The sequence below is a fragment of the Ceratotherium simum genome, chromosome 33 (assembly GCF_057802395.1).
Source record: "Ceratotherium simum simum isolate JZ-2026a chromosome 33, ASM5780239v1, whole genome shotgun sequence".
NCBI classification, from domain to species: domain Eukaryota; kingdom Metazoa; phylum Chordata; class Mammalia; order Perissodactyla; family Rhinocerotidae; genus Ceratotherium; species Ceratotherium simum.
In genome coordinates this window covers 9,305,702-9,406,663 of record NC_141932.1, presented here as the reverse complement: position 1 = coordinate 9,406,663, position 100,962 = coordinate 9,305,702, and the positions used below count along the sequence as shown (strand labels likewise).

At 39.8% G+C, this 100,962-nt stretch overlaps 4 protein-coding genes and 1 pseudogene across 9 annotated transcripts; 4 read left to right on the top strand and 1 right to left on the bottom strand.

Moving 5' to 3' along the window:
• Positions 1-2,455: 2,455 nt before the first annotated feature.
• On the top strand, positions 2,456-22,352 carry ZNF614 (zinc finger protein 614). The gene is made up of 5 exons (XM_087422056.1): positions 2,456-2,882; positions 12,579-12,800; positions 19,826-19,952; positions 20,231-20,326; positions 20,670-22,352. Exons 2-5 carry the CDS (start codon positions 12,717-12,719, stop codon positions 22,202-22,204), a joined length of 1,842 nt encoding a protein of 613 aa, XP_087278182.1. The 5' UTR covers positions 2,456-2,882; positions 12,579-12,716; the 3' UTR covers positions 22,205-22,352.
• Positions 22,353-27,015: 4,663 nt separating this feature from the next.
• LOC147912787 (uncharacterized) lies at positions 27,016-43,074 on the top strand. 6 transcript variants are annotated; one of them, XM_087422039.1, is made up of 5 exons: positions 27,016-27,117; positions 30,660-30,872; positions 33,377-33,503; positions 33,784-33,876; positions 39,053-43,074. In XM_087422039.1, the coding sequence occupies exons 2-5, from the start codon at positions 30,858-30,860 to the stop codon at positions 41,008-41,010; spliced, it is 2,193 nt and encodes a 730-aa protein (XP_087278165.1). In that variant the 5' UTR covers positions 27,016-27,117; positions 30,660-30,857; the 3' UTR covers positions 41,011-43,074. The 6 variants fall into 6 exon arrangements, with proteins under 6 accessions (XP_087278165.1, XP_087278166.1, XP_087278162.1 ...); XM_087422040.1 differs by having other exon boundaries at positions 27,102-27,147; XM_087422036.1 differs by lacking the exon at positions 27,016-27,117 and adding an exon at positions 27,124-30,587.
• Positions 43,075-47,922: 4,848 nt separating this feature from the next.
• LOC147912786 (U2 spliceosomal RNA) lies at positions 47,923-48,001 on the top strand (annotated as a pseudogene).
• A 996-nt stretch (positions 48,002-48,997) lies between these two features.
• On the top strand, positions 48,998-65,701 carry LOC101392647 (zinc finger protein 350-like). Its single transcript, XM_087422061.1, has 5 exons — positions 48,998-49,102; positions 54,064-54,269; positions 59,913-60,063; positions 61,270-61,365; positions 64,114-65,701. The coding sequence occupies exons 2-5, from the start codon at positions 54,255-54,257 to the stop codon at positions 65,463-65,465; spliced, it is 1,614 nt and encodes a 537-aa protein (XP_087278187.1). The 5' UTR covers positions 48,998-49,102; positions 54,064-54,254; the 3' UTR covers positions 65,466-65,701.
• A 19,021-nt stretch (positions 65,702-84,722) lies between these two features.
• On the bottom strand, positions 84,723-85,748 carry LOC106803269 (vomeronasal type-1 receptor 4-like). The gene has a single exon (XM_014794174.2). It carries the CDS (start codon positions 85,746-85,748, stop codon positions 84,723-84,725), a length of 1,026 nt encoding a protein of 341 aa, XP_014649660.2.
• Between the last annotated feature and the right edge of the window lie 15,214 nt (positions 85,749-100,962).

Genomic DNA, 100,962 nt, shown 5'->3' with positions numbered 1-100,962 from the left:
TTAAACATAATCTAAAAAACTCAAATGGAGAATAGCCTATTATATGTGGTGATATATTTACCCTTCGTATTCCTTTTTCTTATTCCTGATGTTACACGTTTCCTTCTGTTATTTCCTTTTTGTCAGAACTTTTATCAGTTCTCTTTTAGCAGGTCTGCTGGCAACAAATTCTTAGTTTCCTAGCAATAGCGCTCCTGTTTTCTTTTCTATCCAGAGTTACTTCCCTTGATATAATAAGGATATTCAATCCAGTTTACAAAAGGTGAGTCCTGCTTTTGACAAAAAAAAAAGGACATCTCCCACATAGTGTTGTGGCAGAGTTCAATCCCCAACTTCGTGTTGAGTAGTTCATTCCTTTAGAAATATTTTTTGAGCATCTACACTGTGCCAGACACTGGGGACATGTCAATGAAGAAAACAGGCAAAGTCATGGCCTTTATAGAGCATACAGTCTAGTGAAGGAGATTGAGTAAAATAAATACATAATAGAATGTCAGTTCTGATAAATGCTATGAAGAAATATCAAGCCTAGTAGAAAGGTTGTACTGGAGGAGATGTTTTAGTAAGGGTTTTCAAGGAAAGCTGTTCTGGGCGGATGTAATTTGAATCAAGACCTAAGTGTACTGAGGGGAGCCAGCCAGCATAATATTTGTAAGCCAGGAACACCCCAGATCTGTTTCTAAGTGTTTTCTCGGGGCTTCCTGCCTCAGGATTCTCTGAGAAGCTTGTAAAAGATATAAATTCGCGAGTCACATCCAGACCTCCTAAGCCAGAACTTCTGGGACTAGGGCCCAGGATCTGGGTTTATAAAATGAGCTTTCTGTTCTACATTTAAATTTGAACATCTCTGCCCTAAATCCTGGATTAGTGCTCCCGCCCCGGGGTATTAAGATGGACTTGAGGCAGATATTCTGTAGCAAAGAACCAGACATGAGTGCTCCCCGAGTCTGACGCTCAGATCCTTTCTACTTGTCCTGTGAACCTACACATGCTGTCATGGCAAGGGGTCAGATCAGCTCATGCCTGAAACTGATCAGTCAGTGTCCCAGAATGGGCTGCCCAGGCGGCTCTGAGCTCTCTGATGCCCACCAGATGCTGAATTTACCTTTCAGAGCTTGACATCCCAAGTGAATGGGGCTGAAATTTAATCCCTGAAGGGAATATAATATTCTTACTATTAAGAAATTATGAAAACAAATTCTTAATGTATCAAAATTTGAAAACATATATAAGCAAATGAAATTTTAAATCATCCATAATTGTACCTGAATCAAGCATTAACAGTATATTCTCCCCAAATTTTCAAATGCATGTAAGTGTATTTCTCTTATGAAAGAAAAATGAGTCTATTTTATATTTACTATATTATTAACATGTACATCATTAAATATTCTAAAACTTTTCTAAAATTGACATCTTTTTATAATACTAAAGTAATACATATTTATGATACAAAGATGTATTAATGGAGAATTGCAAAAATTGAGAACGTGAAAACTTCTGACATTCTCCACCCGTTTAGCACAAACCCTAATGTAATCCAAACTAAACGTTTTATTGAACCAATCACAATTTTCAAAAAGACAAATGTTTATGACCCCCTCATAATGGGATCATAATATATATATTATCTTGCAGATACGTTTTTTGTCCTCTGAAGAATATGGTTATCTTTCCTTATTTATACTGACAATTGTAGTATATTCTTTTTAATTGCTATATACTGTTGAGTGGATCTTCCATAACTTACTAAAGTATTCCTCTATCATTGTACATTTAGATTTTTCCCTTTTTTTAAATTACAAAAGCGCCGTGGTTAATATTAAGAACACTTTTTACCGAATTAACTGTTAGAATTGCTGGGTCAGAGAGAATGAAAAATTTAAATTGGATCCAGGTTGCCTTCCAAAAAGGGGGTGTCTACTTAAATCCTCTACAAGTAAACCTCCAACACCTGCATAAAAATAACACTTTAAAGTGTGCTCTATTTTTACTTTGAGAACTATGCAAAGTATAATTGCATTATCTCATAATTTCATACTCTCAAATGCACCCGTCATTTATTTTTGGAAAAAATATGTAGCCATTTGCTCCTTCACTTCATCCCCTTCCCCACTAGAGGTCGCTGTGTATGTACGCCCCTGTGGGTACAGTATTAGCATTTTTATGGAAATCCGCCGCATTGGCTTCGCCCCTTCAATGGCTGTCTTACTTCCTTCTAAACCACAAAGGCCTTACCCACTCCACACACAACCGCTCTCTCCCCAAACCTAAGACTTTAAGTGACCACTGCTTTTCTCAACCCTGTGACTGCCGCCTCTCCGGTGACATCTCGGCGTCTACAAACCTTTTTTATCTTCCCAAGTCGTGGGGCGGTCTCAGCCCACTCTGCCGTACGGACACACGCCTTCCTCTAAGATGGCCGCGCCCATGGCGCTCCAGCGTAACGTCTCCGCTCTAGAGTGCACACAGGGCGCCGCCATCTTTCTTTGTTCCCCAGCCGGCTGAACGTGCCATGTTGGCCTTGAATAGGCAACGGCCTCTGAAGTCTTACGCAGTTAGCACAGCATTGTTGCCTGTCCCTCGCAGCGAGCAGGTAGAAGCATTGAGGTGGCCAGGAAAGACTTAGATTCTTCCCGCAGCCGTTATGGCCCCTCCCTTCAGAAACGCCGAGGTGGGCGTGGCCATGTTACGTCATAGAGCGGGCCCGCAGCCGGAACTCGGAAATCCGGCAGCGCTCGGAGGTCCTCGCCGGACTCCCTGGTCCCAGCCGGTCAGCGTCCGTAGGGACCGCGAAGGAGGGCGTCCGAATAGGAAGTGCTTTCGGACGTGGGCTCAGCCTTTTGGCGCTGCCAGGGATGTCTGGACAGGTTCGGGATCAGGTGAGTCGGGTTCCGGGCTTGGATTCCCGGCCCGTGGGGACCGTGAAACGTGAGCATGTGTGAAGGACCGTAGTTGGGACTTTATTTGGCTTCAGTCACTGAGGGATTTGGGCGTTAAGTGATGGGGCCTTTGGCACTCGGTGATTAAGAGTCTGAAGAAATCATCCACCCCGAGGCCGACTCTGTCAGGTTCGAGGTCCACGTGGAGCACTGGCTTGTGGGACTGTGGTTGAGAAGTGGGGTGTAAAGTTTGTATCAGTGAACGCGGGGTCTCTTCCAGGTTCGCGATTTAAAGTGGGGCAGTGTTAGAGAAGCCTGGGTTAGGGGATATCCCTGTTGGTTTCTTGGGCATATTTGGGGTTTAATATGCCGTTGAATATAGGACTCAGTCATAGAGGCGCCAGGTGGAGGTTGTCGGTGTTTGAGGAGGTCCAGGGCCCCTGGAAAATCGGTAGGTTCAGGCTCAAACCTTGAATGCCGGAAACAGACTGGTGGGGTGCATTTCCCCAGTTAACTCAAATCCAGTTCACTCCTTCAAGTTCAAGTCCGTCCTCACGGACCTTACTAAAAACTTTTTGTCTCCCCGCATCACCACTTTTCTCACTGTCCCCTCAAAATTCAGTGTGGTTGGCAGTGATCTAGTGATATGTTTACTATTAAAGATGTAAACATCTTGCCTCCAAATTTATTATACTTCTTTTGGATATTTCCTTTTAGGGTCGTTCTAACTCAAGTAAAAGCATCTCCTTTACCCTATATTCTGTTTCACAGTGAGAACCTTTTTTTTTTTTTTTTTTTACATTTGGGATAATCTATATAAACATAAGGACAGTTGATTGTATAACTTCATTTCTCATCCTCAACATATTTGCATATGAGATGATATCTTATACATTTTTTAATAGTTGCAATAGTATCAACACAGATTGGTGAGCCAGTGGCATGGTGCCTGGAATCCAATGTATTCATTACTGTGAGTAGTATTGACATAAAATACTCAAAAGTATTCAATTATAATTTCAGTAACCCATTTTGACTTTCTGATTGCACAGATTCTTCCACTTCATTTAAACTTTTACTGTGTCCTCTTTTTTTTGTCTCAGAGATTTCTGGCTATGTTTATTCCGTGGTAAACTTTTCCTTGACAGCTTTTTGCAATTAGAGTTGGTGTTTTTTCATTCCCTCTTTTTTTTTTTGGTGAGGAAGATCAGCACTGAGCTAACATCTGATGCCAGTCCTCCTCTTTTTGCTGAGGAAGACTGGCCCTGGGCTAACATCGTGCCCATCTTCCTCTACTTTACATGGGAGGCTGCTACAGCATGGCTCTACAAGCAGTGCATTGGTGCATACCTGGGATCCGAACCAGCGAACCCCGGGCCATCGCCGCGCGCACCTAACCACTTGAGCCATGCGGCTGGCCCCCGTTCCCTCTTTTTTTGTGCTATAGAAAAGGAAGTCCTTGTTGTTGTTAGTCTGAGGTTTAATTTGTTGTTAGTCTGAGGTTTAATTGACATACCATAAATTCACCAAGTATAAGTATACACTTCAGTGATTTCAACTGAGTTTCTAAAGTCAACCATCAGCACAATCTAATTTTAAAACATTTCTGTCACCCCAAAAAGTTTTCTTGGTTCTCCATGCCCTCAGTCTCCACTCCTACCCCCAGCCATGCACAACCACTGATCATCTTCCTGCCTCTGTTAATTTGCAATTGCTGGACATTTCATATAAACAGAATCATTAAATATGTAGTTTTTTGTGGCTGCCTTTTTTTCATTTAGCATAATATTTTTGAGGTCTGTCTATATTATAATTATCACCAAGTTTTTTCTTTTTTTTTCAAATGACTTCGGGCAAAATTGACATACAGTAACCTGCCCATATTTAAATCGTACAGATTGGTAAGTTTGACATATATACTCATGAAACTATCACAATGAAGATAGTGAACACACCCATCACCTCCGGAAGTTTCTTTGTGCCCCTTTTTAATCTATCCCTCTTATGTTTCCCCACCCCTCCCCAAGCAACCACCGATCTATTTTTCATTACTATAGGTTAGTTTTTATTTTTTAAAGTTTTATTTAAATGAAATCATACAGTATGTACTTGTTTTTATTCTGATTTGTTTGCCTCAGCATTAATATTTTGAGATTCATCCTTGTGTGTCTCCATAGTTCCTTTTTGTTGCTTTGTATTCCGTTGTAGGGATATCAATTTATTCTGTAGGGTTTACTAATTCACCTGTTGAGGGGCATTTGTGTTGTTTCCAATTTGTAGCTATTACAGATAAAGCTTCTATGAATGCTCATGTTCAAATCTATATTTGCATATATTTTCCTTTTTCTTGGGTAAATCCCTAGGAGGTGAATGGCTAGATCATATAGTGGGTGTATGTTTCACTTTTTAAGAAATTGCTAAACTGTTTTCCATAGTGATTGTACTTTGTATTTCCACCAGAAATATATGGTTGTTCATGTTGCCACATCTTTGCCAGCACTTGGTATCACCATTCTTTTTAATTTTAAGCATTCTAATAGGCGTAGAGCAGTATCTTGTGGTTTTAGTTTGTATTTACCTAATGGTGGCTAATGATGTTGAGCATCTTTTCATGTGCTTGTTTACCATCCATATGTCTTCCTTGGTGAAGTCTCTGTTCAAGTCTTTTGCAGTTTTCTGTTGTGTTTTCTTATTGTTGATTTTTAGAATTCTTTATATGGTCCGGATACAAGTCTTTTATCAGATATATGATTTGCAAATATTTTCTTCCTATCTATAGTTTACCTTTTCTTTTTGCTTTAGAATGTCTTTTGATGTGCAAAATTTAATACCAATTCAATTTATCAGTTTTCTTCTTTTATAGCTCACTGGTTTGGTGACACATCTAAGAATTCTTTGCTTAACCCAAAGTCATGAGAAATGTCTTCTGTGTTTTCTACACAATAATGTGTGTGTATATGTGTGTGTGTTAGATAGATAGATAGATAGATATAGATATGGATATGACTACTTATTTATTTATTTTGTGAGGAAGACTAGCCCTGAGCTAACAGCCGTTGCCAATCCTCCTCTTTTTGCTGAGGAAGATTGGCCCTGGGCTAACATCCGTGCCCATCTTCCTGTACTTTATATGGGACGCTGCCATAGCATGACTTGGCAAGCGGTGCATCGGTGCGCGCCTGGAATCTGAACTTGCAAACCCTGGGCCGGCGCAGCAGAGTGCACGCACTTAACCACTGCGCCACCGGGCTGGCTCCTGGATATGACTTTCTTTTTTAGAACAGTTTTAGGTTCACAGCAAAACTGAGTGGGAACTACATAGAATTCCCAAATACCCCCTATTTCCACACATGCACAACCTTCTTCACTGTCAACATCCTGCACCAGACTGGTATATTTGTTACAATCATTCAACCTCTGTTGACACATCATTATCACCTAAAGTGCATAGTTTACATTAGGGTTAACTCTTGGTGTTGTACATTCTGTGGGTTTTGACAAATGTACAGTGACATGTATCCATCATTTACTATCATACAGAGTAGTTTCACTGCCCTAAAAGTCCTCTTTGTTCTGCCTGTTCATCTTTACCCTCTCGCCAACTCCTGGCAACAGCTGATCTTTTTACTGTCTCTATAGTGTTGCCTTTTCCAGAATGTCATATAGTTGGAATCATACAGTATGTAGCCTTTTTAGATTGGTTTCTTTCACTTAATATGCATTTATATTTCCTCCTTGTCTTTTCGTGGCTGGATAGCTCATTTACTTTTAATGCCTAATAATATTCCCTTGTCTGAATGGATAAAACTGCTATAAACATCCATGAACATGTTTCTGTGTGGACATAAGTTTTCAGCTCATTTTGGTAAATACCAAGGAACGTGATTGTTGGATCATATGAGTATGTTTAGTTTTGTAAGAAACTGCCAAACTGTCTTCCAAAGTGGCTGCTCCATTTTGCATTCCCACCAGCCATGAATGAGAGTTCCTATTGCTCTGCACCCTCTCCAGCTGCTGGTGGTGTCAGTGTTTTGAATTTTGGCTATTTTAATAGGTGTGTAATGGTATCTCATTGTTTTAATTTGTTATTCCCTGATTACATATGATGTTGAACATCTTTTCATGTGCTTATTTGCTATCTCTATATCTTCTTTGGTGAGGTGTCAATTCAGGTCTTTTGCCCATTTTTTAATTGAGTTGTGTTTTCTTATTGTTGAGTTTTAATAGTTCTTTGTATATTTTGGATAACAGTCTTTTATCAGATATGTCTTTTGCAAATATTTTTTCCGGCCTGTGGCTTGTCTTCTCATTCTCTTGAGATAGTTTATAATTTTAGCTGTTACATTTAAATTTATTATCTATTTTAATTTAATTTTTTAATGTATGGTGTGAGGTAAGGATCTAGGTTCAGATTTTTGGAAATGGATATCCAGTTGTCCCAGTACGATTTGTTGCAAAGACCATCCTTTCCCACATTGCATTGTCTTGCATTTTTATTGAAAATCAGTTGACCATACGTGTATTTATTTCGCAACTCTCAATTCTATTGCACTGAATTATGTATCTATCATTATCTCACTACAATGCCTATCTTTATTACTATGGCATTATAGTAAATTTTGAAATAGGTTAGTATAAGTGCTCCAACTTTATAATTCTATTTTACAATTGGTTTGGCTATCCTAGGTTCTTTGCCCTTTTTTTGTGAGGAAGATTTCTTTTTTTGCTGAGGAAGATTCACCCTGAGCTAACGTCAACGTCTGTCGCCAATCTTCCTCTTTTTTCACTTGAGGAAGGTTAGCCCTAAGGTAACATCCGTACCAGTCTTCCTCTGTTTTATATGTGGATCTCTGCCACACCATGCTGATGAGTGGTGTATGTCCGTGCCCATGAACCTGAGTCGTGAAAGTGGAGTGCACCGAACTTAACCACTAGGCCATGGGGCCAGCCCTAGGATTCTTTACCTTTTAATGTAAGTGTTAGAATCAGCTTCTTGATATTTATAAAATTCCTGGGGTACTTTTGATAGTGATTTCATTGAATCTTTATCCATTTGGGGAGAATTGCCATGACAACCATACTGAATCTTCCAATCCATGGGCTTGGAATGTCTCTCCATTTATTTATATCTCTTTAAATTTGTCTCAGAAATGTTTTATAGTTTTCAGTATATAAGTCTTGCATTAGTTTTAATTTCTTCTTAAGTATTATTTTTTCTTTTCAATGCTATTGTGTGTGGAATTTCTTCTTAAGTTTCCTTTTTGACTGGATCATTGCCAGTATAGAGATATACAACTTACTTTAATATATTGATATTGTACCCTGCAATCTTGCTAAACTTATTATTATTATTTTGTGTGCGTGTGAGGAAGATCAGCCAACATCTGATGCTGATCCACCTCTTTTTTGCCGAGGAAGATTGGCCCTGAGCTAACTTCTGTGCCCATCTTCCTCTACTTTATATATGGGACGCCGCCACAGCATGGTGTCACAAGTGGTGCATTGGTGCACGCCCAGGACCCGAACCCACAAACCCTGGGCCGCTGAAGCGGAGCGCGCACACTCAACCACTTGCGCCACTGGGCCGGCCCCATTTGTTTGTTATTTTTAATACGGGTTTTTTGCATGTATTTTTTAGGATTTTTCTATATACAAGATCATGTTGTCTATGAATAAGGACAGTTGTACTCTGCATTTCTCATCTGGATGCCTTTAATTTTTATTTACTTATTTATTTATTTATTTAATGTTTGTTACCGATTGAACTGGTTAGAACTACTAGTGTAGTAATGGATACAAGGGGTGAAAGCAGGCATCCTTGTCTTGTTCTCACTTCTAGGAGAAAAACATTCAGAATTTTACCATCAAGTGTGATATTAGTTTTGGTTTTTTGTCAATGCCCTTTGTCAGTTTGTCTCCTACTATTCCTAGTTTTTTGAGAGTTTTAATCATGAATGGGTATTAGATGTGGTCACATACTTCTGTATCTATTGAGAATAACACATGGGTTTTATCCTCTACTGTATTAATTTGGAATATTATATTAATTTATTTTCACATGATAAACCAACCTGGTATTCTTGGGATAAGTCCACCTTAGTTGTTAGCCACGGTAATAATGTAGGTATTGTAGTGACATGATGGTAGATACATAATTCAGTGCAATAGAATTGAGAGTTGAGAAATAAATACATGTATGGTCAATTGATTTTCAACAAAAGTGCATATAAAAAATACATGTTTTTTATGTTATGCAGCATTTATTTTGCTAGTATGTTGTTAATGATTTTTCACCTATTTTCACGGAAGAGAAATCTTTTTCCGTGCTTTGTCTGGCTTTGGTATCCTGGTAATACTTGCTTCATAGAGTGAAGCCACCTGGGCCTAGGCTTTTCTTTGTGAGATGACTTTTAATTACTAATTCAATTTCTTTACTTGTTATATATCTATATCTATTCACTTGTTATATATCTATTAAAGTTTTTATTATTTGTCTCTTTTTGTTATTTGTTTTGTTATTTGTCTCTTTCTAGGCATTTGTCCATTTCATGTAAGTAGTATATATATTACTTTTTAATCAGTGGTTATTCAGAAGTGTGCTGTTTAATGTCCAAATGTTTTTTTGTTTTTAATTTTTTGTTTATTGCAGTAACATTGGTTTATAGCATTGTATAAATTTCAGGTGTACATCATTATACTTCTATTTCTGCATAGATTACATCGTGTTCACCACCCAAATACTAATTACAACCCATCACCACACACATGTGCTGAATTATCCCTTTCGCCCTCCTCCCTCCCCCCTTCCCCTCTGGTAACCACCAATCCAATCTCTGTCTCTATGTGTTTGTTTATTGTTGTTATTATCTACTACTTAATGAAGGAAATCATACGGTATTTGACCTTCTCCCTCTGACTTATTTCACTTTGCATAATGCCCTCACTGTCCATCCATGTTGTCACAAATGGCTGGATTTCATCGTTTCTTACGGCTGAGTAGTATGCCATTGTGTATATATACCACATCTTTATCCATTCGTCCCTTGATGAGCACTTAGGTTGCTTCCAAGTCTTGGCTATTGTGAATAACGCTGCAATGAACACAGGGGTGCATGTATCTTTATGCATTGGTGTTTTCAAGTTCTTTGGATAAATACCCAGCAGTGGAATAGCTGGATCATATGGTAGTTCTATCCTTGATTTTTTGAGGAATCTCCATACTGTTTTCCATAGTGGCTGCACCAGTTTGCACTCCCACCAGCAGTGTATGAGAGTTCCCTTCTCTCCACATCCTCTCCAACACATGTTGTTTCCTGTCTTGTTAATTATAGCCATTCTGACAGGCGTGAGGTGATATCTCATTGTAGTTTTGATTTGCATTTCCCTGATAGTTAATGATTTTGAACATCTTTGCATGTGTCTGTTGGCCATCTGTATATCTTCTTTGGAGAAATGTCTGTTCAGGTCTTTTGCCCATTTTTTAATTGGGTTGGTAATTTTTTTGTTGTTGAGATGCATGAGTTCTTTATATATTTTGGAGATTAAGCCCTTATCAGATGTATGGTTTGCAAATATCTTCTCCCAATTGTTAGGTTGTCTTTTCGTTTTGTTGATGGTTTCCTTTGCTGTGCAGAAGCTTTTTAGTTTGATGGAGTCCCATTTGTTTATTTTTTCTATTGTTTCTCTTGCCCGGTCAGACATGGTGCTTGAAAATATGTTGCTAAGACCGATGTCGAAGAGCGTACTGCCTATGTTTTCTTCTAGAAGTTTCATAGTTTCAGGTCTTACATTCAAGTCTTTAATCCATTTGGAGTTAATTTTTGTGTATGGTGTAAGGTAAGGGTCTACTTCCATTTTTTGCATGTGGCTGTCCAGTTTTCCCAACACCATTTGTTGAAGAGACTTTCTTTTCTCCATTGTATGTTCTTGGCTCCTTTGTCAAAGATTAGCTGTCCATAGATGTGTGGGTTTATTTCTGGGCTTTCGATTCTATTCCGTTGATCTGTGTGTCTGTTTTTGTGCCAGTACCATGCTGTTTTGGTTACTATAGCTTTGTAGTATATTTTGAAATCAGGGAGTGTGATACCTCCAGCTTTGTTCTTTTTTCTCAGGATTCCTTTAGCTATTCGGGGTCTTTTGTTGTTCCATATAAATTTTAGGATTCTTTGTTCTATTTCTGTGAAAACTGTTGTTGGAACTTTGATAGTGATTGCATTGAATCTATAGATTGCTTTAGGAAGTATGGACATCTTAACTATGTTAATTCTTCCAATCCAAGAGCATGGAATATCTTTCCAGTTCTTTGTGTCTTCTTCAATTTCTTTCAGCAATGTTTTATACTTTTCCGTGTACAGCTTTTTCACCTCTTTGGTTAAGTTTATTCCTAGGTATTTTATTCTTTTTGTTGCAATTGTAAATGGGATGGTATTCTTAATTTCTCTTTCTGCTACTTCGTTGTTAGTGTATAGAAATGCAACTGATTTTTGTATGTTGATTTTGTATCCTGCAACTTTCATTCTGAAGTTGATACCTAATTCAATTTTGTTGTGGTTGAAAATATATTTTTAATTGATTGACGTTTATTTTATATCCTAACATGTGATCTTTCCTGGAGAATGTTCCATGTACCTTTGAAAAGAATGTATATTTTGTTGCTGTTGAGTGTAGTGTTAAATAAATGTCAGTTAAGTTGATTGACTGTGTTGTTCAATTCTTCTTTATCCTGGCTGATTTTCTGTGTGTGTGTGTGTGTGTGTGTGTGTGTTTTAGTTATTGAGAGTGGGGTATTGAAGCTTTCAGCTGTTATTGTTGAATTGTCTCTTCCTCTCTTCAGTTTTGTTATTTTTTGCTTCACGTGTTTTGCAGTTCTGTCATTAAATGTGTATAGATTTATAATTATATCTTCCTCATATATACACACTTTTATCATTATTGCCAACCAGGGAAAACTCACATAAGCTTTGGTGTCCAGAGTTTTTGTTGGGGCTCAGTGAACATAGACCTGATGGACCGCCTGTGTGGCTGACCTTAGTCTCCAGCCTCTCCAGAGGTTGAGCTGATACCACGTGGTCCAAGGCCCTTTACCATAAATCACATTATTAGCATAGACTATCTTACATGGCCTAAGCCTCCCAGGTAAGCAAAGACACTCTTATCAGGCAGGATGTTCTAAGAGCTTAGAGGTTCCCTGCCAGGAACTGAGAGCAAAAGCCAAACCTCTTTTGGGCCAGGTTAACCCTTTAGTGCACAGAATGAAATAAGACAGTCCTTAGATTTGCTTAGTGCATTGATCTTCACGCTGAGGTGTGTGTACCCATAGAGCATATAAAGACTTCTGAAGCAGGATATGGGCACACGTGCTTTTTAAAGACACAATGTCCAGATCCTTGGGACCTTCCATATGTCCTCTTTCCTGACATTGATCTGCCTGGTAATTCACCTGCCTCTAGAGGCAAATGCTCTGCCGCTTCTACTTTCCCACCTCTCCTTTATAGTCTGCCGCTTCTGCTTCACAAAGGCATGCCTTTCACATGTTGAGAACCTTGTTGTATTGCCCAAGAATGCAAAAGCCTCTGGGGCACCAAAGAAAGGAACAGTTGGAAATATTGGAGTCCTTTATTTAAGGTAAGTGCACAGTAGCAGTGACAACATCTGGGCCCAGAGGGAATGTACACTCAAAGTCGTTTTGCTCTTCAGCCCACAGGTGCTGGCTCCCCAGGAGCAAGAGCCATCAGGTGAAGGAATGAGGGAAGAAAGGAGGTTCTTGGACTTGGATATCTTCATTTCTGGGGACAGCTTTAACTGGACACCAAGATTTCTGACCATAAGAACCTCATGGCAGATGCAGGAGAGACAAAAGACTTAGAATCCATGTCACTTACTATTTCCAGAGCACAGAAGAAAATGATCGAGGCCCAGGTGATTTGTTTTGTTATATCTTTCCTTTGTTTTCTGACGAATTTGTGGTGACCTGAAAAAAATCACTTCAACTAAAAGAAGTATAAATTGGGATAGTTGGGTTCTGGGGAGAAATTAACTTAGACTGTAAATTCAAAATCGAGGCAAAGTGGGATCAAGAATATATTGTTCATAGGGGTCAGACTAAATGATTAGTATTGGAACATAATGTGTGACTGTGGTGGTTCCTATGGGTTACATTAGCTGTCATTGTGTGTTTAATGTCTCTAACAGACATCACAACCAGAGAAACACGGAAAGCTACATGATATGCACTGACTGTGGGGGGAAGGCAGTTCCTTGGGGGCTTCAATAGTTTATGTCACTTAGGTCTCAGGAAATTTCTTTGATGGATTTTCCTAGAGGGAATCAGTGGACGGTATCCTTAACCACAGCCTTCTGATGAGTGGCAAAGCAGATTTCCTACAGCTGTGTCTTACAGAGGGCCTCAGAATCTCCTCTGGGTATATATCAGGCAGAGCTCAGTGGATACAGTTCTTCAGAGGACCATAGCCTGGTGTCCCAGGGACCCAGCTTTATGGCAGTCTGGTTTTGTTCAGGAATAAAACCTAAGTGGCCTAGGAAAATGAAAAGGTTGCATGACTCTCAAATGGTCCTCCCTGAACAAGTAGTTGAAGTGGAGTTTGAGTGCAAATTTGGCAATAGTGAGTTGAAAGTAATTTGCTCAAGTAAGAGCTTGGGTTGTCACCATTCATAGAGTTTGCTTTATAACTTTCACTCCATCTCAGAGTGGAGTGAGAGTGGAGTCTTTCTCTATGTTTAAATATAATTCTTATTTACTTTTTCCTTTTTTTACCATTTTTTTTTAAGTACACAGATGACTCATGGTAAAAGAGTGCCTCTTAATCCCCTAGTGTAGCGTTAACAAACACCTGGTAGTGCATACTTCTTTCCTTGTACGTGGGGGTGTATTTACAAGTGCATGTGTATATATATGTACATATCTACATACCTGAATGTGTACATCTATTATGACATTTTATAGGAATGGAAGGATACTCCAAACAACATAGATAACAGTAAGGGGCTCCCCACTAGCTGAAGTACCACTGCCCTGGTACCAAATTGAGCATCTAAAAGCAAGATGACTGCAGGCCAGCCCGGTGGCATAGTGGTTAAGTGCGTGTGCTCTGCTTTGGTGGCCTGGGGTTTGTGGGTTTGGATCCTGGGTGCGCACCGATGCACCACTTGTCAAGCCATGCTGTGGCAGTGTCCCATATAAAGTAGGGGAAGATGGGCATGCATGTTAGCCCGGGGCCAGTCTTCCTCAGCAAAAAAAAAAAAAAAAAAAAAGGAGGATTGGCATTGGATGTTAGGTCAGGGCTAATCTTCCTCACAGACACACACAAAATAAATAAATAAAAGCAAGATGACTGCAGTTGACTGAAGAACATTACCAATATAGCTATATAAAATTCCATGAGTTCATAGTCATACTCAAAAAAAAGACCATTGGAGTTTGAGAAAACAAAATCTTTAATCTTTGGAATGATAAAGTAACATAAACATATGTTGTTTTTGGGAACAGAGGTGGAGGCTCACCCTGAGTTTGAGAAATAGATTCAATGTGAAATAATGCAGGCTTCGTTGATAACAGCTCCTTGACTATTACACTCATATATGAACCACCTCTCCAGAATGAACCACAGTGGTCATTTTCATGTACATCCTCCAGACTGTTTTCAGTGTATTGATGTTCTTTACATATTAGTGCTGACAGGTCAGCTTTCTTCTTTTTCACCTGATGCAATGAACTCCAAATGATGTATGTGTGATAATTTAATAATTCACCTATTGATGAATATTTAGTTTTTGTGGTTTTTTTTGTGAGGAAGATTAGCCCTGAACTAATCTGTTCACTAATTGGTAATCTGGTACTAATTGGTAACTATCTGTTATCAATCCTCCTCTTTTTGCTGAGGAAGATTGGCCCTGGGCTAACATCCATGCCCATCTTCCTCTGCTTTATATGTGGGACACCACCACAGCATGGCTTGATGAGCAGTGGATAGGTCCACGCCTGGGATCCAAACCTGCAAACCCTGGGCCGCCAAAGCAGAGCAGGCTAACTTAACCACTACGCCACTGAGCCAGCCCCTGAATATTTAGATATTTTTGTTATTGTAAACCATATAACCATGAACGTCCTTGTTAATGGCTTTTTGTGAAATTGTATCTATATTTCTTCAAAGTGGCTACAGAGAAACCAATTACTGGGTGTGGTTATTTCACATTTTAATGTATACTTCCAGTTGCGGTACAAATGGCTGTTCCAATTTATGGTCAATGTAGCATTATGGTAAACAGCGTTGACTCTGGAGCCAGTTGCTAGTTATGTGACTGCGCACTTCATTTAGCCATTACACACCTTAGTTTTCTCATCTTTAAAATGGGGATAATGATGATGATACCTACCTCATCAGGTAGAGTATAACATGAGTTAATCTATACAAAGAGTTTAGAAGAACACGTGGTGTATAGAATGTCATATGTCAGAACATCCAGTGCCCTGAATCTTGCCAATACTTGTTATTATGTTATCAAATTGCATATTTTCCACAATCTGTATGATTCCACAATCTGTAGTATTCTTTTGCCTTATTTTATTTTGCATTTTATTAATCACCAGCGGGGTTCAGATTCTTCTTATGTCTTTGTTGCTCCTTTGGATTATTTCTTTTTTGATATGTGGTCCTCATTCTTTGCTCCTTTTAAAAATTCTCTTTTTGTCTTACTGATTTATAGTTGTTTATCTCGACTGTATATTGATCCTTTTGTAGGTTACAAACATTTTTCTAGACTCTTACTTGTCTTTTAGCTTTGTTCTTAATATCTTTTCCCATGCAAAAGTTGTATTTTTGATTGAAATTAAAATTGTCAATCTTTTTCTTTATGGCTTTTTACTTGTGTTGTAAACATTCTATATTTTATTCTATTCTTTCGTAAGTTCTTTCTTTAAAAGTTTCTGTCCAATATTCATTACCTATTGGTGCTGTGAAATAATAACAAATATGTTTATATTGGTCCCTGCCTCTGGTTCTGCTAATATTTAGTATTTTAGCCTGGTTCCTGACACAGAACTCCTAAAATGCTTGTAATTTCCCCAATGATAGGAGTGTCTGACACAGAGCTCCTAAGTCCTTTCAAATTTCTTGGGTGATAGCAGTATCTTTTGTTCTAATGAGGTGACTCTGTCTGGGCTCCTGGATGGCTCCTGGATGGGGCCTGGTCACTAGAAAGACCAAGCCATGATTAGAAGCTTGGAACTTTCAGCCCCATCCCCCATCCTCTGGAGAGGGGCCAGGGGCTAGGAACTAGATAATGAGTTAATAATCAATTATTAGATCATGCCTATGTGGTGAAGTTTCCATAAAAATCCCAAAAGTACAGGGTTTGGAGATCTTCTGGATTGGTGAACACATCTACGTGCTGGGAGGGTTGTGTACCCCAGCCCTGGGCTCGGGACTCTCGCCCTATGTACCTGTTCATCTGGCCGTTCATCCGTATCCTTTATAATATCCTTTATTATATGATAAACCAGGAAACATAAGAAGTGTTTCCCTGAGTTCTGTGAACTGTTCTGGCAAGTAATTGAGCCCAAAGAGAAGGTTGTGGGAACCTCCGATTTGTAGCCAGCTCAGACAGTGAGTTACCCAAAGACCCACCAGTTGAGATTGCTGTCTGAAATGGGGGGCAGTCTTGTGGGACCAAACCCTTAACCTGTGGGGTCTGCGCTAATTTCACTTGGTTAGTGCCAGAATTTCTTGGTGTGGAAAACCCATGCCAGGGTCACAGAAGTCTGGTCACAGAAGTGTTCTGTATGAGTGTGTAAAGGAAAACAGAAGTGAGTTTTTCCTAGACAAGTGCCTAACAAATTACTCCAAAAACGTAGCAACTTCAAACAACACATGTTTTTTATCTCTCCCTTTCTGCGGGTCAGTAATACTGGTTGGCATAGTTTAGGTGGTCTGTGTTGTTTTTACTCACAACACTTCTGACGCCAAATATGTAGTCTCTTTTCCAACGCCACTTCTCCAGCTCTTTGACACTTAACTACCTGGAGTTAGCATCAGATTACACAGATTTAAGGGTTCAGACCTGCAATAATGCCCCCCACTTCAGATGCCAGTCACAATTCCTGGGCCTCCTGTACTTCTGACTGACCGGCTATAAATCAGGGCCTTCCACAGTCCCTTCTTCGGGTTTGATAACTTAATAGAACACTCACAGAACTCAGGAAAGCACTTTACTTACGTTTACAGGTTAGGATACAACTCAGGAACAGTCAAATGGAAGAGAGAAATAAGGCAAGGTATGGGGGTATGTCACCCTTCCGGTACCTGAATGTGTTCACCAACTTGGAAGCTTGCTGAACCTGTAGTTTTGGGGCTTTTATGGAGGTCTCATTACTTGGGCATGATTGATTAAATCCTTGGCCATTGGTGATTGAGCTCAATCTCCAGCCCCTCTCTCCTCTCTGGAGGTTGGGGGAGTGGAGCTGAAAGTTCCAAACCTTTAATCATATGGTTTGTTCTGGCAACCAGCCCCCATCCTAAAGCTATCTAAGGGCCCTGGCTACCAGTTCTCTCATTAGCATACAAAAAATACTTATAACTTTCGAGTCGGCCCAGTGGTGTAGTGGTTAAGTTCGTGCGCTCTGCTTCAGAGGCCCACGATTCACAGGTTTGGATCCTGGGTGCACACCTGCACACCACTCATCAAGCCATGCTGTGGCAGCATCCCATATACAAGGAAGAGGAAGATTGGCACGGATATTAGCTCAGGCACCATCTTCCTCAACCAAAAAGAGGAGGATTGGCAATAGATGTTAGCTCAGGGCCAGTCTTCCTCACCAAAACACAACACTTTGGAGATTCTAAGCATTTTAGGAGCTGTGTACTAGGAACCAGGGATAAAGACCAAATATTTACTTATCATATCACTGCTGGGTACTTTGTTTCACAGCCTCTCATGAGGCTGTAGTCCATGTGTAAGCCAGGGTGGAGTCTGATCTGAAGGCTTAAATGGGGAAGGATGCACTTCTGAGCTCACTTCTGTGGTTGTTGGCAAGATTCATTTCCAGAAGGGCTGATCAGATGAGATCCTCAGTTTCTACCTGTGTGCTCGTGTAAGACTACTTAGTTCCTTATGGCCTGCCTCCCTAACGTGCCAGCTTGTTTCATCAGAGTCATCAAAGGACAGATTCTTTTGGCAAGGTGGAAGTCATGTATAGGCTAATTGTAAAAGTGGCATCTTGTCACTTTTACCTTATTATTTTCTTTAGAAACCATTCACCAGCTCATGCTCAAGGGAAGGGTACTGCACAGGGCCATGAATACTACTGTATACTAAAGAATTTGGCTGACCTTTATCTCTGACTCCTGAGAGGTAACCTCTAAACCCCCGGAATTACCCATGTGACAGGAGTATCTTTGTTATTCATCCTGGGCCACTGGGCCCACACTTTATAGTTTATGCTAATGAGGTGATTCATACGAGCCCTAGCTAATTTGTCCTAATGAGATAACTCAAGATGGGGACTGTCCATGCCAGAAAAACCAACCATGTGATTAGAGGCTTTGAGCCATGTGATATCAGTCCAACCTCCAGGAAGGGGAAGGACCTGAAGATGGTCAGGTGGTCACTGATTCAGTAAATCATGCATATATAATGAAGCCTCAATAAAAACTGGACACTGAAGTTTAGACGAGCTTCCTTGGTGGGCAGTACTCTTGAGTATTGTCACACATTGTAGCTGGGAAGAGATAATGCTGTCCAGGACTCCATGAGGAGAGTCATGTGTTTCAATACCAAATGGCCTTCACGTCTGGCCTTTTTTGGCACAAAAATCAGGACTTTGAAGCTAATATTCCATTCTTTCCTGAATTTTGTAGTTTGTGGTAGGTAATTTGCCTTGTCTCTGGATGCTTTTATAGTTTCTCTTTGTATTTGGTGTATTGGAGTTTCAGTCGGATGTGTCTAGGTATAGACTTCCTGTTTGGAATTTGTTGGGATTCCTGAATCTGAGGTTTGGAATATTTAATCAGTCTTGAAAGTTTTCAGCTTTTAGATCTTGGTGTACTGCTTCTCCATTACTCTGTTTTCTCTTTCAGAAACTATAAGTAGGCATACATTAGATCTTTTGATGCTATACTTCATATTTATTAATCTCTTACTTATGGTTTTCTTCTTCTCTCTGTGCTGCATTTCCTGTAATTTCTTCAATTATATATTCCAGTTCACTACAGCATATCTAATAATGCTATTAATCTGTCCATTAATACATGTATGTATTATATGTTTGTCTGTTAGAAGTTTTTTTTTTTTTCAGATCTTTCTAATCAACTTTAATAGTCTTTCTGGCTTTAGATCTATCTTGTATAGTTTCTTTTATTCTTTTATATTTATTAAAAATACTATCTTTTAGGGGCTGTCCCTGTGGCCTGGTGGTTAAGTTCGGTATGCTCTACTTTGGTGGACCGGGTTCGGTTCCCAGGTGCGGACCTACGTCACTCATTGGCGGCCATGCTGTGGCAGCGACCCACATACAAAATAGAGGAGGATTGGCACAGATGTTAGCCCAGGGTGAATCTTCCTCAAGCAAAAAGAGAAAGATTGACAACAGATGTTAGCTCAGGGCATCTTCCTCAGCAAAAAACAAAACCCCACTATCTTGTAAGTTCTGGATGTGGAGTCTGGTCATGGTTGATTCTCATGTTGGCTGTGAAGTTTCGTGGCAATGGAGGAATATTTTATTTGTCCTGATGTCATTTGCATGTTTTTAGTATTTGGAAATAGGTGCTAAAATATATAGATAGTAAGATAGGATTTTGCTTCTACTAAAATGTGTTTGAGGAAAGTATATAGATACAGGCTACATGGTAAAAATTCAAACAATTTCCCTCATGCTTCTTCCATATTAATAAAAGGAATTCACATCATATTAAACAGGACTGTTATTACAGGAATCACTGACACTGGAGGATGTGGCTGTGGACTTCACCTGGGAGGAGTGGCAGCTCCTGGACCCTGCTCAGAAGGACCTGTACCGGGACGTGATGTTGGAGAACTACAGCAACCTGGTGTCATTGGGTGAGGACAGCTCCCCTGTGTCTCTTAGAGGTGCCCAGTCACTGGTCTTTCCTCTTTCACTTGATGAAAGTTTTCAGTCACTATGGTCTTCTGAGGAGTCAAATTTTCAATCCTTCCTCTGGCCACAAACGAAGGGGTGTAATCTCCTCTGTCCTGAAAGAGATGTTTTATTTTGCATATGAGAATTGTTTTGTCTCTAAAATGTAATATTTTCCCATCCTGACATAACTATACCCCAAGTCACTGTATCTAAGTCTTCTATCATTTCTCATGAATAGGGTATCAAGTTACCAAACCTGATGTGCTCTCCAAGTTGGAACATGGAGATAAACCATGGATAATAGAGGATGAAATCCAGACTAGAACTTGTCCAGGTGAGTGAGTGAGAACCAGCAAGGGGAGTGGCTGTGGAAGTTGGATTCTAGTCATTTAGAGAAAGTGTCACAGCTGTGAGGGTGTCTGAACCCACCTAAATAGCTCTTCCACACGTTCATCTCACATGAGAACTCTTGTTCTTTGTGGTGTTTAGCTTTAAATATACTCCTTGTCTCTTCTTGGATCTGATACTTATTTATTTCACCTTACATCTTTGTAATTTTCTTGTATAGTGGAATTATATGGTCAACAATAAAGAGCCAGCCCCCACCACATCATCTTTTAAGCACTTTTATTCTATACCAGTCTCATGAAAGAATTTGTTATTCTGTTTTTTCCTAGGAATTGGGAAAGTTGACAGTCATCTGCAAGATGAGATCTGCAAGACATCTCAAAACCAAAGATTTCTGAAGAGCATGCCACAATGCAGTGAACAGAATGCATTTAGAAATATTGTTCATCTGAGCAAAACACATGTTGCCCTAATGCAAAGTCATATGTTTGACTTATGTAGAAAAGCTTTGAAATCAAGTTTAAGTTTAGTTAACCAGAAGAGAAGATGTGAAATAAAGAACTTTGTTGAGTTGAATAGAGATGAGAAATCCTTTCTACATGGTAATCATGAAAAGTTGTGTACTGGAATTAAATTCCCTGAAAGTGCAAAACGAATCAGCACTAAATTCCAAGTCTTGAAGCATCAGGGGACTCACAAAATAGAGAAACTCCATGCATGCATTGAAGGTGAGAAAACCTGCCTCAGGAGTTCTCAGCTCAGTGACAATGAGAGCATTCACACAGGTGAGAAATCCCATGGATGTGATCCATGTGGGAAATCCTTCTCCAGAAATGTCATGTCCACAAAACATCAGAAAACTCATACAAGAGACAAACCTTCTACAACCAATGAATACAGAAAAGGCTCTACTGTGAAGAGCAGCCTCATTGTAGGTCAGCAAACCCACTCAGGAGACAAATCCTATATATGCAGTGAGTGTGGAAAAGGCTTTACAATGAAGCGCTATCTAATTGCACATGAGCGAACTCATAGTGGAGAGAAACCTTACGTATGCAATGAATGTGGAAAAGGCTTCACTGTAAAGAGCAATCTCATTGTGCATCAGCGAACTCATACAGGGGAGAAACCCTATATATGCAGTGAATGTGGAAAAGGCTTTACCATGAAGCGCTATCTTGTGGTACATCAGCGAACTCATACTGGAGAGAAGCCCTATATATGCGATGAATGTGGAAAAGGCTTCACTGTGAAGAGCAATCTCATTGTACATCAGCGATCTCACACAGGGGAAAAATCTTATATATGCAGTGAATGTGGAAAAGGCTTCACTGTGAAGCGCACTCTCATTATCCATCAGCGAACTCATACGGGGGAGAAATCTTATATATGTAATCAATGTGGAAAAGGCTTCACCACGAAGCGCACGCTCATTATACATCAGCGAACCCATACAGGAGAGAAACCGTATGAATGCAATGAATGTGGGAAAGCCTTCAGCCAGAAGATCTGCCTCATACAACATGAGAGATGTCACACAGGAAAGACGCCCTTTGTATGTGCTGAGTGTGGCAAACCCTATTCGCACAAATATGGTCTCATTACCCATCAGAGAATTCACACAGGAGAGAAACCCTATGAGTGCAATGAATGTGGAAAAGCCTTCACCACAAAGTCAGTACTCAATGTACATCAAAGAACTCACACAGGAGAGAGACCCTATGGATGCAGCCATTGTGAGAAAGCCTTCTCCCACTTGTCAAACCTTGTGAAACATAAGAAAATGCACACAAGAGAAATGGGTAGATTCAGTCAAGTTGGAAATTCCTTTAAGAGAGAGTCACAGCTCATTACTTATGAATGAACTCACGCAGAACGAAAATCCTGTTAATGCAGTAACTGTGGAAATGCCTTCTGTGGCAACTAAGACTTCATTAAACATCAGTGTTTTGGACAGATTGGAATTCAGTTATGGTACTGCCTGTTGTCAGATGTGTGCCCTGAGGAGATTAGAGAATTTGCCCAGGAGATAAACCTGGTGAATACAGTGAATGTGGCAGTGCCTTTAGTGATCCTTACCTCACATTTTCTGTCAGTGAAAACATGTTGGAAAAACTCTGATATGCTCAAGGTAGAGATGCCTTGAGCAAAACTTTTAACTTCATTCTATGTCTGAAAAGTGTATACTGAGACAAATTCTATGAATGCAGAGACTAAGAAAGCCTTCTGTGGGGAGATAGAATTTATTATCAGGGATCGTCATAGATCATATGAGCTCATTATTGATAGAAATATTAAATATATATGATATATATGATATATACATATATATATATATAATGACTATGGGAAAGCCTTTACCCAGAAAGAAGACCTCAGTGAGTGTCAAGAGTTCACACTGGAGAAAAATTTTAAGAGGACAATATATATGGCAGGATTTTCAGTGATACGTTCTGCCTCATCATTTGCGAGGAAACCATATAGAAATTAAAACTTGATGAACATGCTAACTGTAGAGCACCTTTAGTCAGATATCAGAGAACTCATGAAGGAATGAAGTCCTGTGAAAATGATACATGTTTGAGTGCTTGTTACAAGTTTAACCTCATTAGACATCAGATAATTTACCTGATGTGCATTTTCAGACAATACTTTGAACCTCCTTTCTAGTTGCCTTGTCAATTCCATAGTTTTCAAAAGTAGTCTGGTTTCCTCATCACTGACTCCTTGGGATTACTCTACACAATGCAGTAGTTGTTCATTCTATGGAATGTTCTATGACTGCCTCCATAATGTATGATTAGCTCTTGCCTTTCTCTGGCTCTAAATTTGATGGTAAGTTTAGCATACTGAACGACTTTAAAAGGAAATTGAATATGAACACGTATTTGCACTTGCTTAACTAAGTTTATAAATACAACCAAATATTTTGCAAAACCACTTTCAAAGTTATTTTTATAAAATGTATAATTTGAAATCATTTGAACTTATAAGAAAATGCAAATGTAGTCCAGAGACTTCCTTAGTATCCCTTCCCCAACTTGTCCCAGTAAAAACATTTTATGTAACCATATTTTATTATCAAATTCAGGAAAATGATGTTGGTAGTAGACTGTTAACTAAACTCCTAACCTTATTTGGGTTTCACATGAATTTTTTTTTTTTTTTTTTAGTTTGTAATTCTAAGAAGCTTTATTATGTTTATAGAATCATGTCACACCATCACAACCAGGATGTAAACTGTTTAATCAATACAGACTCCCTCATACTATCTGTTTATGCTCACACCCTCTATCCAAACCTACCTCTGGTGACCACTTATCTGCTTTCCCTCAGTATAATTTTGTCATTTCATGAATGTTATAAAAATCATTTTTATAACTGGATTTTATACATTTTATATAAATAAGTTTATACAAATTTATAATTTTTTATTAATAGGGAGCATGTAAGCTTTTGGTGTTTTTGTCACTCGGCAAATTGCTCTTAAGACTTATTTGAGTTCATGAAGAGTTGTTTTATTTTTATTAGTGAGTAGCATACATACTGGATGTGCCAGTTTGTTGATCCATTCACTCTTGAAAGAGATTTGTATTGTTACCTGGTTTCAACTGTTATAAATAAAGATGCTGTGAAATCTGCATACAGGGGTGTGTAACATAAATTTGCATCTCTCTACAATAAATACTCAAGTGTGTGATTGTTGGGACATATGGGAAGTTGTGTTTAGCTTTATAAGAAACTACCCAACTTTCTTCCAGAGTGGCTATGCTATTTTACATTCTCCCCAGCAGTGTAAGAAATGTAGTTGTTCCACATCCTCTCCAGCACTCAGTATTTTCCGTATATTTCATTTTAGCTATTCTACTAGCAACATATGAGAGAATCAGTTGCTCTTTATCCTCACTTGTTGTTATCATTATATTTTACCTTAACCACTCTATTAGGTACATAGTATTATCTGATCTTGAGCTTAACTTGCATTTTCCTGATGTTCAATGATGTTGAACTAAAGATGTTCAACACTTTATTATTATGGTTATTATCTTTGGACTTATTTATCTTATAACTGGAAGTTTATACCTTTTGAGCACCTTCATGCATTTTGCCCACCCCTACCCCCGTACCCCTGGCAACCACCAGTTTGTTCTCTGTGTCTATGAATTCAGGGTTTTTTTGGATTCCACATATAAGTGAGATCATATGCTATTTGTCTTTCTCTGTTTGACTTATTTCGCTTAGCATAATGCCCTCAAGGTCCATCCATGAGTCACAAATGGCAGGATTTCCTTTTTTTGTGGCTGAATAATATTCCAGTGTGTGTATATGTCTGTATACAAACCACATTTTCTTTATCCATTCATCCGTTGATGGACACTTGGGTTGTTTCTATGTCCTAGCTATTGTAAATAATGCTGCAGTGCACATGGAGCTGCAGATATCTTTTCGAGATAGTGACTTTGTTTCCTTCAGATAAATACCCACAAGTGAAATTGCTGTATCATCTGGTAGTTCTATTTTTAATGTTTTGAGGAACCTTCATACTGTTTTCCATAGTGGCTGTACCAATTTACAATCTTCTTAATTCTTTTTATGTCTGCCTACTATTCATGAAGAGACATCCCATGTATTCAACAGATCACCTATTCATGTTCATATTGGTTATTAGTTACCTTTGACTGCATTACAAACCTACCTCCCTAAAACTTAAATGTCTAAAGACATTTATTAATTCTCTGTTGTGTGGGTTGAGGGTTGGATTGTCTGGTGTGGGCTGTCTCTACTGGGGCTGCATGGTCTGGATGTCTTTTTTCATATATCTGAGTCTCCACTGGAATGGATGGGGCCATTATTCCCACAGTCTCTCATCCTGCAGGAGGCTAGCCTGGGCTCTGTTACAATGTGTTAGAAGAGCTCCAAGAGAACTAGAACATACCTCAATGAGCAAGTCTATTTCTGTCCTCTGTTTGTGTCATGCTTGCTATTGGACACCTTGTGCGGACTCACTGTGGAGGGATACTATCCAAAGATGTGAATACAAAGATGAAATAATGTTTATGTAACAATCACAAGATTATTTCTTATTTCCTTACAATTGTCAAAATGGATGCGCTATGTATCCCTGGTCATGTTTGTTCTCACAAAGATAATTTCTACTGAGTCAATTATTAAAATTGATTGGTGGCTCAAAGAGAATGAAAAGTTTAAGTTGAGTAATTGCAGATTGTACTCCAAAAACATTTTACTAATTTATATACTCTAGACTCGATCCTGTCCCCCTAAAAAAGACTAAATATAATGTCTAATATTTATTAAGTGTAGTGTGCATTTTTTGAACTTAAAACTATATTAAGCATGATAATATCTCCATTCAAAACTGTATGTGGTGGACACTATTATCTACTATGCAGATGAGAAAAATAAGACTTAGAGAGGCTTAGCATAATAGAATGCCTTTATCCCACAGCCTCGCCATTTTTAATATTATTCATCATTCAATCTTAAGGGTTGAAAGTTTTTGTTTCATATTTACTTTGCATTTATGTGAATACCAGTAAGGCTGGCATTTAAAAAAATTGAGTATTTGCAATTTTAAAAAATGGCCCGTTTATTAATTATTTGGCTACTAAAAAATTTGGATTGTTTTTTTTCTTATTCCTTTTAAAATCTCTGTAATGCTGGTGGTGAGGATGCTGGGAAAGTGGATCTCTCCTATGTTGATGGTGGGAATGGAAAATGGTACATCGGAAAATAGTTTGGCGATTTCTCTTTCTCAATCTACATACCTATATCTATATCTCACACACACACACACACACACACACACACACACACGCATTTCCTTTCCTTCCAATATATATCACCGGTTCAGCTGGATCCATATTTATTCTTTACATTACTATGACTTTGTTGATGCTATTCACAACTGACACACGTAGGATAACATCATTACTTCCCTTTTTTACACAAACTTTTATTCTTCTGGAAGTAGTCATATTTCCCTAATTTCTGGTCACTGGTCTTCAGAGGCCTGCCCTCCTCTTTGGATCCACAGGGTCTAAAGGGAAAGCTCCGCCTCCGTCACAGGTTCCGCCCTTCCCATCGGGTACTGACCTGTTTTGGCTTTTACTGGCCTTTAGTGGCCTCTTCCCCATGACTCGCCCCAAAACATTAACTTTCGCGCCCTCCAGCCACTTTCGTTTCCTGGTCTATGGCCGCCATCCCTGTACCGTCAGAGCTTCTCCAAACCCTGTTCTCTGTTCAAAAGTCGCTTCGACCCGATTTCTGCGACAAACTCGGCCCTGGGATCCTCTACACGCCAGTCCGCTTTTTCCCAAGAGCGAGTTCTGTGCTGTACGGAGACCTCCACTTCCTGTAAGATGGGTGCGCCCACGGGAGAAAAATATCGTGGGTAAATGTCGCTGACATTTTAATTTTCCACTCAGCTCGCTGAAAGGGATTGACCCCGGGCTGTTTTTGTCTTGTGTAAGCTCGAGCTTTTGCACATATGTCCGTTTTCATGAAGGGTTGCGGTGCCAAGAAATGGGACCGGCTTCTTTGCCCCCGTACGGCCGAGATTCAAAGATGGCCGCCCCCAGGGGCGGTGGCGAGGGCGCGGCCATGTTACCTCTCAGGGACAGTCTGAAATCCGGATGTTTCTTCTCTGTAGAGAAGCCTCAGACCCTCGTGGGCCACCGTACGGCAGTGATGAACGTAGCGGAGCAAATTCAGCCAAGTTCGTTCAGCCTCCCGCCGGTCACGGGCGTGTGTGGACAGGTCGGTGGCCGGGTCTCTGCGTGGACGGTGGTGAGAGAGGGTCTGCAGGCGTTCACGGTGGATGATGCATGTGGAGTTCCAGCGGGAGGATAGCGTGCATGGGTGTTCTTTTGCAGGGAAGCGCCAAGGGGTGTGATTGGGATGCCTCTGGCCTCAGTCAGGAGGTGCTCCTGTGCTTAGTGGTTAAGGATCTCTAGAGATTACGACTTAGTCCCGCGGGCACATTTTGGGGTCTTTGCCGATTACTCTCTGTAGGGCTCAGTGATCGCGGACTGCAGGGTTGTGTTTGTCAATCAATGCTGTCAAAATTTTAGTGTATTTCAATGTTAGGCTTTTATATTACGTGCTTAATAGTCATAATTCAGATAAATTGCGTAAATGGTACTATGATTTTTCTTCTTTCACTTTATTTCGTGTAATAAACATTTACAAATTTTTAATATGTGAACCAGTGGTATTATAAGTGGATTCATATTAAGTGTTTGCACACATTTATATAGAGGTGAAATGTTTAAAATATTTAGGTATCATTTTTAGGAACATTTTATGATTATGCATTTACTCGTGGATTTGTTCCCCTACCTTTCAACTCCAGGTTAGACTATTTATTTTTATTGCAATTTTAAACGTCTTATTATTTTCTAACTCCCTTTTCCTTATAATTTTCTATCACATAAAAGAGCAATGAACTTTACATATTTGCTTATATTTGGTCACTTTATGAAATTCTTAATACTACAATATCTTTCTCTCCACCTAACAGTTGGTGAAAATTTTCAAACCTACAGAAATAATGAAAGAATTTTAAAGTAACCACCCATATACCTACCACCTAGATTTTACAGTTAACATGATACTAGACTAGCTCTACCAGTTATCTAACCCTCTCTCCATTCCTCTGTGATTGACTAGAGTTCTACTAATAGCTTCTACTTGTTTCTTTTGTTTACTTAAAGAACGGAAATCTAGGGCCGGCCCTGTGGCTTAGCGGTTAGGTGCGCGCTCCGCTGCTGGCGGCCGGGTTCGGATCCCCGGCGGGCGGGCGCCGACGCACCGCTTCTCCGGCCACGGTGGGGCCGCGTCCCACATACAGCAGCTGGAAGGCTGTGCAACTATGACATACAACTATCTACTGGGGCTTTGGGGGAAAAAAATAAAATAAATAAAAATTAAAAAAAAAAAAGAACGGAAATCTTTACAAATAATTTTGGCCTGATATAAAGTGGAATGAAATGAATCTGATTTTTCAATCCAGATTCTTCCCCTTGCTCATATTACAATTTATGTGACCTGCATCTGTTACCTCGTTAGCAAAAAGAGAAGTTAAAATCTCTTCCTCAGTGTTATTATGCCTATTAAGTGAAGTAAAATTCCTAAAATAGTGAAATGTAATGGCAGGGACATCATACATCTGAGTAAAAAAGGCTGCTTATTTCTCCATATTTATGGGTTTGTGTTTTGTAAAATTTGTATCTATAACTCATTTTCTCTCTCCCTGCCTTCCTCGATGTTTCTCTCTCTCTTTTTTTAGTAATGAAAATTTTTAAAGATTTTATTTATTTATTTTTCCCCCAAAGCCCCAGTACATAGTTGTCTGTCATAGCTGCACATCCTTCTAGTTGCTGTATGTGGGACGCGGCCTCAGCACGGCCGGAGGAGTGGTGCCTCGGTGCGTACCCGGGATCCGAACCCGGGCCGCCGGCAGCGGAGCGCACGCACTTAACCGCTAAGCCACGGGGCCGGCCCCTAGTAATGAAAATTTTTAAAACCATGAATTTACACTAATGACCTAGCAAGAGCAACTTTATTTTAAATGTAGAATGCTGATACTTTTCTGGTTTAAAACTTAAGTGTACTTATATAAAAGATAATGCAGAAAGTTAAAGTGACCTGTCAAATGTCACTCTTTTGCTAATATTTCCTTTTCAGAAATTCCTGGAAGTGGAGTTTGAGGTTAGCAGTGATTCTTTCATTGGCCGTTTTCAATCAAATGTTAAATTACTGCCATGAAATGTTCTCTTCTTTAACACTGACGCTTGACCTGTGTGTGCTTTACGATATTATAGGACTGTTCTACATAAACTTTGTAACCAGCCACCTGACTAAAGAGGTACACAGACGTATTAGGCAGATACTGATAATTTGCCTCTTCTTATATTCAAAAGTCGTCTTTGATTATTTTTCCAAACTGCGTTGCATTGGGTAATGTTTCCAGACCCAAATTCTCACAAGATGAGCGGGGCATCTTGCGTTGTAGTGTGCAAACAGCCTGAGACAATAGTCAAAGGATGGATCTCGCTGTGTTGCCATAAAACTTTATTTACAAAAACAGGTGGTCCAAGCCCTGGACGTTATGTTACTGACCCTTGATTTAGATGATTGTATGGCTTTTCTGCTCTAATTTGGAGTTGGGCAACTAGATCCCATGGACTAAATCTGGCCCTGTGACTGGTTTTGTTAATAAAGTTTTATTGGAACCTAGCCAGCCCTATTTGTTTTCGTTTTGTTTTTCTGATTTGGCTGCTTTTAAGCTACAGTGGTAGAGTTGAGTAATTGCTGCAGAAGCCATATGCACTACATTTTCCCTCTCTTAATATGGAAATTATGTATGTTTTAAGAAACTATTAGTTTTATTCCTGACATAGGGATTACAAATAACATACAACCTTTATTTGTCAAAGTATTATGGTAATTAGTACTTTTTTACTCTTCTCTATCTGTACAGAGATCTTATGACACTTTTTCATTTACCCACCTCCTAACTTATATGCTATCATGGTAGCTCTTTCTGTTTTTAACCTCTCTATGTTTTTAAAACCTCCTGAGATCTGATCATTATTTTTCATGTTGGTACTAATTTAGACCTAACCTCTTATTTACCAGTTTTGTTCCTCTCACTTCTTGCTCCTCTGATTACATTGGAGGGTCCTTTCCTTTTGCCTGAAGAACACTCGCGTTTGCTGTAATACAAGTTTTCTGATGAAGAATTCTCTCTGGTTTTGCCTGAAAATGTCTTTATTTCAGTTTTATTCCTAAAGGACATTTTTGCTGAGTATCCTGTATAGGTTTATACTTACAGTACTCTACGGAGTATCAAGAAGTGGATGGTAATGAGAAATTAAATAAGGCGATGCTTGTTATTTGCTTAGTGTCATGTTCCTCAAATTGAAGTGTATGCACCTTGAGATGTAAAAAGACTTTGGAAGAGGTACATGGACACACATGGTCTAAAAGAAAAATTGTGTCCATCCTAACTCTCTTGATGTCTTCTTTCCTAAAATTGATCTACCTGAGGATTCCCCTGCCACTGGGGCATCATGCTCTGCTGGTTCTCCTTCCACGTTCCCTTTCACAGTCATACGAAGAAACGTGTACTTCTCGCGTTCTGAATGTTATGTTTTATCGGCTCAGAGGTAAAATCTTCTGGAACACTTCAAAAAAGGACAGATCTTTGAGGGCCTTGATTTAAGGTGAGTGCACAGCAACAGTGACAACAGCTGGGCCTAAAGAGAATGTGTCACTCAGAGTAATTTTCTCTTCAGCCCACAGGTGCTGGCTCCCCAGAAACAAGAGGGGTCAAGGGAAAGAAGGAGGAGGAGATTCCAAGACTTCGGTATCGTCATTTCTGGGGACGCCCTTGGCTGGAGACTGAGATTTTTTGTACAGAAATTTAGAGCTGATCCAGAAGAGCTGAAGACAGAGCCTCCCAGTTAGCAGCCATTTCCCAAAATCAGAAGAAAATGATCCAGGCCCAGGTGACTTTTGGTTTCTTTTGTTCTTTCCTTTATTCCTCAATGGAATGGTAGAGGCCTGTAAAAATCAGTGCAATTTGGAGGCTGGCCCAGTGGCGTAGTGGTTAAATTTGTGTGTTCCCCTTTGGCAGCCCAGGGTTCACTGGTGCAGACCTACTCACTGCTCATCCAGCCATGCTGAGGCAGCATCCCACATGAAAGAACTAGAAGGACCTACAACTAGGATGTACATCTAGGATATGTACTGGGGCTTTGGGGAGGAAATTGAAAAAGAGGAAGTTTGGCAACAGATATTATCTCAGGGCCAATCTTCCTCAAAAAAAAAAAATTAGTGCAATTAAATAGAAAAGTTTAAATTGAGACTAGCAAGATCTGGAGAAATCTGGGCAAAGTAGGATCATGAATATATTATTCATAGGATTCATATTACGTGATTCAGGTTGAAATATAATATCTGATTGTGCAAAACCCTGTGGGTTACATTAGCTGTCAACGTACGTCAAATATCTGACAGCCATCGCAAGAGCATCTTGGTAACTTACATGATAGGCATTATTATGATCTGTTTCTACTCCCAACACTTCTGACACCAAATGTGTGGGTTTTTCCACACCAAACACCAGTTCTCCAACTCTCCAGACACCAACTGAGTGTCTACAATTTGATTCAATTTGACACTAACTACGTGGAGTTGCTATCATACTCCACAAATTTAAGGGCTCAGTCCCACAAGACTGCCTTCATTTCAGATGCTAAGCATTGGGTGTCCAGAGTACCCATACTTCTGCCATGGCTACAAATCAGAGGTGCCCACAATCCCTTTTTCAGGTTTGATAGTTTACTATAATGGCTCACATAACTTGGGAAAACACGTTACTTACATTTACCAGTTTATTATTGTTATTATTGTTGTTATTGTTATTATATTATTATTTTTGCAGGGGAAGAGTCTCCCTAAGCTAATATCTATTGCCAGTCTTCCTCCTTTTTTTCTTCCTTTTCCCCCTACAAAGCCCCAGTACATAGTTGTGTATAGTGGTAAGTTCTTCTGCTTCTTCTATGTGAGCCACTGCCACACCATGGCTACTGACAGACAAGTGGTATGGTTCCACTCCTGGGAGCCCAGCCTGGGCCACTGAAACAGAGTGCCCCGAACTTTAACCACTAGGCCATCAGGGCTGGCTCTTACCAGTTAGTTATAAAGGGTACAACTTGGGAGCAGCTAAATGGAAGAGATGCAGAGGGCAAGGAATGGGAGAAGGAGCAAGGACCTTCCATGCCCTCTCTGGGCAAGCCACCATTCCAGCACCTAGATGTGTTAACCAACCTGGAAGCTCTCCAAGCCCTGTAGCTTAGGGTTTTTTATGGAGGTTTCATTACATAGATGTGATTGATTTAAATTATCAGTCATTGTTGATTAACTCTACCTCCAGTCGCTCTCCCCTCCCTAGAGGGCTGGAGTGAGGCTGGAAGTTCCGACCCTCTAATCACAAAGTAGGTTCTCTAGCAACCAGCCGTCATCCTTAGTGTATCTAGGGGCCCACCCAGAGTGACCTCGTTAATAGAAACTCAAGGATGGTTGAAAGGGGCTTGTTATGAATAACACAAGATGCCCCTCTCACCCCTGTCACTTAGGAAATTCCAAGGGCTTTAGGAGCTCTTGTGCCAGCAACCGGGGATGAAGCACCAAATACAGATTTCTTATTGTATCACAATATCATAGGCGTCAACTGTTAGGAGAAAGCAGACTAGGTCTTTGAGGGATGTTAATATTTCATGGCACATAGGTCTGAAGTCCACATAGGTGTTTGATAGTTCTTCATAGAGGTGATGTAGTAGATGGTATCCTTTACTGTCTTTACTTCTCATAAATGTAGAAACATGTTTCCTACAGCTGTTTCTTCATTGTGTCTAAGATGGTATTAACCCCACCTAATGAAATACACACATACATGTGCATTTGTCTATGGGTCCATAAATATATTCTTTAAAGAATAGTTTTGTTTACAAATTTGCTTAATCATCTAATAATTTTTATGCCTCATACATATTTTATAGTTTCTTTTATTTTGTTTAGTATATTAACCACTGATACTAGTATGTATTGTCTTGTGATTCTAGCATCTGGAGTCTCTTCATTACTGGTTTTGGTATTGGCTCAAATGCTCATGGTGAATTTAGGAATCTGTATTATTCATCTACTTATAAGTAGCTTATAGTTCACTATTGGCAAATAGATGCTCAAATTTATATAGATTGCAGATGTTCTTACATTAGCAAGAGGATTTAATGGTACATACTAAAGAAACTTTCACTTTTCAGCTTTGTTGAATGAATAGAAGACTGCACAATGACATTTTACTAGAATCCTTATTATATCACAACATATTAAGAAAAAAACCCACCAATTTCCTCTATGGCGAACATAAGCAGAATAATTTCCTCTGCACTTTTTTCCATATCACCAAAAGAACATCACTTCATTAAACACGACCGTGTTGTGACAGGAATCCCTGACATTTGACGATGTGGCCGTGAAGTTCACCTGGGAGGAGTGGCAGCTCCTGGACCCGGATCAGAAGGACCTGTGCCAGGACGTGATGTTGGAGAATTACAGCAACCTGGTGTCACTGGGTGAGGACAGCTCCCCTGTGTCACTCAGAGGGTGTCCCTCCAGTGGCCTTTCTTTGTCAGCTACTTAACTCTTCAGAATCACTGCACTACTCTGAAATGGTAGATTCTCAGATCCTTCTCTTGACACAGACAGGAGGGTGTAATGTCTCCTCTCCTGAGAGAAAAGCCTTGATGTTACAGATATGAAATCTGATTATTCCCTAAAATGTAACGTTATCCCTTCTTGACATATCCCATCCAATTCAATATATCTAAGTCTTCTATCATTTTTCACGAGCAGGGTATCAAGCCTGCAAACCAGATGCGCTCTCCAAGTTGGAACGAGGAGAACTGTGGACAGTAGAAGATGAAATCCACGGTCAAACCCATCCAGGTGAGTGGATGAGAACCAGCAAGATGGGCAGCTGTGGAAGCCATATTCTAATCAGTCAGAGAAGGTGTCAGAGCTGTGACAGTGTGTGAGGAAATGTAAACAGCCCCTCCATGTATTTCTTTTCCCATAGGAGAACTCTTTTTCTTTGTTTAGAGGAGAATATTTAGAGGAGAATATACCCCTTGTTCCTCTTCTGAGATCTGACCCCTGTTTATTTTATATACATCTTGTTTTTGTTTTCATAACTATCTTCTTCCTAGGATTTGTAAATCTTCCTCTTCTTTTTTTTTTATGAGGAAGATTAGCCCTGAGTTAACACCTGTTGCCAATCCTCCTCTTTTTGTTGGGGAAGATTGGCCCTGGGCTAACATCTGTGCCCATCTTCCTCTACTTTATGTGGGATGCCTGCCACAGCATGGCTTGATGTGTGGTGTGTAGGTCCACGACGGGGATCCGAACCTGTGAACCCCGGGCCACCAGAAGCAGAGCGCACGAACTTAACTGCTACACCACCAGGCCAACCCAAACATTCCTCTTCTTTGTCCCCTGTCACAGTGTCTCTACCTCTCTTGCTGTGAAATTCCACTTTCCAGGCCTCTCTGGAAAGAGAACTTTGAATTCGTCACTTTTTTCTTCCTACTATACCTTCTCCTGCCCTGTTAGGAAATAATGATTTCTCTCCTTAGCGTCCAACCCCACCTTGGATGCTGTGTCCCCGTGATAAGCTGGTTTTCACTGTGCATTCATGTGAAACTCATTGGTCCCCCCTTTCCCTGCCCCAGGTTCTCCATACTTTTCATTTTCTTCTCGGTTCTCATAACTCTTAAAAGTTTCCTCCATTCTCGTGAGTTAACGTCTTTCTATTCCCTGAAAGAGATTCCCAAATTGACTTCTCCCTTAATATTGTCTAATGTACATTTTATTTCTATGTATTTTACTCTTCTTCATGGCAACTGGCCTATGGCTTCCCATTTTGTGAGACCAAGAATCATCTTCCCTCCATCCTTTTTGAAATTTAGATTCTCTTTATGCACTACACGTTTTCAATTCTAGCCATCCTGACATTACCTTGAATGTTTCCTACATACATCTCTTCTTAAAGGTTTCTACAGTTTCTTTTGATTAAGTAGAAAAGATCTTATTAATGTGCTGTGCGTTAAAACTAGGTCATAATTTCTGTCTGCTTCAAATTACATCCTGCATAGTTCTGCTAATTCAGATTTTCCTTTAGTTCTTAGATGTTGTCACTGCATTTATTTTAACGCTATTGTCTTTACATCATATTTTTTATTGGTTTTATTTAGATTTAATTCACAACCATACAATGTATCTGTTAAAGTGTATAATTCATTGGTTTTTTAGTATATTCACATAGTTGTGCAAGCATACCACAATCAATTTTGGAACATTTTATATGTATATATCCTCATAGTAGCCTTTTTTACTATATTTTTGTAGTAAGTTTTGAAATTGGAAAGAAACGTTTTATATGTATATATCCTCATAGTAGCCTTTTTTACTATATTTTTGTAGTAAGTTTTGAAATTGGAAAGTGTGAATCCTCCAACTTTGTTCTTCTCTTTCAAGACTATTTTGAACTATTCTGGACCCTTTAAATTTCCATTTGAATTTTAGAATCATTTTGTGAATTTATGCATAAAAGATGGCTAGGATTTTGATAGGGATTACATTGACTCTGTATATCAATTTGGGGAGTAATTCCATCCTAACCATATTAAACATTCTGATCCATGATCATTGGATGTTTTTCTATCTAATTAGGTCTTTAATTTCTTCCAACAATATTTTGTAACTTTCAGAATATAAGTTTTGCACTTCATTTTTAAAATTTATTCCTAAGTATTGTATTCTTTTCTCTTAGGTCGTAAATGGAATTGTTTTCTTGATTGCGTTTTTAGACTATTCATTGCTAGAATATAGAAATACAAGTGATTACTTTTCCATCATGTTCTCATGACACTGTGTCCTAGTTAATCATGTTTACTGCCATATGAGATTGCAGTTTCTCTGTCATTGATCTCCATGATACATCATCTTAATTATAAAGAGTCTCTACCCTCTTCCTGAACACTCTTTAATGTGTTCCATACATATGATTGCTTCCTGCAATTGACGTGATTGCTTCATTCCTTTAAAACTTGCATTTTGATAGCCTAATAGCCTAATATTTTTGAAGATAACAGCAGTACAAAAAAGAAAGAAAAAATATACCTTGTCCCTACTCTTCACATTGCTTTCATTTTCAGTGGAAGTACTATATAATCAGTAATAAATGTATATAAATAACATGTCTTAGGGCAAAAATTGCTGTAAGGAAAATTAAATCAGCGACTGGAACAGTGGGTGTTGAGTCCTAGATCGGTGCTTTTAGGAATGGGAATGGCTCTTTGATAAGGTGCCTTTGAGCACATAGATGAGGGATTTGAGGAAGCTCCATGGAATTCTCCAAATGTGGGACAATGGGAAGTTCAAACACCTGAATCTGTAATGTTTTTGCGGAGCTTCTAGGAAGCTTGTGAGGATAGAGTGTAATGAGCGAGAGGGAACCTGACTGGAGATGAGGACAGTGGGGTAGTAGCTGGAGGTTCTGGTACATAGGTCACATGTTGCTTATTAAGGGCATTTAAGACCTTGATTTCATTCCAGATGAGCTGAGAAACCAGTAGAGAGTTTTGAGTAGAGGAGTGGCATTATATAACTAATTTTTAATGCATCACTTTGCCTATTGTATAGAAGGTAGACATTATCAGTGAGGGGAGTGTACTTCTTTTGGGTTTCTGGACCCAGTTCCAACATGTGTGTGTGGAGGCGTCCCCACACCAACAAGCACCTTCATTAACATAAACTAGAAATTCCAAGGGTTTTGGAAGCTGTGAGCCAGGATCTATGGATGAAGACCACATACGTATGAGAAATATATTTTGGTCATCTGAATGACCAAATATACATTTCTTATAAATCACAATATCACAGTACTGTTATGGTTACAATTTGTGACAGTAAAATGATACAGATTAAAATCATCAAAGATAAAAGGTGCATAGGAAAGAATCCAGGAGAAAGTAGACACAAAACTTCCAGTTTTCCTCCACTGGTAGTCACATGAACAGTGCTGAATTTTCCCAGCAACAACGTTGACAGCACATGTGAAGCATTGCCAACCAGAGAAGCTCACCCCAGCCTGGTGCTTCTAGCCCCCCAGAGTCAAAATGTTACAACGTTGTCCAAAGCCCCAGGCATACAAAAACAGGCATCCGTCATAAATCACATCATTAGCATAAACCATCTGGTATCACCTAAGACATTAGGCCTAAAAAGACACTCATCAGGCAGAATATTCCAGGGACTCAGAGGTTATCTTCCAGTAATCCAGTCAGGACCAGTCCTTTCTTTGGAATGTGCGGGGATGCAGTAACCCAAGCCCACTGAGTTAAAACTTGACTGCATATCATCCTTCCCTCTATGTAGGAACATAGGAGAGTATGTTCCAATTAGACTACTGGTTGGAGTTTTGATTACAGAAGATTTTGTCTAAATTTGAGATTAGTGCTTTGGGAGAGTTAGGTTAATGGTGGTCTGCAGAATGAAGAAGAATGTCAAGTTTTTGGAATATGATAACCCTCAATAGTCTGTCACATTTATCTTGAAATCAGATGCTGAGGATTCACATTCTTACTCTTCATTGTGTTTATTCTCTACACCTGGGTCTGAGGTGTGTGCCTGATCACAATACTCAATGATTGGTTTTCTCCCATGGGCTTATTGAATTCCAAAACTCCACATGTTGGAATGACTAAAGCTTTGGCCCTGTGCCTTCACCTTTTCTTCTACATGTATCCACACACAGTCTCATCCAGTACTTTTTCTTTGAATAATTAGTATATGTTGATGCTCTCCACATTGCTATTTTCAGATAAGACCTTTTTTAAGATATATATATATTCAGCCAGTTTCATGTTTGCACTTAGATATGTAATAATCATCTTAAACTTTATGTTTCACAGTGAACACTAGATTTTCCCCTCATTCTGGATTTCAGTAATATTCCTCATTTTATTAAGAGGCATTCCACCCACCCAGTGGCTCAAGTCACATAATTCCTGGAGTAATCCTTGAGGCCTCTTTCATTAACCTCTTCCCACTTCTCCCATTGAGCCCATCAGTGAACCTTGTCTTTCCTTTAGATATATCCTGATTTCCTCCTCCTCTTATGTCTCCATTGCTCCTTTAACTGTGTTTCACAGACTGCAATTGCCTTCTTTATTCCTTTGCTTCAGTTGTCTATACCTAGAACTAAACCTGGGTTTCCTACACATTTAATTGAATTCTGACACTATCTACCTAGAAATAATGTCAGATCCTACAAATTAAGTGTTCGACCACAAGACTGCCCACGCTTCAGATGTCAGTCACAAGTCCACATTGTTACCCGTGCTTCTGACCAACTGGCTATAAATCAGAAGTTCCAATACCCCTTCTTTGGGTTCAGTTAATTTGCTAGAGTGGCTCACAGAACTCAGAGAAACATTTACTTATGTTTACCAGTTTATTATAAAGAATATTATAAAGAATACAGATGAATAATCAGATGAAGAGGAACATAGGGCAAGGTCTGAAGGATTCCTGAATGCAGGAGCTTCTGTCTCCATCGAACTGGGCTGCACCACCCTCCTGGCACGTGGATGTGTTCACCAACCCAGAAGCTGAGCAAATCTTGTTGTTGTAAGAGCTTTTATAGAGCTTTAATCTCTAGGGCCTCCCTTCTTTCCCAGAGGTTAGTGGTTGGGGCTGATGTTCTAATCTTCCAATCACTTGGTCTTTCTGGTGACTGGACCCCTCCTGAGGCTATGAAGGAACTCTATGCTAAGTCACCTCATTAGTATAAACTCAGGTGTGATTGAAAGGGCTTGCTATGAATAACAAAAGATATTCCTGTCACTTAGGAAATTACAAGGGTTGTAGGAGCTCTGTGCCAAGAACTGGATGAATGAAATATATTCATTCTTGGATGAAGAACAAATATATTTCTTATTATACCACATATAGGATTGCCACCAAATAGTTACTTCACATGAAGACATTTTTTGAAATAGTTTTATTCCATACTAAGATTATGAGAGATTACAGAATGACTAATTGTTCTCTTCTTTCCTAGAAATCAGGAAAGTTGGTCCTTTGCAGCATCAGTTTCAAAATCAAAGCAGTCGGAAGAGTATGAAACAATGCTGTGAACATAATATGTTTGCAGATATTGTTGATGAGAGCAAAAGTCATTTCCTGTTAAAGCAAAATTGTGATATGCTTGACTCATGTGAAAAACCTTTAAAATCAAATTTAAGTTTCGAAAACCAGAACAGAAGCTGTAACTTACAGAACTCTGCTGAGTTTAATGGAGATAAGAAGTCACTTCTCTATGCTAACCATGAACAATTTTATACTGAATTTAAATTCCCTGTAAGTGCAAAACCCATCAACAATAAGTCCCAGGTCGTTAAGCAACAGAGAACTCACAACATAGAGAAAGCGCATGTATGCAGTGACTGTGGGAAAGCCTTCATCAAAATGTCTCAGCTCATTGATCATCAGAGAGTTCATACTAGAGAGAAACCTCATGGGTGCTGTATGTGTGGGAAAGCCTTCTCCAGAAAGTCCAGGCTCACTGAACATCAGCGAATTCACGCAGGACTGAAACATTATGAATGCACCGAATGTGACAAAACCTTCCTCAAGAAATCACAGTTTAATATACATCAGAAAACTCACATGGGAGCGAAACCTTATGCATGTAGTGAATGTGGGAAAGCGTTCATCAAAAAGTGTCGGCTCATTTATCATCAGCGAACTCATACAGGAGAGAAACCGCATGGATGCAGTCTATGTGGGAAAGCCTTCTCTACAAAGTTTAGTCTGACTACACATCAGAAAACTCATACAGGAGAGAAACCTTATACATGCAGTGAATGTGGAAAAGGCTTCATTGAGAAGAGGCGTCTTATTGCACATCATCGAACTCACACTGGTGAGAAACCCTTTATTTGTAATGAATGTGGGAAAGGTTTCACGTTGAAGAACAGTCTTATCACACATCAGCAAACTCATATAGAAGAGAAATTGTATACTTGCAGTGAATGTGGAAAAGGCTTTTCAATGAAGCACTGTCTCATTGTACATCAGCGAACTCATACTGGAGAGAAACCCTATATATGCAATGAATGTGGAAAAGGCTTCACCTTGAAGAGCCCTCTCATCAGACATCAGCGAACACATACAGGAGAGAAACCCTATGTATGTAGTGTATGTGGAAAAGGCTTCACCATGAAGAGTGATCTCATTGTGCATCAGCGAACACATACTGCAGAGAAACCATATATATGCAATGACTGTGGGAAAGGCTTCACGGTAAAGAGCCGCCTGATTGTCCATCAACGAACTCATACAGGAGAGAAACCTTATGTCTGTAGTGAATGTGGGAAAGGCTTTCCAGCAAAGATTCGGCTGATTGGACATCAAAGAACTCATACGGGAGAGAAACCCTATATATGCAGTGAATGTGGAAAAGGCTTCACAGAGAAGAGCCATCTCAATGTACATCGGCGCACCCATACAGGAGAGAAACCCTATATATGCAATGAATGTGGCAAAGGGTTAACCGGGAAAAGCATGCTAATTGCACATCTGCGAACTCATACTGGGGAGAAACCATATATATGCAATGAGTGTGGAAAGGGCTTCACCATGAAGAGTACTCTAGGTATACATCAGCAAACTCATACTGGAGAGAAACCATACAAATGCAATGAATGTGGTAAAGCCTTTAGGAAGAAGACATGCCTCATACAACATCAGAGATTTCAGACAGGAAAGACTTCCTTTGCATGTACTGAATGTGGGAAATTCTCTTTGCGCAAAAACGATCTCATTACCCATCAGAGAATTCACACAGGAGAGAAACCATATGAATGCAGTGACTGTGGGAAAGCCTTCACTACAAAGTCAGGGCTCAATGTTCATCAGAGAAAACATACAGGAGAGAGGCCCTATGGATGCAGTGATTGTGGGAAAGCTTTTGCCCACTCGTCAATCCTTGTTAAACATAAGAGAATTCACAGGTAGTCACTTTGGGAAAGCCTGTTGCCAGTTGTAGGCCCTCAAGATAATAGTATGCAATCAAGAATAACTTAATGCAAAGAATGTGGTGGTGTGTTTAGTGAACAGTTACCTCATGTTTTATGTTGAAAAAAATTACAAAACAACTCAATCAACCTTGATGAAAATATTTTAGAACATATGTCTAAAAAGTGTATACTGAGATAAATCCTATGAATGTGATGGACTAGGAAAGCCTTCAGTGGGCAGTAGACTCTATCATATGTTATCATAGATCATGAGTGAGTGAGTATTTCTAATTGGTAGAGATATAATTGTGGGAAAGCCTTTACCCAGAAGTAACACCTCAATAAATGTCGGTTCGCACTAGAGAAATACTTTCCTTTGGCAATGAATATGGCAGGGTTTACAGTAATATATGTTGCCTCATCATTTGCCAGGAAATCCATACAGAAATAACTTATGAACACATTCAATGTAGTGGACTTTAGCAAAATATCAGACAACTTCATGATGGAAAGATGTCTTGGGGAAATGATGAATGAGAACAGTCTGTCACAAGTCTAAACAGATAACACACCTCACAAGCATTCGGGGACAGGATACCTTCAACCATATTTCTAGTTGCCTTGTCATTGATTTTATAAATTTTAAATAGTGGCAGTTACTCTCATCATGGATTAAATTTTAATATATACAATGCAGGAGTGTTCTATGCCTGTTTCCTTATATTAACTTTTGGATTTCTTTGGTTCCAAGTTTAAGTGTCAGAATACTTAAAGTACTTCAAAATGACACAATATATTCATTGCAGAAGTATAACTCCACATATTTGGATGTGTTTAACCAAATTTATAAGCAGCATAGCATTAAGTGGCTTATAAAATTAAAATAAATATGATGTTTTGATAACTTTAAATTTTGAAATATGTTTAGAATCACAAAAACTGAAATATTCCAGAGATTCCTAAATGCCCTTCAGCCAGCTACTCCCAAAGGTAAAACCTTACGTAACCATAGTTCATTATCAAATAGAGGAAAGTGAAATTATTGAAATGCTGTTAACTACAGGATTTATTTGGATCATACCAGTTTTTTTCTTTTTTTTTTATAGATTTTATTTTATTAATATTTTTCACCCCCAAAGCCCCAGTAGATAGTTGTATGTCATAGCTGCACATCCTTCTAGTTGCTGTATGTGGGATGCGGCCTCAGCGTGGCCGGAGAAGCGGTGCATCAGTGCGCGCCCAGGATCCGAACCCGGGCCGCCAGTAGCGGAGCGCACGCACTTAACCGCTAAGCCACGGGGCCGGCCCCTGGATCGTACCAGTTTTAACATGCGCTCATTTTTATTTGGTTTTTATATATAGTATTAGGAAACTAGCACATATGTAGGTTCATGTAACCAACACCACAGTAAAAATTCAGAATGTTTTGTCAACACAAACTCCCTCATGCTACCCCTTCATAGTCACGTCCTTTCCCTGACCCTAACCCTTGGCATCATAGATCTCTATGTATCTATAATTTTGTCATTTATAGAATATTAGAAAAATGGAATCATTTAGCATGTATTCTTTTGAGATTGGCTATATGACCTTGTGAGATCAGTAGAAAATATATATATTGGTCTATGCCCCTGGTTCCTGGCACAGAGCTCCTGAAACCCTTGTAATTTCCTAAGTGATAAGAGCACTAGGAGCATCTTTTGTTCTACGGAGGTGACTGTTGGTGGGCTCCTGGATGGGGGCTGGTCACTGGAAAGCCCAAGCCATGATTAAAAGTTTGGAATTTTCAGCCCCACTCTCCATCCTCCAGAGAGGGAAGAGGGGCTGGAAATGGAGTTAATAATTGATCATTCCTGTGTGAGGGTACTTCCATAAAAGCCCAATAGTACAGAGTTCGGAGAGCTTCCAAGTGGATGAACATATCCAAGTACAGGGAGAGTAACACCCCAACTCCATGGGGACAGGCTCCTATGCTTGGGACCCTCCCAGACCTCACCCTATGTATTTCTTCATCTGGCTGTTCATCTGTATCCTTTATCCTTTAATAAACTGGTAAATATAAGTAAGTGTTTCCCTGAGTTCTGTGAGCGGCTCTAGCAAATTAATTGAACCCAAAGAGGGAGTTATGGGAACCTATTTGTAGCCATGTTGGACAGAAGTTGTAGGTAGCCTGGGGACCTATTACTTGCAATTGGCATCTGAAGTGGAGTGGGAGTAGTTTGTGGGACTGAGCCCTGAACCTGTGGGATCTGACTCTATCTCCAGATAGATAGTGTTGAAATTGAGTTAAATTGTAGGACACCCAGCTGGTGTCTGGAGAATTGCTTGGTGTGGGTAACCCCCCCCCTCCAACAGACATTTGGTGATCAGAAGTGTCAGAAGTGTTGTGAGTGTGGCAGTAGTGTGAAAGTAAAGGAGAAATAAAAGGAGGAAGACTGAACGATAGGTTTTTCCAATACAGACCTCAAGTAAATTCAACACGACACATAATCAATAATCATTCTATAGCAGAGAGTTTTATTTGAATGAAATTGAGGACTAGCCCAGAAGTGCAGTCTTCACCAAGGAAGAAAGCTCTCCAGGAAAGCATGGTTTTCAGCACAGTTTATACCATTTCAGAAAAAGAACATATGTTAAGCATGACAGGGCTACTTTTTTTTCTTCCTGTTTTCAAGATTTCAAGGAGACATTCTGTTTACAGATTAGCACGTACTCAGAGGGTCAACATGACCTTGGTGCCGTGGGAAGGGAGATTCATCTGGCAACACAGGAAGGGAGGCATTAATTCTTATCGTCAAAGAGCACATTCTTTACTGTAGGGTAGTGAATGAATGCATCCTTTACTGTAATGGTTAGAGCAGATGTACAATGTATGTTTGACAGGCCATAATTCAGCCTTCTTTAGTTTAAGTAAAGTTCAGGCCAAATAAGGTATAAACCAGAATGGCTTCCCCCTATACCTTAATATGTAAAAATTTCATATCAAACCTAAGATCCAGCCAGAAGCTCTCTGGTATCTTCTCTGCCATATGGACGCTGGACTCATGCAAACTGGCACACCCAACATATTCCTGCCTAAGGCTCAAGGGCACCGTCAACTTTCCGTTTTGCCTAAACTGATGATTAGAATGCATTGCAGATCACATTGGCCTTGGACAGGTTCAGTCTTTGAAAACTTAAGAGGAAGGCACTGGGGTGCCCATAAGACATTTCCATTTCTTCCCACCCAGCAGAGTCCTAGCAGCTGTTATGGCCACGCCCATCAGAAATGCCAGAATACTGCTCTATGAGGTAACAGTGCCATGTTACCGAGTTCTGTGCAAGGCGGACTTCTGGGAATGACTCCGAGCCCTTGCCAGACACACTCCTCCCAGCCCCTCAGTGTCCCTAGCGACAGCGACAGCCGAGGAAGCACTAGTGAGAGAACACCAAATCAGAAGTGGTTTTGGACCTGGGTTCAGCCTTTGGCAGCTGCCAGTGGAGCCTTCGGAGGCTCAAGATCTGGTGAGCCTGATTCTGGGCGTGAATCTTGAGTGAGGGGCCTGTGGGGTCGGTGAAGAGGGAATGCATGTGAATTTCGTGTTTGGAGATTTATTTGGGTTCAGTGACCGAGGAATCTGGGTGTTAGTGTGGGGCCTTTGGTTAAGGCTATGTCAGGAGAGATTAAGGAATGAAGGTCTAATGTTCAGGGCTTAGGGTCAATATGTTAACTCTTCAAGACCCAGTGATTGAAAACTGGGTGGGAGGTGTGTACCAATGAACACTGCTTCTTGTCTAGGTTAGTGATTTAATACGGAGCTCATGACATGGAGAACCTGGGGTTCTTGTCAGTGGACAAGAGCTTCTGTGGTAAATTTCAGATTGAATTTGAGGTCAGTGTTGTTTGGGGAGTGCAGAGTTTGTCTGTTTGAGAGCATAGGAGTCTAGAAGCTTGAGACCCACAGCCCGAGGCTAGTGAGTGTTTTGAAGCTCAACCTTTGGATACTGGAAACTTTCCTTTCAGTCTTTCAAGTCCAAGTCCTTTTTCAATGTTCCTATTAAAAATTTGTCTCCCATATCCACTCTTCTCATTGTCCTCACAAAAATTAGAGTAGTTCATTCATCATGATCAAGTGGTATGTCTATGAATAAAGATAGGATTTTTGTTCATTTTACAGCAAAGTTTACTCTTGGATATTTCCCTGTTCAGGTTGGTTTGACACAAGTAAAAACAACCATTTTCCTAAATTCTACTCCTCAGTAAGAACGATTTCATTAAAAAAAATTTTTTTAGAGTACCTTCCTAAAAATTGGGATCTTCTGTATAAATATACATTCAAGAATCTGCTTACCTTCTAACATGGCTTTACTTTTTTGCATTGTGTTTGGCAAATAAGGTCTCATTATTTAATAAGAGTTCCTATTACTCCACCTTATCACCAGCACTTTATATTTTCAGTTTTTTGGATTTCAGCATATTCTAATAGCTGGGTACATGTATCACATTGCAGTTTTAATCAGCAATTATCTAATAATAAATGGTGTTGACCATCTTTTCATATGACTATTTGCCATCTGTTTATCTTTAATTAAGTTTCTGTTCAAGGTCTTTGCCCATTTTTAAAATTGGGTTTTCTTAGTTTTGACTTTTAAGAATTCTATGTTCTGGATACCAGTCCTTTATCAGATATGTGACTTGTGTGACAAATGTGGTGAAATTCCTTCTTCTTTTTTTTTTTTTTTTTCCTGAAGATGATTCACCCTGAGCTAACACCTGTGGCAAATCTTTCTCTATTTTGTATGTGGGCTGCCACCACAGCATACCCACTGACCAGTGGTGTATGTCTGCACCCGGGAACTGAACCCGGGTGAAGCAGAGCACACTGAACTCAACCACTAGGCTACCATGGCTGGCCCGAGATTCCTTCTCTCTTTTTTTTTTTGCCTATGGACCTCCAAGTGTTTCAGCATCATTTGTTGAAAAGTCTATCTTTTCTCCATTGAATAGCCTTTGTACCTTTGTCAAGTAGTTGAGTATATTTGATTTATGTAGGTCTTTTTCTGGGATCTCTATTCTGTTCCATTGATCTATGGTTTTTCCTTTCACTAATACTATCAATACCAGTACCTCTATAGGTTTATAAGTCTTGAAATCTGTTGATGTGAGCCCTCTATCATGGTTCTTTTTGGACAGAATTGTTTTTGCTATTTCCACTGGAGAAACCTGGCAAACGTTACCTTTACCAGGAGATCAACCTTAAGTCATTTTAATATTTTGTACTCCTTAGATATGATGTGATAAAGGGACTTAATTCTGAAGTGTCTTTTCCAAAATACATAACCCCTGTTTAATGAAGAAAACAGACCAACCCAAAAGACGGGCAATATACAAAATACTTGATCAATACTCCTCAAAATAATTGAGGACATCAAAAAGAGAAAAGACTGAGGAATGGTCATTGAGCAGAGAAAATCAAGGAACATGCAAGGGTTGAATCCAGTGACAGAAAAAGGACAGTAGTGGAAAAACTTGTGAAATCCAAATAGAATCTGTAATTTAGTTGAGTATTATACCAATGTTAATTTCTCAATTTGACAAATTTACCATGGTTATGTAAAATGTTCACATGAGGGGACGTCAAATGAAGGTATATGTGAACTCTTTGTAGTACCTTGTGAGTTTTGTGTAAATGTAAAATTTTCCCAAAATAAAAAGTTTATTAAAAATAGGTATAATCTGGGGCCGGCCTCGTGGCACAAGCGGTTAAGTGCGCGCGCTCCACTGCAGCAGCCTGGGGTTCGCCGGTTTGGATCCCGGGCGCGCACCGACGCACTGCTTGTCGAGCTATGCTGTGGCGGCGTCCCATATAAAGTAGAGGAAGATGGGCACGGATGTTAGCCCAGGGCCAGTCTTCCTCAGCAAACAAGAGGAGCATTGGCATTGGATGTTAGCTCAGGGCTGGTCCTCCTCACAAAAAAAAAAAAAAAAAAAAAAAAAAAATAGGTATAATCTGGGCCGGCCCAGTGGCATAAGTTTGTACGCTCCGCTTCAGTGGCCCAGGGTTTGCAAGTTTGGATCCCAGGTGCGGACCTACACACCCCTCATCAAGCCATGCTGTGGCAGTGTCCCACATACAAAGTAGAGGAAGATTAGTACAGATGTTAGCTTAGGGTCAATCTTCCTCACCAAAAAAAAAAAAAAAAAAGGTATAATCTTTGTCAACTATATCTCAAAGTTAGGAAAAAGTTAGGTGTAATCTAATTTTAACACTTAATTTCTCATTATAAACATATTTCCATATTATAAAATGTTTGTGTATATATATAATTAAGTGGCTGTAATAATATCATTTGTGAACCAATAGGAAGGTAACTAGAGTCACATAAAAAGTATGCATTAAAGTGGGGTTTACTTGAAAAACATAAAATATTCAATTATGTTCAGGTTATATTATGATCCTCTCCGGAACCAAATTCTTACATTCTCACTCCAAGATTCATTGTACCTTTTTTCTTGTATGTCCCAGACATCTCATTTACTTTTAATCTAGGTAGTTTATAATTTTTCAATTATACTTCGTGTCTTTTAAAAAAAAATCCATACCCCGTAAATTTTGTAGTATGGAACAGCAATTAATTTTAACAGCTTTATGGTCATAATTGACATAGAACATTTACCAAGTAGTAAGTGTACCGCTCAATCACATTTAGTAAGTTTACAGAGTTGTGCCATCACCACAATCCAATTTTTAGAAATTTTCATGACCCAAAAAAGTAATTAGATAGTTGTTTTGTGATTAGGCTTTGAGAATTCTTTATATATTCTGAATACAAGTCCTTTATCAGATGTATAATTTGGAAATATTTTCTCCCAATCTCTGGCTCCACTCTTCACTTTCTTAAATGTTGTTCTTAGAAGTACAAAAGTTTTATCGCTTCTTGGCCTTTTGGCTAAGATCAAGTGTAGAAGTACAAAAGTTTTTAATTTTAACTCCAATTTATTATTTTTTCTTTTGTGGCTCATCTTTTACTGTCTTGTCATAGAACTCTTTGGCTAACTTAGGTTCATAAAGATTGTCTCCCATTTGCTTCTCTAAGTTTTATACTTTTACGAACTCTTCTATTTAGGTTTGTGATCTATTTTGAGTTAATTTTTGTGTATGGTTAGAGTTAAGGGTCTTAGTTTATTTTTCTGCAAATAGATATACAATGATCCCAGCATCATTTGTTGAAAAGGCTAACCCCATTGAATCATCGCGGTACCTTCGTCAAAAAACTATTGACCTTAATATTTTTGGACTCTCAATTCCGGTTGTGCCTTTCTGGCTCCAGACCTTTGCTGGCCTCACTTTTAGTGGCCTTTCCCCCAATCTAAATCAAAACTTCTCTCAATTTCTCCCAATCCCAATCAAAACTTAGGCTCGTCCCAGCCGCTCTTTCCCCCTTGAACCAGCCTCACACTGTACCAGTTTCTCGGAATCTTTTTCTGTTCTTAAAAACCGCTTCCTGCAAGCAATTTTCCTCCAGAAGCTTTCCGTGGGTGTCCGTTTACCGGATGTGTTACCTTTTCTCTTTGCAGGAGGTCGTTCTCTGCTGCCATACCGACACCTGACGCCTACTTGTCCGTTTCGAAACCTCTTTTTTTTAAAAAATAAATAAATAAATAAAGAATGTAAAATAAAGGCGGCGGCAGTATTACTTTTCTGCCCACCCCTCCGCACGCAATTTTACTCGCTCCATATATGCCTCGCGAAGCTCGAGTCTCTGAAAATCGACCCATTTTCCGTAAGAGTCGAAGGGCTGGGAAATGAGATAATTTCAGCGTCTTCTCACCTGCCCGCCATCCCTAGCTACCGGCTCCAGAAGCGCCCCTCTGCCTTCTGTACGGCAGGCATCCCAACATGGCCGCCCCCGTGTGATGGCGAGCTGGGCGCGGACATATTGCCTCCGAAGGCCATGCCGGAAATCCACTTGTCCTTGCTCTTGCAAACGTCTCAGACCCTCTTCGGCCGCCGTAGGCGAACGAAAAATCTGAGCGACGCGTTCAGATGTGGAAGCGGTTCGCGGAAGTGTTGCGTTTGGACTCCGCTTGTGGGTCTGGAGAAAATTAGGTCAGTGTGGTTTGTCCCTTGAAGGTTTTTGTTTTGTCCTCTGGCAGGTTTGTCTCTCACAGGGGGACGTGACGTCTACGAGGTGGAAATGGTGTAGGGTGGACCTGTGAAATTATTGGCGGGGGTCGGGTGGGGGGAGCGCGAGGTGGAGGTATTTGAGAGGAACCAGTGGGGAGTCTGTGACGCCTTGTCTGTGGTTGGGGTACCTTGCGGGAGAGAGGGGCTCATTAAAACGATTAAGGGTCTGTAGAGATCAACGACCGTGTCCCGACCGGCAGAGTATGGGGTCTTTGCGGAGCTCTCTGTTTGTAAAGGATGCAGGTGGTATTTACCATGATCGCAGTGTCTGGTTTAGATTTGGGATTTAATGTGGGGCGCAGTGATGTTGGGGCGGGGGCGGATGGTCATCATATGGGCGTGTCTGGTCCAAGTTCCAGGTTAATAAGGCGGTGTGTGATCAGTGTACCGCAGTACAGAGAGGCTGTGAGGGCTGAAGCTGTGGCCGCATAGGTTCCCACGTCGGCCGTTGGGACAGCAGACGGTACAGCCCAGGGCAGTAGTTGGAAATCATCTGTTTTTTAGCCTTTTATCAGGGATTGACTAACTGCAGACCAAGGGACTAATCCAGCCACGCCCATCTGTTATGTAGTATCATCTATGGCTGCTTTCGCCCTGCCAAGGCAGAATTAAGCCCTTGTGGCAGAGACCTTAACTCTCAAAGTCGAACATGTATAATATTTACCCCTTTGCAGGAAATGTTTGCCAACGCCTGCACTCACCTCTTAATATATAGCATAGCACACTGTTGCTTATTTGCCTAATGTACATTCACACTTTGTTAACAGAATCTCCGGTTTGCTTAGTATCCATGCTTCTGGCAAAGTGACCCATATCCCAGTTTATTAGTAAGTTCTGGTTGGTCTTAGTCAGTCATGATGGTTCCAGTTCCCACTGCTAGTGATTGAATTTCTGTGTAATGAGCTTAGGTGTATGGTGCAGTTCTAGCCAGCTATATATGTGAAAATCTGCTTAGTGGTGTCAACCTACAAAAACTGAAACCCGTTTAAGAGGCAAAGTGTTTATTTGGGATCAAAGAATTGCAGTTCAGGGAGCACAGATTCAGATAGAAATGCAAATAGTGTCCCGATTACAGGAGAGGGGCTCAGGGTTTTTATGGGAAAAAGGGAGGATGAGGTAAGTTGTATTAAGGAATAAGAGCTCATTGGTGCTAGATGAGGTAAGGCTAGGTTTCTACTTCACAGGTTGGCTTGAGATTCAGTCATCAGCAAAGTCCAATTTCATCAGTCCTTACAAATAGCATATTCTTGTTCTTACTCACTTCTTGGAATGTTGGTGGTTTGGTCCAGTTTGGAAGATAAAGAAAACAAGATGTGCAAGGCAATGCCTCTGAAATGGCTGCTCCGGCTCTATTTTAACATGGCTCCACTCATGTCATCTTTCACATTGGTTTCTGGGGGAGCGTTTTCTCTCTTAAATAAGGAATTCTTTGAATCTCTTTTTTCCATGTTGATGATGATATTGTCTGAATATAACCTTAATTTTCTGCCCTATTTTCTAATATTTGTAACTTATTCTGATGTCAGTGCTTTGGTTCACCTCTGCAATACAAAGCTGAAAAGTGGGGTGTTAGTGGACATCTTTGTCTTGTTGCCCACCCGTAAAATTCATCTGCTGTATTGTCTGGAGTTAACAGTTCCTAGGAGGTTAGGATCATAGAATTATAAATTCTTCCAGGATTTCAAACTTAATAACATAAAAACATTCATGGTATTCTTTCAAGACCAAAAAAATGTTTGTTTTGTCTGATTTATGTGTCCCATTAATTCCTTATATTCTTTATTTGCACCAGTTTTCTTTTGATCTGTCTCACAACAAATGCCTATATTTTATCGATGTTTTTAAAGAGCAAGCTTTTGGTATTGTTGAGCTCTTCCATTTTTTTGTTAATTTAAAAGATCTACAAGTTCATCAGTATAAAAGCAATATATCTCTAAATAGTCGTTGCCCAGGTCAAGAAACAGGACATTGCCAACCCCCCAATGGTGCTCTGTGAGTCTTTTCCCAATTGTATCACATCATCACACTCAAAGGTAATTACTATCCTGCTCTCGATACAAAGTGCTTTAAGGCTGTTCTTTATAGTTTTATCATATAATTAATCATTCTTAATCATTATATTTTATTTAGTTGTGCCTGTTTTGAACTGTGTATCAATGTAATTGTAGATCATGCATTTTTTTATGTCAGGCTTCTTTTGCTCAGTATTTGTAAGAATCATTGATGTTTTTGCACATAGGTCTCTTTATATAGGTGTCTTTTTTTTTGCTCTGTAGCAAGGGTCAGGCAGACTTAGTCTATAATGTTTACTGAGTAAATATTTTAGGAATTGCAGGCCACAGAGGGTCTCTCACATATGCTTTGTTTTTTGTGGGTTTTTTGCTGAGGAAGGTTCACCCTGAGCTAACGTCTATCACCAATCTTCCTCTTTTTGCTTGAGGAAGATTCAGCCTGAGCTGACATCCGTGCCAGTCTTCCTCTATTTTGTATGTGGGTCGCCCCCGCAGCATGGCTGCTGACGAGTGGTGTAGGGGAACTGGACTGGGGCCGCTGAAACTGTGTGCACTGAACTTAACCACTAGGCTACTGGGCCGGCCCCTGCTTCTTTGTTTTTGTTTCACCATCCTTTAACAACTTCTTAGCTTGCAAGCTGGGCCAAGGTAGTAGTTTCACGATAGCATTCCATTGTTTGAGTGTATGGCAGTTTTTCCTACTATTAATTAAACTTGTATTCTTTGCAGTTAAACTTGTATTGTTATGGATAATGCTGCTATGAAAATTCTTGTCCATATCTTCTGGTTCAAATGTGCCCTTATTTTTTTGGGAGTGGAGGATAAATAGCTTAGATGTATACCTCAGAGTGAAATTGCTGTGTCTTAGGGTGTGTATAGCTTCAATTTAAATAGATGATGCCAAAATGTTTTCCAGTGTGGTTGTACCATTTACCCTTCCTCCAGCAGAATATAATTTGCTTTATAATGTGCTGTATGTGGTATGTTTAAAATATCTTCCCCTACACTAATATCATTGAGAGATTCTCCTGTATTATCTTCTTAAAGTTTTATCGATTTGCCTCTCCCAGTGAGATTGACAGTTGACCCCCAAAATGATTTTTGTTTGTTTTGTGAGGTGGATTCAACCTTCTTCTCCCCGTCTCTCCACCCCCAGCATGGAAATCTGATTGTCCCAGCCCCATTTATTAAAAAGACATCCTTACCCTCTTCTCTGAAGTGCTGCCTTTGTCATCAAGTTTTTATATCTATGAGTCTGTTTATAGGCATTTAATTTTGTTCCTTTGTCCTATTTGTCTATTATTGTACTAATATTGTGCTGTCATCATTAGTGTAACTTTAAGTCCTCATAACTGATTGAGCAAGTCTTCCAAAGTTTTTTTTTAAAGATGTATATAGCTTTCAGTTTAGGATTTTGATCGGGATTTCATTGGATCTATATACATATTTTGGAGACATGACACTTTAAAATGTTTGGTTTTCTGAGTAATCTTCATAGACTGTCTTTCCATTTATTTAAGTCTGTTAAAATTTCTCTCAGTATTTCTTCCTACTTATCAAATATTTTTGATATTCTTCAAAATTATATTGTTTATAAATTTTATTTTGTTTATCGATGGCCTGTTTGTCCTGTCAGTTACAGGGAGAGGTGTGTTGAAGTCTTCTATTAGTCTGCATTTGTTTATTTCTTCTTGTGTTTTGGTCCATTTTTGCTATATACATTTCAATGCTATATTGTTAGGTGCACAGAAATTGCAAATTTTTATAATGTGGTGAATTCAACTTCTTACCAGTTAGCTTTGTTTCTCTTTCTCTGTAGTAATTTTTGGGTTTTCTGGTCCATTTTTTCTGAGTATATAGTTATACCAGATTATTTATGGTTACTCTTCCCATGGTATATCTTTTTCTAACTTTTTATTCTCAAGCTTTCCATATCATTATATTTCAGACATGTCACCTATAATAGTGTGTTATTGAGTTTTAAATTTTAATCCAGTCTCACAGTTTTGAAGCATTTGTATTTAAGGTAATTAACTAGAATCCTTGTTCTGTTTATACTTACTATAATTCTTAGTGTGTTTTGTTTTAAAAGTCATCTAAGTGCGTGATATTTGTCCCACTTGTTCTCTGTTCCTTATTCTCTTTTTTTGCCTTGTTTTGGCTGAATTTCTTACTATTATATTTCTGCCTTCCATTAGCATGGAAATTATGTACTTTAAGACAATTGTTAGTCATCGTGACACTAAAGATTCCATACAGCATGGAACCTTTCTTTCTCAAATTCTTTTGTTAATTAGTACTTTTACATTCTTCTCCAACAACACAGAGATCTTAGAGCACTTCAACTTCATTTACCGCCTTCCAGTTTATCTACAATATTGTGTCCTCTTGTTTTTTGTGTATTTAAAACCTCCTAAGATATTATCATTATTGCTTATGAAGACAGTGCTTCTGATTTGCCCAGTTCATTGGTTTTCAAACTGAAATGTGTGTCCTCATGGGGTGTATAAAAACATTTGAAGAGGTACGTGGGCACACATGGTTTAAAGGAAAATAGTGCCCAGATCCTCTCCTTCCTTATGGTCTGTTTGGTATAGTTCATCTGCCTGAGATTCACCTGCTCCTGAGGCATGGTGCTGTGGTGGATCTCATTTCTCTGGTCATCTTTGACAGTCACCCTACTTAAACTTTATAGAGTAAAGGAATACCTCCACCACATTCAGAACCTTAGGCTTTATTGGCCAGAAGAATAATATCTTCTTAAGGTACACTTATCAATATTGCAGGTGTTATGTTAAGGTGAGGGCTCAGAAACAGTGAGGCATCTGGGCCCAGAGGAAATGCACCACTCAGATTGAATTTTCTCCTCAGCCCACAGGTCCTGACTCCGCAGGAGCAAAAGAATCATGCGAAGGAGGAAGAAGTTACAGGATTCGGTGTCAGTATTTCTTGGGACACACTTGACCGAGGACTGAGATTTCTGAACAGAAATTTAGAGCAGATCCGGAAGACACAAAGACAGAGCCTCCCCATTGCCAGCTGTTTTCAGAGAAGAGGAGAAAATGATCCAGGCCCAGGTGACTTTTGCATTGTTTTATTCTTTCCTTTGTCCTCTAGTGGATTTGTAGAGGCCTGTGAAAAATCACTTCCATTAATCTGAAAAGTATAAATTTCAAGAAGCAGGATCTGGGGAGCAATAAAGTTAGTTTTTAAACTCAACACCAGGCAAAGTGGGATGAGGAATATAGTTCATAAGATTGACCCCAATTGCTAATTTTGGGATATAATGCATGACTAGAGGGTCCTGTGGGTTATATCAGCTGTCCACTTGCATCTAATCTCTCTGACAGCCAGCACCACAAGAGAATCGTAATTTACATGGTACATACTGGTTTTGAGGAGAAAGCAGATTACGTCCTGGGAAACGTTTATCATGGTTCTTTCTAGACATGATGTGGTGGGTGGTGTCCTGACCAGCAGCCTCCTTATAATGCAGAAGCGGATTCCCTGTGGCTGTTTCTTAAAGGATTACTCATTCCCTGTAGGAATAGACTAATTGAACTCAGTGAGAATGGGACCAATGCAAGTTAATTTCAACCTTGTGGTGGTCTGGATTTATCCAGAAATAAAACCTAAACATCCTAGAAAATTGGAAGGATTGCAGGGCTTTCAAATGGTTCTCAGTGAACAGGTAGCTGAACTGGTGTGTGAATACAGACTTGAAAGTGGAGAGTTGAAAGTACTGTTGTCTGGGAAGGACTTGGGTTGGTGGAATTTACAGGATTTGCTTTAGACCTTCCCCTTGTCTTAGAAAATGCAGTCTTTCCTCATTGTGTAGTGAAGAAGTGACCTTATGTAAAGAGAGATCTGGCCTTTGCTGTTGGCTACTGGGGGGTGATCTCTAGGCCCCTGGCATGTCCTGCCTGATAGAAGTGTCTTTGTTTGCCTGGGGGCTTGGACCACTGGACAATCTAAAATGTGATTTATGATGGCGGCTTTGGGCCATGCTGTATCACTGCCAACCCTAAGTGGCAGCCAGAGTTATTAACCCAACTTCCAGAAGGGGCTGGAGACTGAAGTTTAGTCATGCGGGCAATAGTTCATCAAGCCCCAATAAAAACTCTGCACAACCAAGGCTTAGGTTAGCTTCCCTGGTTGGCACTAATCTGCATATTGTCACATGTCATGGTTGGGAGGAGGTAACACCATCCAGGACGCCACAGGGAGAGCTTTATGTTTGTGCCCTCCTAGACTCTGCCATATGCATCTCTCTCATTGGCTGATTTTAATTTATACCCTTCCTCTTTAATAAAATTTTCATTATAAGTGTAGCACTTTCCTTAGTTGTGTGAGTCGTTCTAGTTAGTTATTGCTCCGGAGGGTGTCATGGGGACCCTGGATTTTGTAGCCTGCTCTTCTGAAGTGAGGGTGATCCTGGGGACCCCTGAGCTTACAGCTGGTGTCTGAAGTGAGAGCAGTTCTATAGGGAATGTTTCCTCACACTCTGCAATATGACTAACTCTTGGTATCCATGTGCAAATCCAAATTCTTATCTACTTTTTCTTATATTGCCTTTATTTTTATTAATTACGCAACTGACTAAAGGATATATTTAAAGACTGGAATCATAACAAAGTACACATACCAAAAAATAAGTTTCTTCATACACTTTCTTCTTAATTCTCTTTTGTAAATATTTAGTAATGTTTATTTCCTGTTATGGTGTCTGTGTGTGGATCTATGTCTATATGTGTTTTGAGGAAAGTATGAGTGTATGTATGTATTTGTAGATGAAAACATATACATCTGTTATGATATTTTTTACATGAATGGAATCATATTCTGAAAACTTAGCAGCCAACTTGAAGGGACTCTCCTTTGGCCTAAGATGGTCCATTTTGAGCATCCAAAGACCAGTGACTGCAATTGATTGAAAAACATTAACTATAAAATTGCATCAGTTCATAGTGATACTTGAAAAAACTAAAATGCATTTGTCACTGGAGGTTGGGAGAGAACCAAGTATTTAATCTAAAAAATGATGAAGGAACAATAATCAAATGTATGTTCTCTTTTATGGGGGGAGTTGGTTGTCTGTAACTTGAAAAAATATATTCTCTATCTCTATAGATTTGTCATCTCAAGAATGTTATGTACATGGAATCATACAGTTTGTAGCTTTTTGAAATTTAAGTGAATTAGTGGTTGCCAAGGGTTGAGCATGGGGGTAGAAGAATATGGCTGTGGCTGTCAAGGGTCTGGTGAGGGGTCTTTGTAATGGAGCTGTGCTGTGTCTTACTGGCGATGACCACAGGAACCTACACATGTAATAAGATTGCATCGAGTTAAGTAAACAGAGACCCACAGAAATGAGTGCATGTAATCTTTTATTTATTTATTTATTTAATTTTTTGTTTATTGCAGTAACATTGGTTTATAAAATGTGAATAAGGTTTGTATCGGTGTCAGTTTCCTGGCTGTGCTATTGTACTAAGTTATGCAAGATTTTACCACCAGGGGAAACTGTGTGAAGGGTCTGTGTGTTCTCTGTGCATTATTTCTTACAACTGCATATGATAATCTATAATTATCTAAAATGAAAAGTAAAAAAGCATATTTAAAAAAAGAATAAATATATTCAATGTAAAAAAACCTAAGCAGCATTGATAAAGTCCAAGACTCTTTGACCAATACACTCTTTTTTTTAAAGATTTTATTTATTTTATTTTTTTTCCCCCCAAAGCCCCAGTGGATAGTTGTATGTCGTAGCTGCACATCCTTCTAGTTGCTGTATGCGGGACTCGGCCTCAGGATGGCCGGAGAAGTGGTGCCTCGATGCGCACCCGGGATCCGAACCCGGGCCACCAGCATCGCAGCGCGCACACTTAACCACCAAGCCACAGGGCCGGCCCTGACCAATACACTCTTATGTGATCCTTCTTCCTGAAGGAATGAGGGTTATCAGTTTAATCTATATCTTCTATACTGTTTTCTGTGTAGACATAGTTTTTGTTGTTATTTTTGTTATTTATTTATTTTTTTTGGTGAGGAAGATTAGCCCTGAGCTAACATCTGCCAATCCTCCTCTTTTTGCTGAGGAAGCTTGGCCCTGGGCTAACATCTGTGCCCATCTTCTTCTACTTTATATGGGACGCCAACACAGCATGGCTTGATGAGCAGTGCGTTCGTGTGCACCCTGGATCCGAACCCTGGGCTGCCGCAGTGGAGCGTGCGCACTTAACTGCTATGCCACCAGATCAGCCCTATTTTTGTTATTTTAAGAAGAATCATACTGATAATATTTATTGTTCTTGTTTTTTCCCTTTTAAGTGTCTTTGCATTGGTTCCTGTTAGTACATACCAATCTACCTTTTTCTTTTTGACCCGCTGTACTTTCCTCTTAAGTGATGTGTGCAGTGTGTTAGCTATTCTCCTGTTGATGAACATTTAGGTAATTTTATTATTACAAACCATGCAACAGTACAAATCCTTGTTAAGCCCTTTTTATGAAGTTGTATGAGTGTTTTTGAAGGTGGCTACAGAGAAGTCAGTTGCTGGGTGTGCTCATCTCACATTTTAATGAATATGTCTGATTGCTGTCCAGAGTGACCATTCTAGTTTGTGGCCATTGTAACATAATGTCTAAAAGTGTTGCCTCTGAGCCACTTGCTAGCTCTGTGACCTTGCACACATCATTAGCTATTCTATATCTGAATATTCTCATCTGTAAAACGGAAAGATGATAATGGGACCTACCTCATAGGGTCTTGTGTGGATAAAATGAGTTAATCCATAGAAAGCATCTAAAAGAGTACCTGGCTCATAGTACGTACTATGTAAGAGTGTTCGGTGTCCCTGATCTCTAATATTTGTTATGATGATGATAGCAAATTTCATAACTGTCAGCAATACAAATAGGCAAATATTCTTTTTTTATTGAGATATAATTGACATGTTCGTTTCAGGTGGTCAGATATTCTTTTGTCTTGCTTTCTTTTGCATCCTTCTAATTTCTGGTGCATTTGAGATCTTTCCTGTGTCTTTCTTAGTCAGTTAGATTATTTGTTCTCTGAAATACCTGTCGTTATCCTTGCTCATTAAAAAAATCTGTTTTGTCTTACTGATTTATAGGAGTTGTGTATATCCGCTGTATATTGATCATTTCTTTATATGTTGCAAATATTTTTCTCCAGACTGTCACTTGGTTCTTTCCATATGGAAGTTTTAATTTTTGATTAAAACTTTTGTCACCAAACTATCAATGTTTTCATTTCTGGCATTTAATTTATGTCATAAATATATTCTATAGGGCTTTTTTTAATTTAACATTTAAGTCTTATATTAGTTTTTTTGAAATAATGGAAAATATATATGTTGGTCTCTGCCTCCAGTTCCTGGCACAGAGCTCCTAAACCTCTGTGATTTCCTAAGCGATAAGAGCACTAGGAGCATTTCTTGTTCTAATATTTGGTTTTTGACCCCATCCCTGACACTGAGCTCCTAAATTCCTTGGAATTTCCTGGGTGATAACGGTGTGTTTTGTTCTAATGAGGTGACTGTTGGTGGGCTCCTGGATGGGAGCTGGTCACCAGCAAGACCAAGCCATTATTAGAAGCTTGGCACTTTAAGCCCTACCACCCATTCTTCAGAGAGCAGGGAGGAGCTGGAAATGGAGTTAATGATGGGTCATGCCTATGTGATGAAGCCTCCATAAAATCCCAGTAGTCTGAGGTTCAGAGAGCTTCCAGGTTGGTGAACATATCCACGTACCAGGAGAATGATGCACCCCAACTCCACGGGGACAGAAGCTCATGTGCTCGGGACCCTCCTAGACCTTGCCCTATGTATCTCTTCGTCTGGCTGTTCATCTGTATCCTTTATCATGTCCTTTAATAAACGGGTAAACTTAAGTAAATGTTTCTCTGAGTTCTGTGAACTGATCTAGCAAATTAATCGAACCTGAGGAGGGGATCATGGGAACCTCTAATTTATGGCCAGTTGGTCAGAAATACAGGTAACAACCTGGACTTCGCAATTGGCATCTGAAGTGGGGGCAGTCTTGTGGGACTGAGCCCTTAACCTGTGGGGTCTTTGTCCAGGCAGTTAGTGTCAGAATTGAGTTAAGTTGTAGGATATCCAGTCAGTCCACCAAAAGTTGCTTGATATGAAAAAACCCACACATCACAAGTGTTGTGAGTAGTAGTGTAGAAACAAGTTCTTCCCTTTATGTATCTAATATGCTGATAACCTCTCTTTTAGTATATGTTTGTGTGCATATATATATATATATATTTCATATTTCTTTAACCATTTTTGATAGTTTCTTTTATTCCTTTTAATATATTAAACATTCTTATTAAACATGTAGTTTCTGATAACTCTGGTATCTTGAATCTCTTCACAGAAGATTCTTCTGATTGATTGGCTATGAAGATTCAGTCATCCTGATGTCATTGGCATCTATGTCTGTCATATATATATGAATGTGGTGTTCTAGGTTAACAAGAAGATTTAACTCTTACACATTATAGAAACTTCTAATTGGATGAATGGATGGATGACTGACTACACGAGTACAATTAGTCGTATCCTAATATTTTATTAGGCTTTTGCTTTTTCCATAGTGCATTAAAAACAAACAACCCACTAGATATATAGATACAGCCGATAAAGTGGAAATGATCAGAAAACCTTTAACATTTCTTCCATATCATCAAAAGGACATCACTTCATTAAACAACACTGAATCCCTGACATTTGACGATGTGGCTGTGGACTTCACCAGGGAGGAGTGGCAGCTCCTGGCCCCTGCTCAGAAGGATCTGTACCGGGACGTGATGTTGGAGAACTACAGCAACCTGGTGTCAGTGGGTGAGGACAGCTCCCTCATGTCACTCAGAGGGTCCCCAGTCAGTGGCCTTTCCATTTTCAGCTTCTGAAAGCTCTGGAGTGTCTGTGGTGCTCTGAAGAGGTAGATTCTCAGTCTTCTCTCTGGCCCCAGAGAAATGGGTATATTCTCCCTTCTCCTGAGATAGAAGTGTTTACTTTGTAGATATGTGTGATATTGTGATTTATATTAAGAAGTATACATATTTGGTCTTCATCCTCAATTCTGGTACAGAGCTCCTAAAATCCTTGGAGTTTTCTAAGTTATAAGAGGATAAAGGTGAAATGTGTGTCTTTTGTTATTCATGTAACAAGACACTTTGAACCACATCTGAGTTTATGTTACTGAGGTGATTTTTGGAAAGCTACTAGATAACCTAAGGATGGAGCTGGTTGCCAGGGGAGCTAACCATGCTTAGAGGGTTGGAACTTTCAGTCCCACCCCCATCCTGGGGAGGAGAGAGAGGCAGGAGGCTGAATCAATCACCAAAGGCTAATGATTTGATCAATCGTGCTTACTTAATGAAGCCTCCATAAAAACCAAAAGGACAGGTTCAGAGAGTTTTCGAATTGGTGAACACGTGGAGGTGCTGGGAGAAAGGTGGACTCAGAGAGAGCATGGAGGCTCTGTGTCCCTTCCACATACCTCGTACTGTATATCTCTTCCATCTGTCTGTTCCTGAGTTGTATCCTTTTATAATAGACTGGTAATCTAGTAAGTAAACTGTTTTCCCAAGTTCTGTGAGAGGCTCTAGCAAATTAATTGAACCCAAGAAAGGTAGTCATGGGAACCTCTGATCTATACATGGTCTATCAGAAGCCCAGGAAACAACCTGGCCTTGCAATTGGAGTCTGAAGTCGAGGGAGGCAGTTTTGTGGGAGTGAACCCCTAAGCTGCCATATCTGATGCTAGCGCCAGGCAGATAGTGTCAGAATTGAGTTAAATTGTAGGACACCCAGTGAGTGCCTGCTGGTGTCGCAGAATTCACTGATGTGTGGAAAACCCACATATCTAGTGTCAGAAGTGAAGTAGTGTAGTAGAGTATTGACAGTAGAGGAGACAGGTAGAGGGGTGTGTTTTTCCTTTATAATGTGAAAATTATTTTGTCCTCAAGTCCAACATTCTGTGGTCTTCACAGACCCTATGTCCAATTCAGTGTGTCTAACTCTTCCGTCATTTCCCATGCGCAGGTTATCAAGCCAGCAGACCAGACACACTCTCCAAGTTGGTTCAAGGAGAACCACCATGGATAATGGAAGATGAAATCCACTGTGGAACCCATTCAGGTGAGTGAGAGAACCCGCAAGAGCAGGCTGTGGAAATCACATTCTAGTCATTCAGAGAAGAGTCACAGTGGTGAAGGGTGTTAAAGGATAGGTAAACAGAGCCTCCATGCATGTCTCTCCCCATGTGAGACCTCTTTTTCTTTGTAGGAGTTTGGAGAAAAATATATCCCTTTATCTCTTCTGGGATCTGTTACTCATTTATTTTATCTGCATCTTGATTTTTTGTTTGTTTGCATAGTTTTCTTCCTAGGATTCTCAAATCTTTCCCTTCTTCTTCATATTATTCCATCTCCTTGCTATGAAATTTCACCTTCCAAGGCCTCTCTCCAGAGAGGAAACTTTGAATTCCTCACTGTTTTCTGACTACTACGTGTTTCTGCCCCATTGCTAATGTTGATTTCCCTTCCTTACCTCCACCCCATCTTGGATGCTGTGTCCCCAAAGGAAACTGGTCTTCACTGTGCCTTTGTCTGATTCTCTTTTTCTCTTAGGTTCTCTTTTCCCCACTCTGAGCTTCTCCAAAGGTTCTGTTTTCCATTTTCTCAAATGATCTCCTAACCCTTCAAAGTTTTCTTCCTTCTAATAAGCTAAGCTCCTTCTGTTCACTGGGGAAGACTCGCAAATTGACATCTCCCCAGTGTGATCCACCACAGCCTTTAGTTCCATATAATTTACTCATCTTGATGGCAACTCTCCTGAGTTCCCAGTAACTTCAAGGAACTAGACTCATCTTCTTCCCTAGAAAACCCCTGTAAGTTTAGGTTCTCCTTTACTCCTGTGCATCTTACATCCTGGCCATCCAGGCATTACCTCAAATGTTCCTACCTGCAGAGCTTCCTTCTTTAAAGCAGTCTGCTGTTCCTGAAGAATTTTTAACTAGGAAGGATATTTTTAACATCCTACATTCTCAGTTCCAGCCTAAACCAGATCATAACTCATGCCTACTTCGATTTACTACCTTTGCGTATTTACTCATTTTGAACTTTCTTCTCGTTCATCGTAGACATTACCATTGTATTCATTTCTCTAAAATTTTTGTTTTTCTTCCCATCGTATTCTGGTGACATTAAGTCTCAGTTAACTCCATTACCTGTCATATGTCATTAAAATTCTTCTTCTTTCCGTGATCTCCATGATATATCATCTTGCTCACAAAGAGATAGATTTCCATCTTCTTTCCTAAACTCTCCCCAATGTGTTCCATATGTGATTGCTTCCTTGATTTATTCCTTTAAAAATTAATTTTTTGATAGCCAAGTGTATGCTAGAAGGTAAGAGCAGTGAGAAAAAGCATACAAATAGACCAAGAGCTTTCATTCTAAGAGAAGGAGTCAAAAAATTAATCAAAATAAAGAAATACTTTATCTAGGGAGTGAAAAGTGCTGGGATAAAAATTTAGTCAGCATAATGGAACAGTAGGTGCTGGGGCTGGGGCTGCTCTTTCTGGAAACTCAGTCAGCTGCTGAGTTAGGAGTGTTCCAAGTAGAAAGGATCGCCAGTTTCAAAGACCAAGGCATGAATGTGTCTGAGAAACATTAAAGATCCTGTGTGGATAGAGCTCAGAGTGCTGTCAGGAACATAATTAGATATAAGACCAAAGAGGCAGTAGCAGCAGGGGGAGGGGAGAGTAAGGCCGGTCATGTAATCCATTTCAGGGAATCAGGATTTTACTCCTAATAAGATGAGAAAACATGAGGCCTGGAGTATTGGAATGACATGAAATAACTTGCATTTTCTAAGAATCCCTTTGGGTACTGTGTAGAAAGTAGACAGGAGGGGGTAGGGATGCAAGTAGGAAAGCCACGTAAGAGGCTATTGCAAAACCTGATGGAAGAGAGAATGTTGCCTTCAACCTGGGTGGAGGGGTGGGGTTGGTCCAGTTCTGGGTATATCTATAAGGAGGGCAGGCAGGGTTTATCATTGAAGAAGATACCGTGTGTGAGCACGAGAAACAGATGATGGGTGATGCCGAGAAGTTTGTCATGGTTAATGAAAAGAGTAGAGTTGTCATTTACTGTGAAGGAGATGATATGTGGAGAAGGAGATTTGGGGTGGGAAGTCAGGAGTTCTGTTTTGGAGAGTATAAGTTAGATATGCTTGGAGCTGTGTCAGTATCTTTAGTTCCCCATGCCAACCACAGCAGCGAATCCACCAGCGAGGCCGGGCTTCCTCCACAATGTAACTTGGTTTCCTGTCTCTCTCCCCGCTCTCCATGGCTCCTTCCCACCAGTTTTCACAACCTGTTTTCCTTGTGCCATCTTTGCCCTTTAAGTGGTTTTACCAAACTGCAATGCAGGCTCTGTGAACATAAGGAATCCACTTGTGTGTCCCCAATGCCACCACGATGCCTGGTACACGTGGTCATCAGTAAGGATGTGTGCACTGAATGAGTGTGTCCCTCACCAGTTTGGAAGAGGTGGCCCTCCAACCCGTGGTCTGCTGCTCACAGTAAATTGCTTGTATTTTACAGTCTCTACATGTTTTGCAAGACCTTGTTTAGAAAGCAGCCAAATCTGTATTTATTCATTGTGAATTATCCAACCTTGTTTTTACACTAACTACTTTTTCCTTTTGGTTTGTTTATATTATTGTTTTTTCCAATGTGCAGGGAACATTAAATATGAAGTTTTATTTACACTCATTTCATAGAGTCATCACTAAAAAGATACCTCACATCAAGGTATTTTTTAAACTACTTTTCTTCCAAATAAAGATGATGGATGAATTCATTGTTCTTTTCTTTTCTAGAAATCTGGGAAGTTGATGATCATCTGCCAGAACACTTACAGAGTGAAAGCCTGGAGAATAGACTGGAACAATGGAATGAACGTAACACCTTTAAAAATTCTGTTCATCAGAACAGAACACATTTTGGGTTAAGGCAAGATCATGACACATTTGACTTACATGGACAAAGTATGAAATCAAATTTAACTTTACTTAATCAGAGCAGAAGCTGTGAAATAAGGAACCCTGCTGAGCTTAGTGGAGATGGGAAATCCTTTCTCCATGCTAACAGTGAACAATTTCATACTGACACTAAATTCCCTGAAAGCCGAAAACTCATAGGCACTGAGTCCCAATTCACCAGGAATCAGAAACCTCAAAAAATAGAGAAGCCTCATGTATGCGGTGAATGTGGGAAAGCCTTTATCAAGAAGTCTTGGCTCACTGATCATCAGATCATTCATACAGGAGAGAAACCCCATCAATGTAGTCTGTGTGGGAAGGCATTCTCCAGAAAGTTCATGCTCACTGAACACCAGAGAACGCATACAGGAGAAAAACCTTATGAATGCCCTGAGTGTGGCAAAGCCTTTCTCAAGAAATCACGGCTTAACGTACATCAGAAAACACATACAGGAGAGAAACCCTTTATGTGCGGTGAATGTGGGAAAGGTTTCATCCAGAAGGGAAATCTCATTGTACATCAGCGAATTCATACAGGTGAGAAACCTTATATATGCAATGAATGTGGAAAAGGCTTCATCCAGAAGACATGCCTCATAGCACATCAGAGATTTCACACAGGAAAGACTCCCTTTGTGTGCAGTGAATGTGGAAAATCCTGTTCCCAAAAGTCGGGTCTCATTAAACATCAGAGAATTCACACAGGAGAGAAACCCTTTGAATGCAGTGACTGTGGGAAAGCCTTCACTACGAAGCAAAAGCTCATTGTCCATCAAAGAACTCATACAGGAGAGAGACCCTATATCTGCAATGAATGTGGGAAAGCTTTTGCTTACATGTCTTGCCTTGTTAAACATAAGAGAATACACACAAGAGAGAAACGTGGAGATTCAGTCAAGGTGGAAAATCCTCCCTCAGAGAATCACAGCTCATCACAGACTAGTGTTGTCCTGCAGGAGAAAGACCTTGTTAATTCGGTGACTATGCACGTGCCTTCTGTAGCCCCTCAGACATCCTTAAACATCAGTGGGCTCCTAGCAGATAGGAATGTAGTCATAGTGGGACAGCCTGTGGCTAGATGTGCCCCCTCAGAAGGATTTGCACAGGAGAGAAACCTTATGAATGCAGTGAATGTGGTTGTGCCTTCAGAGATCAATTATGTCTTATTTTATGTTACAGAAAACCAGTAGAAAAAACTCAGGAGACATTCTGTGTGGAAAAGGGTTGAGCAAAAATTTCTAGCTCATATTATGGCTGAAAAGTATATACTGAGAGAAACTGTATAAATGCTGAGACCGGGAATGCCTAATATCCTATTCAATATATGCGTTGATACAGAGGCATAATCCAATGTTAACCCAAACACAAACACATCAGTTGCTCTAGTGTGTCAACTAAAAGAATAAAAGAATCTTGGTCCAACTAAGTGGAAGAAATAAGTAGATGAATTTTTAAAACATAAGATAATTTGTATCTGGAATGTTGCTTTGAATGAAAAACCCGGAAAGGGCTACTATTGGATTGGTGGGATGTAAGTCATGTATATATCAATTCACTTTCCCCAGGCCAGGGTGAAGCATTAATTGAAAACCGTGATGGCTACCATAACTCTTAGAAGTTTGTATTATGGAGAGGGACTTATGAAACAACATGTTTAGGTTGAATCAATTCGTTCATTTACTGTTTGTCAAATACTTCCTTGTGCTGGATCCTGTTCCAGGAGCTGAGGATACAGTGGTGACCAAAACAGAGAAAGCCCATGGTTTCTTGAGGAGAGCGTTGAGGTAGTTGGATTATCTTTCAGTGGTACCTTTACACACCAGCTAATGCAGTGAGAGGATGTAAAGACCTACACTAGGTAAAATAGACATTGCTTAGTCTTTTCTGGTTGCTGCAAGAGAACACCACAGGTGGTGTATAAAAACAGAAATTTATTTCTCACACTTCTGGAAGCTGCAAAGTCCATGATCAAGGTGCCAGCAGATTTGGTGTCTATTGAGTGCCTGCTTCTTGGTTCATAGAGGATAGTCATCTTGTTGTGTCCTCACATGGGGGAAGGGGCAAGGGAGCTCTCTGGGATGTCTTTTATAAGGGCACTAATCCCATTCACACCCTCATGACCAAATTACCTCTCAAATGTCCCCCCCTTTTTTCTTTTTTTAGGATAAGGGATCTTGGTAGAGTTTCTTTTTCTTTCTTTTTTTTTTTGAGGAAGTTTGGCCCTGAGCTAACATCTGTTGCCAATCTTCCTCTTTTTCTTTTTTCCTTCCCAAAGCCCCAGTACATAGTTGTATATCCTAGTTGCAGGTCCTTCTAGTTCTATGTGGGATGCCGCCTCAGCATGGCTTGGCAATCGGTGTGTAAGTCCGTGCCCGGGATGCGAACTGGCACACCCCAGGCCACTGAAGCCGAAGGCGTGAACTTAACCGCTACACCACCGGGCCAGCCCCACAAATGTCCCACTTCTTAATACAATCACATTTGGGATTAGGCTTCAATGTATGAATTTTGGGGGGACACAAATATTTAGTCCATAGCAGATATGGAGCAATTGGTTCAGAGGATTATGATAATTTTTTATTCAAGTGGTATATTATTTTGAGGGCGGGCAAGGACTCTTCTTAATGGACTTTAAGCACCTTAGGATACGCATGAATTATTTTTTTAATGCGCATGTCTTAACTCTCCTATTTAAATTTTAAAGTTTTTAAAACAATAAAAAATCAGTTCCTCAGTTGCACTAAACCGCATTTCAAGTGTTCAGTAGCCATATGTGACTAATGGCTACCTCACTGGACAGCACAGACAGTGAGCAAACTTTGTAGCTAACTATATGGCTGAGAAGTATGTACATACTGAGAGAAATTTGTCATCATTTCCGTCAGCCCAGAAAGTTATATTGGAGAGCACCAGTTTACATGATTTTATATTTCCCAGCACGGAAAAATAAAAACAAATTAGATATTGATTTGGAAAGTGAATGGATGAGCTAATGGACTCTCAAGAGTATTTTGCCATTGAAGGGAATGAGCCATAGGAAGGCAGTTGTAAAAAACAGTTGTCTCCCTCCAAATTGTGTGGGATTAGAGACTCAATAACTGCACCTAGACTGGGCAGAGCAGAAAAGAAAAAGCATTCTCAGAATAAATAGCACAAAAAGGAAGACAAGAATCTTAGTCTCTAAGAATGGAGGGGAATATAGAGATGGAAAGTGAGATCCTTAAGGGATGTCGTGGAGAAGAACCTTTGTATTTGTCTGTAGGACTGTCACCCTTGCAAGCTGCCACCATTTCAAAGATTCCAGCTCCAGCTACCTGCTGAGTTGAGATGTGCTTTCTTTTTTATTATTCCTTCTCTCTCTCCTGGTAGTGGGGCTCTTCACCTTTCACTATCCACAGTACTTGTCCTTAATCTCGTAACTGTCCCGTAGGTATCCACCTATCCAAGTTATTAACAGTGAATCTTAACTCATAGGAAAAGGAATGGAAATTTGCCATTCTGTAGCTGTCTCAGAATTCAATCTGAAATGCTGGGTTATTGGGCAATTCATTCCTTCAGATATGTTTTAAAGCGCCATCACCATGCAAGGCACTGCGTTACACACTGAGGATACATCAGTGAACAAAATAGGCAAAGGAGCAGCCTTTATGGAGTTTACAATCTAGTGAGAGAGAGAGACAGTACATGGATTACACAGTGTCAGGAAGTGATAAGTCCTATGAAGAAAAATAAGGCCTAGTAATAGATAGTAATTTATAGTAATCTATGGGTAATAATGGGGGAGGCTTTATGTCCTTTCCCCTCTCCGCTTCATAGGCTTTTCTGGATATAATGTGAACCAAGACTGAAAGACTAAGATGAGTCATCCATCATATTTGTAATCAGAACATTCCAGGACTGTTTCTAAAGATTGTCTATGACAGGCTTCTTGCCTCAGATTCTCTGAGAAACTTAAAAGAATGCAAATTCCTGAGTCATACTTGTCAACTGAAATAACGAGTCTAGGTGATGTTGGTGAAGGAGTTTATTCAATAATCAGCGTGAGGAGTTCAAATCCTGGGGAAACAGTTCAACAGAGCGCTCTGATGGAACTGCTCCAAGGTGTGTGAATTTAAACACAGCTCATATCTCTTTCACAAAACTGTGTGCATGCAGGGAAGAGGAAAAGAAAAAACAACTAGATTTCATATATGTCAAAAAAAAAAAAAAAGGATAGAGTACATCTGGGCTTTCCTCTAGATTGTACACTGAAGGTGACACAAACAAGAATTCCTTGGTTATACATCAAATAAGTTCAGAGATGCCGATGTCATCTATGTGTGGAGGGAGGCAAGGACCAGGGTCCTTAATTAGTCCCTCAGTCTCTAAGAAATGCAGCTGGGAAATGTGAGAGCAAGGTACTCCTTTATCTCTTTCTGTTGTGGGTCTGTCCAGCTGGTGTCTTCAGTCATGAGGTCTGGGGTTGTAAGGTCATTTGACACAGGCTGAAGATGGCCTGCACGGCTGCTTCGCAGGACAGCTGTTTCACAGTACAGCGTGGATTTTATCGTACTGACTTAAAGCCTATGCAGTTTGCTTGCCACCTTTGCCTGTTAGACCAGGGAGAGGGGTCCCAAAAAATCTGTCAACATCCCACCTTTTGGTCATTATCAACCCATGGTTGCATTTATGACCAGTGAGGTGTTTCTTATTCTTTTTTTTCTGGTACAGTGGGGTACCTCTCATCTCCTTGCCTATCTTACATATCATTTACTGAAAACGCATTCCAGATCACTTCAACCTTCCTGGCTAACGTGATCTGGGTCTTGTCCTGTTGTCTCCTTCAACACCTAGCATAGTATTGGAATAATATGATAATTAATACAGTCAAAATTACAATTGTGAATACAGTTTTTATAATATCAATGTTAGTAGATGAGCAAAAAAGAAAACCATCCAATGAACCCTGAACAAATGTCAGCATATTATTGGGCTTATTGGACAATTCTTTTCCCTCCTTTATCTACAGTTAATTGTACTTTATGGTAAGTCTCCCCAAACCACTGAAGTGCATCTCGCACTTCTGGGGAAGCTAAATCTAGCTTTTCTTCAGGCCATCGTCTTCCATGATTTTAACCTTGGCTGGGGGTCTGAATTTGAGCTCCCAATAGGCATAAACTTCTTCATCTGTGTTATTGTAAGTCTTATTAACCTCTGGAAGGTGAATTTTCCTATAATTTCTGTATTATACCAAATGCCTGAACTGTTCATCTTAAATTCAGTTTGGTTTCAATGGTGATCTGACAGTTGAACAATATCATTTTTTATTCCCTCCCAGCAAAATCGATCCCTTCCCATATACCATAAGTTGTTTTGGATAGGAGTTTTTATCACAGGCCAAGTAAGGGTTATTTCTGAATTCCATTTTTCCTGTGGGCATAGCCATATCCTTTCACGTTGTTTACAATCTAGCACCGAGATAGGTTCCCATTGTGGTGTAGTTTCATTTGGGGCCAGAAAGGCCCACTGGCTTCCTATAGGAAGTATCTGATAGTTGTCATGGATAGTCTCTATCCGCACAAGTTATACCACCTTATATTTTTTATTCGGCCATAGTCTAGGCACTAGAGTAGTCAGGGAACAACGTTGCAGATGGCAAGTTCTCTCAGATCCCTTAGGTTTGGTGGCCCATGAGTTTCCCATAAGTAAGTTTCTTGGGCTTCTGCAGCTAATATGGTTGGCCACTGTTTCACAGGCACCTCTGATTCCATCTGGAGCAACGTGTCATTCAACTTAGCTATGTGGAGACACAAGCTCTCTCCCATAAATGAGACTTAGCATTTTTTTGTCGTAATTTTTAGAATCCAATCTATTCATTTGTTTAAGACCTAAGTTTTCCATGCATCTTCCAAGCCTTTCACCTTCTTTTGAAAGAGTAGTGCCCCAAGTTTCCCTGATTCAGTTATGTATTCTTTCTCTGGGCTGTGGCAGTATTCATTAAATGCTCCTTCCACCTGGCCTAAAATGCCCATTCCAGCAACTGTTGCTCCCCAAATACTCCTCTTTTCTCTCTTAGGCCAGTGCTGGTTTAGCCACCAAATATGTTAATTCCATTGAGGCATTATCATCTGGCTATCATTTGGATATAGAGTGTTTACCCAGAAAAGTTGAGTCTCCCAAGCCAAATTTAAATGGGTGGTTGTAACCCCCAGGTGTAGGGTGGTTTGTGTTGACCAGAGGGCTTCCCGTAGTTGGCCCTTGCAGATTTTAGGAGGACGATTATTTATTGTAGTCCATCATGTTATCCCAATAGGGCTCAAGTGTCCTCTGTTGCCATAAGGCCTAGTTTTGGAGGTTCACTCACAAAACAAGGTTGGGAGGAATGGGGGTACATTGCACTGTGACAGGAGACACAGGGTTTGATAAAAATTCACTATTGTAACCAGGTATCAGCTTTGAAGTTTCATTGTGTATCCCAGTAACCACACAGTAATGCTGATATTGGTTCATTCTGTTAATTCTTTGGATTTCTCTTCCAAAAACGTCTCCTGGTAGAATTTTTCTGGAGGTTATTCCTGGGGAATATCCTATATCATAAATGTATCCTATGAAGTCAAAATTAATAGGAAGATTTAGAACAGGGTCATGTAAGATGGATCCTAAACTCTGGGTTTTAGAGTTGTACAAAACCATTTGACTTTAAGAACTAAATTGACATGTTGGGTCATCATTTGGTGGATTTAAAGTTGTGCCCTTTTCCCAAGACCAGCAGTAAATATCTAAGAATTGGGGTTACTTGGAAAGACAAATGCTGTGACAAGAATGGATGAGTTCAGTAATAAGCAAAAATAATGCATATTGTCTCTTAATTACTGGCCTGGTCTGGACTCTTGGGGGAGCCGTCTACATCAGCTGTTGGCTGCTTCTCGTCCTGGTATCATCAGCATGATTTCAGTTGTAAATCCAAAACAAACTCTGTGGACCACTCTGGAGTAGGCGCCCTTTTTAAGTGAGAAATATGGATCCAAGAGTTAATTCCCTGTAATTTATCTGTGCAGGAGTTAGTCAAAAGGACTTGATAAGGTCCTTTCCACTTAGGCTGCAAAGAGTTTCACAAAAGGTGATATTTCCAGTAAACATAGTCACCAGGCTGTAAATCATGAGTCTGTGTATCTTCCTCTTTGGGTAATTTGCATCATATGCATCACTAACCAATTTTGAGTGTTCCTTTATTAGTTTGGTTAAAATTTTACAGTAGTGAAGTATGTCACCTTTTAGTAATGAAAGTTCATATAATTCTTCATCAAGACTCCTAGGTCTCCCAGTAATAATTTCAAATGGAGACAATTGATGCTTGCCAAAGGGTGTTGATCTTAGGTTAAGCGATGCCAGTGGAAGGGCTTTAGGCAATGATAAAAAAAATGCATCTGTAAGCTTAGCCAATTGGGTCTTAATATGCCATTTGTTCATTCCACTAAGTCTGATAATTGGGAGTGGTAACTCCACTGAAGATGCTGCAAAATAGGCCAGATTTTACAAATGTCCTTTATAATTTGTCTGGTGAAATGACTCCCAGGTCACTGTAGTTCTGCTGGGACTCCCCATACTGGAATAATGCATTCCAGTAGTAGTTTTCTTACTGATTGAACTGTAGCCCTTTGCCATGGAAATGCTTCAGCCGAATGAGAGAACATGCAAATTATCAAAATTACATATTGGTAACCTTGAGATGGAGGAATTTAGATAAAATCCACCTGCTGAATTTCAAACGGTCCCGCTGGCAAAGGGGAACTCCCTTTTAACTATGCAGGGGCCTCTCTGGTTTATGTGTGGGAAAGACTAAACTCTTAGAGTGTATCTTCTGTCTATAGTAAAGGAGGGTTAACAAAAGTATTGTTTTTCCCAAGAGATCATTTTCTCCAAGGCTCAATGTGTCAAATCATTACTGCTGCTGCTAGTGCAAGTCTGACGACTCTATGACATGATGCAGGATTTGCACTTAAAAGATTGGATGTTGGGAGAGGGGCATCTGCAGGCACCATCTGTGCAGGAACTAGTGTGGGAGGGGCCAGGTGGAGCAGGCAGGGTACCGCGGGGCTGACCCTGTTCACATGTGTTCCTTCCAGTGCTGAAGACGGTGCCTCTGGGCATTCTCAGCTGCATTTACTAGCTTCAGGATGCCCAAGAGGAATGAAAGCCAGGCTTGGACCTGTGGATTCTCCATCTGGGCAAATAATTTTGAGAGAATGATGACCTGTTAGGGCCTCTCGACCTGAAAAAGATAGAGGACAACATACTGAATGCAGATTCTGGATGCAGCTCACATCTATGAAGTTGAAGAGAAACAACAGGCGCAAAATGGAGTCACTTCTGCTAGGCCCAGGTCAATTTGAAATCTAATACCTAACCTTACTACAGTTCCAACCTTTCCCAGGAATGGAATCTTGACCACGTAGTCTGGGATTTTCTGGTCAGCAGCAATGAGGTAATCTGCCACATTGACCCTTTCCATCCCCCAAAGAAAGATGAGATCTGTTCTTTCGTTGTCCTTCCCCCTTCTGCCTATAGAAGCCTTCCATTTTGTACAGCTCCTCAAAGCTCCTTTCTACTAGCTAGATGAGCTGCTGCTCGAATCATGCATTGTTTCATAAAGCCAATTAGACCTTTGAAGTTTACTCAGTGAAATTTTTGTTATTTAACATATTTTGTGGCAGAGATGAGATGTGAACCAAAGTTCTGATGGCATTTGGGAAGAACCAGAAACAGAGGCATGGTACTCTTAAACTGTTTTTGAGATCGCTGTCTTTCTCACAATTTCTGGGGGCCATGTGTAAGTTCCTCTCAGTACTGAGCTCTGCTTTCTTTGCATCGAGCTCCCTATCTAATTGACTTTCCAGTCTGCAACTCCCATTTGTTTGGAAACCCAGTCCAATCTTCAGTCCTCATTTTTGGAGTCTCCTATCTTCAGTCATTTTCCCCAGTCTCCAGGTCCTGCTTGGGAATTGTGAGTGATACACCCGGGTACTTTGCTTGGCCAATTTGCAGTAACATCTTTTGGTTACTGATGGTGTGTTAAGGTTCTGAATGGCTGCAAGATTCCAAAATAGCTTCATTAAAAGACTTGTTACAAAATGAACAAATTTAATGAGAAAATAAAGTCACAAATAGCCCCTAAAACAAAAGACGACAGGATGGATGTAACTCCCACTGCTCCCCTCTATAACCTTTCTCATCTGAGCACTCATGTTTACTGATTCTCTGTCTGAATTGTCTTTCCGCTCTGAAGATTCTATTAAGCAGTTATCTTTTAAAATAAAATTGCCTGAGGTTGCAGACAAACCTTTCAGGTATCTTTCACCCCTTGGTCAAGACCAGATTAAGGGCCACAGTTAAAACATTTCCTAAACCCAGGGAGGATCCCCAAAAGATTTTTTTTTAAGAATTTAGAGACATTCCTAGAGCCTATAACCCTAGACTTCCAGATCTTTATCAGCTTGTGCACATGTTGGTAGGACATGGTGAAGCCCAAAAGTGGAAGCAAGAAGCAAAATGGCAAAAACACGAGGATGATATTCAAGATCCTCGATCTTCACTCTGTTCCCCTGTGGGAGCAGAAGGGGCTCCAAAAAATAGCGATTGGACTTGTGCAAGCCATCCCACGAGTCTTCCCTGCCTGCAGTGTTTGGCCTAATATGCAAACAAAAAGGAAGTTGAATCTGTGGCCAAATTTAAAGCTGGTTTGGAAGCCCTCTTCCTTTGGCATTCCAGTTCCATGCAATAAATAAGGTCCCCCAACCTGCTCTAGCTGCCTGCTTCTAAGTGGATTACCTCTTGAGATTAGTAAATTGATAAAAAGGCAGAAAATAGGATGAGAAGTTATGAAACTGACTGAAATCATGACTATATCTGAGCATTTTGAAATGATCCTGGAGCAAGACCACAAACAAAAATGTGCCAAGTTGTTGACCTTACAGCTACAACTGCTCCAAGGCTAGAGACCTAAAGCAACATGTGGACCTCTCTCATGGCAGCGTCTTAGAGGTCCAATATAAAAACTGGCCTAGAAATCAATGTCTCAGTTGTAGTCAACTGGGACACTGGAAAAAAGCTTGCACTCTAAGATTGTATACAAATTATTCAACAACAAATTGAATACCTCCAAGGGAAGACCTCCATATTGGGCCAACCCAGAAGTGATAGGATTCTGAGGGATTCTCTGGTAAACTGGTACCAGGAATTCCCTTAAACAGCCATGGAGAAACTAAAACTAAAATTAATGGGAAACATTTCCAAATACTCATTGATATCAGAGTTACCCTTTCTCTGTTAAATCCCACTCTCCTAAGACTACAAATCCCTCAGAGTGAAAAAAAGGTTTGTATGGTAGACATACGTAATAAAGTTCAGAGATAATTTCTATTTCAACTGGTACAAATGACTGAAAAGCTTCCTTTTTGCTAAGTGATACAGCCCTAGGCAAACTATTAGGTAGAGATCTCCTTTCTAAGTAAAAATGGCTAATATGCTTTCCTTCCAGTGGAGACCTCACCTTAGAGTCTCCTGACCAACCAGAACCTGATCTTTTATGCTCTTTATAATTTGCCTTCACTTGGAACATTCAACAAGATACCTGGACAGTCAAGTATCAAGGGTTGACCGAGGCCCCTTCTTATTTCTCCAAATTATGTACTCCACCAAGTTTTAAGCACCAATCTGATCCCCGGATTATTGACCCTTTTAAAATATTTAGAGGATTTCTGCTGTTCTCAGTAATCAAAGAGGCGTCCATAAGATTCCATTTATTTGCTTCCACAGTTAGCTGAAAAAGACATAAAGTCTCTAAGGAAAAATTACAATTATCTCTAGACATTGTTCATTACTTAGGTTATAATCTAAGTGCTGAAGGAATCCAGCTTTCTCCAAAAAAATTAAGCTAATCCAAGAATTTCTTAGGCTTACAACTAAGTGACAGCTTAGTAGATTTCTAGGCTTGGCTCGTTATGGCAGACTATGGGTTCCTAATTTTCCTCTATTGGTTTCCTCACTTTAGGAACTTACCAAATTTCAGTCCCTGAATCCCTTCCTTGGAAAAATAAATATGAGCAGGATTTTATAAGACTAAAACAAGTGCTGCAAGAACCACCTGCCTTAGGGCTACCTAACTATTCAAATATCTTACTTCATTTGTGCAGGAAAGAGATACCCAGGCCTGAGAATGTTCAGACAAGAAGATTGCAATAAACATAGGCCTGTTTTTATTACAGCAGACAACTTGATTCAGTTGCTTGTGCCTAGCCCCGCTGTCTTAAGGCTATAGCTGCAAATGCAAAGTTAGTAGAAACCTCAGCATATTTAACCGTAGGAAATGACTCTTATTTACAAACACTACCGTACTGTCCAAAGTCTCCTTAACTCTGAATTGACTCAACATGTCTCTACAAGAAGACTAACCTCCTATGAGATCCTTCTGCTTTCACCACATAATCTACATCTTAAAAATTGCAAAGTCCTTAATCCTGCTACGTTACTATCTCTACCTGCAGAAGGCAAGCCCCATGGCTCAGGTAATAATATCCCATTTTGTGACACTGTGTCCTAATTTATGAGACACCTCTTTACTCAAATTATCTAATCTGCTTTGTTGATTGGTCATAGTGCAGAAATGAAAAAGGGGATTTCCACTGGTTGTGCTATTACTGCCCAATATGAGCTACTTGGAAGGGGAAACCTCCCACAAGCTAAATCAGCTGAACAAGCAGAGCTCCATGCCCTTACAGAACATGCCTGTTATTAGAAGGACAATCTGTTAATACTTATACCGATAGCTGGTATGCCTTTGTGGTCGTCCATGATTTGGGGATGTTATGGAGACAAACGGGTTTTCTTATGTCCTCTGAGAACCCAATCCAAATTGGACAACAAGTAAATGATCTTACGGCTTTTCTCTTACCTTCTGAAATTGCTATAATCAAAATTGAGGCTCACCCTAAAAGAATTTAATCTGATTATCAGGTAAATCCCCTGCTTAACTTTCATACAGAGGCAGAGGCAACAGAATCTATAGACTGTGGCACATGTGGATGAAATCCTTTCTGCTTCTGTGAAAAATAACTCCTGTTGACAAACTTGCACCATCTTGAGGCCCTTGCAACATGGAATAGTTTGCTCCTGAATCAGAGAAATTAAGATGGACAAATAATGGTTATAAAGTAAATGAACATTCAGGGCTATGGGAAACCTAAATGGCTGCTTGGTTCTACCCTGCTCTTGGTTCTACCCATTTTTTAGTTTTTCATTCCTTCACCCAGCATGGTGCATTTAAAATGACTCAAATTGTGCATAGACATTAGTAGGGAGACTTCTATAACATTACAACTGCAGTTTACCCCTAATATGTGACCTGTCAGGTCCATAATCCTAGAATAAGTATTTTTATCTGCAAAGGCTTCAGATCTCCTCCTTCTGGACCCATTGAGCACCTGCAGCTGGATTTCATTCAACTGTCACCTGGTCTGGCTTATCATTCTGTTTTTGTTATTATATGCATGTATTCAGGATGAGTTGAACTTTTCCCTTAGCACAAAGTTGATGCCTGCACAGTATCAAAGAAGTTGTTTGAAAACATGTTTCCCACTTAGAGTATACCTTCCACAGTCTCCAGTGATTGAGGCACTCACTTCAGTGGACAAATCTTACAAGCCATAACAAAAACTTTGCAAACTTCTTGGAATTATCAATGCCACTGTCACCCTGAATCATCATACAAGGCTGAAAGAACGAATGGGATCTTGAAAGTTAAAATCTCTAAACTTGCTGAAATGACTGGACTCCCTTGGCCTAAGATATCGTCTTTGGTCTTGCTGACTGTTCTCAGTACTCTCTTTGGGAAATAGAAGTTCACTCTACATGAGGGTGTCACTGGCAGACCAACGTCCATTTGTATACAACTTTCTGCTGACCCATTGATTTCACACACTAGTATGACTAGCTACTATAACTCTTTAATATCTTATGCTAAACCCTATCATTAACAGGTTAAAGTAACATTCCTGAAGCCCAGTTCACAGGATCCTGTTGGACATAGCCTGCCGTCTGGTCACTGGGTAGTCTGGACATTTCATCAGAGGAAGACAGCTCTCAAACCCTGTTGGAAGGGAACTTCTCAGTGTCAAGACTCTGACATTGCTGTGAAATTAGAAGACGTTAAGCCTGGGGTAGACATCTCGCAGTTAAGGAAGGCTCCATGTGACATGTGGTCCTGTACAGATACTGGAGACCTCTTATCAAATTGACATGAAAGAGAAGAAGCTGACATTGAGGTAGACTGCTTCCACCCAAGAAAGCAGATCAACACTTCATACTTTTATTAAACATGAAAGCTTCTCTTCTTTTCTTTCTTTCCTTTACTCCGGCATTGCCCTGGAAAGATAACACACTCCTCTGTATCTCCCATGCCATTGCCAAGGGGGTAACCTTTCAGATGCTGGATATGTCATCAAAGATTCCAACCTACCTATAATGGGGAGATCCCCAGTCTTCCCTGTGATCAATTTCTCTTCTGTTCTCAATGTCACTGCAAACACAATCGACACCCCCCACTTAGAAGTCACTTACTGAGTTCAACTTTTATGACCAGAACATGAAGTGCCTTGTTATTTTCTTTCTCTGATTATTACTGTGTTTGTCCAATAAGACACAATTACCTACTTAAATCTTAGTACCTTTGCACCCCCACACTCCCATTATTATCTAGATCAGATCTGCCACCGCACAAAGAGATCTCACCAGCAGCACCCATCTTTGCAGGGTATGTAGAATAACACTTTATTTCAGGCTAGATTATTTTCTTACCATATAGAGAAAAAGTAACTGGCCCTTGTTTGAAAGAGTAAATGCACCAATCCCTGCAAATGGATTCAATAACAATTAATGGGAATGGTTTGTTCCCTGACAGGCTCTGTCTTTGTCTTGTCTGTGGTGGTTCTCATTTTCGTTGGGCCTATGAATGCCTAGGCAGCTGGTGCACTGATTGATAATGCTTCTTAGATTACCTAAATGTGCCCCAAACTTTCCACAAAAAAAATAAGACCATTCATGGGCCAATTCCGCTAGATCTACATCATCAAGTTAGAATCAAGTTAGAATGGACCTTCCAGAAGGTGTTCATGACCCAGGATTCACTTCCTTTGGCCAGGCCACACTTCCCTGCTTAGGAGTAAATGTAAATGAGAATATGATCAGAAATCTCTTCTTAACTCTTGAGAATACACAGAATCTGCTGCTCAGACAATAGATGCCTAACAGAGATCCTTAGACTTTCTGGTCAAAGTTGTTTTTCATAATAGATTGATTATTATTTATTATAATAAATAATCCATAATATATTGATTATCTTTGAGCTGAGCAAGGAAGTGTCTGAGCTGTGGCCAACACCACCTGCTGCACCTGGATTAACACATCTGGGGAAGTTGAAACTCAGAAATAAGATCACTGAGTAAGCTACTTGCTCAGAGGTGAACTTGTCTGCAAGATCTTTCTTTAACTTATTTGATTTTGATTGTTTCGAGTTGGGGACAGTGGCTCTAATGTGAATTCCACACATTGTAAATTATCCTGCTTATAGTAATCATAATAATCTCCCTAGTGTGTTGTATTCTCTAAAAGGAATGCATCTTAAATGCATGTTTGTAGCTGCTAACCATCAAGCATATGATCTCCCTAAGACTGGAATGTCAGAAAAGGAACAAAGAGAATGACCAACCCAAAGATTTTGATCCTGAAGCCATGACCTGTGAATATCACGGGGATTAAACAAAAATTTCATGACCTATGGATACCACACAAATAATCAAGAAAAGCTGCGAGTGGTCGTTGAGAGAGGTGCTAATATCTTTTATTTTGATCATATCTATCAGTTAATCTAAGAGTCTAAACAAAAGTGAGAAATTGTTAAAAGGAGACAGCAGGCCCAAAATGGAGTCACTGGTGCTAAGCTCCACATCAGCAAACCAAGACTTAATACCTAACCTCATTGCAGGTTCAACCTCCCTTGGAATGTGAACTTTGACGGGTCAAACTGAAATTATCTGATCAACACTAGTGAGGTAATCTGCCCCATAGACCTCTACCATTCCCCTAAAAAGTGTCACTTTACTCAAAACAATGCATTCTTTAGAAATAATTCCCTTTTCTCAACCCCCTCTCTGCCTTTAAAAGCTTTTCCTTTTCTGTAGCCCTTTGGAGCTCCTGTTTATTTGCTAGGTGGGATCCTCCCAGATTCATGAATCATTGAATAAAGACAATTTCATCATTAAATTTACTTGATTTAATTGTTATTTAACAAGCTGAAGAGTCACAACGTTTCTAAAACTCAGGGTTCAGTTTTGAAGATAGTTCACTAGGAAGGTAATTACTTCTATCTAAAGAGAGCACCTATTAATAGTGTCAGGGTGGCCCTGAGTTAATACATCAAGGGAGGCTTCTAGATGGAGGCAGCCTACCTTTGCCAGAGACTCTAAATGATAAGATCATCACTTGCTGAGACTCGTGCCATCTCCCATATGACAGGAATCCAGTAAGGGCTGGGCCTCCTTTTAGATGATGAGGAGCCAAAGAGACAACAGTTTTTTCATCCCTCCTGGAAGGGTTGAGGATTGTAAATCTGCCCACAGACTCCCAATAGAGTTTCCTTGGAAATCGACTCTGAATTTTGGTAAGATTTTCTGAGCCACCTACACTGACAGAGAGATGATAATATGTTCTAAGATGGGCTGCTGAGACTGAATCCTCTAACTTACCAGCAAAGAGAATATCATTTACATAACAAAAGTTTGTACATCACAAGTTAGTGGCACTTGATCTTAATCCTTACCCAACCTCTTGGGGCAAGTGAAAGGGTAATTTGTCCCACTAACACTTATCTACCTGCAGCACCTCTTGATTGGGATAAGCCCCTCTGACACTTTTGGGGTTGGGGAATCAGAAGCATACAACAGAACAATTCCCATTACAGTCTGATGTAAAAAGAAGAGAATATTGAATGTTTTAAAGGGTCCTGCTATCATGTAGTCATGTCCCCCCAAAATTTATATATTGAAATTTATTACCCAAGATGAGGTACTAGGAAGTGGAGTCTTTGGGATGTGAATAGCTCATGAGGACTGAGCCCTCATAAATGGGACTGGTGCCCTTTAAACTAGGCCTGACGGCCAGGTCGCGCAAGCGGTTGAGTGCGCGTACTCCGCTGCGGTGGCTAGGGGTTCGCTGGTGCGGATCCTGGGTGCGCACCGTTGCACTGCTTGGCAAGCCATACTGTGGCGGTGTCCCATATAAAGTGAAGGAAGATGGGCATGGCCCAGGTCCAATCTTCTTCAGCAAAAAAAGAGGAGGATTGGCAGATGTTAGCACAGGGCTGATCTTCCTCACACACACACAAAAAAATACAAGAGGCCTTAAAGAGTTCTCTTGCATCCTTCTGCCTTATGAACATACAAAAAAAGTCTGCAACCCAGAAGAGAGTCCTCACCCGACCATGCTGACACCCTGATCCCAGACTTGCAGACTCCAGAAGTGGGAGATATAAATTGTTGTTTATAAGTCACCCAGTTAGTGGAATTTTCTTATAACTGCCCAAACAGACTGAGATAGGCCCCCAACTACCTCATCGTTAGCTTCCTTTTGATACCATGACAAAGCAAAAAGGCTGTTCGTTCTATGGCTCACTCACTATCCCATCCTAATTGCCAAGACTGCCAAGAAATGCAAAGTGTGTAAGATTTTACCCTGTTGCAGATCAACAAGTGAGCCTGCCAGTTCCATGGATGCTGGCACAAGTCATGAGACTCCTGGGATTGAGACAAGACATTGTTATTTCTTGCCCAACAGGCCTCAAGAGCTTTCTGTTTACATCTGTTCCTGTTGCTCCCATAAGCTCAAAGAGGGACATGCAAAGAGGTCTCGGAGGATGTTGCACGCATAGTATGTTTGTGTTACATCTGGAGAACGTTAAGCTTAACAAACCGCAATCTTTTATTGTAGGTTATAAGTACATCTGCCCCATGTTTGCTTCTAGTAAAGGCATTATCTTTATTATATAGGTAAGGTAACTAATCTGCCCTTGCACCCAAGACAGACACTATTGCCGCCTTTCAAAGCTGTTATACAAAAAACTTTGCAAGGTCGTCCAGAACAGTATTTGATACCAGATGTGAAAAAAATTTGAGAGGCCCATGGAAAATTGTCTCCCAGTAGAGTGCACCTTTCTCTTTAAAATTTGAGAATAACTGATTCAGTAAAGAGAGTCATTGATGTTTTTTGATCCCAAGACTGACCTTGGTTGTGTGGTGCTATGGTGTTGTTAAAGACTGAAGGAGGCAGGAAGAGACATAGATTTACCAGGAGACTTCATGGGAAAGATAGATCCAAGCGAGGGGTGTTGTTAACCTAGGTGAGCAATGAGAAGTGAGAACAATGAAAAGAAGGAAAAATATCACATATTCTGAATGAATTGAAATTTTTTAGCTTAGAATAAAATATAATTTGCTATGTACACATACATCAAATCAATTTTGAATGGATTGCCAATGTAAATTTTAAAGTTCTAAAAAGTTTCTAAACTAAAAAACAGAGAACATCTCTGCAGTCTTAGAATAGGAAACTATTTCTTAAACAGAGTAATAAACATTACCTACAAAGGAGGAAATATCAAGTTATATTAAAATTAAGACTTTCTCTTCATCAAGGCGCGCACACACACACACATAAAGACAAAGACAGAAAGAACCTGAGAGAGATAGAGAATCAAGAAAGGTAACATGTCCGGCTGATATTGAGAACCACCAGAAATCAATAAGAAAACGATAACACAATAGAAAAAAATGGACAAAATAGACTGACACATAGTTCAACAATAGGTTGCTCAATGGCCAATACATAAGTGAAAATATGCTCAACTTCCATAATAATCAAGAATATGCAACGGAATTCACTGCTTGCTACCATCACACACCAACTAGAAGCCTAAAATAAAAATGAAAAAAATAATAAAAGTCTTGATAAGGATGTGGACAAACCAAGAATCTCCTACACTGCTGGTGGGTGTGGAAATTGACACAAATATCTCCCAAATCTCTTAGGCACTATTTCCTAAATCTAAGGAGATGCAAACCCATCACCTGACAATTCCACTATTACATATATAGCCAACAGAATTTGGTATGAGTGTCATCAAAACATGTCCTAAAAATACACACCAGCACTATTCCTAATAGTCTCAAACTGAAATCCACCCATATGCCTATTAACAATGGAATGATTAAATTAATTGTTTTATAGTCACACAATAGAAACCTATACAGCAATGCAAATGAATGATCACTAACAACACACAGCAATAAATTCACAAACAACATAAGGAATGCCAAAAGCCAATTCAAATAGTTAAGGCTTTATTATTTTTTTCATATAAAATTCAAAACAGACCTGTGCTGTAAGATGTCAGAGCAGTGGTTCCTCTGAGGAGCAGTGACTGGGATGGAGCACAAGAGACTCCTAGGGATCTGTTAGACAATATTCTCTTGATTGATCTAGGTACTGAGTAGAGAAATGTGTTCACTTTGTGAACTGTCATTGAGCTTTGCATTTATGACCTGTGCATGTGTCTTTGAATTTTTAAAACACATATCACCAATCAGAAAGGTGGGATATGGTGAATAGATTAGTGTTGTCATGTCCTTATATTGTAAAGGTGGGATTGAAGAGTATTAAGTAAAGTGACACTTTTATTAGCTTTTAAATGTAGGCTGAAACTTCTGGGCAAAAATTAACAAATAATGAGTATACAACTTTCAAAGAAAAGGGGTCAATTATAATGTAGAATTACAAGGTAGACTCATTTAAAAATTAATACAATAGAAGTTAACATAGATAAAATAATAAACTCTATTGACACTGAAATGTGTGAATTATTAAATAAAACTTAAATAGACCAATTACCTGTTTTAAAATCACGCATTGTTTTACTGTATTCATTGGATTTTTTAAAGACATATGGCCAAAGATAAAAAAGTAGGAAAGATAAAAATTCATTCTATGCAATTTTAACAATGAAAGGACTAGCATAGCAATATATATATCAAATAACATACAATTTAAGATTTGTCATTTTTGTAATTGGAACTATTTTACATTTTTCTTAATGTACAAATGGATAACGGATAACAAAGAGAGTTGACTTTATATGTGTATAAATATACACAGGTATACACAATCACACACACATACATATACACACACAGATCACACAGAGACATATATGTATATAATCACAATTGTAGGTGTGCGTATGTCTATATACATGCATTTTTTTCTACTACTTGTTTTGTGGTATAATTTGTGCTAAATATTTAAGTGTCTCATGTGAGCTAACAATATGCATTTCTCTTTGTTGTACAAGATTCAATATATATTGTTTAGGTAAAATATTTTTGTTTTTCAAGTTAGTGAATTCTCAGTCCTTTGCATCAGCTCCAGAATGTGAATACAGAGAAAACTATATAAAAATCTCTTCTAAAATTAAGGAAATACTCTTTGCTCCTTGAAAATCAAGAAGCCACAAACTCTACATAAACAGAATGGATTCATGTCTTTCCCTTTCAAATGGCTCTCCCTACAATGCTCCAAATTTAATGGCCATCTATTTAATCATATTAGAGATATGTTAGGGGTGTGCACCTCCAAACCCCTTTGTTGCCAACATGCTAAAATCATCATCTCAAAAGAGAAGACTCTGCCTTCTACAGATCCCAATTCCATGCAATTCATGTCTTTTAAAATTGTCCTACTCACATGATATTGTTTAAAAATCAGCTAATGTTATTTTATGCTTTCCTTTGCCCCTGTACAGACACATCTGGCCATTTCTACCTGAAAATGCTAAATGTTTAAACATGGTCATCTCGCTCCATAAGATCATATTTCAAATAAAGGACAACCATCTCTTTAAGGATGTAATATAGAAAACTCATAGCTGGCTCCAAAAACCTTTACTCATTGACTGAATTTCTCCTCCAGCAGTATTGTCTTCAGTTTCAGTTATGATCTGCAACATGCTGTTCTATTTTTATGTACCTTTTCCAAAAATTTCATGCCTAGTTCATGGCTGGGAAATTTACTGTGTTTGTTTCAAAGACTTCTCCGTAATACCCAGATTACTTCAGGATCTGGTGTTCATTGTTGCATAAATTCTGAACTCCTCCACTGGAAGCATTAGTAACACATCAATCACATGAGTTTATACATGATAACTATATAATATTGCAGTACAGTTACTATCATAACCTATTGTCTATTATGAAGAAGATATTCAGCATGTCCTGTTAACATTCTCCGGTCAGCGAGACATAATTGTACTTAGGACTCTGAGGAGGATGAGTGAGTTACCTGATGAACATTGTAAATACACATACAATTTATGTATCTCTCATTAGATTAGGGGATTTTGTATTTTTTATCCAGGCAAAGCACAGCCTGGATACACTGGATTCACAGCCCATGAGCAGAAAGGGACTGAGACTTGGGAAAGACAGAATGATTACTGAATTGACATTCAAGAGTAACCAGGTGGGTTTATTAAAAAGAGCCACAACTGCCTGAAGAATGGAGGAAAGTGTGTTAAAAAAGACAAAGGTGCTCACCAGGAGAAGGATGGTTTTTGTAGCTCTGGACTCAGGAGAGGTTCTGAGGGAGACATTGGTCTTATGAAGGTGTTGGACCCTCTGCCTGTGCCTGTACAGGGTGAAAACAATGCAGCCACTGGCCAAGAGCATGAGCCCCAAACAGAAAACATCAGGGAAGGACAGCAATGCTGTATACAAAGAGTCTCTGGTTTTGTCATGACGAACAGCAGAACAGTCTCCAAAACTTTTTCTATTTGTGGTGTTTTTGTGGCTCCCATTTCTAGTCAGAAACATAGGACAAATGGCATTTATCAACACTTGCAGGATCCAGCACAGGAAAATTGAAGGGACAATGCACTTGAGAGCCTTCACTTGAAGCTCTGCCCATCTGGAGATTCTGGGACTGATCATGATGGCCTGGACTACACTCAAGAGACAGGTGTTACCAATGGACACACCCCTGCCCACTGCACGAACATAGGGGAAAAATCTGCATACAAAATCGTTACGGACATTATACCACCCAAAAGATGACATTGTATAGTGGATTCCACTAGAGAACAGGACCAATAAGTTGGCTACAATCAGGCTCTTGATAATCAAATCTGTGGACCTTAGCCTACACCCAGTGAAATAAAGGAAGAGATAATGGTAAAGAAGAAAGAAATTCCCCAGGATTCCAAAGGTAGTCTGTAATAAGAGGATCATTCCTATTGCCAAATCCCTGGCGGCCATCCTGTCAGTTCTCCATGACTGACATTTGTCTTCTGAGCTAGAGGATCCTGCAGGGGAAGAGGAGATGTGGGCCACATGTATCATGTCAACTGAAATCCAATATTCTCCACTTACCAACAGTTCCTACTTTGAAATTATTGCTTATAGTTTTTCCTGTCCTTTAGAGACTTCCAAGAAATGAAAGTATAACCATTAAAGAGCACTTACATTGTATGAATTCCTGCCGTGAAGGCCACAGATGCAGTAATTTCTTTATAAATCACAAATTCATGAGGCAGTCACTATTACATTCCATGTAAAGGTGGAGACAATGTAGGCTCATTGCTTAAGTGTTCCCTCTCAAATCACACACATTGGGAACACATTGGGGTTATTAACCTGGTAACAAAGATGGTGCATTTAATCCATAATATACTAAAAACACTAGTTAGTTGTGTTCTTCAAATAAACCAGATATGAATGCAGTTTTATTTTTGCACCTTGCCATTTCAATTTAGATTTTATTTAAATTTTGGTAATGACGAGTTTCCACTTACTTGTGAAGACTTATTTTATAGGCAAATATAAACTTTGACTGAAGCTTTAGAGATCTGAATAAAATGTAGATGCCTTCTTTGCAGTTTAAAAATGCAAGATCCTGTCCCAGTACAAGTTGAGTTTAATGAATGCAAAAATGCCTCAACATTAGGATGGCAACAGAAAGATTCATTTCCTTTTATCCCAGGAACAAAAGTACAATGATCGGAGTCACAGGAAGTATGACATGGAAACACAGATGCCTGATAAACAGTGTATGGTAGAAACAAATTATTACTCATTTCAGATCATATATATGCCCGTTTATTAATTCCTAATTTCAACGAAATTATTAGCAGTAATGCAAGTTTTGTGAGGAATATTAAAAAGCAAGATACACATGTAACATGCAATGAAGCAATGCTAAGGCAAAAAACTTGTGTATTGTATAAATGACATACTTTTTTTGTTATAATATATAGTGTTATAATATTTAAAGCAGCAGAAACATCACAAGATATATTTGAGCCTAACAACGTTTTCTGAACTTATTAAGTTATATTTTTCTAAAATGCTCCTTCCCTCACTTTGGGTGGGAAATGTCTCTCCATGATCAATAGAGACACAATTATTAAATCTAATAAGCATTTCATACACCCCGAGTTAGAGAAAACATTTCTACTCCAGCAACTGCGACTAGACACACTCTTTCTGCACAGGATCAGATATCTCCTGTAGGTTCACCCTACTCTTTTTAGAAAAATGGAGATACTGTGGGTGCACCGCCAGAAACCTGAAAATTATGTCTCAGATTCCTGTAAAGTAGGCTGAAGAACAGATTGACTCCAGAACTACCATCCTTAAGTGCATTACAAATCAGATTTTACATTACTTGGATTGAACTACAATAATCACTGTCAGTGATTATTACATTACATTAGGAGCCATCCTGGATTGGGGAGGATCTAGGAACACATCTTTCTTTATATCTCAGCTCATGCCTCAGGATTTATTTCACCTTCCTATCTGGCTTTGGCACTGGACCTGGTTCATACACAGAAGATTTCCTTTGTCCAATATATTCACTTACTCAGAATCCTGATACATCTCCTAGTCTTATAGAGTCTAACTTTCAGATGAATAATGAGAAACCTCACCCACTTTTTCCTGTTGCCTGGATGGTGGGCTCAGGGTGAAGGTCAAAGCAGTCAGTACATAAGTGAGAGGGTTCCTAGACCCAGAGATATGAGTTTGTGATTCTGTGACCTCAGCTCCCCTCAGAGCTGCAATTATCATTTCACCTGTAGCAGCATTGGCAGTAACAGGCTGGGGAGCTGAGAATATTTTTTCAAAACTTTTTTCCAGGTGCTAATTACTAAGAACAAGTTTGTAGCTAGCATCTCTTAAGAGACTATTGGAGTGTTTGTGGGAGACTCTTACTTTTCAATGAACCCTGGAGGCAGGCAGTATCTCACATGGAGGAGAGAAGGAAATCCTTAGGTCTGCCACATGATTGACTGCAGGTGACTATGTGTGTCTCAGTGGATATTCTACTTCACCAGAAGTTCTACCGAAAAGTGAGTTCTTTCCTGAGTTCACACAACTGAGCTGCATCATCAATAAGTTATGAGCCAAGAAATGGAATGAGTCAAAATATCTGATAAAGGTTTAAAAAAAGACATAAATAACAAGAAGAACATGATGTCAATAGTTTACATTAGATATCATTGCACTCATTTGCACAAGTCAATGTCAGTGAATATGTAAACTGTTAGGGAACTCTACCCTCCCTAGTGATAGGAAGCAGAAGCACACAAATATCCATAAAAGAATAAGAGAAGATTTTAAAACTGTCCCTCAGAAGGAAAGCACCAGAGTCAGATGGTTTAACAGGGAGATTCCACCACTCCTGTAACTATCAGATTAGCCAATGCTACTTCCCTAATTGCAGACCATCAAATGGCCAACACAGACATCTATGCTTTGTTTTCTCCACAAAATTTTCAATAAGGCACTATGATTGCTTTTTTAATTTAAGAAATATCTTTTTGGTGGCTCAGACAAAAATATAATTATGCATTCCAAGTTGAATTTAATTCTTAGGTTTTCCTACACACAAACCAACTCTTTGATGTAGGTTCAGTATGCTCATCCCCACTTGTCAAGTCAGTTGTTAGAGCCGTAATGGTAGACAACTCATCTTACACAAACACACAAACTCATTTAGACACAGAATCAAAACACACACGCATGCACATTTCCTCACACATTGAAACTTACAGTTAAACACATTCACATTCTTATACACATACACAGTCACTCCCAAGCTCTCTCAATTTTAGTTGCACACTCACAAACAGTATGCACACATTGAACACATAAAAATTTACACTCACATATGTAAATACTTATTAAATACATACACTCACATAAATGCATGATTACACTCTTTCATATAATAGGAGTCACCAAGTATGTGTGTATCTCAATTATATGATCTTATACAGAAGAATATTTGTATGTCCAGACTTCTGCATGCCTGAAAAGGGGGCCCCCGCTACCGTCTGTAGTTTTTACACCTCTGCAACAATCACTGGGCAATATTTGTTACAATGCACAGCACTTCAAATGTGCTGTGAGCGTTGTCACCTTATGTCGAGACACATGCTGGAAATTGGCCTCTTTGGGGGAGTGACAGTGTGTGGGTACATGATAAAGTGAAGTAAGAATAGGCCCCAGGACAAAGGAGACATAAGGATAATATGGGGGGTGCAGAGAGCGTGGGGGCTTGGAGTTATACAGAGTGCAGGGGAAGAGAGCAAAAAGAAAGAGAAAAGGCAAAAGGTTTTTAATGTTGGTGAAGTATTACTGTGCAATGCTGGGGTGAAAGTGCAAGCAGGAAAACTTAGCGAGGAAGTGAATGTGGGGGCATATTGGGATCTGAGGAGATAAAGAGGGAGATAGAATCAAGTGAACAAAAATGCTAATGTGGATTGGAAGTTAATGGCAAAAGTGAGGGAAGGCCAGAGGTGATTGCATTTAAACAACATGGCGTGGGGAGAAGATGAATTCAGATGGGGTAGGCAGATCATGGTAGATGGCAACAATCCAATTTGGGCAGAGTGTGGGAAAAGAAGATGGCACTAGGGGACACCGTGGACATAGACATGAAGGCCCAATAGGCAGAGGACAATGAGACAGCTGGAAAGGACAGTGGGCATGCGTCAGCTAAAGAGCCCAGGAGAAAGTGTCAGGAATTATAGTGTTAGATGTAACAGGTGCACAGTGTGGATTGGGTTCCTGGGGTGTTGGTGAGCCTATGAATTCAGGGCTGGGATGAATGAGAGTGCAGGGGGATAGAAGTCCCAGGGCATGGGATGAGATGTTGGAATTGGGTGTAGACAGAAGGCAAGAGGAAGGAGGGCATGGATGACAGACTTTGCAGAGGTGATGAAGGCTGAGGAGGGTTAGACTGAGGTCCCTAGAATACTGGTCACAGGGGGTTGGAGGTGAAAAAGGTCACAAGATGGAGGTGGAGAGTCCAACACTGAAGTCAGAAGTGTTGGATGGAGGTCAGATAGCTTGTGGAGTTTTATTGGATGTCTAAAGGTCACAGGTGGACAGATGAAGATGTAGAAGGGGGTAGAGAGGGAGAGTGAGAGGATGGAGGAGCCTGGGGGGATGGAGGTGGCAGAGGGGAGAATGGAGGCCACTAATTGATTCCCTCATTTATCTATTCTCTCACTTATGATCAAAACAGAGCAGTCATGTATGGTTTCTTTTTTTATTGAAATGTTTGACATATAACATTGTGTAAATTCAAGGTGTATATCATGTAGACTTGATACATTTAGATATTGTAATATGATTGCCATTGTAGTCATAGCACATCTATGACATCAACGAATTATCATTTCTTTACATGTTGGAGTAACTGAGACATAGACTCTTAAGAAGTTTGATAACTTCTTAAGCAGTTTAGATTCCACATATAAGTCAGATCATAGAGTGGTATTCTTTCTCTCTCTGACTCATCTCATGTAGCATAATGTCCACAAGGTCCACTCATGTTGTTGCAAATGGCAAGATTTGTTGCTTTCTCATGACTGAATAATATTCTATTGTACATATATCTCACATCTTCTTTATCCTTTCATCTGTTGACAGACATTTGGGTTGTTTCCATGTCTTGGCTACTGTAAATATTGCTGCAGGGGATATGGGATTACAGGTATCTGTTCAATAACTGTTTTCATGCCTGTTGGATTCTAATTTCAGCTCAGGGGCAAAAATCTTGGGCATATAAGATGTTCCTGAATATTCTTTCATTGATCTACAGTAGAGAAGAGCACCTAAAATTTGGGATGAACAACACTCAACAGTATGTTCTCTTTCCTTTTGTGGTATTGTGTACAGGATCAAACAGCAGGTCCAACAGGAGAGGCTACTTACTAGTATCCCGTTTTCAATGTCGAAAAAAGGTGCCACATCATCCCTTCAAAAGGCCTCTTACAGATTTAAAAACTTTAGTGCCACAGAATTTTTATGTTCCAAGACTGATATGATGAAAATATCTTTATTATGATATTTCTACAATATAACACTTTACTCTAACTTTTATAGGCTCTTAGAAGCTTTATTTTAAGCTTTGCCATAAAAAATAATACATACAAAGATAGCTAAAAATTTTAAGGACATATTCCCCTTTTCCTCTATAATGTAAGAAACCATTGCAAGGGGTAAACTTTGGAAATAGTTTCCTAGATATAGTTTAAAAATAATACTGTTTTATTGCAACAAATTTACTGGCCTCATATAGTACTATAGGCAAATCTCCAACCTTGTGTGTAATGTAACCTAGATGGTTATGATTGGCACATTGTAAAGGAATTATGCAGTTCAAATTAAGAGAGAAGAGGGCACAGAGGAAAGGGGTATATCGAGAAGATCACGGTGGAGAAAACCCGGCATATGGGAGAATGGAGAGTGCAGGAAGAAAGAGAAGGGAGAGGGACAAAAGAAAAAACAGTGTCAAATGTCGCAGAGAGGGGCCGGCCTGGTGGCGCAGTAGTTAAGGGTGTGGGCTCCGCTTCCGCGGCCTGAGGGTTCGCAGGCTGGCATGCACACAGACGCACCGCTTGTCCAGACATGCTGTGGCGGCGTCCCATATAAAGTAGAGGAAGATGGGCACAGATGTTAGCCCAGGGCCAATCTTCCTCAGCAAAAAAAGAGGAGGATTGGCATTGGATGTTAGCTCAGGGCTGATCTTCCTCACACACCAAAAATAAAGAAAAAACACATGTCCCCGAGAAGTTCAAGTGCATTGCTGGATGTGAGGGCACAAGGTGACAAAGTGTGCAAAAGCGTTAAGGGTACAGGCATATTGGATTCTGGGGAAGTAGGAGCGTGGGTTTTATGAGAATGAAGCAGACAATTGGGATAGAGAGTTTGGGGCAAAAATGTTAACAGTCAGTGGCTGGTAAAACTCACAGGAGAGTTAAATGTCTTTCATGGGTTAAAAACATGGTAAGAGAGGAGGAATGGGAATATGTATGGGGTAGGCTGATCTGGGAAGTAGAAAGTGTGGTCCAAGGTAGATCTAGAGTTTGGGAAGAGGAGATGGAATCTGGGGGAGATAACGTTTACAAGGAGGGAGGCGAAATAGGCACTGGACATGAGGGAGCTGGGAGGGTAGTGGGCATGAGTGAGCCAAGGAGCCCAGGAGAAAGGGCCTGTAGGGTTGGGTGTAATAGGTGCCAGGTGTGGATTGGGTTCCTGGAGGAGTTGAGGGTACCCGAAAGCTTAGCCCGGGACATGCGATGGTGTGGGGCAGAGAGGACGTGAGGAATAGGCTGTGATATTTGAATGGGAGTGGACATAGGGCAAGAAAAAGAAGGGTGTGGACGATGTGGTTTGGAGGAGTGATGAATAGTGAGGAGGGTCAGACTGTAGTCCTTGGAATAGTGGTCACATAGGGATGGATGTCAAAAAGGTGACAGGTTGGGGTGAAATATAAGAGTCTAAAAGGGTTGAGTTGAGGTGAGGGTTGAGTGGAGGCTTAGTAGATCGCTTCAGCTCACAGTGGGGAGGCACTGAGGATGTAGCTGGATGAGGAGGGAGATAGGTGGGGGAGAGGAGAGATGGAGCTGGGAATGATAGAGGTGTCAGAGGGCATATTGGAGGCCACTATTTGATTCCTCATTTATTAATTCCCCAATTTATGGTCAAATCACAAAAGTCATGGATAGTTTCTAATTTCAGCTCAGGGGGCAAAAATTGCTTATGTAAAATGCCCCGTAAAACCACTTAAGTAGAACATACAGTAAAGGAGGGAAGATAAAACATTAGGTAAACAGCACAACAGCATTCTCACTCTTCCTTCACGATATTGGGGACAGGATGTGACCTCAATGGGTCAGGCAGGATAAGCGGTTTACTGGTATCCAGCATTGCAAGCATTGGGAAGAGTGGCCAGTGCCTCAGATCCCAACCTCTGCATTGTTGCTGAAGAACTGTTATAACCCAAATAAATCTTATGTCTCAAGACTGAACTGATGAAAATACTAAGTATTGTGGTATTTCCAAAATATAACACTTTATTTTAAGCTATATGGACTTGCATAAGCTTTTATTTATAAGATTTACTGTAAGAAAATAAAACATAAAAAGCCAACTAAAAGTTGAAACGACATTTTCCCTGTTGCTTCTTCCTGGTAAGAAACCATCACAAGGGGTAATCAATGGTAACAGAGTTGTAGATATATTGATAATTTTTATGATAATAGACATATCTCCAACCCTAGATGTAGTACAAACTGGATGGGTATGTGTTGTTACATGGTAAAAGGAATTTTGCAGGTGTAATTAAGGTTACTAATCAGATGATCTCAAGATAGGGGAATTGTCCTGGATTATGTGGTGGGCTCAATGTAATACATGAGTCCTTAAAAGAGAAAGAAGCCAGAGAGGTATGGTAGAAGCAGAAATCAGAGATTTGAAGAATGAGACAGATTTAACACGTTATTCCTGGAGCTGAAGATGGAGTGTAAGTTGGCACACCCAGAAACTGTGAGAAGGAAATGAATTCTGAAAACAACCTAAAAGATCCTGGAAGTGGATTCTTCCCTACAGTCTAAAGAATAGAACCCAAACTTAGTGACACCTTAATTTTGGCTTGTGACACCCTAATTTGAGTACTCAGCCAGGTCCCCCAGATTTCTGACCTAAGATCTGTAAGAAAATAAATGGGAGTCATCAGAACTTCAAGTTGTATGTCTTAAACATATGCAATGTCTACTTGTCAATTATACCACAATAAAGCTGAAAAAAATGGATGCTGTGGTAACACGCTTAGTTTGTGGTAAATTGTTATGTTTGTAATATAAAAGTAATACACATAGAAACAAATTTAATGGTAAATATTTAATCAATAACATAAAGTAAAAGTATTCATGAATTTTGATAGTATTTTGATCTCCAGATGTAACATTTTCATCACTCAGGTATATCCTCCCCCTTATGCAGTTTCAGAATATACCTGAAATTGTATCTGAAAATGCACTACACATACACACTCACCACAAACACACACACACAATTAGCATAATCTGTTTGGCTCAATATCTCAGTGGTATAGAAGCAATGGTTTCCAAATTATTAAAATATGGCATTTCAGGAGGAAGAGAGAACACAGCATCTGACCTGGAACTCAACATTTGCCAGAAAAAAGAGATATTCACTTTTGTTCTCTCACCTTCTTTCTCGTTGTCTTGAAAAGTCACACCTGCATTTTGAGACTATGTCTTTTATATGGCATTAATATACCCAGTCTGTTGTGGTTTGAACTGTGTTTCCCAAAATTCATATATTGAAGTTGTGGGAGATCAATATTTGGCCACCCTGAAATCTATCTCTTTACCTTGGTTGTTTTCTCTAGGGACATTTGACCTCCCCCACTAACTGCCTAAAGAATTTGACATGGTGGCTCCTTCCTAGAACAGATCTATCATGATGGCTGTAAAGATAATGTAAGATAGAGGTTACAATAGAAAAGGCACCAACAAGCCCATCTTATCAAAAGTCTCTCTGGCCACATTCTCTAGATGGCCCTGTGAGGAGTTGCCAGACAATCATTTACATTTATAAGGAAAATCTCCATTTGTAAAGGTATCTCCCTCTCTGTTTTGGGAAGAGGGGGGTATGGCCTCATTTCTAGAGGCTTATCAATGTGGAAGGTGAGGCCTTAAATCTACATAATAACCTTACTCTTGTTTACTGTGCTTTAGTAGTAATCTCCTGTAACTGACTCCCCCCACCCCCAAAATCCTCCTTTGTCATTGGCTAAACATGGTATTTAAGACGAGAATTTCTTCTATTGTGTTGAGAAACGCAGTGTCCCTGCTTTCTCCCATGTATACATGTTATTAAACTTGGTATTATTTTCTCCTGCTAACCTGTCTTGTTGATTATTCGGCCAGCCATAAGAACCTTAAGGAAAAGGACAGAGGGAGATTCTCCCTCTTCCCCCAACAGTTCTTAAGCCCTAATACCTCAGAATGTGACCTTCTTTGGAAGTAAGGTCCTTGCAGATGTATCTCCATTCCCTCAATCTCCATGCTGTCCCTCTTTCCACCTCTATAGCCCCCTAGACCTCCATCCCACAACCTCTTAGATCTTTATCAATCCCCTAGACATTCACCTGCCCTATCACCCTTGAAATCCTTGTTCTGCTCCTGCCCCATCCCATTCCACCTGACCTTTCTGGACTTCCATACCTCATCTCCATCCTGCACCCACTTTGAAATCCATCCTTCTGTCCATTCTCTCTCCCCTACCCTTCCAGAGAGCTCAGCCCAACACTCCTCACTTTCCATTGCCTCCACAGCCTCCTTCCCCCTTGACCTATATTTGCCCCCATTTCAGTGACTTTAGCCCATTTTCCATATCCTCTATGGTCCATCCCTCAAAATCCCAGCCCTCAAACATCGGGTATTATTAGCTCCCCACGTCCCTCATCCATACCTTCACATCTGCCCTGTTCTTCTGGGTCCTTTAGCCTCTTCAAATCCACTGTCTCTCCAGCTGACTTTATCCCCTATAACCATTTTGTTTCCGTGAGCCTTTTGTCCCCCCTGCAAGGTTCCAGCGCCCCGTCCCCTCTCTTGTCTCTCTCACTAACTACATCCAGCACATTCATACCCCAACAACATACTGTAATGCAGTTTGTGTCTTTTGTGTTTTAAATGCTGTCTTGACCCACTTGTGAGGGCCTAGCTAGTGGTGGTCAGTTTTCCTTCTTGAGCAGCTGACCACGTCCACACCTCAACCACTTCCCTAACTGGGCTCTCACTCTCTGGGCCACTCTGCACCAGCTGCAATCATTCTAGAACAGGTACCAAACAACTTGGGACAGCTCCTTTACTCTGGAGCCTGGGAAATTATTAAGATCAGCCAATTGACAAGGAGTCCCTAACTCTAGCTAACCCACCCCCCTTGCCATGTGCAGGCTGCCCTTACAGCTTCAGGTTCCTGGTACCCTGTCCCTGGGTGCCAGCCTCTATGTGACCCTACGTGTCTTTCTCTATTTTGGAGCTGTAAGTATTAGAGTTCTCCCTTTCATCTATTAAGCATCATGGTGTTGTGTTCCACCATCAAGAGTCTTTAAATCTTATAAAACATGTATGCCTCTTCCCACTGTACTTTTTAACCCCTTGTGGAGATGAACTCTCCTGTGCCTTTTACCACCCCCTGCCCTTGACTAATGTCTGCCTGCTGTCCCCCTCAATTATCCCATGAGTTCCCATGACTGCTATACCCCTTATCCCCACAGAGCCCAATATGTGCTACAACCTTCAATTCTTTGCACATTTTGCCCCCTTGTGCCCTTAAACCCCACAGAGCCCTTTAGACACTCAGCAGTTTTCCACCTCCATGTGCATTTTCTCACCCTCTCCTCCTGCACACTCTTTCCAAACCCCATACTCTCTGCACCCCTATATCCCCTTTCCTGTGTCCTCTTTCTCACCAACTTTCTCTATTACCCCCATTCTCTGCCATTCACCACATACTCCAACTTTCTCATCACATTCTCCCAGCCTCCACTTCACACAGCAGAGCGCTCCTTCCCTGTCTCTCATGTCAACTCAAGTCTTTATTGGGATCTTGGAATTCCATAGGCCAGTATTGGAATGAAGATGCAGAAAAGAGAAGAAGGGATAAAGTAGTTTAACAAAAAGTAAAAGAAGTTCCAATGGTACCTCAGCTTTTATCTGACTGACTCTCCAAGATGAGAAATAGGAGACTGATGTAGATGTGGTGAAATTAGGAGCAAAGGGATTTTATAGGAAGGTTAGAAGAATGCCCTTTTTGAGTAGGGTCTAGTGATTTTAGATTCTGGGAAGGTCAGGAATTAGGATACAAGGTCAAATGTTCTGAGACTATAATATGAAGGCTCAGGCGTGTGCAGTGCTTTATATTTATTAAGTGCTTTCATAGGCAGAATTCTCTGTGGGACTCACAATATCCCTGTGAGGAATGCAGGCAACTTGCCATCTCACCAGAAGATCTGAGATTTAGAAGCGTTAACAATGTATCCCAAGTCAGAACCAGAAAGTTCTGCTTCCAAAACCAACCAGTAGTTCTCCCACTACATCTCCAATCCCCTAGTGGAGAAAACCCTTTGCTGACTCCATTAACCTTTAATCTCCATGGTTGGGCAGACCACAGATTGGGAAAAGTGTCCCAGGTTTGGCTTCCTTCCTTTGTCCCCTCTCTGAGGTCTCTGCTACCTGAGAGGGTCAGGCTCCAACAGGTGACATTCTCAGAGATAGGGAACAAGGGACCCCAGAGAAAGGAGAGATTAGGGGTAACCCTTGGAGGTCTCAGAACTGAACAGGTAGAACCTTGTATTTTGCATTAGTTTTCTAGAGCTTCCAGAACAAAATAGAATAGCCTGGATGGTTTAAAAAATGGACATTTATTTTTTCGCAGTTCTGTAGCCTAGAAGTCCAAGATCAAGGTGTCAGTAGGTTTGGTTTCTTGTGAAGTCTCCTCCTCAGCTTGCTGATGGCCACCTTCTCAGTGTGTTGTCACATGGTCTTTCTTCTGAATGCGCATAGGTCTGGTGTCTCTCTGTGTGTCCAAATTTCTTCTTATAATGACACCAGCCAGAGTGGATCAGGGCCCACCCTACTGGACTCATCTTAACTTGATCGCCACTTTAAAGGCCCTATCTCTAAATACAGTCATCTTCTGAGACACTGGGTTTTAGGGCCTCAATCTATCAATGTGTGATGACACAATTCAGCACATAACACTCAGCCCTCTCGATGCCCCAAATTCATGTTCTCCTCACATGCAAAATACCTCTGCCCCCCCCATCACAAATGCCCAAAAGTCTTAACCCATTCTTGCATCAATTCTAAGTCCCAAAACTCATCTAAATATCAGCTAAATGAACGGTGTTTGAGATGTGAGATATAATTCACCATGAGATGAAGTCCTTTCCAGCTGTAAACCTGTAAAGTAGACAAGTTATGTGCTTCCAAAATAAAATGGTCACACAGGCATAGGATAGACAATCCCATTCCAAAAGGGAGAAACTCGAAAGAAGAAAAGAGACACCTGTCCCAAGAAAGAAAAAAACCTAGGAGGGCAAATTCCATTAGGTTTAAAGCTGGAAAATTATCCTCTTTGGCTGGTTGTTCCCTCCTCTGTGCCTGCTGGGTTGGGACCCACCTTCTGGACCCTCTGGAGCAGTATTGACAAGGGGGGCTTTTGAAGGACAAAGTTCCTTATATTCTCTTCCTCATGCCTCCTGCCGGCTAACACGTTCCATATCCGGTGTTCAGTTATTCCTCTTCCTCTACCTCTACATAATCAGAGTGTCTCATTCTGATGCCTGCAATTTCAACTTTTTGGCAATCATCCCATAATTTCACTCAGAAACTTTGTCCAGAAGAACCAGGTACAAAGGGACAAATGTGTTTATACAAAACTTAACCAGAAATGATTTTGAATCACATGGGCAGATGGTGCGATCCAGGTTTCTCTCTGTTGGAGAGAGAGGTTACAGATGAGCCAGGGCAAGAAGCTAGAATGATTCTTGTGTGATGTCAGTGAGGTCAGTATGAACTAATGTTAGCTTAATGTAGATTTGGATGATTCCATATAGACATATTTATAGATATGTGCATACGAGTGATGAAGTATACACATAGATATGTTCTTACTCTTTGAGCTGAGAGGGCAAAGAAACAATGACACCCCAGTATCCATGAGAACACCTACTGGTATGTATATTTACAATATATTTTGATGACACACATACCAATTTCTGTTGGCTATATATGTAATAGTGGACTTGTCGGGTGACAAGTTTACATCTCTTTAGCTTTAGGAGATAGTGCCAAAGAGTTTTGGAAAATGTTTGTACCAATTTCCACACCCATCAGCAGTGTGGGAGATTCTTGGTTTGTCCACATCCTTGTCATCACTTTTAATTTTTTTTTCATTTTTGTTTCTCAACTTCCGTTTTGTGTGTAGTGGCATCAAGTAGTGACTTTAGTTGCTTTTTTTTGATTATCATGGAAGTTGAGCATATTTTCACCTAAATGTAAGACACTGAGCAACCTCTTTTTGAATCATGTGTTAATTTATTTTGTCTATTTTTTTCTATTGCGTTGTCTTTTTCTTACATATTTGTAGTAGGTCTGTATATCAGCGGACATATTCCCTTTCCTGGTTCTCTCTCTTTCTCTCGTGATCTCTCTGTGACCTCTCTCATGATCTTTATCTTTCTCTGTGTCTCTGTGTGTGTGTGTACTAATGAGGAGAAAATCTTAATTTTAAATTAATTTGATATTTGAATATTTATAGATAATTTTTATTTTGTTTAAGAAATATTTTCCTATTCTAAGGCTAGAGAGATGTTCTCCTTTGTTTTATTTTTAAAACATTGTGTAGCTTTATAAGTTAAATAGGCAATCTATCCATAATTATACGTTGTGTGTGTGTCTCAAATTGAAAACCACCCATATACCTCTTAACAGTGGAATGATTAAAGTAATTGTTATATTCACACAATAGAATCCTATACAGCAATGTCAATGAATAATCAATCAACAATAGCATGCAAAAATAAATTCACAAATGACATAAGGAATGACAAAAGCTAAATACAAAGATGTTAATGCTCTATTATCTCCTTTCTATAACATTCAAAACAGGCTTAAGTGACCTGGGCTGTTAGACTTCAAAGCAGTGGGTCTTCTGAGGATTAGTGATGGGGAGGTAGCACAAGGGGTTTCTGGGGGTCTGACGATATTCTCTTGATTGATTTAGATACTGAGAGCAGAAATGTGTTCAATTTGTGAACTGTCATTGAGCTATGCACTTATTACCTAGGCATGTGTGTTTAAATTTTAAAATACATGTCACCAATCAAAAATGTGGGATACGGTTAATAGATTAGTGTTGCAACATCCTTATATTGTAAACATGTGATTTAAAACTATTACATACAATGATACTGTGACTAGCTTTAAATATATACTGAAATTTCTAGGTTAAAACTAACAAATAACGAGTATACAACTCTCAAAGAGTCAATTATAATGTAGAAGAATATTTAAAAATAAGGGAAAAGAAGTTAACATAGATAAATAAGAAAATAAACTCTATTGACCCAAATGTATTGATTATTATACTAAAGTTAAATAGTATAATTACTCCATTTAAGATCAAACATTTTTTTTTTACTTTATTGAATGGATGTTTTCTCAAGACGTATGGTCAAATAATACAATTAAAGCAAGAACATCGAAAATATATTTTGTGGAATTTTAACAATTAGACAACTAGCATGGTAATATACACATCAGATAACATACACTTTAAGATTGTCAATATTGTAACTAGCACTATTTTAAATTTGTTTTAATGTACAACTTTCAATATATTGATTGATGGACAACAACCATGATTACATTATAGGCTTATGTACATATACACATATACTCACAGATCACATGCAGAAAGAGATACACATGTATTTATACATATACAATTGTAGGTTGTGTGTCTATCTGTATTCTTTTCTTCCTGTTGTTTTGTGAATTAACTTCCGGTAAATATTTAAGTGTTTCTTGTGAGCCAAAATGTGGGTATCTCTTTGTGGTAAAAGCTTCGATATATACATCCTTTATGTCAAAATAATTCTTTTTTTGTAAAATTGTTGAATTCTCAATATTTTGAATCAGTTTCAGAGTGTAAATACATAGAAAACTCCACAAAAATCTTTTCCAAAATTGAGGAAATATCCACTTTGTGCATTGCAAATCAAAGAGCCAGAAATGCCACATAAATAGACTGGATTTATGTCTTCCCCTTTCAAATGGAGCTCCCTACAGTTCTCCAAATATAATGGAAGTCTAACCCATAAAATAATTTCAAAACTTTAAAGACAAGAGTGCGAAATGAGAAACTTCTTTCTTGCCATATGTCCACATCATCTTCACAAAGGGAAAAATCTGCCTTCTGCAGATCCCAATTCCATGAAATTTGCGTCTTTAAAATAATCACACTCACTTGATATTGTTTAAAAATGAGCTTAAATGTAATTTTATGCTCTCCTTTGCCCACTACAGACAAATCTGGCCATTTTACCTGAAAAGGTTTAAACATGCTCATCTCTCTTCATAAATTCATATTTCAAATAAATGACTACCACCTCTCTAAGAATATAAGGTACAAAACTCATAGCTGGCTCCCAAATGCTTCACTC

Coding starts and splice junctions, on each gene's coding strand:
- ZNF614 (XM_087422056.1), top strand. CDS start 12,717: ATGGCAGATGCAGGAGAGACAAAAGACTTAGAATCCATGTCACTTACT. Junction 19,953..20,230: donor CAGCAACCTGGTGTCATTGG/GTGAGGACAGCT, acceptor TCTCATGAATAG/GGTATCAAGTTACCAAACCT. Junction 20,327..20,669: donor CCAGACTAGAACTTGTCCAG/GTGAGTGAGTGA, acceptor GTTTTTTCCTAG/GAATTGGGAAAGTTGACAGT.
- LOC147912787 (XM_087422039.1), top strand. Junction 33,504..33,783: donor CAGCAACCTGGTGTCACTGG/GTGAGGACAGCT, acceptor TTTCACGAGCAG/GGTATCAAGCCTGCAAACCA. Junction 33,877..39,052: donor CCACGGTCAAACCCATCCAG/GTGAGTGGATGA, acceptor CTTCTTTCCTAG/AAATCAGGAAAGTTGGTCCT.
- LOC101392647 (XM_087422061.1), top strand. Junction 60,064..61,269: donor CAGCAACCTGGTGTCAGTGG/GTGAGGACAGCT, acceptor TCCCATGCGCAG/GTTATCAAGCCAGCAGACCA. Junction 61,366..64,113: donor CCACTGTGGAACCCATTCAG/GTGAGTGAGAGA, acceptor TTTCTTTTCTAG/AAATCTGGGAAGTTGATGAT.
- LOC106803269 (XM_014794174.2), bottom strand. CDS start 85,748: ATGATACATGTGGCCCACATCTCCTCTTCCCCTGCAGGATCCTCTAGC.